The sequence below is a fragment of the Scyliorhinus torazame genome, chromosome 18 (assembly GCF_047496885.1).
Source record: "Scyliorhinus torazame isolate Kashiwa2021f chromosome 18, sScyTor2.1, whole genome shotgun sequence".
NCBI lineage: Eukaryota > Metazoa > Chordata > Chondrichthyes > Carcharhiniformes > Scyliorhinidae > Scyliorhinus > Scyliorhinus torazame.
The window spans coordinates 133,722,207-133,866,385 of record NC_092724.1 but is presented as its reverse complement, the minus strand read 5'-3'; the positions used below and the strand labels follow the sequence as shown (position 1 = coordinate 133,866,385).

At 45.3% G+C, this 144,179-nt stretch overlaps 1 protein-coding gene and 1 long non-coding RNA gene across 4 annotated transcripts; both read right to left on the bottom strand.

Annotated features, from left to right (window-relative positions):
• Window positions 1-30,666: 30,666 nt before the first annotated feature.
• Window positions 30,667-31,666, bottom strand: LOC140394852 (uncharacterized). Its single transcript, XR_011936040.1, has 2 exons — window positions 30,889-31,666; window positions 30,667-30,762 (listed from the first exon to the last, which is right to left on the bottom strand). It is a non-coding gene; the product is annotated as an uncharacterized lncRNA (long non-coding RNA).
• A 9,913-nt stretch (window positions 31,667-41,579) lies between these two features.
• dus1l (dihydrouridine synthase 1-like (S. cerevisiae)) lies at window positions 41,580-138,412 on the bottom strand. Of its 3 annotated transcripts, none has more exons than XM_072483412.1 (14): window positions 138,310-138,412; window positions 134,571-134,819; window positions 129,023-129,131; window positions 126,525-126,575; window positions 124,690-124,802; window positions 122,547-122,629; window positions 120,203-120,306; window positions 111,156-111,300; window positions 84,597-84,693; window positions 84,107-84,195; window positions 61,727-61,890; window positions 57,939-57,976; window positions 45,468-45,543; window positions 41,580-44,471 (listed from the first exon to the last, which is right to left on the bottom strand). In XM_072483412.1, exons 2-14 carry the CDS (start codon window positions 134,805-134,807, stop codon window positions 44,362-44,364), a joined length of 1,416 nt encoding a protein of 471 aa, XP_072339513.1. In that variant the 5' UTR covers window positions 134,808-134,819; window positions 138,310-138,412; the 3' UTR covers window positions 41,580-44,361. The 3 variants fall into 3 exon arrangements, with proteins under 3 accessions (XP_072339513.1, XP_072339512.1, XP_072339511.1); XM_072483411.1 differs by having other exon boundaries at window positions 111,156-111,297; window positions 138,310-138,390; XM_072483410.1 differs by having other exon boundaries at window positions 138,283-138,363.
• Window positions 138,413-144,179: the final 5,767 nt, after the last annotated feature.

Genomic DNA, 144,179 nt, shown 5'->3' with positions numbered 1-144,179 from the left:
GTTATTGCATCAGATCATCAATAAACGTCAAGAAAGAACTACACATTAAGGCGATCCCTTTTGTTTATCGTACTCAAGTCGCCCGGGCTCGGCACAGCGTTCAATCACTGCAGCATCATTTGTTAATAAATTCAACTCTGTTCCAAGGCTGGAAAATTCCATGCAGGAAGTATTCGGGGATCAACTAGTGCCCGGTCCTTGTGGGTTGCAAAATAGAACAATTTAACCAGTTTCAAAGTAACATGGGGGTGTTTACACCGGTTTGATCGCAGGAGCGAATGTCAGTAGCCCTCATGTCAATTTCCCCAGCTTGGCCGGGCCCTTGAGTGCCCGAAGTAATACACAGCCATAAACTGCTGCGCCTGCAATCTCAGGCTATATAGGTCCTCACAATTAATGCATTCTATAATTGCACTTTCTGCGTGGACAGCATTTAATCCACGGTAGCAGTGTTTATTTCATACACACCTGATCTTTGCTTCAATGCATCGCTACATTTCCCAGGAAAGTTTCTTTACTCCCTGTCAATAGCCACCTGAGTCTGTGAGAACCTATATTTATGGAAGACTCGCTGGCCCCGAATAATTAGTGCCACAAACTAGAAAAATGACTGGTCTGCGAATTCTGAATGCACAGCTGCATTTCACTTCTCACTGGTTTAAAAACAAAATCAGAATGCAATATTCCAGAAAAAGAGCCAAGAGGGCGGTTAATTCTAAGAGAGTGCGGTACAACATCAGAATGTCTCAAGCAGAATATTCAGGATTTGGGTTCTTTGCACTGCAGAAATCACTGGCGATTGGTCTACACCGAAGTCTAGAGAAAATGAACAATTCGGTTTAAAGGGCTTGCATTTTGATGGGCACTTCAGTGATAGTGCTTATTCTGGTGATGTACAACGGTAAGAAGTACAAGATCAAGTGGTAAAATATTGTAGCTTGTGAGAGATCCCCACCATTAAATTATAAAGATTTTAAGAATCTATCGACGTGGCTAATAAAAGACGCTGTGCATCAATGATGTTTATATATTGTCCCCATTTGTAATTCTTGCTGGCATCTCCCACATCTTTTGTGTGTTCATTCTGACACTTCCCTGATTTGAATGGTCTGGATTTTGTGGTATTTGCCGTCTTTACTCCACGGAAACTGACAGCAACTTTGGGAGACCACTTTTCCACAAAATAACGCGGAATTCCAGATGTTATTCATAGAATCGTAGAAGCCAGACAGTGCAGGAGGAAGCCATTTAGCCCATCGGGTCTCCACCCACCCTATCTACCTCGGCCCAATCCCCTACCCTACCCCGTAACCCCATCCAACCTTTGGACACTAAGGGGCAATTTAGCATGGCCAATCCACCTAACCTGTGGGAAGAAACCGGAGCACCCGGAGGAATCCTACGGAGGCATAGGGAAAACGTGCAAACTGCACACTCACCCATGGTCAGAATTGAACCCGGGTGCCTGGTGCTGTAAGGCAGCAGTGGTAACCACTGTTCCACCATTGTCAACAATTCCAAGCTCCTCCAGGAGTCACCCACACCACCCCACAAGATTGCAAAATCCCCAAAATCAATCAATGAATTGATTTTTTAAAATTCTGAATTTTACAGTTAGTCATAGTGTGAAAATCCTTGAAAAAGGTGTACCTTGTTGAATGAGGTTTACCAGGGACTATTGCATCTGCTAAATTCATAATTGCTGCTCACTGGTCCTGAGAATCTAATTTTATATTTGTGAAATGTCAAATATCTCCATTGTGATAAAAAAACTCATTGTGTTTTCAAAATAATATTTTTAACAAGCTTATGATATGGTAGTTTTCTTAATTCCAACAGGATCATTTAGCACAGTTGCTTCACAGCTCCAGGGTCCCAGGTTCGATTCCCTGCTTGGGTTACTGTCTGTGCGGCGTCTGCACATTCTCCCCGTGTCTGCGTGGGGTTCCTCCGGGTGCTCTGGTTTCCTCCCACAGTCCAAAGATATGCAGGTTAGGTGGATTGGCCATGCCAAATTGCCCTTAGGTTAGGTGGGGTTACTGGTTTATGAGGATAGGGTGGAGGTCTGGGCTTAAGTGGGGTGCTTTTTCCAAGAGCCAATGCAGACTCGATGGGCCGAATGGCCTCCTTCTGCACTGTAAATTCTATGAAGGACAGGCAGTGCTTTTGGCTTCCTGGAATGTTGTCTATGAGAATACTTCAATGTGGTTGGCTGCTTACCCTTCATGACAACATCCCTATTGTTGATTTGGCACCAGATTCAAACTAATGTCGGGAATGGGAATTCCACTAAAGTTGCTAGATCTTTGTGGGCAGCTATCTTTGAGCTCAGCCATGAGTGCCATTGCTTTACCATCGGGCACAGTATCCAGCCCTTGGCAGTCCCTATAAAGTAAAATTCGAGGAAAAATAGCATAGAATATTTTGTCATTTGACATCATCTCTGACCAGCAAAAAGTTTAATTGACAACTTTAGATATTTTCTTATCAACTGTAAAAATTGACACCAAGTCCTGAAATTATGGACGGCAGAGATTTCAGAAAGGCAACAGATTTAATTTAGCACTTGTGGTCACAGACATTTCAGATATAAGAAGGCATACCTAAATGTTTTCACTGATTTTGTTTAAGTAAACATGTTTTTAATTGATTTTACTTGTTTACCATGCAAAATAAGCCAATGCATCAACCACTGGAATTCATTACATTACCTCTATAATAGACTTAAAGGGGCTGATTTAGCATACTGGGCTAAATAGCTGGCTTTTAAAGCAGACCAAGGCAGGCCAGCAGCACGGTTCAATTCCCATACCAGCCTCCTTGAACAGGCGCCAGAATGTGGCGACTAGGGGCTTTTCACAGTAACTTCATTGAAGCCTACCTGTGACAATAAGCAATTTCATTTCATTTCAAATTACAAGATAGTAATCTTTTTAGTGGTGATAGCCTCTAAGAACCCATTCTACCCCATTTACTGCCTCAAAATAGGCAATAATTTAGACAGAATTCTACATCATTATTTCGAAACTTTTCCAGTGTCGCAACCACTCAAGAGTAGTAAGTTGCTTTGTGTTTGAGATGATTTAGTGTGTCTTTAAAAATGTGATTAGATGTAACAAATTGCCAGAGAAAGGCTCACTTGTTGGAGGCAGTTTGCCATAAATCAAAAGTCAATTCATGGAGATTCTGCTTGACTCCGTTAGTCCTTTTGCACTTTGAAACCGAATGTTCAGACAAATTACTGATGCAAAATCCTTTCTGACATTTGTTTCTGAAAATAACTGAATTGAAAAATTTACCTTCCTCCATAAATCCTGTTATCCTAGGCATCATTTTTATCAAAGATGATTAATGTGTTCCCAGACTGCCCATAATATCAGTTGCGAATAATGCCACACACCCATAATTCAAACAAAGGATATCTGGACATCTCAGGACGCCTACATCATTCAATGTGTACATCACACTGTTGAATTATCAGGTGTTCCAACTGTTAATATAAGAGACACAATTTAAAACTTTAAAAATGAACGCTGCCTGAACTAAGGAAGTGCAGCCAGCCACAAACTCCATTCCCTGTCCTTTGACTCCATCCCTCTTCCTGGCAACTATCTGAGGCTGAACCAAATGGACTTGCAACCTTTGTGTTGTACATCACTCTGAGTTGAGCTGCCAGCCACATATCTGCTTCATCATAAAGAGTGTCAACTTCCAGCTCCATAAAGTTGCCCACTTGTTTCAGCTCATCTGCCCGTGTAAAGTGTAGAATTGTTGAACCCCGTGCTTTCCTGGCCGGATTCAATCTTCCACTTGCCATAAACATGAGTTATTCCAAACGTTTGCACCAAATCTCCTCCACCCATTATCCCAACAATTCCTGGAATGAGAGGGTTGTTTTATGAGATCGGGTTGAGTAGCATAGGCCAATGTTCCCTGGAGGTTAGAAGAATGAGAGGTGATCTCTTTAGAACATTACAGCGCAGTACAGGCCCTTCAGCCCTCGATGTTGCGCCGACCTGTGAAACCAATCTAAAGCCCATCTACACTATTCCATTATCACCCATATGTTTATCCAATGACCTTTAAATGCCCTTAATGTTGGCGAGTCCACTATTGTTGCAGACAGTAGTCGGGGCATGGAATGCCCCGACTACTCTCTGAGTAAAGAACCTACCTCTGACATCTGTCCTATATCTATCTCCCCTCAATTTAAAGCTATGTCCCCTCGTGCTAGCCATCACCATCACCATCCGAGGAAAAAGGCACTCACTGTCCACCCTATCTAATCCTCCGATCATCTTGTATGCATCTATTAAGTCACCTCTTAACCTTCTTCTCTCTAACAAAAACAGCCTCAAGTCCCTCAGCCTTTCCTCATAAGATCTTCCCTCCATACCAGGCAACATCCTGGTAAATCCCCTCTGCACCCTTTCCAATGCTTCCACATCCTTCCTATAATGCGGCGACCAGAACTGCACGCAATACTCCAAATGCAGCCACACCAGAGTTTTGTACAGCTGCATCATGACCTCATGGCTCCGAAACTCAATCCCTCTACCAATAAAAGCTAACACACCGTACGCCTTCTTAACAACCCTATCAACCTGGTGGCAACTTTCAGGGATCTATGTACATGGACACCGAGATCTCTCTGCTCATCCACACTACCAAGAATCTGACCATTAGCCCAGTACTCTGTATTCCTGTTACTCCTTCCAAAATGAATTACCTCACACTTTTCTGCATTAAACTCTATTTGCCACTTCTCAGCCCAGCTCTGCTTATCTATGTCCCTCTGTAACCTGCAACATCCTTCCGCACTGTCCACAACTCCACCGGCTTTAGTGTCATCCGCAAATTTACTCACCCATCCTTCTATGCCCTCCTCCAGGTCATTTATAAAAATAACAAACAGCAGTGGCCCCAAAACAGATCCTTGTGGTACACCACTAGTAACTGAACGCCAGGCTGAACATTTCCCATCAACCACCACCCTCTGTCTTCTTACAGCTAGCCAATTTCTGATCCAACCTGCTAAATCACCCTTAATCCCATAACTCCGTATTTTCTGCAATAGCCTACTGTGGGGAACCTTATCAAACGCTTTACTGAAATCCATATACACCACATCAACTGCTTTACTCTCATCCACCTGCTTGGTCACCTTCTCAAAGAACTCAATAAGGTTTGTGAGGCACGACCTACCCTTCACAAAACTGTGTTGACTATCTCTAATCAAATTATTCCTTTCTAGATGATTATAAATCCTATCTCTTATAATCCTTTCCAAGACTTTGCCCACAACAGAAGTAAGGCTCACTGGTCTATAGTTACCGGGGTTGTCTCTACTCCCCTTCTTGATCAAGGGGACAACATTTGCTATCCTCCAGTCTACTGGCACTATTCCTGTAGACAATGACGACATAAAGATCAAAGCCAAAGGCTCTGTAATCTCCTCCCTAGCTTCCCAGAGAATCCTAGGATAAATCCCATCCGGCCCAGGGGACTTATCTATTTTCACACTTTCCAGAATTGCTAACAGCTCCTCCTTATGAACCTCAATCCCATCTAGTCTTGTAGCCTGAATCTCAGTATTCTCCTCAACAACATTGTCTTTTTCGTGTGTGAATACTGATGAAAAATATTCATTTAGCACCTCTCCTACCTCCTCGGACTCCCCACACAACTTCCCACTACTGTCCTTGAGTGGCCCTACTCTTACCCTAGTCATTCTTTTATTCCTGACATACCTATAGAAAGCTTTAGGGTTTTCCTTGATCCTACCTGCCAAGGACTTCTCATGTCCCCTCCTGGCTCTTCTTAGCTCTCTCTTTAGGTCCTTCCTGGCTAACTTGTAACTCTCAAGCACCCTAACTGAACCTTCACGTCTCATCTTTACATAAGCCTCCTTCTTCCTCTTGACAAGTGATTCAACTACTTTAGTAAACCACGGTTCCCTCGCTCGACTACTTTCTCCCTGCTTGACAGGTGCATACTTATCAAGGACACGCAGTAGCTGTTCCTTGAACAAGCTCCATATTTCAATTGTGCCCATGCCCAGCAGTTTCCTTCCCTATCCTATGCATCCTAAGTCTTGCCTAATTGCATCATAATTGCCTTTCCCCCAGCTATAACTCTTGCCCTGCGGTATATACCTATCCCTTTCCATCGCTAAAGTAAACGTAACCAAATTGTGGTCGCTATCACCAAAGTGATACCTCCAAATCTAACACCTGTCCTGGTTCATTACCCAGTACCAAATCCAATGTGGCCTCGCCTCTCATTGGCCTATCTACATACTGTGTCAGGAAACCCTCCTGCACACATTGGACAAAAACGGGCCCATCTAAAGTACGCGAACCAAAGCATTTCCAGTCAATATTTGGAAATTTAAAGTCCCCCATAACAACTACCCTGTCACTTTCGCTCATATCCAGAATCATCTTTGCAATCCTTTCCTCTACATCTCTGGAACTTTTCGGAGGCCTATAGAAAACTCCCAACAGGATGACCTCTCCTTTCCTGTTTCTAACCTTAGCCCATACTACCTCAGTAGACGAGCCCTCATCAAACATCCTTTCTGCCACCGTAATACTGTCCTTGACTAACAATGCCACCCCTCCCCCTCTTTTACCACCTTCCCTGAGCTTACTGAAACATCTAAACCACGGAACCTGCAACAACCATTCCTGTCCCTGCTCTATCCATGTCTCCAAAATGGCCACAACATCGAAGTCCCAGGTACCAACCCATGCTGCAAGTTCACCTACCTTATTCCGGATGCTCCTGGCGTTGAAGTAGACACACTTCAAACCACCTTCCTGCCTGCCAGTACAGTCCTGTGACCTTGAAACCTTACTCATGACCTCACTACTCTCAACCTTCTGTACGCTGGAGCTACAATTCAGGTTCCCATCCCCCTGCTGAATTAGTTTAAACCCTCCCGAAGAGCATTAGCAAAGTTCCCCCCCAGGATATTGGTACCCCTCTGGTTCAGGAGTGGACCATCCCATTTGTAGAGGTCCCACCTACCCCAGAATGAGCCCCAATTATCCAGGTATCTGAATCCCTCCCTCCTGCACCATCCCTGTAGCCACGTGTTCAACTGTTCTCTCCCTATTCCTCATCTCGCTAGCACGTGGCACAACCCAGAGGTAACAACTCTGTTTGTTCTAGCTCTAAGATTCCTGCCTTACATCCCCATCCCTTTTCCTACCTATGTCGTTGGTGCCTATGTGGACCACGACTTGGGGCTGCTCCCCTCCCGCTTAAGGAACCCGAAAACACGATCCGAGACATCACGCACCCTGGCACTTGGGAGGCAACACACCAACCGCGAGTCTCTATCGTTCCCACAGAATCTCCTATCTATCCCCCTAACTATGGAGTCTCCAATGACTAATGCTCTACTCCTCTCCCCCCTTCCCTTCTGAGCAACAGGGACAGACTCTGTGCCAGAGACCTGTACCCCATGGCTTACCCCTGGTAAGTCCCCCCCCCCCCACCAGTATCCAAAGCGGTATCCTTGTTCCTCAGGGGAACAACCACAGGGGATCCCTGTACTGACTGCTTTCTCCCAGCCCCTCTCACCTTCACCCATCTATCTTCATTCTTCGGAGTAACTACATCCCTGAAGCTTCTATCTATGACCACCTCTGTCTCCCGAATGATCCGAAGTTCATTCAGCTCCAGCTCCAGTTCCCTAACGCGTTTTTTGAGGCGCTGGAGATGGGTGCACTTCCCACAAGTGAAATCAGCAGGGACACTGACGGTATCCCTCACCTCAAACATTCTGCAGAAGGAACATTGCACTGCCTTCCCTGCCATCCCCTCTAGATAACTTGCGGATAAAACAAGAAAAAGAAAGAGCTTACCTGATATTCACTCAATCCCTTAGGTTAGAGGAGGTGGCTCCTCTCCCGTGCTTTTAAATCTCCGGCTCCTCACCCGCGCTTTTAAATCTCCGGCTCCTCTCCCGCTTTTAAATCTCCGGCTCCTCTCCCGCTTTTAAATCTCTGGCTCCTCTCCCGCTTTGAAATCTCCGGCACCTCTCCCGCGCTTTTAAATCTCCGGCTCCTCTCCCGCTTTTAAATCTCTGGCTCCTCTCCCGCTTTTAAATCTCCAGCTCCTCTCCCGCTTTTAAATCTCTGGCTCCTCTCCCACGGAATATATGATTCTGGGTGGGATTGATTGGGTGGATACTGAAGAGTTGTTTCCCCGAATTACAGTGTTTAGGTCGAGGTGACTTGGTCTCAGGGTAAGGGATTAGCCATTTAGGACTGAGGTGAGGAGAAGTTCCTTTCCTCTGAGGATTGTGAATCTTTGGAATTATCTATCCCAGAAAGTTGCGGGTGCTCTGTCATTGAGCATATTCAAGGTTGCGATCAATAGATTTTTTAACTTTTAAGAGAGACAAGAGATATGGGGATCTCTGTTGGGAAAGCTGAAGTCAAAGATCAGTCATGATCTGATTTGAATAGTGGATAAAGTGCGAGGGGCCAAAAGGTCTCTGCCAGCTCCCATTTCTTCTGCTCGCACTCTACTCACATTTCCAAAACCACTGGATCCACTTTAAAAATTCCATGCAACAACATTCTAAATTCATTTAACTTAACTCACTAGAGGCTGGGCAAGAGTGAAAGAGAGGAGCCTGTACATGTTTGCAGGTTACATAAATATACGTTGCTGTTGTAGATTATGATGAGTTGTAACCATGAGCCAAAATGGATGCAGGTCGTAACTGTTTCTATGCCTGATATGTTCTCATCGCCTGAGTATTCTTTTAAAATATTTGTATTCTCCTCCTTCTTCACCTCCCAAATTTACACCCACCAACAATAAACAATAATCAGTAATGAATGCAATGTCAATCCCCATATCAACAACAATCCCATCCTCCAACCAAACCCCCAAACATTAGCCCGCATGGTAACATAAACAAATAACAAAAAGGAATCAGGAATTACCCATAGTCACCATTAACACATACAGTCCCCCTCCCCCCCAACCTTCCCAACCCCCCCCCCTAATGTTCAATGTAATCCAATTCTCAAAAGTGCATAATGAATAACGCCCATGAATTGTAGAACCCCTCCATCCTTCCCCCAGTTCAAATTTGACCTTCTCAAGAGTAAAGAATTCCAGCAGGTCCCCCCCGCCATGCCATGGCGGAGAGGTTGATCTCCATCCCAACAGGATCCGCCTTTGGGCGATCAACAAGGCGAAGGCTACAACATCTGCCTCCGCACCCGCTTCCAACCCCAGCCGGACCGACACCCCGAATATGGCCTCCCGATGGCCCGGGTCCAGTTTCTCGTGCACCACTTTAGAGATTACCCTAAAAACCTCCTTCCAGTAAACCTCCAGCTTTGGACAGGCCCTAAACATATGAACGTGATTTGCGCCCCCCTCCCCCTGCAACGTTCACACACATCTTCTACCCCCTCAAAGAGACGGCTCATCCTCGCCCTTGTGAGGTGCGCTCTAAATATCACCTTCAGCTGCATCAGTCCCAAGCTCGTGCGCGAGGTGGAGGCATTCACTCTCCGGAGCAACTCACATCAGAACCCCTCCTCCATAACCTCTCCCACCTCTTCCTCCCACTTTGCTTTGATCCCTTCCAGCGGTGCCTTCTCCTCTCCCAAAATAGCTCCGTAAACTGCCAATACTACACCATTCTCCAGTCCCCCTGTCGTCAGCACCTCCTCCAGCAATGTGGAGGCCGGCTCTACCGGGAAGCTCTGTATCTCCTTTATGACAAAGTCTCGTACCTGCATGTATCTAAATATTACCCCCTGCTCCAGGCCGTACTTCGCTCCCAGCCCTTCAATCCTGCAAACCGACCTCCAAGAAACAAATCTTTTAGCGTTCTAATTCCTTTCTCCTCCCATCTCCGAAAATTTCCATCCCACTTCCCTGGCTCAAATCTATGATTCCCCCGAATAGGGATTTCCCTTGACCCTGCCCTCAACCCGAAGATCTCCTGAGTATTCATGGGAATACTGGAGAACCGATGCAGTTTACAGGAAAAGCTTAACCAGAATATGGGAGCAGAAAGCATTGAACATAACCATACACTCAAAAATTGTAACATGTGTTTCTGGATATAATTTTTAACATGACCTCAGGATATCCCAAAGCACTTTACAACTGATGAAGTATTTTGGGAGTTTTGACACTGTTGTAATGTAGGAAATGCAGCAGTCAATTTGCGCACTGCAGACTCCCGTAAACAGAAATGCTCATCCGCTTCAGTGTTCTTTAAGGGATAAATATTGGGCTGGACAAGGTGGCGACGGGGTGGTTGGGGTGGGGGGTGGGGGGCCTGCTGTATTTAAACATAGTGATATGGGCTTTTTTATGTTTTCCTAAAAGGGCAGGTGAGGTCTCTTGACATCTTCTCCCAAAGACAGTACCATCTCCCTCGTACACTATGATAATAATAATCTTTATTTCAGAAGTAGGCTTACATTAACACTTCAATGAAGTTACTGTGAAAAGCCCATAGTGGCCACATTCCGGCATCTGTTTGCGTACACAGAAGGAGAATTCAGAATGTCCAAATTACCTAAGAACATGTCTTTCGGGACTTGTGGAAGGAGGAAGCCCACGCAGACATGGGGAGAACGTGCAGACTCCGCACAGACGGTGACCCAAGCCGCAAATTGATCTTGGGACCCTGGTGCTATGAAGCAACAGTGATAACCACTGTGCTACCGTGTCGCCCGGAGAGCGTCAGCTTAGAATTTCATGCTGAAGCCTCAAGAGTGAGACTTCAAAATAGATGCAAACTTATATATTTACTGGGTATGAATGGAGCGAGAGGACTTTGGTGTCTATTGAAACCAGGCCTGAAGTTTTATGACAGGAACTTCTGTTAATTTGAACCTCATAATTCCTCAACTTCTTTATGACCAGTAAACTAATTTATTCTCAGTTAGATCACAAAGGAGAGTGTGCCAAAACTGAGAAGCATCCTTCAACTGCCACCATGAAACTCAGTACAGGACGCCATTCTCACAAGGGCAAGAAAGCAGCGACATCATAGAATAATATCTGCATTACGCTGTTAAAAAGCACTCTCTGATTCTTTTCAGGGTGAGACTATATTTACCAAGGTGTTTCCTCCAAGACCAAAAATGGAGGCCCAGTGATTTGCCTGCAGCCTTGTATCACTGATATTTAAAAACAGGTTTCAAAAGTGTGTGAGGAAGTGCTAACTTATTTTTCCGCTTGTCGTGTTAACATGGAAGTGCTCCACAGCACATGAGTGAAATTTTAAATTCAGTGTGTGGGGTATCCTGGAAACAAATCCACATGTTGTTTGAACTCCAGTGCTCTGAGATAAATACACTTCAGCTATTAGCACAATTTCAATGCTATATTTAGACAAATGTCCAAATCATTATCTTAAAAGCCTTGCAGAATACAGCAAGGCATTGGATTGAGGGGGAAAAAGTCAACTCTACAGTTAAATTTGATACTTGGGTATAAATAACCAGCAGAATACAACAAATCAATAGGAAATAATAGAATAAGTGTAAATACAGAACTTTTTATTTACCATTTCTGTTCCATTTGACAACAATTATTCACTTATTGATCTGACTGCATTTCCACTAATTGGAGTCACCAAGCTTTAAAATTACCAAATTCATTAGGAATCATTAGAGCAAATGAGAAGTGACAGGTCCACAATTGAAAATCTCTTTCTGGCACTGTACAGTTAAAAACCATTTGTCACTGGCGAAATTGACCTGGCGAGAAGCATTTACCTATTACTTTCTCGTTTACTCCAACCATGGGGTTGGCAGTGGCGCAGTGGTATTGTCACTGGAATAGTAGTCCAGTGACCCAGTGTACTACTCTGTGATCCCAGGTTCAAACCCACCACTGCAGATGGTGAAATTTGAATTCAATAATTGGAAAAAAATCTGGGCTTAAGAATCTACATGAATTGATTGTTGGAAAAATCCATCTGATTCGCTAACATCCTTGAGAATTTTGTGCTCAAGCTTCAAGAGTCTTCAAAATAGGTGCCAACTTATATATTTACTGGGTATGGGGATTTTTCAAAGCATCTTGGAGCGTGAGGACTTCGGTGTCTATTGAAACCAGGCCTGATGTTTTACGACAGGAAATTTGGTTAATTTAGGGAAGGAAATCAGCCATCCTTACCAGGTCTGGCCTATATGTGACTCCAGACCCACAGCAATATGGTTGACTCGTAACTGCCCCTCAAGGGAAATTAGGGATGGGCAATAAATGCTGGTGCAGCCCACGTCCCATGAACAAATAAACAAAATTTGTTTATTTTGTTATTTTGGGCAGCACGGTAGCATTGTGGATAGCACAAGTGCTTCACAGCTCCAGGGTCCCAGGTTTGATTCCGGCTTGGGTCACTGTCTGTGCGGAGTCTGCACATCCTCCCCGTGTGTGCGTGGGTTTCCTCCGGGTGCTCCGGTTTCCTCCCACAGTCCAAAGATGTGCAGGTTAGGTGGATTGGCCATGCTAAATTGCCCTTGGTGTCCAAAATTGCCCATAGTGTTGGGTAGGGTTGCTGGGTTATGGGGATAGGGTGGAGGTGTGGACCTTGGGTAGGGTGCTCTTTCCAAGAGCCGGTGCAGACTCGATGGGCCGAATGGCCTCCTTCTGCACTGTAAATTCTATGACATCTATAAAATGTTAAAACCTGAGTTTGAGCACATTAATTTATTATGACCAAGAGGTGTTATGATACGAGATGGCAGCATCAGATAGTAGTTATTCTGTTGCTCTTCAAAATTTAGTGCTTAATCAAGTGCAAAGTTAATGTGCTGTAGTTTAATCTGAAAAATACCTTAAATGTTATTCTTAACTGCCAACATAGTCAAGAAAGAAGTGCACCCAAATCAATCATTTTATAAAAGGGTTGTTTGAGAGGTCGGAAAAGGCTGTTGAATCAGTTTAGACCACAAATCATCCAGAATTCTCCAATTAATAGTCTTTATCAACTTGCATTTGGTTTATAGAAAGCGCCATAGAAAGCATTCCATCTGGGTGCATCACAGCCTGGTATGGCAACTGCTCGGCCCAAGACCGCAAGAAACTTCAGAGAGTCGTGAATACAGCCTCCCATCCATTGACTCCATCCACACCTCCCGCTGCCTGGGGAAAGCGGGCAGCATAATCAAAGACCCCTCCCACCCGGCTTACTCACTCTTCCAACTTCTTCCATCGGGCAGGAGATACAAAAGTCTGAGAACACACAGACGCAAAAACAGCTTCTTCCCCGCTGTTACCATACTCCTAAATGACCCTCTTATGGACTGACCTCATTAACAATACACCCCTGTATGCTTCACCCGATGCCGGTGTTATGTAGTTACATTGTGTACCTTGGGTTGCCCTATTATGTATTTTCTTTTCTTTTCTTTTCCTGTACTTAATGATCTGTTGAGCTGCTCACAGAAACATACTTTTCATTGTGTCTCGTACACGGGACAATAAACAAAATCCAATCCAATCCAATCGAATAAGATTTCATGCCATAAAAATATGGAGTCAATATGAATAATTATGATGTATAATGAAGCATGATAATTTACATTGTATATAAATGTGGGTTGTGCACAGTATAGAACATAGAACAGTACAGGCCGTCAGCCCACAATGTTGTGCCATTTATCCTAATCTTTTAATAAAAATTTAGAGTACCCAATTCATTTTTTCCAATTAAGGGGCAATTTAACGTGTTCAATCCACCTAACCTGCACATCTTTGGGTTGTGGGGGCGAAATCCACGCAAACACGGGGAGAATGTGCAAACTCCACACGGACAGTGGCCCGAGCTGGGATCGAACCTGGGACCTCGGCGCCGTGAGACTGCAGTGCTACCACTGTGCTACCGTGCTCCCCTCATTTAGCCTAATCAACCTCACCTACACCCGTTCAATTTACTGCTGTCCATGTGCCTGCCTAAGAGTCACTTAAATGTCCCTAATGATTCTGACTCCACCACCTCTGCTGGCAGTGCATTTCACACACCACCACTCTCTGTGTAAAGAACCTACCTCTGACATCTCCCCTATACCTTCCTCCAATCACCTTAAAACTATGTCCCCCTCGTGACAGCCATTTCCACCCTGGGGAAAAGTATCTGGCTATCCACTCTATCCAGGCCTCTCATCACCTTGTACACCTGTGTCAAGTCACCTCTCTGCCTTCTTCAGTCCAGTGAGAAAAGCCCTAGCTCCCTCAACCTTTCTTCATAAGACATGCCCTCCAGTCCAGGCAGCATCCTGGTAAATCTCCTCTGTACCCTCTACAAAGCATCCACATTCTTCCTATAATGAGGCGACCAGAACTGGACACAATATTCCAAGTGTGGTCTAATTAGAGTTTTATAAAGCTGCAGCAAAACCTCGCGGCTCTTAAACTCAATCCCCCTGTTAATGAAAGCCAACACACCATACGCCTTCTTAACAACCCTATCAACCTGGGTGGCAACTTTGAGGGATCTATGTATGTGGACCCCAAGATCCCTCTATTCCTCCACACTTCCAAGAATCCTGCCTTTATCCCTGCATTCAGCATTCAAATTCGACCTTCCAAAATGAATCACTTCACATTTATCAAGGTTGAACTCCATCTGCCACTTCTCAGCCCAGCTCTGCATCCTGTCAATGTCCTGTTGTAACCTGCAACAACCCTGAACACTATCTACAACCCCCCAACCTTTGTGTCATTGGCAAACTTACTAACCCACTCTTCCACTTCCTCATCCAAGTCATTTATAAAAACCACAAAGAGCAGAGGTCCCAGAACAGATCCTTGCGGGACACCACTGGTCACCGACCTCCAGGCAGAATACTTTCCATCCACTACCACTCGCTGTCTTCTTTCGGCCAGCCAATTCTCTATCCAGACAGCCAAATTTCTCTGTATCCCATGCCCCCTAACTTTCTGAATGAGCCTACCATGGGGAACCTTATCAAATGCCTTACTGAAATCCATATACACCTCATCCACTGCCCAACCTTCATCAATGTGTCTCTTGAGATCCTCAAAGAATTCAATGAGGCATGTGAGGCATGACCTGCCCCTCACAAAGCCATGCTGACTATCTTTAATCAAACTATGTTTTTCTAAATATTCATAAATCCTATCTCTCAGAATCCTTTCCAATATTTTGCTCACCACAAACGTAAGACTGATGGATCTGTAATTCCCAGGGATCTCCCTATTCCCTTTCTTGAACAGGGGAACAACATTTGCCTCTCTCCAATCATCCGGTACTACTCCACTGGAGAGTGAGGACGCAAAGATCATTGCCAACGGCGCAGCAATCTCCTCCCTCGCTTCCCTTCGTAACCTTGGGTATATCCCGTCAATCCCAGTGGACTTATCTATCCTGATGCTTTTCAAAATTTCCAGCACATCCTCCTTCTTAATATCAACCTGTTGGAGTCTATTAATCTGGTTCACACTGTTCTCATGGGCAACAAGCTCCCTATCTCTAGTGAATACTGAAGCAAAGTATTCATTTAGGACCTCCCCATCTCCTCAGACTCTAGGCACAAGTTCCCTCCACTCTCCCTGATCGGCCCTCCTCTCACTCTGATCATCCTCTTATTTCTCACATAAGTGTAGAACACCTTGGGGTTTTCCCGAATCCTTCCCGCCAGGGCTTTTTCATGCCCCCTTCTAGCTCTCCTCAGTCCATTTTTGAGTTCCTTCCTGGCTACCTTGTAATCCTCTAGAGCCGAGTCAAATCCTTGCTTCCTCAACCTTACGTAAGCTTCCTTCGTCCTCTTGACTAGAAGCTCCACTTCTCTTGTATTCCAAGTATATAATGACAATAAAGAATGGATGAAAATTAAACTCACTGTACTGTGGGAGATGTATTACATGGGCCTTGGAAGTGAGAATGCCAATCCTGCAGCAATTATAATTATGGAAAATCAGGAATTATGCCTGAAGCATGTGATCAGGGTTTGATTGAACAAAGGTTTCCCGTATCCACCCTTTGCACAAAAAGAGGGTTGTTTCTGTTTTTTTATTCATTCTTGGGATGTAAGCATTGCTGGCTGGGCCAGCATTTGTTGCCCATCCCTAATTGCCCTTGAACTGAGTGACTTGCTCGGCCATTTCAGTGGGGGCAGTAAAGAGTCAACTGCATCGCTGTGAGAGTCTGGAGTCACATATAGGCCAGGCCGGGTAAGGACGGCAGATTTCCTTCCCTGAAGGACATTAGTGAAGCAGGTGGGGTTTTACGACAATTGGCAATGGTTTCATGGTCATCATTGGGCTTTCAATTCCAGATTTTTATTGAAGTCAAATTTCACCATCTGCCATGGTCGGATTCAAACCCTGGACCCCAGAGCATTACCCTGGGGCTCTGGGTTACTAGTCCAGTGACAACACCACTACGCCACCACCGCCCCACGCCAGTATTGGTGCATTTTTAAAGCCCCCTGACAAATCAATTGCCGCAATTGCCACCTCTGGGTGGGAAAAAGTAACAATCCGAGCTAAACGATCAATGTAATTTGAAAGTTTTGTTGTGTTTTGCGTCACGATCCAGAAGCAACTGCAAAAAATCCAATGGACGTTGGCATCTCAGCCATACCCTTGTCACAGGCCAGTATGTTATGTGAAGGACATAACTACTATCTGCCTGCTGCTCCAGAGGAGCATTCTTCATGGTGGAGACCCAGCATTTCCAAGCCTTTGTCCCATTCCTGACTGACTTTGTTTATTCTGCCCCACGGGCACACTCTCGGCTCAGATCTGGGAACTATGGGTTATTCGGCAACTTCACACTGTGGTACTTTCAGGCTGTCCCATTAAAGCCCGAATTCCAAGGACCACATTGCCTGTTTCTGTGGAAATCACCCCATATGCTTAATGTTCATACATTGAGCTTCTGAAAATAAAATGGTGGTACATTGGGTATCTCCTCCACCCCATCACTGCATAAGCCTAGCACACTGGCTGAGAAAGAGTAGTTTAAAATTGATTTGCAAGCAGATGGGGAGAAGTGAGAGGGAAGAAGAAAGGAAAATGCGGCCGTAGTTTAAATACAAAATCCAGACTTTAATGGGAGCTCTCCTCATTCTCTGGTGCTGAAACCCATACCTGAAAATTAAGGAGCAGGTCTAACTGCGAGCAAATTTCTTTACTCAGTTTCAAAATCTGCATCAAATAATCAATAATGTGGCAGGCTACTGTTTTCAGGGTTTAAATTCTTTTCATAGTTTAAAGTATTTTAAAGAAAATGTCAAAACTACTAAGAATCTTCATAGATGAACAAATCAAGATAGCTTTTTTAATAACTGTGGTGCTTATTTTTGAACATTAATGTCTTTACATGCTCAGTGGAACAAACATTTTAATCTCCAATAAAATTATTCTTTTTATTGATTTTCCAAAACACTTAACTAATTGTTTAACTTTATCCAACCATCAAAATCGAATTCTAAAGGACCACATCATTATTTAAGTCCAAGGGTGGTATCATGAGCGGTGCCGGCTTGGAGGGCTGATGGGCCTGTTCCTGTGCTGTATTGTTCTTTGTTAACACAGATGGGGTGGCAGGGTGGCACAATGATTAGCACTGCTGCCTCGCAGCGCCAGGAACCCGGGTTCGATTCTGGCCTTGGGTAACTGTCTGTGTGGACTTTGAGCATTCTCCCCGTGCCTGCGTGGGTTTCTTTTGGGTGCTCCGGTTTCCTCCCACAGTCCAAAGATATGTAGGTTAGATGGATTTGCCAAGCTAAATTGCCCCTTAGGATGAGGTTCCAAGAATAGGACGGGGGAATTGGGCTTAGGTAGTGTGGTCGTTCAAAGGGTCGGTGCAGGCTCGATGGGCCAAAAGGCTTCCTTCTTCAATATAGTGAATCTATGGTTCTATGAGATTGAAACATAATTGTTTCAAAAATGGCATAAACATGCTGCCAAACTTCAATGAATGATACATCCATAGGTAAGCTAAATGGTAGATAGGATGGATTTATGCAACAGAGGCATGAACTTTCAAAATGTTTTCATTGCATAGACAATAAATTGCAAATAAATCTTAATTCAGGAAGTTACTATCAGTTGCTATCATTGAAGAGGAGAATAAGGGAGTCAGGAAATCCACAAGAAACCTATCTGTATAGATCTTCACTCATTTGCTTTCATGTGCCAATTTCCAGTTGGACTTTTAAGAGCACTCACTGAAAGCAGGTGAGAATTTCATTTCATATAAAACACATTGCAATGTAGTGCTTGAGAGCATGAATGCAATCTACAAAGATTTTCACTGGAATGCCCTGTGCTTTGAATTTGACCTCAAAGCTCTCATTTCCACCGTGCCAAGAAATCAAAGGGTGAACTATTTTTGAAAAATGTCTAAAAAGTAGAGAATGCGAGGTGTTACTTTCAGCCTATTTTGAGTCTGGCTTTATTTGTAAGTTTTTACCCAAATCAAGTTTGTGCAATAGGTTAATGGTCCAGAAGACAGTCTCTTGGCTTCTGGCGTGCAGCCAATGGGGATAACACAAAGTGACCATCAAGGACACTTCAATCTTGAACATTAATCCCTCGTGTTCATTCCAGTTTTTCAACAGAGTTGAACATTTTTCAGCATCTGCCAATCTGCAGTACACTAATGTATCAAGCTGGTGATTGCCAGGATAAACAATTCCGTCACTTTTCCCACAGCCCGATGAGAGGATTGTGTTGTGTTTGTACATGACAGATTTCTACAAAGTCCAGGGCATCAGTAATGACATCTATGTAGCCCAGTGACTCAAACAGAATTATAGGACCTTTATGAACCACAATGTATTAATGTTCAGGTTGTCTGCAAACCATCAACATAAGAAGAAAATTTCAAAGTGGGTGAGTGTTCACTTCCTAGTAGTAGTCACTGAAGTGGTTGTGTTCAAGAGTTGAGCATCAAAATTGATTAGAATAAACTGGATCACCAACAAAAAACACAATAAACGACTTCCGGTGGCGGCAATGAGTGAGTGAGCCGCACATTCGGGGGCTCTCACTCCGGCGGGATTTGAGGACCTGGTTCCCTGGTTTTGCGGTACTGCGGAGCGCTGGAAAGACGGCCACGGAGGTGCTGAGGAACGGGCAGAGCTGCATGGAACTGCGGGAGAGCAGAAAGCAGCGCAAACGGGAGAGGAAGGGACAAGGGCAAGGTGCAGGGGAAGCTGACCCAGGAGCAAAGATGGCGGACCTTCGGACCTCGGACCCGGCGATCCAGCAAGCGCTGGAAAACATGCTGCAGGTGATAAAAAGCAGTTTTGAGTCGTTGAAGCGGGATAACTTGGATCCACTTCAGAAGGCAGTGGATCAATTGAACCAGAGACTGGATGCCCAGGACGAAAAGGTTAAGGAGCTGGGAGAGGAGGTGGAGGAGCAGACGGACGCGCAGACGATTGCTGCGCTAGAAGTCGACGGGTTGAAGGAGAGACAGAGAAGACTGTTGGACAGAGTGTAGGAGCTGGAAAATAGAGCCCGCAGACAAAATCTGAGGATCATCGGCCTCCCGGTGGGGGCTGAGGGAGCAGATGCCACAGCATTTGTGGCTGACCTGTTGATGCAGCTGATGGGGCCTGAAGCCTTTTCGCGACCGCCGGAGCTGCAGGGGGCACACAGAGTACAGGCGAGACAGATGCGTCCGGGAGATGCCCCCCCGACCGATGGTGATCAGGTCCCACAGGTTTGTGGAGAAAGAGCGGGTGTTGCAGTGGGCAAAGAGCGCTAAGAGCAGCACGTGGAATAACAGTGTCCTTCGCATTTACCAGGACCTAAGCCAGGAGGTGGCCAGGCGGCGAGCAGCCTTTAAACAAGTTAAGGAGGTGTTATTTAAAAAGCACGTGAAGTTTGGTCTGCTCGTCCCGTCTCGTCTTTGAGTCACCCATCAAGGCCAACACCACTACTTCTCCGAGCCCGAAGAAGCGACGGACTTCGCGAGGGATTAGGGGCTGATCTCGAAAAAAGGACCCACGGACGCAAGCTAGGGTCCGAGAGTTATCGTTTGGAGGGATGCCTACTGTGCCTGGACTGACGGTCGACTGTTTACTGCTTTAAAGGTGCCATGTGTTGTATTTTTGGGCAGCTTTTGCCTCCGGGGGGGTCGGGGGGGGAAAGAGGTTCCCCCTCTCGTATGCTCTTTTTTTTTCTTTTCTCTTTTGTCTGCTGTTGTTGGTACCTTTCGTTGTGTTCTCTGGGTGCGCTGGAGCCTTCATTGTAACATAAAGGTGGCCGGTAAGCAATGGGGATTAAAGATGTTGGTTGGTTTTTTTTAAATGTCTATGGTTTTTATGTTTGTTTCGGGTGGGTGATATACGGGTACTGTGTTACTGTGTTGCTATTTTATTAATGCTCAGAAAGGAACGTGGGTTAACACTTTTCTGTGCACACAGCTGGAACTGTGTTGTACCTGGAGCAGCCTCGCGTTGCTGTTTGATGTTTACATCTTGTTTGATCTTTCCCATTTTAGTGAGGCTGCTCCAGTGGGTCGGAGTGGGGGATGGTGTGTTGATGAGTGGGGAGATGGGGTCGGGGAAACAATGGGAGTGAGACAAGTGGGCGCCGGAGCGATGAGTCACCGGGCTAGCAGATTGGCTAGGCAAGGGAGTCAGGTGGTGGGGGAGGGGTTATTCTGCTAACGTGGGAGGGGTCTGAAGTAGGTAATGGAGAGGAGGCCGGGGGTGGGGGCGGCCAAGAGGTGAGCCAAGAGTGGCGTGGCGCATGGGCCGGGCCCAAGAAAGGTTATGGCTGACCGGCGTGCCGGGGGGGGGGGCAACCAGGCTGATCACCTGGAATGTCAGAGGTCTAAATGGGCCACTCAAAAGGGCACTTGTGTTCGCGCACTTGTGGCCTCTAAGGCGGACGGAATTATGTTGCAGGAGACACATTTGAAAGTGTCTGACCAAACTAGGCTAAGGAAGGGCTGGATCAGCCAGGTCTTCCACTCGGGCTTGGATTCTAAGTCCAGGGGGGTAGCAATTATGATAAGCGGGTTCAATTTGAGGCGGAGGGCGTAATCGCAGATGGCGGGGGCAGATTCCTTATGGGTAAGGGGCAAGCTGGAGGGGAGGAGATGGTGCTGGTGAACATATATTCTCCGAACTGGGACGACGCTGACTTTATTAAGAGTGCTGGGGAATATCCCAGACCTAGACTCACGCAAGTTGATGATGGCCCCCCCCCATGATCCCCCCGACTTTAATACGGTCCTCGACTCGGTGCTAGGCCGGTCATGTCCCAGAACGGGTAGGCTCCCAACAATGGCAAGGGAGTTGAAGGGGGTCATGAAGCAAATGGGGGCAGTGGACCCAGAGAGAGCCAGACAGCCGACGAGAAGGGGCTACTCGTTCTACTCGCATGTTCATAAAGTATATTCTAGGATTGATTTCTTTATTTTGAGCAGGGACTGTGTGGGGGAGGTAAAGAATACTGAATACTCGGCAATCACTATTTCGGATCATGCCCCACATTGGGTGGACCTGCAGGTCGGTGGGGCGAATTACCAACTCCCGCAATGGAGGTTAGACGTAGGATTGTTGTTAGCGGAGGGGCTATGTGAGAGACTGCGCAAGTGTATGCAAAACTACTTGCAGGTGAACGATACGGGGGAGGTTTCAGCAGCGACCCTGTGGGAGGCGCTGAAGGCAGTAGTGAGGGGGGAGCTGATCTCAATTCGGGCTCCCAGGGATAGGGCGGACAGAGCAGAAATGGACAGATTGGTTAGGGAAATTCACCGGATAGACGAGGAGCATGCGGGGTCCCCGGGGGAGGACCTACTCAGGGAGAGACGGAGATTGCAGGCGGAACTGGGGGTGCTATCCACGAGTAGGGCCGTGGAACAACTTAGGAAGGCGAGGGGAGTGGTGTATGAGCATGGGGAGAAGGCCAGTAGATTGCTAGCGCAGCAACACAGGAAGGGGGAGGGGCCAGGGAAATAAGTAGAGTGGTGGACGGGAAGGGGAGCAGAGTGGAGGACTCGTCAGGACTGAATACGGTATTTCGGGACTTTTATAGTAAGCTTTACACTTCAGAACCCCCGGAGGTGCCGGAGGGGATGAAACGGTTCCTGGACGGACTAACCTTCCCAAAAGTAGGCGGGGGACTAGTGGACGGGCTGGGGACCCTGATTAGAGCGGAGGAGGTACTGGGGGGCCTAAAGGCCATGCAGTCGGGGAAAGCCCCGGGACTGGAGTGATACCCAATAGAGCTTTACAAAAAGTTCTCGGAGATAGTGGGACCGGTCCTGACGGGTTTTTAATGAGACGAGGGACAGAGGGACCCTGCCTCTGACGATGTCGCAAGCCACCATCTCGTTGATATTAAAGTGGGACAAGGACCCGGAATCTTGCGGGTCATACAGGCCAATCTCCCTGATCAATGTGGATGCCAAGGTCCTGGCGATTAGAATTGAGGACTGTGTACCGGAGGTGATTGGGGACGACCAAACAGGGTTTGTGAAAGGCAGGCAGCTGACAGCCAACTTGAGAAGATTGCTTAATATGATTATGATGCCCCCGACGGGCAAGGAGGTGGAGGTAGTGGTGGCAATGGACACCGAGAAGGCCTTTGACCGGGTGGAGTGGGACTATTTGTGGGAGGTACTCGGGCGGTTTGGGTTCGGGGAGGGACTGGTTAATTGGGTCAGACTATTGTACCAGGCCCCAAAAGATAGCGTAAGGACGAACAGGATAATGTCAGATTACTTCAGACTACATCGCGGGACCAGACATGGATGCCCACTCTCCCCGTTGCTGTTCATGCTAGCCATAGAACCATTGACGATTGCGCTGAGAGCTGCAAAGGGGTGGAAGGGAATGACTGGGGGTGGGGGAGGGAAGCACAGCGTCTCTCTCTATGCGGATGACCTGCACCTGTACGTGTCGGACCCACTGGCCGGGATGGAAAATATACTGGAAACATTGAGTAAGTTTGGCCGGTTCTCAGGGTACAAATTAAATATGGCCAAGAGTGAGATGTTTGTAGTGCAGGCAAGGGGCCAGGAGAATAGGCTGAGGGAGCTGCCATTTAGGCTGGTTGGGAAAAGTTTCCGGTACTTGGGGATACAGGTGGCATGAGACTGGGGCAGGTTGCATAAGTTAAATTTGACTAGGGTGGTGGAACAAGTGAAGAGGGAGTTTCGGAGATGGGATGCACTCCCGCTGTCACTGGCGGGGAGGGTGCAGATGGTAAAGATGACAATCCTCCCTAGATTCCTGTTCATTTTCCAGTGCCTCACGATCTTTATCCCACGGTCCTTCTTCAAAAGGACGGGCAAAATCACCATGAGCTTTGTCTGAGCTGGAAAATCCCCGCGGATGAGGAAGGCGATGTTTGAAAGGAGCCGCAGCGAGGGGGAAATGGCATTGCCGAGTCTGATCAACTACTACTGGGCGGCTAACATAGCCATGATAAGGAAGTGGATGGTGGGTATGGGGTCTATCTGGGAGCGGGTGGAGGCGGCTTCGTGCAGGGGCACCAGCTTGGCAGCCCTGGTCATGGCTCCCCTACAGCTTGCGCCGGCCAGGTACTCCACCAGCCCGGTAGTGGGGGAGGCACTGCAGATTTGGGGCCAGTGGAGAAAGCATGCAGGGGAGGTGGGGGCGTCGGTCTGGGCTCCAATTTGTGATATCCATCGATTCGCCCCCGGGAACATGGATGAAGGGTTTCGAACATGGCGGCGGGCGGGGCTGAGGAGGGTGGCCGATATGTTCCTGGAGGGGAACTTTGTGAGTTTGAGGGAGTTGGAGGAGAAAGCTGGGCTGGAAAGGGGAAATTACTTTAGGTACTTATAGGTGCAGGACTTTGTACGCAGACAGGTCCCTCCTTCAAATGCCTCCCGCCAATAGGGATCCAGGACAGAATAGTCTCTAGAGGAGAAGGAGGAGAGGGTAGAGTCTCGGATATTTACAAGGTGCTCATGAAGGGGGAAGTGTCCCAAATGGAGGAACCGAAACTCAAATGGGAGGAGGAGTTTGGCGGGGAGATGGAGGACGGGCTGTGGGCAGAAGCCCTGAGTAGGGTAAACTCAACCGCAACATGTGCCAGGCTTGGCCTGATTCAGTTTAAGGTCGTTCACCGGGCCCACATGACGATGGCTCGGATGAAGAAATTCTTTGGGGTAGAGGACAAGTGCGCTAGATGCGCGGGAGGACCAGCGAAACATGTTCACACATTTTTGGGCATGCCCTAAGCTTAGGGGGTACTGGGAGTGATTTGCGGGGTCATGTCCCAGGTGCTGAAAACAAGGGTGGTGATGAGTCCAGAGGTGGCAATTTTCGAGTTTTCGGAAGACCCGGGAGTTCAGGGGGAGAAAGAGGCCGATGTTCTAGCCTTTGCTTCCCTGATAGCCCGGCGGCGAATACTGCTAGCATGGAGGGACTCAAAACCCCCGAAGACCGAACTATGGCTTTCGGACATGTCAAGTTTTCTGGGTATGGAAAAAAATCAAGTTCGCCTTGCGGGGATCTGTATTGGGATTTGCCCGAAGGTGGCAATCATTCATAGACATCTTCGCGTAAGAGTGAACGTCAGCGGGCGGGGGTGGGGGGGGGGGGGGATTAGAGTAGAGTAGGAGGGAGAAATAGGCGGGTAGTGTCCATGGGAGAGGAGCGGGTATGTGCATTATGGTTTGGTTGAAGTGTTGGTTTTTCATTGATGTTTGCATATTTCTGTAATCTGTTACTGTTGAAAATGCCAAAAAATACCTCAATAAAATTGTTTGTTAAAAAAACCCCACAATAAACATCTTGAAGCAGCAGCTGAGCTATTGTCACATAATAGTCGCAGCCAGTTTTCCAAGACCAGTTACAGAGGGACATAGATAAGCTGCAGCGCTGGGCTGAGAGATGGCAAATGGAGTTTAATGCAGAAAAGTGTGAGGTGATTCATTTTGGAAGGAATAACAGGAAGACAGAGTACTGGGCTAATGGTAAGATTCTTGGCAGTATGGATGAGCAGAGAGATCTCGGTGTCCATGTACATAGATCCCTGAAAGTTGCCACCCAGGTTGAGAGGGTTGTTAACAAGGCGTACAGTGTGTTAGCTTTTATTGGTAGGCGGATTGAGTTTTGGAGCCATGAGGCCATGTTGCAGCTGTACAAAACTCTGGTGCGGCCACATTTGGAGTATTGCGTGCAATTCTGGTCGCCGCATTATAGGAAGGATGTGGAAGCATTGGAAAGGGTGCAGAGGAGATTTACCAGAATGTTGCCTGGTATGGAGGGAAGATCTTGTGAGGAAAGGCTGAGGGACTTGAGGCTGTTTTCGTTAGAGAGAAGAAGGTTAAGAGGTGACTTATTAGAGGCATGAAAGATGATCAGAGGATTGGATCGGGTGGACAGTGAGAGCCTTTTTCTTTGGATGGTGATGTCTAGCACGAGGGGACATAGCTTTAAATTGAGGGGAGATAGATAGAAGACAGATGTCAGAGGTAGGTTCTTTACTCAGAGAGTAGTAAGGGCGTGGAAGCCCTGCCTGCAACAGTAGTGGACTCGCCAACACTAAGGGCATTCAAATGGTCATTGGATAGACATATGGACGATAAGGGAATAGTGTAGATGGGCGTTAGAGTGGTTTCACAGGTCGGCGCAACATCGACGGCCGAAGGGCCTGTACTGCGCTGTAATGTTCTATGAACTATAACTTTGCCAAATGGTGACAAACATGCAGCAGATGATCGACATCATCTACTTATTGACAAGAGCTGAGCAAGACAAAAAGCTATGAGGAACGTCTGAGGAACCATACTGCAGGCAGCAAGACTCATTTGCTCGTCTCTTATTGGGAGAATGCAGAACAAAGAACAAAGAAACGTACAGCACAGGAACAGGCCCTTCGGCCCTCCAAGCCCGTGCCGACCATGCTGCCCGACTAAACTACAATCTTTTACACTTCCTGGGTCCGTATCCCTCTATTCCCATCCTATTCATATATTTGTCAAGGTGCCCCTTAAATGTCACTATCGTCCCTGCTTCCACCACCTCCTCCGGTAGCGAGTTCCAGGCACCCACTACCCTCTGCGTAAAAAACTTGCCTCATACATCTACTCTAAACCTTGCCCCTCTCACCTTAAACCTATGCCCCCTAGTAATTGACCCCTCTACCCCGGGGAAAAGCCTCTGACTATCCACTCTGTCTATGCCCCTCATAATTTTGTAGACCTCTATCAGGTCACCCCTCAACCTCCTTCGTTCCAGTGAGAACAAACAGAGTTTATTCAACCGCTCCTCATAGCTAATGCCCTCCATACCAGGCAACATTCTGGTAAATCTCTTCTGCACCCTCTCTAAAGCCTCCACATCCTTCTGGTAGTGTGGCGACCAGAATTGAACACTATACTCCAAGTGTGGCCTAACTAAGGTTCTATACAGCTGCAACATGACTTGCCAATTCTTATACTCAATGCCCCGGCCAATGAAGGCAAGCATGCCGTATGACTTCTTGACTACCTTCTCCACTTGTGTTGCCCCTTTCAGTGACCTGTGGACCTGTACTCCTAGATCTCTTTGACTTTCAATACTCTTGAGGGTTCTACCATTCACTGTATATTCCCTACCTGCATTAGACCTTCCAAAATGCATTACCTCACATTTGTCCGGATTAAACTCCATCTGCCATCTCTCCGCCCAAGTCTCCAAACAATCTAAATCCTGCTGTATCCTCTGACAGTCCTCATCGCTATCCGTAATTCCACCAACCTTTGTGTCGTCTGCAAACTTACTAATCAGACCAGTTACATTTTCCTCCAAATCATTTATATATACTACAAACAGCAAAGGTCCCAGCACTGATCTCTGTGGAACACCACTGGTCACAGCCCTCCAATTAGAAAAGCATCCTTCCATTGCTACTCTCTGCCTTCTATGACCTAGCCAGTTCAGTATCCACCTTGCCAGCTCACCCCTGATCCCATGTGACTTCACCTTTTGTACTAGTCTACCATGAGGGACCTTGTCAAAGGCCTTACTGAAGTCCATACAGACAACATCCACCAGAAGCATGATACTCCCAATAAACAAACAGTCCTCACCACATGTCAATTTAAACGGCAAAATGGACCTTCCACCAGCAGCAGCCAAACTAACTACAATAAAACCAGAGGATGTAGAAACAGAAGTACACCATTCGGCCCATCAAATCGGCTCCACATTCAATAAGATCATGACTGATTTGACAGGATAATCCACAACTCCACTTTCCCAATTTATCCCCATAACCCTTACTGATTAAAAATCTATTTCAGCCTCAAGCATACTTAATGACCCAGCCTGCACAGCCCTCTGCAGTAAAGATTTCCACAAATTCACTACCCTCTGACAGAAGAAATTCCTCCTCATCTCTGTTTTAAATGGGTGACCCCTTACTCTGAGATTATGCCCTCTGGTCCTAGACACTCCCACAAGGGGAAACAACATCTCAGTGTCTACGCTGTCAGGCTGCCTGAAAATCCCATGTCTCAATAAGGTTGCCTCTCATTCTTCTAAACTCCAATAAGTCAAGGCCCAACCTACTCAACCTTTCCTCATAAAGTAAATCGTTCCATAACCAGGATCAACCGAGTGAACCTTCTCTGGACTGCTTCCAGTGCTATATTATTCCTTTCTTCTGTTGCTACCTTTTTCTACATCATCCCAAGAAAACTTGTAAAGAGTGTAATCAAATCAATTTAGTATTTTTATAATAATGTACATGACTTAGAATTCATTAATCCAGTGTTCGCTAATGGTGTTGGTATATGCTTGGTTTACCCTTGAACCTAATGTGTTCCTCCACAAAGGTAGAAGTGAAGTGGCTGCTTTATAAATGTCAAGTGGGTTCACTTAAGATTTAGGTGGCCTCCTTGTGTTTGAATGAGGTGTGCCTCTGCAACTTGCTCAGCCAAACCAACTGCTGCAGTAACTGCCTCATTATTCTCTCTTTCTGGCACACACAATGCCATTTGGGCAAAGTTCTTTGACAGTTTTCATATAACACCATTATAAAGGGCAACAGCCGTATCTGTGCCCAGAGATGGATTTCCAGTTAGTGGCGCCCTGTTCTCAGCTTCAATTTTGGGTCCCCCATTCCTCGCCCCGGGACCTGAAGGCCATCCTCCACACACTCTGTCTTCCCTCACCCCTCAGACACACACTCCCTCTCCCCCCAACCCCTCGCATGCACTCTTTCATCCACCCACACTCCCTCTCCCATCCACTACCCTCACATCTCTGCTGCCACAACCCCCCCCCCCCCACCAACTCCTTCATCAGTGGTGTGGTGGTACATTTTGAGGCGCAGAAGCTTGAAATACATGTGCCGGTCATTTAAATTCTTAATCATCTATTACATTGTTTTCTACATATTGATCATTTGAGTCCCCAAACATCAGTAAAACTATTCTTTTTAAGTGAAAATTATTAGTGCCATTTGCCGTTTTATTCCGAACCACGAATCATTACTCTTTAGCATAGTAGAATCTAAGATGTGATTCAAGCCTATTAAAGAGATGAATTACAGAGCATTAGTTACAATATATGGAACAAAACTGGGCAAATAGAGTTTAGGTACAGATCAGCCATTATGGTTGAAGAAGTTCAAGGGTCTGAATGACCTGCTTTTATTCCTATGTTCCTATCTAGATATCAATAAATGGAGATTGGCACGTGTACAAGCATTCATGCATTCACGGTTTCTCCAGTAAATTCAAACTAGTCCATATTTCAAAGAACTATTAGCCAGCTAAATTAATGGTTTGCATAGTTGTAAGGACCCTCTTGTGATCCCTCGTCTAATCCTTATGACATGTTAATGCCTCCCCTGCTGGCTGGTTTTAAAATCACAGACATTTGGTTTTGAACTGAACCCCCCCTCCCCAAGCTGCTATGTGGACTGATCTTGCGGATCCCCTTTGATTCAGCATGCTTCGTGGATTAGTCCGTGATGTCATTTTGATGGACTCGGCTGCCAGCCAATCACCTCTTCTGGAATTCCGTACCTTTTCATATTTTCACTGGTGATTGGTCAAGGACTTCAGAATGTTCTGGAGAACACAGGTAAGCCATTTTGTAAAGTAGTTTTGTTGCCTTTTTTTTTTCTATACTCTTTTCCTCTGTCCTTTCTGTGGCTGTTCCAATTATGGCAATCAGTGAATTTGCCCTTCTTTCTATGTTATCTATGTCCTAATGCTTAGAGTGAGGTATCAAATGATACCACCACAAGTTTCAACCGGCTATCGATCAAAGAGCCAAACACCAGTTAGTTAGTTCAAGGTCAAGGGTACTTTATTTACACACAATTAGTCGTGCAACATAAACATTACTAGTTAACTACACCTATCGACTAAGACAACCTGTACTTAACTTCGGGCACCCGGCTTAGGTCAGAGAAACAGGGACCGCTGTTCGATTCTGGATCTATCAAGTCCGAAGGAGTAACTGCTGCTCAGCTAGGCTCATCCGTCTGGTAGCGAGCGTTGAACTTGTACTTGCTTCTGGTGTTGCTGCACTTGGAGATGGCCGTGACCGGGGTACCAGGTCCAAGAGAGGACGAACATGTGGCAAGCTCTTCTTTTTATACTTGGGGGTTTTTGCGCTCTTTTGGGTGGTCCTTCGATTTGGGCCTTACTAATTGGGTGATCCTTGATCACTCCATTCGATTCCTAACCAATAAGTGGGCGGGGATCTGGATGGCCGGGCGTGTCCCAAGCAGTCATTGACCCCATTGTTTGCGTTTCCCTTGAACAGGGAGTGGCGCCGAAATGTCAGGGACTGTACTGGTTGCTCGAGTACCAGTCGTTTGTTTTGGTGAAGATGGGCCATCAAATACTAATCGGCCCCATCAAAATGCTAATTGGTCGGAGTTTCGATACCGTCTGGACTTCTTGCTTACAAATATGCATTTCAGGCTTTGAGCCTGCCCGAGTCTTGGCTTGTCCATTTTACCTGCTAGGCTTTGCGAGTTTCTCTGTACCTAGTTGTAAGTGGCCATCCCAGGTGGCTACAGTTTCATTTTGGGGCTTAGTCCTACGAGGCAGCAAAGCAGATCTCCGTCTCAGCTCAAGTGATTTAAACTGTTCCAGCCAGGCACCGGTGGAAGTCACTCCTGTTTAAAAGCCCGCAGGCAGTTGTCAGGACTGAGAGAATTTTAAATCTCTGTTTGGGATTGCTGGTGATGTAAAATACTCTTTCTTGCAGCTCAGGCTGGCAATTAAAGTAGCCTCCAGCCAGCCTTTGAATGTTTCACTTCTGAGTAAAAGGCTAGGAAGCTGAAACTGACTTTTCTCAGATGTTTCATAACTGAAATTATGAGAAATAGGACATGGATAGTTCTTTCTGAGAGCTGTGCAGCTACAATGATGGAGTAGCTTCCTTCTGTGTTGTGAAATTCTCTGGTTCCCACATGTAAATGGGATATCATCTCAAGAAAACTGGTAACAACTAAATTCATTACTTCTCAATTGGGTAAAAAAGCTCAACTAGCTTTTCCCTCCCATATTATCTATTTGATAATGTAACATACCATAACTTCTAATCAATTATCATCGTTCCATAATATACGCAGCTAATTTTAGGTATTGCGATTGTGTTCCAAATAGGATAAACAAAGTGACAAAACCTCCAGGGTGTAAAGAAACCTCTATATTCTTAAATAATTTGGCATTACATGACCCAAGTCTTCACCTTTACAAAATATTTATTAGATTGAGAAATCTAATGAGGTCACAGTCCTGGTGCAGAGATTCTATAATAGATGTCGTTGCTTGACTTGTTCCTGCTCGTGATAACACAAAGGAAGAAAGGATATGAATCGATAAACAGGATACATTGTTCTTTTATGGAACAAAGGCTTGGATTGAACTGACTTGACCTCAGCTTAGTGCCAAGATGAGCGATTTACCTTCAAAATGTGTTCCTCTCTCCCAGGGAGCTGGTGGCGCACTTCTGTAGTCAACTGCACTGGTGGAGATGGCTGTCAGTGTCAGCTCACACCTGAACGAATGGGCCTATTTCCTGGATGCATAGTGTTCCCACACACTAACTCACTCTGTCACTCCCACACACAAAGATGGCAATCAGCCTTTTCCTACTGGGGATGAGGAGATATGCAGGGTGGAGGGCTTGAGGGGTAGAAGAGGAGGGGATTGGGGCGACAGAAGATGGGATTGGAGTGAAGGAGCAGGGATGGCGTGTGATGGAGGTATTTGACGAAGGAGGGGGATGATGGGAGTGACGAAGGAGGTGGAATGGGGGTGATGAAGGAGGGGGGAATGGGAGTGAAGGAAGGGGGGATTAAGGGGTGGTGAGAGAATGGGGAGGAAGGAATTTGGGGGCAATAGATGAGATGGGGTGTGAAAGAGGGGAGGATAATTGTGGCGAGGGGTGGGAGGAATGAGATAGAGACGATTAAACACCTGCGATTTTGATTCAAACTGCCAGGGCTGGGATGTATAGGTAGGTGCACACCTCCAATTCCAGTCTAGCCCATTCAACAGCCATTCCTGCTTTGACTTTTTCAGTTTGAACTACTGAACGCTGGACACCAATTAGCACTCCATCAGGCATGATGTGCTGCGACTGTCTCCCTCAATTCCACACTGTTGCTCCTCGCTGTGCAAATGCCTGCCCACATGCAGCATGGGTACTGTAGATCCGAACGGGTGAATGTCTCCAGTGTCTATGCAGAACTGAGAGCTGCAGCAGATCAGATAAATCCTGACCCCTCATCTGTGCCTGCTGACAATACTGACTGACCTTTGAATTGTTGGGGGTGGGGGTTTGCAATATATGTTTTTACCTGAATGGCTGTTAAAGACATTACAGAGCCTGTATTTTGGGGCCCCTGTGCCAGGGCACAGTGTGTTTCATTGTAAATCTGCCAGTCTGTGCTTAATTGACTAATGATATTTCTGCCTGACACTGCAGTACCTCCCTGAGCAATAAAGGAAATTTGTAATAGCCCTTTGTATAACTCCTCAACATTTGATTTCACCTGCACACCGAGGCCAGATAAAGCACACTAATGGAGACTGGAACCGGAATCTGGGTTTCAACAGCTATAGATGAGCATTCACAAGGTACGGCATCATTGTTGAGGCCCTCAGTCTCTGTGAAGATGACCCTGGAGTTGACAAGTGCTCCTTGTTGGGCTGCAGTTTCATTAGCCACAAGTGCACAGATTTAATTATGGCTGCCTCCACAATTACCTCTCAACATTAAATAAGGGTTTTTAATGACCCTAGTCACTGGAAAATATCAGTGCTCTGGTAAGGCCATTTCTATTTGAGAAGCAGGTCCCATAATGTCCAGTTCCCAGGGCTTTACAAGTTAAGGCATCGGCTGACCCTTTCATCAATAGGTTCCTGCCACCAGTTCTTTGCTCTGCTTCACTCAGGTTTTCTTTTCACTTCTCTCCCAAACTAAAAAATACTCTCATCATTTCTGTTCTGACTTTGGAAACTTTAGACTCTGTACTTAACAATTACCATTATGATGTCAGTTGCTATGGGAAACGAAAGTAGAATTCACTGCCCTTCGTGGCATCATTATTTACCTCCATTCAGCTTGCTTTTCCATTTATATTCCATTCAAGGAGTGGAAAATCAAGTAACAATGAAAAGGTAAAAGTGATGCATCTGGTAAATTTAAATTTGAAAGCAGAAAGTGAACTTAGACTTTCTACAGTTTGTCATATTCATTCCAAATGCATGAACTGTGTGTCTTTGTTGATCAAGGAACCATTTCTATCTCCTTGATTACACAAGATTTGCCTTCAGACTGATAGAAGACCATGCGGTCAACAGATATTGTTTGCCCGCCACAGGGTATCCAAATGGGCCCTTCACATTTCTTTCAATGCATTTGGCTCAAATTGGTTTTGCTTTAAATGTATAGGCGCACAGAAAACAAAGTATAAATTAAGAACATTAATCAGGTATCATTTACTGGTTCACCTGCTTTGCACAGATGAAGGAGACACATCCTGAGTGAGACGCATCCAGAGTGGGAATTGGAACTTGGTAATTTGGTGCAGTGAGGTAATCAGGAAAGGTAAGTGGCAAGTCTAATTTTGCTGTTTTTCAGTTAAAAATGCAGTCTGTAGCTTAGTGTCTGATTGGCTGAAGCTGCCCCCACCCTAATTGCTGAGAGGCAGTTATCTGTCAGTCACCGGAGGCCTGTTTAGTGGCTCAAGGGTGTACATTGTATTCTTCTGTTTGAAGCTTAAGTAGTGTGAGTCACGCTGGTTAGCGGAGGTCTGTATAAAAGACAGACAGAAAGCGCACTCAGTAAGCTTTGCGCAGGTGAAGGAGCCACATCCTGACTGAGTGAAACACATCCAGAGTGGGAATTGGAACTTGGTAATTTGATGCAGTGAGGTAATTCGTTGCAGAGTGGGAGAAGGTGACCTTATTGGCTGCTTGGGAATCTGTTAAATATGAAAAAAATAATAATATTGCAAAACAAATCTAATTGATTAACTAGATAGTGGAGTAACTAAACCGGAGGGCAGTGATCGGTATTTAGCATTTAACTTTACAGTAAAAATCATCTAGCGTCAGCGCCATATAGTTAATTGTAACTCAATCTAACAATAATTCAAGTGTTTATTTTGAATAAATTAATTAGTGCTTAAATGTCACTCAGCGAGGTGCAGTGCTCCAACTGTGAGATGTGGCAGATCTGTGACGCTTCCAGTGTTCCGGTCGGCTACATCTGCAGCAAGTGTAACCAATGGCAGCTCCTCACAGACCATGTGGTTCGGTTGGAGCAGCAATTGGATGCACTTAGGAACATACAGGTGGCGGAAAGCGTCATAGATAGGAGTTATAGAGACGTGGTCACACCCAAGGTGCAGGCAGAGAGATGGGTGACCACCAGAAGGGGCAGGCAGTCAGTGTAGGAATCCAGTGGTTGTCCCGCTCTCGAACAGGTATACCGCTTTGGATACTGTTGGGGGGAATAGCCTATCAGAGGAAAACAGCAGAAGCCAGAGCAGTGGCACCACGGCTGGCTCTGATGTTCAGCAGGGAGGGTCAAAGCGCAAAAGAGCAATAGTCATAGGGGACTCTATAGTCAGAGGCACAGATGGACCTGAAAGAGACTCGAGAATGGAGTGTTGCCTCCCTGGTGCCAGGGTCCAGGATGTCTCAGAACGGGTAGCGGGCATCCTGAAGGGGGAGGGCAAACAGGCAGAGGTCGTTGTACATATTGGTACTAACGACATAGGCAGGAAGGGGCATGAGGTCCTGCAGCAGGAGTTCAGGGAGCTAGGCAGAAAGTTAAAAGACAGGACCTCTAGGGTTGTAATCTTGGGATTACTCCCTGTGCCACATGCCAGGTGAGGCTAGAAATAAGAAGATAGAGCAGCTAAACATGTGGCTAAACAGCTGGTGTAGGAGGGAGGGTTTTCTGGACCACTGGGAGCTCTTCCGGGGCAGGTGTGACCTGTATAAGGACGGGTTGCATCTAAACTGGAGAGGCATGAATATCCAAGCCGTGAGGTTTTCTAGTGTCACACGGGAGGGTTTAAACTAGTATGGCAGGGGGGTGGGTACCAGAGCAATAGGTCAGAAGGTGAAAACATTGAGGGAGAACTAGGAAATAGGGCCAGTATGGCTCTGAGGAAGAGCAGACAGGGAGATGTTGCTGAAAACAGTGGGTCTGGTGGCCTGAAGTGCATATGTTTTAATGCAAGAAGTATAACGGGTAAGGCAGATGAACTTGGAGCTTGGATTAGTACTTGGAACTATGATGTTGTTGCCATTACAGGGACCTGGTTGAGGGAAGGACAGGATTGGCAGCTAAACGTTCCAGGATTTAGATGTTTCAGGCAGGATAGAGAGGGATGTAAAAGGGGTGGTGGAGTTGCGCTACTGGTTAGGAAAAATATCACAGCTGTACTACGGGAGGACACCTCAGAGGGCAGCGAGGCTATATCGGTAGAGATCAGGGATAAGAAGGGTGCAGTCAATGTTGGGGGTTTACTACAGACCTCCCAACAGCCAGCGGGAGATAGAGGAGCAGATAGGTAGACAGATTTTGGAAAGGATTAAAAGCAACAGGGTTGTTGTGATGAGAGACTTCAACTTCCCCAATATTGACTGGGACTCACTTAGTGCTAGGGGCTTGGACTGGACAGAGTTTGTTAGGTGCATCCAGGAGGGCTTTTTAAAACAATATGTAGATAGTCCAACTGGGGAAGGGGCTGTACTGGACTTGCTATTGGGGAATGAGCCTGGCCAGGTGGAAGAAGTTTCAGTAGGGGAGCATTTCGGGAACAGTGACCTCAATTCAGTAACCTTGGATAACGAGAGATATTGTCGGCCTCGTCAAAAAGAAAAAGGAGGCATTTGTCAGGGCTAGAAGGCTGGGAACAGACGAAGCCTGTGTGGAATATAAGGAAAGTAGGAAGGAACTTAAGCAAGGAGGCAGGAGGGCTAAAAGGGGTCATGAAAGCTAATTGGCAAATAGGGTTAAGGAAAATCCCAAGGCTTTTTACATGTACATAAAATGGTAGCCAGGGAAAGGGTTGGCCCACTGAAGGACAGGCAAGGGAATCTATGTGTGGAGCCAGAGGAAATGGGCGAGGTACTAAATGAATACTTTGCATCAGTATTCACCAAAGAAGGAATTGGTGGATGTTGAGTCTGGAGAAGGGTGTGTAGATAGCTTGGGTCACATTGAGATCCAAAAAGACGAGGTGTTGGGCGTCTTGAAAAATATTAAGGTAGACAAGTCCCCAGGGTCTGATGGAATCTACCCCAGAATACTGAAGGAGGTTAGAGAGGAAATTGCTGAGGCCTTGACAGAAATCTTTGGATCCTCACTGTCTTCAGGTGATGTCCCGGAAGACTGGAGAATAGCCAATGTTGTTCCTTTGTTTAAGAAGGGTAGCAAGGATAATCCAGGGAACTACAGGCCGGTGAGCCTTACGTCAGTGGTAGGGAAATTACTGGAGAGAATTCTTCGAGACAGGATCTACTCCCATTTGGAAGCAAATGGTCGTATTAGCGAGAGGCATCACGGTTTTGTGAAGAGGAGGTCGTGTCTCATTAACTTGATAGAGTTTTTCGAAGAGGTCACAAAGATGATTGATGCAGGTAGGGCAGCGGATGTTGTCTATATGTACTTCAGCAAGGCCTTTGACAAGGTCCCTCATGGCAGACTGGTACAAAAGGTGAAGTCACACGGGATCAGGGGTGAGCTGGAAAGATGGATACAGAACTGGCTAGGTTATAGAAGGTAGAGAGTAGCAATGGAAGGGTGCTTTTCTGATTAGAGGGCTGTGACTAGTGGTGTTCCGCAGGGATCAGTGCTGGGACCTTTGCTGTTCGTAGTATATATAAATGATTGAGGAAAATGTAACTGGTCTGATTAGTAAGTTTGCAGACGACACAAAGGTTGGTGGAATTGTGGATAGCGATGAGGACTGTCAGAGGATACAGCAGGATTTAGATAGTTTGGAGACTTGGGCAGAGAGATGGAGTTTAATCCGGACAAATGTGAGGTAATGCATTTTGGTAGGTCTAATGCAGGTAGGGAATATACAGTGAATGGTAGAACCCTCAAGAGTATTGACAGTTAGAGAGGTCTAGTTGTACTGGTCCACAGGTCACTGAAAGGTGCAACAGAGGTGGAGAAGGTAGTCAAGAAGGCATATGGCATGCTTGCCTTCATTGGCCGGGGCATTGAGTATAAGAATTGGCAAGTCATGTTGCAGCTGTATAGAACCTTAGTTAGGCCACACTTGGAATGTAGTGTTCAATTTTGGTCGCCACACTACCAGAAGGATGTGGAGGCTTTAGAGAGGGTGCAGAAGAGATTTACCAGGATGTTGCCCGATATGGAGGGCATTAGCTATGAGGAGCGGTTGAATAAACTCGGTTTGTTCTCACTGGAACGACGGAGGTTGAGGGGCATAGACAGAGTGGATAGTCAGAGGCTTTTTCCCAGGGTAGAGGGGTCAATTACTAGGGGCATAGGTTTAAGGTGCGAGGGGCAAGGTTTAGAGATGTGCGAGGCCAGAGAGTACTGGGTGCCTGGAACTTGCTGCCGGAGGAGGTGGTGAAAGCAGGGACGATAGTGACATTGAAGGGGCATCTTGACAAATACATGAATAGGATGGGAAGAGAGGGATATGGACCCAGGAAGTGTAGAAGATTTTAGTTTAGACGGGCAGCATGGTCAGCACAGGCTTGGAGGACCAAAGGGCCTGTTCCTGTGCTGTACTTTTCTTTGTTCTTTGTTCTACCACATTAAGAGCATCAATTCATAGTACATGCTGGCTTTGAAAAGACAACTGTACTTTTTGAACTACAATAAATTGCCAATATCTTACTTCTATACTGTGAATCACATCGACTTTCTTAAAAAAGGGAGGCGGGTGGAACTGTTATTATTTTATTTCTACCTTATTCTTCTTGTAGTTGTGGCCTCCAGGCTTACCAGCATTGAAATAACTTGCTCAATTTCTCCCAACTACTCATGTCTTTCAGTATTTTATTGACCTGGATCATGTCCAGTTATCAATCTTATTTTCTCCACAGGCACTTGATAATTTTTCTCTTCATCTTCTAATTTGTGTTAATGGCCCTGTAATGTACGTAATGTGCCAAAATTACATATGGTATTTCTTGCAATGAGTATAATAGTTTAAACATGTACAAACATAAGGAAAGGGAGAGTGAAAACAATTAGGCCTATTGTACACATGCCATTCATTAACTGGTGCAGCTCTGTGCTGAACCCTTCCCGAGCACCAGCATAAATAAAAACTCTGCTGTCAATTTTCAGGAAAAAGGTTTCCTCAAGCTGAAGATAATCGGGAAAGTTCGATGGGAAATATGATCATCCATGATGTCTTGCTACCTGAAGCTAACTAATACCGCCCCCCCAATGCTCTCTTCTTTCAGAATTTGTCAATTCCCTTCTTCAAGAACTTTCTAAAGAATAAAGGGATTCAGGGATATGGTGTACGGGCCGGAGAGTGGAGCTGAGTCCACAAAGATCAGCAATGATCTTATTAAATGGCGGAGCAGGCTCGAGGGGCCAGATGGCCTACTCCTGTTCCTAGTTCTTATGTTCTTATGTACAGCAAAACCATATCTAGGCACATCTACCCTTCCACTCTGTGACCTCCATTAAGAAGTGTGATGAGCTTATGCATTTCTTTGTCACTAAGGTTAAAATAATGTGCAACCTGCACTGCTGCTTCCCCCATTTGCCCAGCCCAGCATGACAAACCTCCCCTACCCCCTCTGCCCTCACCTTGAATCTCTATAGATTCCCTCACATCTCCCTTTACCTACTCTCTTTGTTCATTATTATCAAGAGACCCATTTCTTGTTTCCTTGAGCTCATTCCATTCATCTGCTAACCACAGAACCTTTTATGGTCCTTCTGCCAGCTGACATTTTAAATGGTTTCCTTTCCTCATGTTCAAAACTAAGGTTATAACCACCCCCTCTCAAAAAGCCTACACTTCACCCTGTAAATGATCACATTTCCACTCTCCCTTTCCGCTCCAATGTTGTTACATTTGTATTCCAAATCCATGGCTAATCTTTCCACAATGTCTGCAATCAGGTTTCCAAACTCAATGCACTGCAAAACAGTCACAAATATCAATGTCTGCAGCTTTTTTTGAAGGGGCTGGTTTAGCACACTGGGTTAAACAGGTGGCTTGTAATGCAGAACAAGGCAGCAGCGAGGGTTCAATTCCCGTACCGGCCTCCCTGAACAAGTGCTGGAATGTGGCGACTAGGGGATTTTCACAGTAACTTCATTGAAGCCTACTTGTGACAATAAGTGATTATTATTATTTTGATCTTGGAACCCTTCCTCAGTCGATCAGATCCCCAATCTATTGTCCTGCTTAGATGGACTGTCCTCATTTGATAACACCTTTATCTGATTGTAGTCAGAGTATCTCAAGAAATGATTCAATCCTTGACAAGATAACCCCCTCTTGTCCCCATCCCGGAGTATCACGAGGTCAGTTTCTACATACACACTGATGACATTTAATTTTACTTTATGACCACTCCTCATGGCCCATTCATTGCCTCTGTATTGTCAGGTTGCTTGTCAGAAAATCAGTCATTGATGTGCCACAATCACCTGCTATTAAGTGTTGAGGAAGCCGAAGCCACCTTTCGCAAGTGCGCCACAAATTCCATTACCTTGCCACCAATTCCATACCCCCCAACTTAGCTCAGCTTAGCAAAGCAACCTAGTCATCCGGTTTGCCTGTAAGCTGAACTTCTGAACCCATGTCCTCTCAATCACGCAACTCTCAGCTCCTTCCTATTTTCACTATTTGAATCACCATCCGTGATTTGGCACTTCACTATTCCAAAGTTCTTGACTGACCATTCACCTTTTGCCCCATTAAACTTCAGTCCATTCTCTGTATGATACCCACATTCTCACTCACCAACATTGGAGGACAGAGAACCAAATTTATAATTCTCCAAGCATAAAAAAAATCTCTGCACCGTTTAAAGTAATTTAGGGGAGAGATGAGGCACTATTACTCATATTTTCAGAGGATTGGCAAATAGTTTCATTAGAGCTATATTTAAGAAGGTAGATAGAACATGTCCAGGTTTAACATTGGAAGTGGGAAAAATAATGGAATGTCTACCAAAGGAAAAATAGAAAAGTCTCTCAAAGCCAGTCTACCTAGATTTCAAAAGGAATAGTCATTGTTGGACAAAGCTCAGTAAACCATTTTAAGAGAGATCAGCAAGATTAGATAAGGGTATTGTAGAAGATGTAATATATCTGGATTTCCAACAGACCATTGGTTAGGTAACACACAAGACTACTGAATTAAATCAGAGCATGCAGAGTCAAGGGATAACAAACAAAATGGATTGCTCGCTGGCTGCAAGACAGAAAGCAGAGCGTAGTGGTAGGGTATCTATTCAGAGTAGAAGAAAATGGGAAATGCGGTCCCATGGGGATCAGTGCTGGGACTGCTGTTGCTTATAATTTTTCATAATGGTTTAAATTTGAAATTAGAAACACAGGCTTAGATTTCCCAGCCCCACCCACCAATGGGATGTTCCGGTCCCACTGAAGGCAACGGGCATTTGGATGGCTGCTGCATCTGCCCCAGGGGAAAATCCAGAAAATCCCAGGCATAATCCCCAAGTGTGTGTATTGGGGGGGTGGGGTTCCCTAACCAATAACAAGCAACACTCCAACAATTTACAAGATATTAATAATGTTGCAGAATGGGTATGCAATTGAAAAAATAATTTCAACATAGGGAAGGAGCAAGCATTGCATTCTAGCAAGAAAAATAAGGGGCTTGTATGTTATTTGGAAAATAAGAATCTAAATGGGGTAGAGGAGTAAAGTGGTCTGAGAATACAGCTCAGGCATCAGCCTCTGGGTTAGAGAGTTTGGGGTTCACAAGCCTCCCTCCAGGGATTCAGCAGAAAATTCTAGGCTGAGACTCCAGAGCAATACGGAAGGAATTGCTGCAATGACAGAGGTTCCGTCTTTTAGATGAGACATTAAACCCAGGCCCTTTCTGCCTTCTCGAGCGGATGCAAAATATCCATGGCATTGTTTCAAAGAGCAGTGGTGCAATCCCTGGTGTTCTGGCAAATATTTATCCCTCAACCAACATTATGAAGACAGATGATCTGGTTATTATCACATTGCTGCTTGTGGGTGTTTGCTGAGTGCCAATTCACTGCCAGGCTTCCTCCAAACAACAGTGGCTACATTTCAGAAATATTTCACTGGCTGCGTTAAAGGACATTCCTTGATTGTGAAAACCATTATATAAATTCAAGTTTCCCCCCCCCACATATAAACAAGGTTAACATGGCTATATTAAAAGCAAAGCAAGCACTTGGATTCATTTGTACAGGGAAAGAAGTAGAGAAATTATGTTAAACCTGTATGTAACCTTAGTTATACCACACTTGAGGACTACTGTACAGTTCTGATCACCATGTTGTTAAATGCGACATGGAGGTGCTGGACGCCTGATGATTTACAAGGATGAGACCAGACTGTGCTTTTATACCCATCAGAAAAGATGAACAGTTTAGGTGTCTTTTCTCATAGAAGACTGAAGGAATGAGGTTATTAATGCCATGAAACATTTTGATAAGGCAGTTTCCATCAGTGGGAAAGAACCAAGCTAGAGGCTATCAATATAAGATTGTCACCACAAAATCAAATAGGGACATCAAAAGACAGTTTATTTGAGAATACTGGTACCACAGGGAATAGTTGAGGTGAACGAAACGGATGCATTTATGGGGAGGCTAGTTAAGCATACAAGGAAGCAAGGAATAGGAGGTTATTCTGAATTTAAGAAGAATGGGGGGGGGGGGGGGAACGATTGAGTGGAAGATTACCACAGAAATGTCCTATTTCTGCACTGTACATTCTTTGTACTTCATCCTTGTATTTAAATCTTTGATGGTGCCATGATTCTGTCGTCCTGCAACCGCCTCCAGCCCTCCTCACCCTGGATTGACAAAAGACGTTATGTAAAAAGCTCCTTATCAAACAGGTATAATTTTCACCAAGATTGAGCAAAAATAAAAATTCAAGTGAAAGGAATAATTATACACAAAATTGAAGCTTTATTAAATATTTCCAAGGAAAATATTAAGTCACCAAAATTATAAATTTGCCATTAACCGTTGCTATTCTGACAATGTTTCCTTAAGCCTTGCACAAAAAATAGTTTAAAATCTGGCTTTAGAAATGCCATAATTCAGCACACCAGTTTTAACTTTCCTTATGTCAGCTGTCATCCAATGCCTATGTTATAAAAATTTTATTAAAACCCGTCAATCTTCCTCAAAGTCTTAGTGCTCAATGTATTTGTCCAGTCTCAAAGGGTAAGAAATAGTTAAGACCTAATGCGTAATTTTAAGGGGGGGGGGAAAGGGAGAGATGGGGTCAAGAGCAGCATTTCAAAATGGATGGAAGCAAATCGGTGGCTCGGTTTACACATCCCTTGATTTTTTTTTCTAATTTGCAATCGACCCGCTTTGCCTGGTGGCCGTTGACCAATTTCTCCCTCTAAGAATTTGTGGGAACATTGTTTGTGTATAGAAAATTAGTGTATTTCTACACCGCTAGTTATTATTTTAATGGCAAAGAATAAACCATCTGCAGACCCTGGTGAATTATGGCTGGCGATCAGAGTACCTATAATAGTACCGATGCAATGAAACTACATGATTGCTTTATCTTTCCCTCACATCAATGCTGTACTTTGAACTTCAAGAGGCAACTGGATAAAAATGAGCTCAGCTAACAAGAACTTTTGACCTGCATGCATTAAATATCAGTTAAACGGAAGTCATTTTCAGCACATGGAACTTTTGCCTCAATTTTATCCTATAACCAGCATTCACTTGCGAACCAAATTTCATGTAATTAAAATAAAAATCAGAATATAGCAATGAGATATTCTTAAAAGGCAAACTGATGCGTCAAATACCTTCGGGATCCACTCAGCTGTCACCTATGAAACTGCGTTAAGTTTTACTTTTAAACAATTACATGCTTTTACAGATTACTCCAATTACTGTAACAGCAAATGAAGTCAGAACAATTTAATGCTGTGTACTTATTTCCGATGACATTTGCATTTCTTTGCTGCTCAAAGAAACAACAAAGTTCAAGGGCAAGAATTTGGTCTTTTAAAATCACCTGTACAAAGTTGCAGGCAGTTGTGAAATAATCCTTCAGTTATTGCCACTGTGGCAATGCACAAAACCATCCCTGTATCATTATTTCAACATGCAAAGGTGAAGAGCAGAGCATATTTAAATATACACTCCAGGCGATCAGTTTGATCAGGCGCCTCGTATCTTTTTTCTTGGGTCAGTAGGTCACAAGCTCATGCACTCACTGCAGTAAAGATTAACACAATTTCCAAAAGAAGTGTGGGTGCAAGTCAGTTGGTACTGATGAACCCATTGGAGGATTGCAGCAACAAGTCCAAAATTAATGTGATATAATATTCTACTTTCTTAAAAATGCCAATGGGTCTATTTTGCTTTGCAAAGTGTGGGGATTTTTGTACATTATCACAAATAAAACATAACACGCCAAAAACCTCTTTCTCGGTTGTTGCAAATGTCCACAAAAGACTACGGGCGCGGTCCAATGGCCGCGCTGTGCTCAAAAAGCAGCTCGCTGGGGGGTAGCGTGGCTGTTGAAAGCCAGGAGACCCCACTCCCAGGATCTATCTGGCTCGCAATGCCTTGCAAGATTCAATGAGATCTCACGAGATGTTGCGATGCGAATCCCACCCACAACAGGCAGGATAACGTTTTGGCAAATCTGCATATTAGAGTGAGGCAGTAAGCCTTGCTCTAATGTGCAGATTCCCAAGGTACCCGAGGCTTTGGGATTCAACCCCTTTGCCTCAGAGACCTCAAGCGTGCGCCGTTTGGTACTGGTCCCCACAAACGGGGACCAGACAGAATGGCACCCGTATGGGTCTCCCATGGTATTGGAGGCTCCCAGTTGCATGCCCATTAGGCACAGTCATTGCCAAGGTGCCAAACTGGCATTTATTTGCTCGTGTGTGATCAGGCAGAGGTTGCCCCGTGTGGGTATTGGATAGTGCGTTCGGGCTGGGGCGGCGATTGTTTCTGTGGCCTCGGAGATGGCCTCGGAGATTGGGTTGCCATTTATAAATGGTGTCCCAATCTCTCACTACAATGGGGCGTTCCGGCGAGCGGAGCTCCCTACTGTATGAAACGAGGCTATGTGCGGCCTCGGCTGCGTGCTCCCCATTCAGGCCCCTGCAAGTGCCGGAAACATGTGGCTAAACGCGCTCACTAGGGGACTTTGTTCCTTTTTGGGCGAATCATGCCCTAAGGTGATCAAGTGAAATCTATTAGGAACAGCGACCGAGGGGAAATTTCTATCAGATAAAAGCCATTTCCAACTGTAATTACGGTTTCCCTCTATCTTTCTTTTGTACTTTGGTTCTCCAAATATTATGCAGGCTGTGGACTTCCTGTATTCATATAAAAGCAGACACTTAAAATTGTCATGAGGAGTGTACTTTTGTTGGTGATTTCAAATGTCATGCATTCTGCTATAATATTAGCCAAGAATTAAAATCAAGAGTGGCGACCAGGGTGTCTAATTTAGCTTATTGGGGCATGGAAATACTGGGCTGTAATCACAACCAGCAAAATGTTGCTAATTGATAGAAATATTTCTTAGCAAAATTCAAAAGTAATTAACACTTGATCAAAGAAATGCCAACCTTGAGCCCTTTGCGTAAATACATATATTTGAGTGTGTGTATGAGCAAATGTGTGTGTGACAGACCAGATTCCTTTTCAATTCACTGGGAAAGATAATTTCTTCAGGGATCCAAATGTTCATGAATTCTGTCCCCATTCTCCAGTATTCCCTCTTCCATTAATTTCCACTTCAATCTCTTTTCGTGTTTGGTTTTGAAGAGTAATCCATGCCCTACCAAGAACAGAAAAGACACCAATTCATAAAAGACTAATCCATCAACTTCAGTCATAATATAATCAATTTCTTATCTACGCACAATTCTGGGCCCATTAATTTGCAACATAACCAACGACTTACATTTATATAATGTCATTAAAATGGTAAAACACCCCAAGGCACCTTACGATGGTATAATCAGACAGAAGGGGACAAAGAGCCAACTCAAAAGTTTGATTAAGGAAGTGATTTTAAGGGGGAGTTAAAGGAAATGAGAGGACTGTCCCTCAAGTAACAGAAAAATACAAGTGCAAATATTTGATGGGGCTGAGCAGGCTTAATACGTCATTGCTTAGGCCACAAATCACCAGGATACATGAATAGAGCATCTGGGGCCTCATGTTCCACCTTAATATCAAGGACCGAACTGTGTCATTAGGATCTCAACTTGCATGGACAAAAGATCAACTGTTGCGGAGGAGTAGGCTGCGTTCAAAATAACATTAGAGGTTCATTGTTACTGGAATGGAAAATCTACTGACTCCAATTTCATCTGCTTACTGACTGACTCATTAATCCAGTTTTAGTGAATCGAAACGGACTCCATCAAATATCTAAACATCTTTAAATAAAGAACCGCCAACCAACCAAGTCCCAAAAGGCTGAACGAACATAGAACCCCTACAATGCAGAAGGAGACCATTCGGCTCATCGAGTCTGCACCGAGCCTCCGAAAGAGCACTCTAGCTAGGCCCACATCCCCCGCCCTAACCCCGTGCATTGATCATGGCCAATCCATACCCTGTACATCTCTGGACATGGTGAATAGACCTTCACTCCTTAGCTAGACCAGTCTTGTGGAAGCATACACAGAGGCTCAGTTGCTGGACCCGAAATGTTAACTCTGCTTTCCCCTCTCCACAGATGCTGCCTATTCTGCAGAGTGTTTCCAGCATTTATAGCTCATACTATCAGGCCAAATTTTATACAGAGTGTTCAGCTTTTACTGACCTGCACAGTCAGCTAGCTCTTTGAAGGCTTTCTTCTTGCAGCATCCCCGACATAGGTTGAAGATGCACTTAGTCCCCTGTGGAACGTATCAGACAGGAAGAATATGGGCGGTAAGATTCAGAAAGCATACATAAAGCAAATACAATGCAAATGTATTATTTGCTGCAGCATATATATTCAACTATCTAGGTAAGAAATTAATGTTATGGACCCTTTTCTACTACCAATCAAGATTTCTGTTTCTAAATTTATTAAACTCAAAGCTCTGCAAATACAAGTTAATTTGCTAACATTGTGATTTGCTTTCTTAGCTTGGTAACTCAACAGCACTGTGAATACTACAAAACCCTAAATACATTTTTGCACACTAATCTTATTGTTAAGCTCTTTCCCCAAACAGCCAAATTTGGAACTTAAGTGTGTGGGCGGGGGGGTCTGGCACCAAAGCCTCGATAATAAAATGTAATTTTGAAAAATGTATAATCTGAAATCACAGTGCTAGAAATATAAACTTTGATCTGTGACAATGTAATTTGTACATCTGAGCAGAAGAGATATGGAGTTTAAGGGATTAATAGGAAAGAATCCTCTAAATCCCCGCCTAAAGGATTTCTTTCAGAGGCTCTGTGACCATAGTTTTTGAAGGGCATTCAACCCTTATCATATTTAACATTTTGACCATGCTGGTACGAAACTCATTAATGTAAGTAGCATGAATTATAAAATTTGAGGCTAATTAGAAGTTCATTTCTCTCTAAATTTTCATTCGCCTCACCCTCTGAATGTATTTAGGAATACAGTCACAGCACTGTAGAGGCAGAATGGTGTAGACTATAATAAAAAGGTAAAAGATGATCATCGTCAGAGTATATAATAGGAGTGATGTTTGTAATAAGCTTTGCATGGGTTTATGACTTGTTTGATGCCACTGAACTGCAACATTTATAGAAGGTGCGCTAGTCCAGAAGAGAATCTCCAGGCATACTTTGGGAGTTCTTGATGATTTACTTACCCTGCCAAAACAGTGCATGTGTCCCCCATTAATTCGGGGGGTTGTGTGTGAAGAATTGGCATGTAAAAAGTGTGACCTCTTCTGCTGACACTTTGTTGTAATCATATATATGAATATAGGTTGATTTTCGATCAGTGCAACAAAACCTGTATTTGAGGGGTTTTGGGATAAAATTCTTTCATGGAGGCAAAATATCGGTGTGGGAACGGAACTTCCACTTTTCAAAAGTAATATAGACAGATAAGATCATACAATATAGGGAAAACAAAATGAATACTGTAGGAAAGAGATTTTGTCTTTGATACCTGTTAAATCCCAGTGCAATCTCGGTGTACAATATGGCAATTGTTCAACTCTTCTCTTTTGCTCTCATCTCCCTTGCTTATTTTAGATAAATATTAACAATGGATTTAAAACCTGAATCCGTCACAGCATGTATTTCTCATCTTTATTATAGGGATTGCTGGTTGGTTTTGCCAAATCTGTTGTTTTTGGCTGTGGTCAGTACCTGGCTGGTAATGGAAAGATCTTGGACTCTTAAATCTTATTTTATTTGTTTGTGCTGCAACAAAGTAGCATTAATCTTCCAATATTAAAGGAACTGAAGAAACAAATAGATCTGATTGTTGAAGAGTCAGTAGCTTCCTTTTAATTCTGCTTCAGAGCACCAAACTACTTCTGGTAAGTATGACGGGCAGCACGGTAGCACAGTGGTAGCACTGCAGTCCCACGGCACCGAGGTCCTAAGTTCGATCCCGGCTTGGGTCACTATCCGTGTGGAGTTTGCACATTCTCCCTGTGTTTGCGTGTGTTTTGCCCCCACAACCCAAAGATGTGCAAGGTAGGTGGATTGAACACGCTAAATTGCCCTTAAATTGGAAAAAATGAATTGGGTACTCTAAATTTATTTTTAAAAAAGTATGAGTATGTTCACAAGAATGATCCCTGGAATGAAGGACTTGTCATATGAGGAGTGGGTGAGGACTCTGGGTCTGTACTCGATGGAGTTCAGAAGGATGAGGGGGAATCTTATTGAAACTTACAGAATATTGAGAGGTCTATATAGAGTGGACGTGGAGAGGATGTTTCCATTAGCAGGAGAAACTAAAACCAGAGGGCACAGCCTCAGACTGAAGGGGCGATCCTTTAAAACAGGGATGAGGAGGAATTTCTTCAGCTAGAGGATGGTGAATCTGTGGAACTCTTTGCTGCAGAAGACTGTGGAGGCCAAATCACTGAGTGTCTTTAAAACAAAGATAGATAGGTTCTTGATTAACAAGGAGATCAGGCGTTTATGGGGAGAAGTGAATGGCTGAGCAGGTGCGATGGGCCGAATGGCCTAATTCTGTTCCTACGTCTTATGGTCTAAGCAAAGGAATGTGTGACATTCAGTAAGAATCTTAAAACCAGGAACTAAAATCAGTCAGTCCGGCTTGATCACAATTAGTCCATTGGAAGAACCCAAAGCGAGCTGCTATTTAAGATTGCATCAATCAAAACTGCTGACACAACGTGAACTACAAATAAAATTTAAGAAACTCAACTGAAACCTCAAAGGAATTCCTCTCTTGGCACCAAGACTGCAGGAGAATATTCTAAAATTACATTTCTGGTTGCAGAGTTAAAAAGTTCTCTATATTGTGATTATGAACTTTTTTGAAATGAATGAGTCAGACAATGGGGAAAAACAGAATCAGGGCTGTAATAGCTTTCCAATGAGAAGTTAATGCTTCATTTTAGCAAAATTGTTATTTCTCCCAAATTATTCCTCTTTACACAAAATTTGCAACAAATTGAAATTCAGCCCACGTCAGACTTCAATTCAACTCAATAATCGCTGCATTTCACAAACAGAAACTGCTCAGTAATGTCCAACAGTATTCTCAAAAATAGCCTGTTTGCAAATTACTATTGTCTGAATTTTGATTTGTTCTGAAACTCAGTCTGCAAGCTTATTGTGCTTACTGCTGCCTCAGGTGAAACATTCTTGTAAAACAAATTATAATGTATGCACAGTCTACCTGTCGATACTTGTACTACCATTTCTATATTAATGCGAGCAGGCTAGCCTGATTTTGGGAGACATCACAACTAAACCCCATTTATTCTCAAACTTTGAAATTGATGAATTTCATGCAGAGTCATAGGAAACAGAAACCAAGTCTTAAGCTCTACCCTGCAGTATAAATGCCAATGGATTTTTAATGATGAAAAATAATTAATATTTCATGATATCCCAATACAATACCATACCTGAGGGACACTACTTGGCACCAATAAAATTGCAGGTAGCGGTATACTGATCTATTAGTCTATTTAACTGTTGAGAGTTGAACATTAAGGCTATCCTTAATGTTTCTGAATATTCAGTTCTCTCTCCATTTGGGGAGCAAAAATTGTTCTCTTTCTATTTGTTCTTTCATGTGACATCTTCTATGACGCCCTTTTCCTTTTAAAAAGTGAATGACTCTCAAAACTGGCTGCTACCCTTCATCTATTTGATCTCGCCAATTATTTGGGCCAGCGAGGAAGAGCAATCTCAAATTTACGTAATGATCTAGAACTCGCTGCCTAAGAAGATGGTGAAGTGGAGACAATGAATAATTTCAAAAGGAAATTGGATGGGTAATTGGAGGAAATCAACTTGCAGGGTTATCGTGATAAGAGTGGGGAAAATAAGACAGATTGGATTGCTCTCCAAAGAGCAGGCTTAGAGTTGATGGGGTGAATGGTCTCTTCTGTGCCATAGTAATTATGACTCACCAAGCCCATGCAATCAAGGAATTAAAGTCTGATCAATTTTCCACCTTTTGCTCCCGAAGTCCTTTACTGTAAACTTCAGGTGAAAAAGGGTTCTTTAAATGTATTTTGACTTTAGACTAAGTGTGGTTAGACACAGATTTAAACACTATGATAAAGTTCTTGTGCAGCAATGTAAAGCTAGTTAAATGGTCACTACCACGATATTTATTGCCAATGAAGGTTTCTTAATTCTGAAACACCCAAAGTCAAGAAGCCAACTCATGCACAGCCCGGGCTAAAGAATTTGGGTTGCTGTTTCACCATGTAGCTTGGAGAGAACAATGACTGGGAATAGTTCCCATTATTAATTGTTCAGGGAAATGTTCAGAATGGAGTACAGTCACAAGTGGAGTACCACAAGGATCTGTTCTGGGGCCGTTGCTGTTTGTCATTTTTATCAATGACCTAGAGGAAGGCGCAGAAGGGTGGGTGAGTAAATTTGCAGACGATACTAAAGTCGGTGGTGTTGTCGATAGTGTGGAAGGATGTAGCAGGTTACAGAGGGATATAGATAAGCTGCAGAGCTGGGCTGAGAGGTGGCAAATGGAGTTTAATGTAGAGAAGTGTGAGGTGATTCACTTTGGAAGGAATAACAGGAATGCGGAATATTTGGCTAATGGTAAAATTCTTGGAAGTGTGGATGAGCAGAGGGATCTAGGTGTCCATGTACATAGATCCCTGAAAGTTGCCACCCAGGTTGATAGGGTTATGAAGAAGGCCTATGGAGTGTTGGCCTTTATTGGTAGAGGGATTGAGTTCCGGAGTCGGGAGGTCATGTTGCAGCTGTACAGAACTCTGGTACGGCCGCATTTGGAGTATTGCGTACAGTTCTGGTCACCGCATTATAGGAAGGACGTGGAGGCTTTGGAGCGGGTGCAGAGGAGATTTACCAGGATGTTGCCTGGTATGGAGGGAAAATCTTATGAGGAAAGGCTGATGGACTTGAGGTTGTTTTCGTTGGAGAGAAGAAGGTTAAGAGGAGACTTAATAGAGGCATACAAAATGATCAGGGGGTTGGATAGGGTGGACAGTGAGAGCCTTCTCCCGCGGATGGATATGGCTGGCACGAGGGGACATAACTTTAAACTGAGGGGTAATAGATATAGGACAGAGGTCAGGTAGGTTCTTTACGCAAAGAGTAGTGAGGCCGTGGAATGCCCTACCTGCTACAGTAGTGAACTCGCCAACATTGAGGGCATTTAAAAGTTTATTGGATAAACATATGGATGATAATGGCATAGTGTAGGTTAGATGGCTTTTGTTTCGGTGCAACATCGTGGGCCGAAGGGCCTGTACTGCGCTGTATTGTTCTATGTTCTAATTAAGCTTGCTATTTTTTTGCCTCCAGGATAATGTCTGATGGATTGACATTCTGCTGTCTGTCAACTAGCTAAATGATTTATGTGAAATGGGTTTTTAAAAGCTCATCCCGATACCTGGTAGCCATGCATCCACAGCACAAAAATGCTGTAACTGGAAATCTCAAGTCATAAACCACAAAATGCTTAGTGAAATGGAAAGCACCAAATACGGTACTTTGGAGTCTTTAAGGGGGCTTTAACCTAAATCTTACCAGCCATAACTTGGAGTATAGTGTTCAATTCTGGTCGCCACACTACCAGAAGGATGTGGAGGCTTTAGAGAGGGTGCAGAAGAGATTTACCAGAATGTTGCCTGGTATGGAGGGCATAAGCTATGAGGAGCGATTGAATAAACTCGGTTTGTTCTCACTGGAACGAAGGAGGTTGAGGGGCGACCTGATAGAGGTATACAAAATTATGAGGGGCATAGACAGAGTGGATAGTCAGAGGCTTTTCCCCAGGGTAGAGGGGTCAATTACTAGGGGGCATAGGTTTAAGGTGAGAGGGGCAAAGTTTAGAGTAGATGTACGAGGCAAGTTTTTTACGCAGAGGGTAGTGGGTGCCTGGAACTCACTACCGGAGGAGGTAGTGGAGGCAGGGACGATAGGGACATTTAAGGGGCATCTTGACAAATATATGAATAGGATGGGAATAGAAGGATACGGACCCAGGAAGTGTAGAAGATTGTAGTTTAGTCGGGCAGTATGGTCGGCACGGGCTTGGAGGGCCGAAGGGCCTGTTCCTGTGCTGTACATTTCTTTGTTCTTTGTTTTTATAACTGATCCAAGAATACTTGATATTAACATAAGGTGCCCAAAATGAGAACGTTCCATTTCAAGTGCTCATTTCACTCAATTGGATGGAAACATTTACCCAAAATATATTTTAATAGGTTAATTTCATAACCCCCACGAGGGCCACAGGAAATACTTCATTGGTCTCACCGTTGGACTAGTGGAGTATGAGCTCCCCAGCTGGGGGGGGGGGGGGGGGGAAGCCTATCACCTGGAGCTAATGAGCGAAAGTTAAAAACAGGCGCAGATCAGGGCCTGATCAGCTAGGTCCTCCCAGCTAGGATTACACTGGGAGTGAGAGGCTGAGTTATGCAGACTGTTGTAAATACGTCTAAATTATGTTTACCATCAGCCTCTTGTGTCATTATAGTTCAGAAAGATTCTTTCAATTGATAATGCAATTCCGTACATAAAAAGCTAGCATCCACCTTTCTAATTACTTTTTTTCACCAAAAACCATCTGCTTGTCCCAACAATCACTACTGGGAGACTGTTTACCTGTGATGGATTGACACTGCTCCAATTAACTAAGCCCTGTCAATTTAGGTGTAGTTTGGCTTAGGAACCACCAAGTGATACTGCTGGAGTTTCAACGGCTAACTGCAAGCAATTAGCACAAACTACTGACAGGTTTCCTGACACTTGCCCAAAATTCCTAAGGGTGCTCATCACCAAAAATCTGTCCTGGTCCATCCACGTCGCGCTACCACCAAGAAAGCACAACAGCGCATATACTTCCTCAGGAAACTCGACATGTCCACACTGACTCTTCCCAACTTTTACAGGTGCACCATAGAAAGCATCCTATCTGGCTACATCACAGCCTGGTATAGCAACTGCCCAGCCCAAGACCGCAAGAAACTTCAGAGAGTCATGAACACCGCCCAGTCCATCACACAAACCCACCCTCCCATCCATTGACTATCCACACCTCCCGCTGCCTGGGGAAAGCGGGCAGCATAATCAAAGACCCCTGCCACCCAGCTTACTCACTCTTCCAACTTCTTCCATCGGGCAGGAGATACAAAAGTCTGAGAACACGCATGAACAGACTCAAAAACAGCTTCTTCCCCGCTGTTAACCAGACTCCTAAACGACCCTCTTATGGACTGACCAGATTAATACTACACTCCTGTATGCTTCACCCGATGCCCGTGTCTATATATTTACATTGCGTACCTTGTGTTGCCCTATTATGTATTTTCCTTTCTTTTCATGTACTAAATGATCTGTTTGAGCTGCACGCAGAAAAATACTTTTCACTGTACCTTGGTACACATGACAATAAACAAATCCAATCCAATCTATTGGTTATGGCATTGGATTGCAAGGCTACCTGAAACCTAGTGCAAAGTGACTTCCTTCAGTGACTATTTAACTACCGGCAGTGACCTGGGGGGCTTTGGTTCTGCTTAACTGAGTAATCGCAAAGTCAATTCAAGTCAGAGTGTTCTCCATTTCTCTTCCTGAAAATGGAAAGCCTTCATTGAAATATACTGCAGTTAATTTTGACTTATTCTCATTGGACAGGCAACAAATGGCAGCCCGTTTTACACTCATTCTGGTGCAACTTTCCATCGAACTTGTGTTGGCATAGAATTTTGTTTCAACATTTTTAAATACCACATCATCCATTTTTGGTGCAGGCTTACTCAAATCTTTTGAAATGAGTTTGTCCTTCAAAGGCAAACAAATTGTCCAGATGGAGGAAATTACAGGAGAACAGAAATAAAGGCTGAAGGGGGAAAAAATTCTGCGTGGAGGAGTTTCAGTGCGTAAATTAATTATATCAAAACTTCATAATAACAGATGTAAAGAGCTCTGCGTTTCTGTGCCCAAACTGGCCTTAAAATGAAGTCAAAATGCTTGACATCGTAACTGTGATATCAAGACCATAAGCCTTTATTAAAACAATCAAATTCAAAATGTAGCTGCCTTGCAGGTATAGTTGATGGAGACCTTGTCATTACATTTCTATGACATAGACAGCACAAGCTGGCTTCACAACCCGACCATTAAATAACTTTTGTGTGTTTTGTTTAAGATTTCAGATTACAATGCTATTCGGTTCATTATTGTTCATTTTGCTCTTATCGCCTTTCATTTCGACACAAGTAACAGTATGAATAATGGTGATGATAATAAGGAGTGGGAATTTTAAAGGACCTGTTCTGCTAGCAGAGAAATGCACCTGCTGGCAACACTATACAGAAATCTGAGTGCACACTGCCAAAGCTTTTCAACCATTAAAAAATGAGGACAAATTCCAGCAATGCATGCCTGAATTTTCTAGGTGCACTGCCAGTTAATGAGGATTCTTGACCGCAGTACTGCCTCGTAAATTTGTCCCTTAAGAAACAAGTTCATCAGTGTCCAGATTCAATGCTAATATTACCAAAGAATTAACAGTGCAGGAGGCCATTCGGCCCATAGAGTCTGAAACAGTCCTTGGAAAGAATATTCTACTTTAAACCCACACCTCCACAATAATCCCCATAACCCCACCTAACCTTTTGGACACGGAGAGGCAATTTAGCATGGCCAATCCACCTAACCTGCATATCTTTGGATTGTGGGAGGAAACTGGAGCACCCGGAGGAAACCCATGCAGGCACGGGAAGAAAAAGCAAACTCCACACACAGTCACCTGAGGTCAGAATTGAACCCAGGTCCCTGGAGCTGTGAGGCAGCAGTGCTAACCACTGTGTGACCGTGCCACCCAACATGAAGTTTATATTTAACTGCATGAAACTTAGCAAAACCAACTGTAAAGAAATACAAGGAAGATTTACACGTTCTCTATATCAACTTCCAAAGATATGAATCATGTGAACTAACTTGAACCCTTTTCGCACTATGCTTAGAAAGCTAATGTATAAGCCTCTTCCTTCATTGCGTTTACTTTAGTGATGGAAAGGGATAGGTATATACCACAGGGCAAGAGTTATATCTGAGGGAAAGGGAATTATGATGCGATGAGGCAAGACTTAGGATGCATCGGATGGAGAGGAAAACTGCAGGGGATGGGCACAATGGAAATGTGGAGCTTGTTCAAGGAACAGTTTGTCCTTGATAAGTATGTACCTGTCTGGCAGGGAGGAAGTGGTCGAGCAAGGGAACCGTGGTTTACTAAAGCAGTCAGAACACTTGTCAAGAGGAAGAAGGAGGCTTATGTAAAGATGAGACATGAAGGTTCAGTTAGGACACTCGAGAGTTACAAGTTAGCTAGGAAGGACCTAAAGAGAGAGCTAAGAAGAGCCAGGAGGGGACATGAGAAGTCTTTGGCAGGTAGGATCAAGGATAACCCTAAAGCTTTCTATAGATATGTCAGGAATAAACGAATGACTAGGGTAAGAGTAGGGCCAGTAAAGGACAGTAGCAGGAAGTTGTGCTTGGAGTCCGAGGAGATAGGAGAGGTGCTAAATGAATATTTTTCGTCAGTTTTCACACAGGATAAAGACAATGTTGTCGAGGAGAATACTGAGATTCAGGCTACTAGACTAGAAGGGCTTGAGGTTCATAAGGAGGAGGTGTTAGCAATTCTGGAAAGTGTGAAAATAGATAAGTCCCCTGGGCCAGATGGGATTTATCCTAGGATTCTCTGGGAAGTTAGGGAGGAAATTGCTGAGCCTTTGGCTTTGATCTTTAAGTCATCTTTGTCTACAGGAATAGTGCCAGAAGACTGGAGGATAGCAAATGTTTTCCCCTTGTTCAAGAAGGGGAGTAGAGACAACCCCGGTAACTATAAACCAGTGAGCCTTACTTCTGTTGTGGGCAAAATCTTGGAAAGGTTTATAAGAGATAGGATGTATAATCATCTGGAAAGGAATAATTTGATTAGAGATAGTCAACACGGTTTTGTGAAGGGTAGGTCGTGCCTCACAAACCTTAGAGTTCTTTGAGACGGTGCCCAAACAGGCGGATGAGGGTAAAGCAGTTGATGTGATGTATATGGATTTCAGTAAAGCGTTTGATAAGGTTCCCCACGGTAGGCTACTGCAGAAAATACGGAGGCATGGGATTCAGGGTCATTTAACAGTTTGGATCAGAAATTGGCTAGCTGGAAGAAGACAGAGGGTGGTGGTTGATGGAATCCAGTTACTAGTGGTGTACCACAAGGATCTGTTTTGGGGCTACTGCTGTTTGTCATTTTTATAAATGACCTGGAGGAGGGCGTAGAAGGATGGGTGAGTAAATTTGCAGATGACACTAAAGTCGGTGGAGTTGTGGACAGTGCAGAAGGATGTTACAAGTTACAGAGGGATATAGATAAGCTGCAGAGGTGGCAAATGGAGTTTAATGCAGAAAAGTGTGAGGTGATTCATTTTGGAAGGAATAACAGGAAGACAGAGTACTGGGCTAATGGTAAGATTCTTGGTAGCGTGGATGAGCAGAGAAATCGCGGTGTCCATGTACATAGATCCCTGAAAGTTGCCACCCAGGTTGAGGGTTGTTAAGAAGGCGTACGGTGTGTTAGCTTTTATTGGTAGAGGGATTGAGTTTCGGAGCCATGAGGTCATGTTGCAGCTGTACAAAACTCTGGTGCGGCCGCATTTGGAGTATTGCGTGCAATTCTGGTCGCCGCATTATAGGAAGGATGTGGAAGCATTGGAAAGGGTGCAGAGGAGATTTACCAGAATGTTGCCTGGTATGGAGGGAAGATCTTATGAGGAAAGGCTGAGGGACTTGAGGCTGTTTTCGTTAGAGAGAAGAAGGTTAAGAGGTGACTTAATTGAGGCATACAAGATGATCAGAGGATTGGATAGGGTGGACAGTGAGAACCTTTTTCCTCGGATGGTGATGTCTAGCACGAGGGGGCATACCTTTAAATTGAGGGGAGATAGATATAAGACAGATGTCAGAGGTAGGTTCTTTACTCAGAGTAGCAAGGGCGTGGAATGCCCTGCCTGCAACGGTAGTGGACTCGCCAACACGAAGGGCATTCAAATGGTCATTGGATAGACATATGGACGATAAGGGAATAGTGTTTATGGGCTTTAGAGTGGTTTCACAGGTCGGCGCAACATCGAGGGCCGAAGGGCCTGTACTGCGCTGTAATGTTCTATGTTCAACCTTCAATAAATTGGAGGTTTTTCTGCCCAGTTTCAAAATAGTTGATTAAAAAGCTTGCCACCATAAGTGTTCAGATTTACATTATAACACCAATTAACAAATTTACTTCAAGAATACTTAATGGAACATTAATTACTGAATTCATATCAAGGTTTATTGTTGGGAATATCCTGCCCTGCCAGCTAGTTTGTGGAACACGAAGCTGGACGTTGGAGAAAATGTATTCAACATGAAGAGGGTGGTAAGTTTGTGCCAAGCAGGAGGAGAAAGCAGAAGCATTGAAAACTGGTGCTCAGCAGGGCCAAAAGCGTGGCAGAGAATCACTGGGGCCGTATCAACATCCTGCTCTAATTAAGAGTCAATCTACAATTAGAATCTGCCCGTTAACTAACTGGCAGGGTTCTCAACACTTAAAGCTTAATATAAAGTTAAGTTTTCTATTTACCCATAGATATTGAGAGATATTAGTATTTAGTTTATGCAATGTTTTGTAAATGACATTTTAAAAATAATACCCTTGCCCCCTTTTCTCATGCCGTTTCCTGATGGCACCGACTCCTGGTCAACAGTTTCTCAGGTGCCAGCTGCTTATTTGCATCACTTCCAACTATTCACCATTCCGGTTATTGTGCACCATCCACACAGGCACATTTTCAAGCAGTAGTCACTGGTGAGTGGATGGAGGTAAGAACTCTGACCAATGTTTTCCGTCCCAACCCGGGGTTCTGAGGTTAGCTGTAGCTTCTCAAGTCTCACAATGACTGCGATCAGCTGAGTTGGTACAGATCGTAGATGAAACCTGGGTTTTCCTGGTCTGTCTAACTCCATTTCTCATGGGATAAACCCACACTCATTGGGAACAATTAATTACCTGAAGTACTGTTACCCAATGAAACAAATTACTGATTTCATATCAAGGTTTATTGTTAGGAATATCCTGCCCTGCCAGTTAGTAGCCGTTGGCTACTCATGAGCTCACAAAAACATAATTTTAACGTGCCATTGGTTTTTAACGATGACTGCAGCAAGGCGGCAAAAAATCCTGATAGACGGCACAACCATGGAGACATTTAGAGCGAAACGTATGAATTCCAAGGTTAACTTTACAGAGTCCACAACAAACAGGGAAGTGTTTGTAAATTGGATTTTGTCACAGTTCCTAAGACATTCTTTCAAGAGATCCAATAGAAAAGCCAGAATTGTTTTCACATCCGCAACTTTTTACTGCAGTTTTGGAAGAAGCAGGTGTTTTCATACAATCAATGGGTCACAACAGCTTTCAGGTGCCATAGAAGGAGACCCAACTTGCTGTTTTGTCGACTTCACATGAAACGGATTTACAAGGCTGGACATATTTTAGGATTACTGGCTACTCTGCGGTTAAATTCTGGCTGTGAATCTGCATAGCACATAAACAAAAACAATTTACCTTTGGGTTTCCACACTGTTCACATTTCACATATTTAGCTGAAAAATAAAAATAATGCTCAATTTAATTTTTTTTAAACCCCCATTCCATCATGTTCATGTGTAATTTCGCAGAACATCCAAAAACAATAACATTAAATTGCAAATGCATAAGTAGGCCCGAGGTTCAAGTGTTTGCTGCTCCTTCCGATCTTCAAAGTACTGTGTTGGCAATAACCAAATATCTCCATTTCCTAACAAAGTTCAAAGGGGTCAGGTTGAGCTATGTAAATCAACAATTAATTAATAATGGATTTGCATATCGAAAACCTCATTGCAAATATGAATCTTTGTTCAAGCTCATCTTGCTTTCTCTAATGCAATAGGCCAAATTTTCTGTCAAAGTATTGGTTAGGCTAATGACGGTCACAAAAATGTGACTTCAAAAAAAGATAGAAGGGTGACACGATGGCTAGCACTGCTGCCTCACAATGCCAGGGGCCCAGGTTTCATTCCAATCACAGCACAGCACAGACCTGAAGGGCTTTTAGGCATGTGTGTGTATTCCTTGGTACTCAAAGAGCAGGACATTATGGAACAGGGGCTAGCACAGGTACGATGGGCTGAATGGCCTCCTCTAGTGCTGAAACGTTTGATTCTGTGTAAATGTTATACGTTGCTGTCAACATCAGGCCTGCAAAAGGTTCCTTACGGTTTTATCCAATTTCCTCCTAGTCAACACTCTCATATAACACATTCTGCCTTCAATTATATGCTGCTTTAATGCTCCTATGGATTGAGCAATCTTGCTCAAGTATGTGATTACTGTATTCAGTTTATTTCATTTTTTTATTTGCCCTTTTGTTCGTCTCCTGCAAATTGGAACCATTAGTACTAAATTCATAAATTAAAATAACAGGTTAATTTTTTAAAAATCTGCCACTAGCAAACTTCTCCCATGTCTCACAATTAAGACACAATTTAAATGCTGTAGCAGGAAGTCTTGTATTTGGTAATATGCAATCAGGTCTTTAGTTACAAATGCAATGGAGAATAACCATAATGCTGATCAGATGATGGAGTGACCTGAGCAAGGAGCAGTGCTGGCCTCTTTGAAATAGCAAGCCCCACAGCTCCTGATTTTCCAACTGCTAATTTTAAAATGGGTTTGTGATTTCCTGGCTTCTGGTTTCTCACTGGAGTGTCAAATGTCCATTGTAGAAAAATAGAAAATGGTCCTTTTACTCCAATTAAGGATTGCAAAATATGGGCCTCGAAATTAAAACAAGTTCCCGGTTCAGCACATATCTAATGAGGGATGTGGCAGAATTTGAACCCAGGTAACAGGTATAGAGGTCAATGGTGGGCACTGTCACTTGGGTGAAGGTTGCTAGCAAGGGAGCACAAACTAAGAGAATCCCGATTTGAAATCGACTTAAAGTCAAGGAGTTAACTCTGGCCAATAAAATACCCAGTATCGCAACGCTCAGCAACCGGCCAATATTATAGTCCACCAGCACTAACCCAAGAAGCCATATGCATAGATGAGTCTGTGCAGAAAAGCAGAATTGAGCTTATTCTTTCACTGGCTCTCGACTGTACACTGTGCTTAGTTACAATGCAGGTGTGATAACCTACAATACCTGTCCTTCAATTCAATTGGACTCTCAGTATTTATCATCATAAACATCAACGATTTGTATTTAGAGATGCTTTAATGGAGCAAAACACCCCAAGGGGCTTCACAGGATTGTTATCAAACTGAGGCACATAAAGAGATTAGGATAGATGACCAAAGCTTAATCAAAGATGTATGGTTTAAGGTCAAGGTGAAAGGGGGAAAGAGAGGTAGATAGTGAGTGAATTCCATAGCTTAAGGCATGACTGTTATGGTGGAACAATTAAAATTGGGGATTACTTAGAGACCAGAAATGGAGGAGCACAGGTAACTCTGAATTGTAGGGCTGGATGAGATTACAGAGTTACAGAAGGGTGAGGCCATGGAGAGATTTGAAAAATCATAGAATTTACAGTGGAGAAGGAGGCCATTCGGCCTATCGAGTCTGCACCGGCCCTTGGAAAGAGCACCCTACCTAAGCTCATACATCCACCCTATCCCCACACATCCACCCTATCCCAGCAACGCCCCCCTATCCCCACACATCCACCCTATCCCAGCAACGCCCCCCCCCCCCCACCACCACCACCAAAAAAACTTCTTTTTTTTTTTGGACACGAAGGACAATTTAACAAAGCCAATCCCAATCCACCTAACCTGTACATCTTTGGACTGTGGGAGGAAACCGGAGCACCCGGAGGAAACCCACGCAGACACAGGGAGAACGTGCAGACTCCACACAGCCAGTGACCCAAGCCGGGAATCAAACCTGGGACCCTGGAGCTGTGAAGCAACTGTGCTAACCACTGTGCTACTATGCTGCCCATAAGTATGACAATTTTAAAATCAAAGCATTGTTTAACCAGGAGCCATGTAGATTAGCAAGCAGAGCGGTGATGGGCAAACGGTCCTTAGGCCAAAAGCAGCAGAGTTTTCGATGAGCTCAAGTTTACAGACAGCTTGGAGTGCGTTCAAATAGTTAAGTTCACTGGGTAACAATGGCATAGATAAGGATTTCAACAAACAGCTGAGCAGACGTAGGGGTGGATTCAGATGATGTTACAAAAGTGGAAGTAGGGTATGTGCTCAGAAATTCACCTCGTCAGTCAAAAATGACACCAAGGTTGCAAAGAGTCTGGTTCAGCTCAGTCAGTTGCAAGTCAAGGAATGGAGTTTGTTGCACAGCCAGAACTCTACAGCTGTGTTATTACTAATACTTGGGAGAAAATATCTGCTCAAGAGTCTGATGTTGAAAAGCAGTCTGACAATATAGAGACAATGGGCCATAACATTCTGATTCCTTAGTGTTGCATTTATGGAGTACCCCAATGATATGCTGGGAAATCCTTCCAGGTCAAGGAAGTTCCTACGCAAGGGTTTACCCGGCAATTGCCCAGAAGTGCTAACTTCCTCTGGACAATTGCGCTGGGCTGAGAACCATCCAACAGAGGTGATTTAAATTTCTAACTTTGGATGGTCCTGCCAGTTTTGCACTGTGCACCCCAGTTAATCTACACCCGTGTACCACCGCTCTTCCCAGCCTGAGGGAGGAATGTTGGGCGACACAGGGGCTTTGAAATCTCAGCGTGGGCGAGTCCGTCGAGAGTGGCAATCCGTCGGAGATTGACACTCAGGAAGTTACGGGTCATTGAATATGTTGGAGACAGAGAGGTATTGGAGAGGTAGGGCTGGTTGGTATGCATGTGGAAACTGATGCAGTGTCTTTGAACAATATTGCGACAGCACATAGAAAAGAAATAAGAGGTGGCCAAGAACAGATCCTTGCAGTGCACTATGGGTAATGGTGCAGCTACCATATGAGAAGCCATTACAGATGTTTCTTTAGTTACAAATGGATAGAAAAGAATGGAATCAGGGAAGTGTAGTCAAACCCAACTGGATGTGAATGAAGGGGTCGAGGGTGGTTTGGCCAATGGTGTCAAAGGCTGCAGCCAAGTCAAGTAGAACAAGGAAGGATAATTTACCTTTGTCACAGTCACACGGTGTCATCCATGATTTTGTGAAGAGCCATTTCAGTACTGTGGCAGGTGAGAATAACTGGAGGCATTCAAACATGGGAGTCCCGGGGATTGATGGAAATGGATTTGGGATGCGGCAGACAGCATGTTCAAGCACTTTGAAGGTGAAAGGGTGGTTACAAAAGAGGCCAAATTCGAAGTTAGAAAACTTACGTTTCACTGAGGTATCAAAGCTTTTGTTTGGGTTTCGAGCTTTCTTTTTCTGTTTGTTCTTCGATAGACATTCAAGATTCCCCTCCTCCTCTTCCAGGGCTCTTTTTCCGCAAGATTTCCCACGAGTATACTTTTCCCCATTCTCAGAATTAGCATTCTTTGGACTGTCGAACAGAACCAGAATAATATTTGTTACAATGTAAACAATTTAAATGGAATGCTTGTGGTGCTGCATCCTTAAATTTAATCAAGAGGGAAAAGGAAAGAACTTGATGGGTGCCATTTTGATATGTATGTAAATAGTAACAGAAAATATGAACCCCAAGTATTGTAGAGATCATATTGCGTTAGCAAGTCAAAAATACATGGCATAATTCAATATTATTTGATGGTTATGAAATAATAATCTACTAATCATATTGTGTAGAGTCATAGAGGTCTACAGCACAGAAAAGGCCAATTGCGTCTGCTCTGGTCAAAAACATGAACCTAGCTATTCTAATCCCATTTTCCAGCACTAGACCCATAACCTTGTATGCCTTGGCATCGCAAGTGCAAATCTAAATAATTCTTAATGTTAGGCCACCACCACCCTTTCAGCTAGCGAGTTCATACTCCCGTCACCCTCTCGGTGAAAAGATTTTTCCTCACATCTCCTCCAAACCTCCTGTGCCTTACCTTAAATCCATGCCCCCTGGTCATTGATCCCTCCACCAAGGGGAAAGGTTTCTTCCGGTCTACTCTATCTATGCATCTCAATCATGTCCCCCCTCAATCCCCTCTGCCCCAGAGAAAATAACCCTAGTCTATTCAATTAAATCTCCCCTGCACCTTTTCCAGTGCTATCATCCCTATGATGTGAATTCCAGAACTGCACACAATACTCTAGCTGTGGCCTAACCAATGTTTTATACAGTTCCAACATAACCTCCCTGCTCTTAATCTCTATGCCTCAGCTAATAAAGGCAAGTATAACATTTGCCTTCTAAACAACTTTATCTACCTTCTCTGCTATCTTAAGGGACCATGTACATGCACACCAAGATCCACCTGATCCTCTGTACTTCCGAGGCTACTGCCTTTCATCATGAATTCCCTTACCTCGCACTTATCCGGATTGAATTCCATTTGCCACTGATCAGCCCACCTGACCAGCCCATCTACATGCTCCTGTAATCTAAGGCTACCCTCCTCAATATTTACCAGCGCACCAACTTTCTTATCCGCGAACTTCCTGATCAACCTCATCTCAAATTCAAGTCTCAATCATTTGCTTAAACTACAAACAGCAAGGGCCCCAACACTCATCCCTGCCGTACCTCACTGGACACCGGCTTCCAGTCAAAAAACACCCCTTGACCATCACCCTCGTTTATTGCCACTAAGCCAATTCTGGATCTAACATGCCAAATTTTGTTGGATGCCATGGACTCGTACCTTCGCTATCAGTCTCCCATGTGGGAACTTATCAAAAGCATTGCTGACGTCCAAGTAGACTACGTCAAAAACATTGCCCCCCCCATCTACACACCTGGTCACCTCTTCGAAAAATTCAATCAAGTTGGTCAGACATGACCTCCCCTTAACAAAATCACGCTGACTGTTCTTGATTAATCCTGCCTCTCCAAACGCAGATGAAGTCTGTCTCTCAGAATTGCTTCCAAAAGTTTCCCCACCACTGAGGTTACACTGACTGGCCTGCAGTTTCCTAGTTTATCCCCTCCTCCCTTCTTGAATAATAGTACCACATTGGTTATCCTCCAGCACCTCTGCTGCAGACAGAGAGGAATTGAAAATTGCCAGCGCCCCTGCTTTTTCCTCCCTTGCCTCACTCAACAGCCTGGGATAAATTTCATCCGGCTCTGGAGATCTATATACATTTAAGCTTGCCAGACCACTCAAGACTTCTTCTCTGTCCATGCTAATTTCTTTAATTTTATCACAGTCTTTCTCCCTGATTTCTATACCCACAATGTTCACTATTGACACAAAATGCTCATTTAGAACTCTACCTACAACTTCCAGCTCCACACACAAAATTACATCGGTGGTCCTTAATGGGTCCTTCTCTTTCCCTAGTAATCCTTTTACCCTTAATGTACTTGTGTAACAACTTCGGATTTTCCTTTATTTTACCGGCCAGTGTCCTTTCATAGCCCCTTTTTGTTCTCCTAATTTCCTTTTTAAGTTCCCTCTTGCACATTCAATATGCCTCTTGGACTCCTGATGTTTTGTGCCTTCGATATCTGCCAAAAAGCCTCCCTTTTTCTCTTCATCCAACACTGTATGTCCCTCGATATCGAGGATTCACTAGATTTGTTGGCCCCACTCTTTTCCTTTATTGGGTTATGTTGGCCCTGTATTATTCCTATTTCCTACTTGAATGTGTCCCACTGTTCTGTCACAGATTTACCTATCTGTAATAACATTTCTGGAATTGTAGCGTACCTCACAACAATATCAACAAGATGTGTTAAGAATGTAGGCTGCATTTATGTGCGCCAAAACCTCAACATGGCAAGCTTCGAATCGCTACCATACGCAAATGCCTGTCAGATGAAAATAAAACACTAAAATGCAGAAAATAGAACATCTGTTAACCTATACTCAAATCCTCTCCAACATACCATTTGCCTTCTTTACTGGCTGTTGTACCACCGCACTTACTTTCAGCGACAGATGCACGAGGACAACAAGGTCTCACTTAGTATTCGCCTCTCTCAATTTATACCCATTTAAAAAATAATCTTCCTCACAGCTCACCCTCCCACCCAACTTTGTATCATCTGCAAATTTGGAGAGGATACATTTAGTTCTCGAAATCATTGATTATATGCAAACTGTTGGTGTCCTGGTACAGATCCCTGCAGCACCCCACTACTCATTGCCTGCCAATCGGAAAAAGCCCCATTTATTCCAACTCTTTGCTTCCAGTCGGTTAACCAGCTTTCTAACCATCTCAAGACACTACCCGCCATCCAAGTGTTTCATAGGGGTTGGTTTAGCACAGTGGGCTAAGACAGCTGGCTTGAAATGCAGAACAAGACCAGCAGAGCGGGTTCACTTCCCGTTCCAGCCTCCCCGAACAGGCACCGGAAAGTGACGACTAAGGGCGTTTCACAGTAACTTCATTGAAGCCTACTTGTGACAATAAGTGATTATTATTAACTTTACATAGTGATATGCTATGTGAGACTTTGCCGAAAGCCTTCTGAAAGTCTAAATAAACCATATCAACCGGTTCTCCCTGGTCAACTCTACTAGTTACATACAAGAATTCCAGTAGATTTGTCAAGCATGATTTCCTTTTCGCAAATCCACGCTGACGTCTCATTATACAACTGCTTTCCAAATGCTGTGCTATGAAATCCTTGATAATGCACTCGAGCAACTTCCCTGCTACCGATGTTAGGCTCACTGGCCTATAGATCCTTATTTTCTCTCTACTTCCCTTTTTGAATTCAAAAGCAAATTGAATCTAATTCTATCTCTAATTTCCTTGTAAGCTTTAAAAGGAACATTCTGGAAAAAAATAAATTTCAAGACTACACAACATTATGATTTAAACAAAAACACATTAATATATGGATACTATTTTATAAACTTGTGAAACTTACTCCTTTAACTAAAGTTCTTCCAGCAAATCAGGGCTCCTACAATCATTGCTCAATTACCATGTTCATTTTCAGAAATGCACAATAATGCAGGAGTGCTGTGTATAACCTATAGGGTATTTTCTTTAACTAACTGACTGAGTTTAGAGCCGCTGTTATTCAAGATTAGAAATCCATTATAAAAAATGCTTGACAATCAGCAGTTTCACATAGGCACTTGACCCATAGTCAATTTTACGCAAGCTGAAAATTACCGTCTTTAACGTCAGCAGAATGCTTGGCAACCATTTCTTGATTATGCCTCTACGAAGCATGGTGAAGTGGCTTTCTATGCTAAGCATAATATAGAAATGCAAATTGCTGTTGATTGTTGTTTAAATGCAAAATGGCACACATGCCCAATTGAAGTCTCAAAGAAAGACAGCAATTAGGATGAGAGTTTTCAATGGAACCAGTTCTCAGGTTCTGCAATTCTTCTGTAACAACATGCTCACAACAAGATATGCAAATTCTGATCATCTTAAGTAGTTTGCTTAGAAACATTGGGATAGATGCTAGCTTTTGGATTAGCGGAGTACATCAACCACTCGCCCGTTCCTAATGGCTAGCAGGCCAAGCCTAAGCCACATCTCCATGTCAGCAGCGAGCTGAACAAATGGCCCAATGCAGCTTGCCAAGCATAAACAAGTGTAATATCTGGTGGCTCAGATGATGTGCCAGCCTTTGATTAGGTCTTGCAGGCTGGCCATGGAAGACAGGCAATGTTGGGGTGACAGCAGTCTACAATATGTTTCTGGAACTGTGAGGAATAAGTGCTGCTTTTGGGGTGGTCATCCACAGTCTCTGCTGGTTAAACTGTTCCAATTCCAGGGCATGGCAGCTTTGTCTATGTGTTTTTTTTAAATAGAGAACCTAAATTTACATTGTAAAATGGGCTTACCACCTGAAACAGCAGGCTTCAGCCATCCATGGATATGCTGCTTTAAAGAGGGCAGTGACCCAAGTATTAGCAGAAATGGGACAGTTAGACTATTGATCACTTTCAGGCCAGTACCGCCCTGTTAATGACAATTTTGGCTTTTTATCAAAATGTCCCGATTATCCTTGGCTCAAGATTTCCAAAACTTATCGACATAGGTTTCCCCAATCCTTTTGAGATTAATTACACCGAATGTCCAGCAGGGCTTGCATCAACAATTTACCGACTCTAAAGATGAGAGTACTACCATTGAGCCAAGGCTAACACCAAGCTGGTCTAATTAGCCAGAAATGTGTGTGTTATTAATAAGGACAGGCAATAAACATTAGGCTGGGCAGACTGGGTAGTGACATGCACGGGCTGGGCACCTCTATGGTCCAGGCTCAAATTCGGTCCTAACTGTTATGCTCCAAACTATCCTCTGTCCTCATAAATGTCCATGTGAAATTAGGGCAATTTCCATGTGGTTGTGAAACAATAGACAAAATTGTCCATCGTCCCAGTACTGTTGTAAGAAGTGAAATTAATGTTTGTTGGTGAAAATATTGATGGTTATATCAATACTCTGATTTAGAACAGCAGCACATTTCTAACTCAGCAACCTCCTTTAATTATACTCAGAAACCTGTTGTAAGAAATATATTCAAAATATTGACAAATATAAATATACTGTGTGGGGAGAGCAGCAGGAATATATCAGTTTTAAAATTATGTGATAGCATTTACAATTCTTTGCAATGTGCAAGAATCCAAACCATTGAAACCACTGCATCATCAAATACTTCAGGTACATAAGAGGGGACGTGGGCAGATGCCCTGGGGACGGTGAACTCTTCCTCTTCATGCGCGAGGCTCAGCCTCATACAGTTTAAGGTGCTGCACAGGGCACACATTACCAGGGCAAGGATGAGTCGGTTCTTTGGGGAGGAGGAGGGGGGGGGGGGGGGGAGGAGGAGGGGGGGGGGGGGGGGGGGGGGGGGGGGAACAGGTGTGTTAGGTGCTCAGGGAGCCCAGCAAATCACACCCATATGTTCTCGGCATGCCCAGCGCTGGAGGAATTTTGGAAGGGCGTAGCGAGGACGGTGTCGAGGGTGGTAGGATCCAGGGTCAAACCGGGCTGGGGGCTCGCAATATGTGGGGTGGCAGAAGAGCCGAGTGCAGGAGGCGAAAGAGGCCGGAATTCTGGCCTTTGCGTCCCTGGTAGGATTCTCCTTCAGTGGAAAGATACGAGGCCCCCCAAGCGTGGAATCCTGGATCAGCGATATGGCAGGGGTCACTAAATTGGAGAGGGTGAAATTCGCCTTGAGAGGGTCAGTACAAGGGTTCTTTAGGCGGGTGGCAACCGTTCTTAGACTTTCTGGCAGAACGATAGACATTGGTCAATGGCAGCAGCAGCTCGGGGGGGGGGGGGGGGGTGAGGGGTTTACTTTATTTTTGTTTATGTTATTTACACTGGAGTGTCTGAGGAGGTGTATACACCTGTTGTCTTTAGTCGGGGTGTTAATGTTAATTTATTATTTAGGTACGGGGGGGGGTTTGGGGGATTGCTTTTTTAGATTGTGTTTTGTACTTAACCCTGTTGGGTTCTTTTTTCTTTCTCATTTTGTTATTGATATTTTATGAAAACCTTTAATAAAAATAATTAAAAAAAAAAAAATACTTCAGGTACATGTTGGTGAACAACAATTCAAGATTAAAAAATCCACGTTAATCCAAGGGCTCTTCAAACTGAATGCTTGAGGAAAATATTTTTTTGTGCAGAAGCACAGCATTTTTCCATTACAGTGGGTATCCTATTCACCAACATAGTCTGAAATATCATGTTCAACATAAAAGGCAAGAATACTGCAATTTCCATAAAGTAGAATTAGGCACACTTGGAAATAAAGCAATTATTTTATTTGAGTAATCCCAGTACTTTAACAAAAAATTCAAAATATAAACAAAGACACCTAAAGGCCGAAGAATCTTCATTATCACTACCATTTTAATAGCTAGAATAGGTTGGAAAGGGACTTCTGGTTATGACATGTAGGTGGAGGTCACACTTTGAGAAGCTCCTGCTCGAGGTTTTGGTTTTTTGAACTTTAATGCCCGATCCCAAGGGCAATTATTGAATAAGTCGGTGTAGGAAGATATTAGATAGGGGTGTGATGTCAAAGGGCAAGAAGAAGAATGGCGGAAAGGAGGGGACGAATGAAGATCTGTCATTGAGTGAGTCGATGTCTCAGGCGGGAAAAAAGATGGCGGGGGAAGGAGCACAATGTGGCGCCACTCCCCTCACGGTGGAATCTCTGATCGAGATGATGCCCGAAGAAGTTGAAAGGCTGTTCGCCAAGCATATGGAGGTGATGTGAAGGGAAATGATGGCTGTGATGAAAACGCGAGTGGAGGAGGAGATGGCCCTGGTAAAGACGACTGCGTCGAAGAATGCGGCTGAGATAAGAGAGCAAGGAGATAATTGAAAAAAGAAAAATTTAGAGTACCCAATTAATTTTTTTTCCAATTGAGGGGCAATTTAGCGTGGTCAATTCACCTACCCTGCACATCTTTGGGTTGTGTGGATGAGACTCACGCAGACATGGGGAGAATGTGCAAAATTCACACAGACAGTGATCCAGAGCTGGGATCGAATCCAGATCCCCCGGAGCCGTGAGGCAGCAGTGCTAACCACTGTGTCACCCCAGCAAGGAGAGAAGTTGAAATGGATGGAGGAGGCTATGTTGTGGCACAGTGATCAGATCACTTTGATGGATGAGAAGTTGCAGAGGGTGGCGGAGATGAATAAAGGATTCAAAGCTAAGGTGGAGGACCTGGAGAACAGGTCAAGGAGGCAAAATCTTCGGATCGTGGGTCTGCTGGAGTGGGTGGAGGGCCCGAAACCGACCGAGTGCTTCGCAAAGATGCTGGTGGAGTTGATGGGGGAAGGGGATAGAACCCTCCCAATACAAGCTGGACAGGGCACATTGGTCGCTCAGGCCGAAAGCGAATGAGCCGCCAAGAGCAGTTATACTTTGCTTCCACAAGCATCATATCAAGGAAACGGTCCTAAATTTGGCGGAGCAGGAGGGTTCTGGTATACGAATATACTAGGATTTGATGGTGGAATTGGCGAGAAGGCGAGCAGCATTTGGATTGGTGAAGGCAGCACTCTACAACAAAGGTGTGCGGTTTGGAGTAGTTTATCCCGCAAAGTTTTTTTTATGCCACCCAACCTCTAGACCCCTCACTCAGACCTCCCCCCCCCCTCCCTCCCTCCCCCCAACATTAACATATCTGCTAGGGGTCCTCGAGCCCCTCCCATACAAGGACAGGGCACCCTGGGCCCAATCCAGTTGGGCTGCCTGGCACGCTGGAAGTGCCCTGCCAGCCTGGCAGTGCAACCCAGGTACCCTGGCAGTGCCAGAGTGGCAGTGCCAAGGTGCTCAACTGGCAGTGCCACGGTGCAAGCAGGCATGCCAAGGTACCGCCCTGCCCAGGGCCCAGCCACCTGGCGGCCTCCGATGACCTGGGAGACCCCCCTCAGGTACCATTATGTCTGGCCCAGTTTGTGTGGACCAGTGCTAAATGGCGCTATGGCCAGGCCTCCCAGGCCCTTTATCCCGCAAAGGTGAGGGCGACATACAACTTGAAGGATCGTGCAGGCCGAAGGATTGTGACTGAAATGAGAGATGGGACTGGAAATGAGATCTGGGCTGAGGGGAAGGGCTCTGGGCTTTGTCTTTGTTTTCCTTTTATTGTGTTTTACATTTCTGTATTTGGTGGTGGGAATGTAGCGGTCTTGGAGTACTTTGGGCTTGGGGGATCTGTACACTGGCCTAGGTGGGGTTTTTTTTTCCCCCCTGGGATTGGGCTATGGAAGAGGAGATTGGGAGGGGGGGGGGGGGAGGGGCGGAGGGCAGGGACTCCTGTACTAGCAAGCAGAGTTTGGCTAGTGAACAGGAGTGTGGTTGGTGGTGGTGGGGGGGGGGGGGGGGGGGGGGGGGGGGGGTAAACCTATGCCCCCTAGTAATTGACCCTTCTATCCCGGGGAAAAGCCTCTGACTATCCACTCCGTCTATGCCCCTCATAATTTTGTACACCTCTATCAGGTCGCCCCTCAACCTCCTTCGTTCCAGTGAGAACAAACCGAGTTTATTCAACCGCTCCTCATAGCTAATGCCCTCCATACCAGGCAACATTCTGGTAAATCTCTTCTGCACCCTCTCTAAAGCCTCTACATCCCTCTGGTAGTGTGGCGACCAGAATTGAACACTATACTCCAAGTGATGATTGCGGATAGGAAGGGGGGGGGTGAGAGACCCCCAGTCAGAATAGTAACGTGGAACGTGAGGGTGTTAGGGGGACCGGTGAAAAGATCAAATGTTTTCACTCATTTGAAGAGCTTAAAGGCTGATGTAGTGATGCTGCAGGAGACACATCGGAGGGTGAGAGATCAGGTAAGGCTGAGGAAGGGCTGGGTGAGTCAGGTATTCCATTTGGGGTTTGATAGTAGGGCTCAGGGTGTGGCGGTATTGACAGGTAAGAGGGTGCAGTTTCAGGTGGAGAAGGTGGTGGCGGACCAGGGGGGCAGGTACATAGTAGTGACAGGTGTGCTGGAGGGGAGGTTGGTGGCATTAGTGAGCGCGAATGGCACCAACTGGGACAATGCAGGGTTTGCAAAGAGGGTGATGGGTGCTATCCTGGATCTGGATACCCAAGAGCTGATAGTAGGGGGAGATTGGAACACCATCAGTGGAGCCAACTAGTCTTTAAATTGCTTATAAAATTTGGCTGGGAACCCGTCGGGCCCAGTCACCTTCCCTGTCTGCATCCTCCCAATTGCCTCCTTCACCTCTTGCACCCTTACCGGCTTCTCCAAGCCCACCCTTGGAACCGAAGGTGGACAGGTCCCAGCTGTGCTCGCTGTCCCAATCTGGGAGGGGGAGCAAATGCACTAGCTGGGCTTAGGGGGGAGCTAGGAGGAGTACATCCAAGGAGGTTCTACACCCAGAAGTACGGTACTTTTCATTTTTCTTCCCGGTACACAAGGTGTACTCAAGAATCGACTTCCTCGTGGCTGGGATTCGGAGATCAGAGTACTCAGCAATCGTGATTTTGGATCATGCCCTGCATTGGATGGATGTGGTTTTGGAAAAGGGGGTAGCTCAGAGGCCGGGGTGGAAAATGGATGTGGGGTTATTAGTGGACCGGAACTTCTATGAGAAGATCAGAAAGGTGATCAAGGAGTATGTGATGTTTAATTGTACGGAGGAGGTATTGCAATTGGTGGTCTGGGAGGCATTAGTAAGGGGGGAGGTGTTGGTGGTGGCCTGATTTGGATCGGGGGGGGGGGGTCAGGGAGTCATGGGTTCGAGCGAGGAATGATGGATGCAAGGTTTGAGGGTTGGGAGTATCAATGGAATGAAGGATTTGTTCCTTGGGGGACGAATCGAGAGTATAGAAGAGTTGGGAGAGAAATATGGGTTGACACAGAGGGAGGGGTTTAGATACATGCAGGTGCGGGATTTCGCAAGGAACGTATTCCCGACCTTCCTGGTAGCGCCGACCTCCTCGGTTTTGAAGGAGGGGTTGTCAGCGGGGGATTGGAGAAAGGAGTCATCTCGCCAATTACGGAAGGGTCCTGGAGGAGGATGGGGTGTCCATGGAGGGGATTAAAGCGAAATGGGAAGAGGAGCTGGGGATGGCGCTGGAAGAGGGACTGAGGTGTGAGGTGCTGCGGAGGGTGAATGCCTCGACTTCTAGTGCGAGGTTGGGGCTGATACAGCAGAAGGTAGCATATAGGATCACTAAATCAAGAAAGACCTGGCTGATCGTGGGGGGGGGGGGGGGGGGGGGGGGGGGGGGGGGGGTCGTGTGAGTGGACGATGCCTGTGAACAATGGGGAGGGGGCACTGCGAATAATATTCACGTTTTGGTCCTGTCTGGAACTAGAAAATAATTTGGGGTTGGTATTCAGGACAATTTCAGGGGTCTTACATGTGGATGTGAAGCCCAGTCCTCTAGAAGCTATATTCGGGGTGTCAGACCAGCTCTAGCTACAGGTTTGCGTGGGGGCAGATGTCTTAGCCTTCACCTCGTTGGTTAAGGGTCAAGACACACAAGGGCGCCTGAGCTCCCAAATACAAGTGGGAAGACTATTGGGAGATTGCCAAATCTATTTAAATTAGTTTGAGCCTGGGATACAACCTGGTGCCCAAGATTGGCTTTGTTAAAGTAATGCCAGAAGACATATCAAAAGGAAGATCTAAGCTTTATTTTGTTGGTTAAAAAATGGTGAACAGAGTGATCAATTCTGGTCTCAAAAAATAACCGCTTTCTCAACTCTATTAAATCATATACCAGAGAACTGAGCATTGCATTTCTACTGTAATTTACTACCTAACAATGTCACACTTTAGTTTTCAACCTACATACAACCGCCCCCAAAAGAAAATGTCACTATGATTATTCTACAGCCCCATAAACATTTACCATACTGTTCCTCAGAGGAATGAGCTATATAAAATTTTAGGTGACCGAGTGAAAGTGAAGGAGGATTATGTATAACCATTGCTTGGTGATTAAGGCTCCATAAATATACCTTAGCGTTAAAGAAAATCACGTCATCATTCAAGCATGTTTCAGCATCTTAAAACTGCAGAGTGCTGACTGCAGAAAAACATTAAAGAAGAAAAAGGGTTTAACTAAGATATATAGGGAACTTTGTACAGTAGCTCAATGAAAAATAATTTTCAGACAACTTGCAATCATAAAGGTTTGTTAGTCAGCACATTACTCTGTCAATTTATTAAACTTGTAAAGACATTAAAATAATCAACTTACAACTATATAAATTAGGAGCAGGCCGTTCTGTCGCTCGTCCTGTTTTGCCATTTGATAAGATCAAGTCTGATCAGATAGTGACCTTAAATCTACTTTCCTCTCTACATTTTCTAACCCTTGGCTCCCTTGTCAACCAAGAATCTAACTCAGCACTTGTCTCTGGGGAAGAGAATTCCACAGACAAATGAGTCTCGGAGGAAAATTCTCCTAATCTCGGTCTTAGGGAGGCCCCTTATTGTTAAACTCTAGAAGCAGTACTTTTTTTTTTTTAAGTGACCTGAACATCAGTCCTAGAAAATGTATCAAACTGCCTTAGAATTCCTTATATATTTAAAAAAAAGATTGGGCATTTAATAAGAAACTTCCATGGATATCTCTACTTGATTTTGGCACAGTCACATCAGTAAGTAAAGTCACCATAGTCCCAGAAGACCACGGGCTGCTTTCCCCTTTGAGGGGGAGAGTTGACTGATGATGATTTTACCTGACGATCACCACATCTCAGGCGAGGGGCAAAGTTGAGAAGGTGGGGCCTTCATGAATAACCTTAGTCAGTATGGGAATTGAACCTGCGCTGTTGGCCTCGCTCTGCGTCATAAATCAGCTCTCCAGCCAACTGAGCTAAACCGACCCCCAAACCGGCACAGTCACATCAACTGCCAATGGGAATCCACCGGATATCCTCTCGTGGGAGCTGAAGAAGGAAAATGGCATATTTCTTTCTCCATGTTGAGTTGACAGTCAAAACAACCCTTGTGCTTTCTTCCCTTTCCCAGTTGATGGCAAATTAGAGACAATATTTCTAAGTGGAAAAATGCTATAGAAAACTTTTTGAACAATATAATTTACGATTAAAGGTCCAATTGTTCACAAATACAATTGTATATTTGAAAAAATTGGAAGAAATGTTGTTTCCTCATTTTCAAAACCGATAAACCAAAGGGACACCATATAAATTGAAAAGTGTAAAAGAAATGAAATAAATCTGCAAATTGATATTAGATTACATCAAACTTGTATATTAAAAGTCTGAACACTGTTGTAGATAGATAATACTGAACTTTTGATGTTTTAGAAAAGAATTGGAGTAAGCGATATGATACATTTTTGGATTCTCTTCGGGGTGGATTTCTATTGTTGCCAGACCGGTACACAACCCTCTGAATCTGTACCAACCCTAATCTATTTCCCTGGATCAGGAGTCACTTGAGACACATGGTGGGCTTCCCACTGCAAAAAAGAGGCCATCAATACTGAAAGAAAGAATTCCAAAAGGTGTCTGAAGAGGAAGCAGCTGCCATACAAGGACAGGTAGCAGGGAATCTTAAAGATGCTGAAACAGCTCGAAGACAGCTTCAAGCCTCCACCAGGTCGAGGCTAAAATCTCAAGCAACGAAATGCTGGACTCATGTTGAAAAGAGAAGAGGCCCATCAATGGAAGTGAAAATCAAAAGTGTATAACAGACAGCCAATCCAACGCTGTCCCACTGAGGACTAGCACCAAAAGTGACAATGACCTCTATGCTTCATCTCGCCTCCCAACAGCCTGAGAATAAATCTCATGATTCAGTGAACACCATAGATCTTGGTGTATAAGTCGACCATTGAAGCTTCAGAAAATCCTTTCCAAAACTGGGGTTGATATACACAGAGTATAAAATGAGAACCACAGGTGTTCGTCATTTTGAAATGTGGGGGAAAAAGATTACTGGTAATTCAAATATAAATGTGACATCTTTTATCGAATGAACTAATTCGACAAGGATACCTTTAACCACCTTTTTCAAAAAAGCACCAAATTGACTTCCGGGTGCGGCGATGACCAGCTAAGTCGCACGTTTCGGCAGCTCCCGGTGGAACGGACTTTTGGGCTCTTGATAGGAGCCCCAACGGCAATTTTAACGGCTAAAAACACCGTGCGGTAAACCAGAAGGGTGTTCCCCCTGGACACGGATGGAAAAAGGAGAGGAAAGTGGCCGGATTGCAGCGGATCCTTTGGAACAACGGCAAGGAAGGTAAGCAGAAACCAAGATGGCGTCGGAAGGTGGCAGTTTCATATGGGGCCCTGAACAACAAGAGTTTTTGAAACGCTGCGTGGAGGAGATAAAAAAGGAAATGAAGAAAGAGTTGTTTGCCCCGATATTACAGGCGATTGAAGGGCTGAAAGAGGAACAAAAGACCCAGGAGCAGGAGCTTCGGGTCGTGAAGGCGAAAGCAGCAGAGAATGAGAACGATATACAGGGCCTGGTGGTGAAGTCGGAGATACAGGAGGCACACCAGAAACGATCTGTGGAGAGGTTAGAAGCACTGGAAAACAACGCAAGGAGGAACAACTTGAGGATTCTTGGCCTTCCTGAAGGTGTGGAGGGGGCGGACGTCGGGGCATATGTGAGCACGATGCTGCACTCGTTAATGGGAGCGGAGGCCCCGACGGGTCCGTTGGAGGTGGAGGGAGCATACCGAGTTATGGTGCGAGGATCGAGAGCAGGAGAAGCTCCCAGAGCCATAGTGGTGAGATTTCTCCGTTTTAAGGATAGAGAAATGGTCCTTAGATGGGCGAAGAAAACTCGGTGTAGTAAATGGGAGAACGCGGTGATCCGCGTCTATCAAGATTGGAGTGCGGAGGTGGCGAGAAGGAGGGCGAGCTTTAATCGGGCCAAAGCGGTACTTCACAAAAAGAAGATAAAATTTGGAATGCTGCAACCGGCAAGGCTGTGGGTCACATATCAAGGGAGGCACCACTACTTTGAGACGGCGGATGAAGCGTGGACTTTTATTGTAGAAGAAAAATTGGAATGATTGGACTACGAAAATGAACGTTTGGACAAAGTGGTGGGACGAGTGGGGGGGGGGGGGGGGGGGGGGGGGGGGCGAAGAGGGGTTGTATGATTTAATCCTGCGGTATGGTAACTTTTCTTTCTCCCACAGGTGGTGATGGGGGAGGTGGGGAGGGAGAGGAGATGGGGCGTTGGCCATGGGAGGCGGGGCCGAGGGAGAGGCGCGGGCTTGGTTCCCGCGCTATGATAATTATGGCGGGAACAGAGAAGCAGGAAGGAGGGGGCGCCGCACGGGGCGAGCCGCGATCACGGGGGGAAGCCGAGGTCAGCCAGAGTTTGCTGACTTCTGGGAGCAACATGGGGGGGAGTAATTACGCTAGCGGGGGGTCTGGCGGGGGGGGGGGGGGGGGGAATTACTGGGTTGCTGCTGCTGGGGAAAGGGGGGAGTGGGTACGGGAAAGGATGGGCGGGGGGGCACCGTCTGGGAGAAATACAGCTGCGTGGGAACTGGGTGAGAAGCTGGAAAAAGATGATGGCTAACCAGCAAGGGGGGGGGGTGGGAAGCCCCCCAACTCGGCTGATCACGTGGAACGTGAGGGGGCTTAACGGGCCGATAAAGAGGGCACGAGTACTCGCACACCTTAAGAAACTTAAAGCAGATGTGGTTATGTTACAGGAAACGCACCTGAAACTGATAGACCAGGTTAGGTTGCGCAAAGGATGGGTAGGGCAGGTGTTCCATTCGGGGCTGGATGCGAAAAACAGGGAGGTGGCTATATTAGTGGGGAAGCGGGTAATGTTCGAGGCAAAGACTATAGTGGCGGATAACGGGGGCAGATACGTGATGGTGAGTGGCAAATTACAGGGAGAGATGGTGGTTTTGGTAAACGTGTATGCCCCGAATTGGGACGATGCCAATTTTATGAGGCGAATGCTAGGACGCATCCCAGACCTAGAGACCGGAAAGCTGATAATGGGGGGAGACTTCAACACGGTGTTGGAACCAAGGCTGGATAGGTCGAAGTCCAGACTGGTAGGAGGCCGGCAGCAGCCAAGGTGCTTAAGGATTTTATGGAGCAGATGGGAGGGGTGGACCCGTGGAGATTCAGTAGACCTAGGAGTAAGGAGTTCTCGTTTTTCACCTATGTCCATAAAGTCTATTCACACATAGACTTTTTTGTGTTGGGTAGGGCATTGATCCCGAGGGTGAGGGGAACGGAATATACGGCTATAGCCATTTCGGATCATGCCCCACACTGGGTAGACTTGGAGATAGGGGAGGAAACAAGAGGGCGTCCACCCTGGAGAATGGACATGGGACTAATGGCGGATGAGGGGGTGTGCCTAAGGGTGAGGGGATGCATTGAAAAGTACTTGGAACTCAATGACAATGGGGAGGTTCAGGTGGGAGTGGTCTGGGAGGCGTTGAAGGCGGTGGTTAGGGGGGGAGCTGATATCAATAAGGACACAAAGGGAAGCAGGAGAGTAAGGAACGGGAGCGGTTGCTGCAAGAACTTTTGAGGGTGGACAGACAATATGCGGAAGCACCGGAGGAGGGACTGTATAGGGAAAGGCAAAGGCTGCATGTGGAATTTGACTTGCTGACCACAGGCACTGCAGAGGCACAATGGAGGAAGGCGCAGGGTGTACAGTATGAATATGGAGAGAAGGCGAGCAGATTGCTGGCACACCAATTGAGGAAAAGGGGAGCAGCGAGGGAAATAGGGGGGGTGAGAGACGAAGATGGAGAGACGGAGCGGGGAGCGGAGAGAGTGAATGAAGTGTTCTAAGACATTTTATAAAAAATTGTATGAAGCTCAACCCCCGGATGGGAGGGAGAGAATGATGGATTTTTTGGATCAGCTGGAAATTCCCAAGGTGGAAGAGCAGGAAAGGATGGGATTGGGAGCACAGATCACGGTAGAAGTGGTGAAAGGAATTAGGAACATGCAGACGGGAAAGGCCCCGGGACCGGACGGATTCCCAGTTGAATTTTACAGAAAATATTTGGACTTGCTCGCCCCGCTACTGACGAGGACCTTTAACGAGGCAAAGGAAAGGGGACAACTGCCCCCGACTATGTCAGAAGCAACGATATCGCTTCTTTTAAAGAAGGAAAAGGATCCGCTACAATGCGGGTCCCTACAGACCAATTTCCCTCCTCAATGTGGATGCCAAGGTCCTGGCCAAGGTAATGGCAATGAGAATAGAGGAATGTATCCCGGGGGTGGTTCATGAGGACCAAACTGGGTTTGTGAAGGGGAGACAGCTGAACACGAACATACGGAGGTTGTTAGGGGTAATGATGATGGCCCCACCAGAGGGTGAAACGGAGATAGTAGTGGCGATGGATGCCGAGAAAGCATTTGATAGAGTGGAATGGGATTATCTGTGGGAGGTGTTGAGGAGATTTGGGTTCGGAGAGGGGTATGTTAGATGGGTGCAGCTGTTGTATAGGGCCCCAGTGGCGAGTGTGGTCACGAATGGACGGGGATCGGCATATTTTCGGCTGCATAGAGGGACAAGGCAGGGATGTCCTCTGTCCCCATTACTGTTTGCACTGGCGATTGAGCCCCTGGCGATAGCGCTGAGAGGTTCCAAGAGATGGAGGGGAATACTTAGGGGAGGAGAAGAACACCGGGTATCTTTATATGCGGATGATCTGCTACTATATGTGGCGGATCCAGCTGAGGGGATGCCAGAAATAATGCGGATACTTGGGGAGTTTGGGGATTTTTCAGGGTATAAATTGAACATGGGGAAGAGTGAGCTGTTTGTGGTGCATCCAGGGGAGCAGAGTAGAGAAATAGAAGACCTACCGTTGAGGAAGGTAACAAGAGACTTTCGTTACCTGGGGATCCAGATAGCTAAGAATTGGGGCACATTGCACAGGCTAAATTTGACGCGGTTGGTGGAACAGATGGAGGAAGATTTCAAGAGATGGGATATGGTAGCATTGTCAATGGCAGGGAGGGTGCAGGCGGTTAAGATGGTGGTCCTCCCGAGATTCCTCTTTGTGTTTCAGTGCCTCCCGGTGGTGATCACGAAGGCTTTCTTCAAAAGGATAGAAAAGAGTATCATGGGTTTTGTTTGGGCCGGGAAGACTCCGAGAGTGAGGAAGGGATTCTTACAGCGTAGTAGGGATAGGGGGGGGCTGGCACTACCGAGCCTAAGTGAGTATTATTGGGCCGCTAATATTTCAATGGTGAGTAAGTGGATGGGAGAGGAGGAAGGAGCGGCATGGAAGAGATTAGAGAGGGCGTCCTGTAGGGGGACCAGCCTGCAGGCTATGGTGACAGCCCCATTGCCGTTCTCACCAAGGAACTATACCACGAGTCCGGTGGTGGTAGCTACACTGAAGATTTGGGGACAGTGGAGACGACATAGGGGAAAGACCGGAGCACTGGGGGGGTCCCCGATAAGAAACAACCATAGGTTTGCCCCGGGGGGAATGGATGGGGGATATGGAATGTGGCAAAGAGCAGGTATAACGCAATTGAAAGATCTATTTGTGGATGGGAAGTTCGCGAGTCTGGGAGCGCTGACCGAGAAATATGGGTTGCCCCAAGGGAATGCATTCAGGTACATGCAATTGAGGGCTTTTGCGAGGCAACAGGTGAGGGAATTCCCGCAGCTCCCGACACAAGAGGTGCAGGACAGAGTCATCTCAAAGAAATGGGTGGGGGACGGTAAGGTGTCGGATATATATAGGGAAATGAGAGACGAAGGGGAGACTATGATGGACGAACTAAAAGGGAAATGGGAAGAAGAGCTAGGGGAGGAGATCGAGGAGGGGATGTGGGCAGATGCCCTAAACAGGGTAAACTCGTCGTCCTCGTGCGCCAGGCTAAGCCTGATTCAGTTTAAGGTATTACACAGGGCACATATGACTGGAACACGGCTCAGTAAATTTTTTGGGGTGGAGGATAGGTGTGCGAGGTGCTCGAGAAGCCCAGCGAATCATACCCATATGTTTTGGTCATGCCCGGCACTACAGGGGTTTTGGATGGGGGTGACAAAGGTGCTTTCGAAAGTAGTAGGTGTCCGGGTCGAACCAAGCTGGGGGTTGGCTATATTTGGGGTTGCACAAGAGCCGGGAGTGCAGGAGGCGAAAGAGGCCGATGTTTTGGCCTTTGCGTCCCTAGTAGCCCGGCGCAGAATATTGCTAATGTGGAAAGAAGCCAAGCCCCCGGGGGTAGAGACCTGGATAAATGATATGGCGGGGTTCCTAAAGTTAGAGCGGATTAAGTTCGTCCTAAGGGGGTCGGCTCAAGGGTTTACTAGGCGGTGGCAACCGTTCGTCGAATATCTTGCGGAAAGATAGATGGGGGAAAACAAAGAAGGCAGCAGCAGCGGCCCAGGACTTGGGGGGGGGGGGGGGGGGGGGGGGAGGGATTGGGGGGGGGATTGGGGGGGGGGGATTGGGATGGGGGGGGGAGAGGGATGGGGGGGGGGGGGAAAGAGGGATGGGGGGGGGGGAAAGAGGGATGGGGGGGGGGGGGAAGAGGGATGGGGGGGGGAAGAGGGATGGGGGGGGGGAAGGGAGGGGGGGAGGGATGGGGGGGGGGGAGGGGGAGGGATGGGGGGGGGGGGGAGGGAGAGGGATGGGGGGGGAGGGAGAGGGATGGGGGGGGGGGGGGAAAAGAGGGATGGGGGGGGGGGGGGAAAGAGGGATGGGGGGGGGGGGAGAGGGATGGGGGGGGGAGAGGGATGGGGGGGGGGAGAGGGATGGGGGGGGAGAGGGATGGGGGGGGAGAGGGATGGGGGGGGGAGAGGGATGGGGGGGGGAGAGGGATGGGGGGGAGGGGGAGGGATGGGGGGGAGGGGGAGGGATGGGGGGGAGGGATGGGGGGGGGAGAAAGAGGGATGGGGGGGGGAGAAAGAGGGATGGGGGGGGGGAGAAAGAGGGATGGGGGGGGGGAGAAAGAGGGATGGGGGGGGGGAGAAAGAGGGATGGGGGGGGGGAGAAAGAGGGATGGGGGGGGGAAGAGGGATGGGGGGGGAAAAGAGGGATGGGGGGGGAAAGAGGGATGGGGGGGAAAGAGGGATGGGGGGGGAAAGAGGGATGGGGGGGGAAAGAGGGATGGGGGGGGAAAGAGGGATGGGGGGGAAAGAGGGATGGGAGGGAAAGAGGGATGGGGGGAAAGAGGGATGGGGGGAAAGAGGGATGGGGGGGGAAAGAGGGATGGGGGGGGAAAGAGGGATGGGGGGGGGGGAGGGATGGGGGGGGGGAGGGATGGGGGGGGGGAAAGAGGGATGGATGGGGGGGGGGGGAGAGGAGGGATTGGGGGGGGGTGGCCTGAGACAAGGCAGTTGCCAATTAGGGCTAGTTTTTATTTTTTGTTATTTAATATTTATTTATTTGTTGTTGTTTTTGTTTAAATAAAAAAGGTCATTATTATCTGTATTGTTACAATGTTGTGTAAAGGATGCACAATGTACTGTGTTGGTTGACCAAAAATTTTTCAATAAAATATTATTTAAAAAAAAAAAGCACCAAATTCATTGTTTTCTGCATCCACCCAAAGTGTTCATCAAATTGGCTATGACATCATTGTAAGGATTCCAATCTGGATCAGATTTGGTCCTTTCCCTTTCGGAATCATCCTGCCACAACAGATCACCTTCCTCTCCATCCATTGAATTGGATACTTTCCTTTTTTTGAATGATCGGATGACGCTTTAAAGCAATAATACCATTTCACGATTTTATCATGGAACCATACAAAACATCAAGCATGCATTCTTCCACTCTTTGTGAAGGTTTTTCTCCATCAACCATCTATCTACTTAATTTGGCGTGAATGGCTTGTTGAGGCAAACATCCAAAGATTGAAATATGGACATTAGATCCCCTTGAATACCTGTAATGTGTGTTATTTCTTCATAGGGGCCTCTTGATCTCATCAGCGGTATGAGGTCTCAACATGTCCCACACTAATAAGCGGCAATTTTTGCGTAGGCCACCGAGACATCTATTCCACACATCATCAATCCACAACTATACTCCATCCTCATCCATCCAACCATTGCACGGACACGCACAGAATCTCCTGCAAGAAACCTGCTTTGCAGCACAGTTATGATGTTTGAAAATTAGCATTTAATTTTGCTTCGCTGGCCCTGTAGGTTAGTACCAGTGTAAGCCTTGCCTTCTTGTGCCCTGAGGTTTTGACTAGAATGGTTTTCAAACCTTTCCATTCTTTGGTTGTTGGGTATATCGAAATTCAGAAGCATTTCATCCTCTGACATAATGGATACTTATGTTTTTGCCATCTGATGAGGAATCATTTTAGACTGGTAATTTTGACATTTTGGAGCAATCTTCTGCCATTACACTAGACGGTTTTGTTTCATAAAGTGGCCACACCAGCCAGCTGTTGCTCTGAAAACCTTGCTGGACTCAGATTTGATTGGACCCACCTCCGTGCATATATACACGTTGCGCAGTGATTATGTAATTGTTCTGCTGATTTTCGAGGACACATTGCAATCCATGCAAAACTGGTCAGTGGCTGGTCACGGTTCTCATGGTACATTTAGTCTTGGGCATCTTCTTCAGGGTGGATTCCCTTCTTCCATTCTCCTACTAGTTTTTCACTATTACTAAATTCCCTCTCTTCAGCAGTTATCAGATGAGTCAGCAAAAGTTACAACTTTTTGTTTGAAAACAGCTTCAGACTTCGTTCTTTTTGCCAGAGGATCTATTTGTCATTCGCAAAGAGAGGTCAGCTCTGTGTGGGCATGCCTTAAACACTGATGCAACTACTACGGTGATAGGACATGCATTTGGTGAGATAAATTGAGGCAGACTCCTAATGCGAGCATAGCATTTCTTAGCAGAAAAGGGAGTCGCCCTGTACACTGAGTATAGATCTAAACATGAATTTTGACACTGGAAAAATGGGGATATCTTATGCCAGGTCAACTTATGCAGCAGGCCTTACAGCATAATACATGACAGACATCTGCATTTGGTGTTTTATCCATGTGTAAGAGTTTACTACCAGAAGGCAGTGCAAACTGAGCCTCATCTGTAAATTGACACTTTCTACCAATAACGGAAGTAGATCTAGGCTCTGTATATTATAGGCAAGTGCCACGTCCAAAGCCACATTAATAGTAACTGTGCTCGGATAGGACAGACAAGGAGGTTAAGAGAATATAATGTAGGCGTTGTTGTGCACATTTCTTCCTGCTACAGCAGTTTTGCTTATTTGATAATTAAATGGCTCACTTCACTCTTTTAACACATCAACTGCACTACTGCCTTCAACTGTGCAACATAAATCAAAGAATGCTGGCATCATCTACTTTACTGTTGTACAGTATTTTAATAAGGCGAGCAAAGAAGACAGCAGTTCTCCTTCACTGCAAATCATTTGGATTAAATTTAATTATTACCAAAGTTGGAGTGCTGATTCTGCTCCAAAAGACCTTTTAATCACTGTAAAATTGAACCTTGTCATGGGAGGCGAGTTCAAGCCAAATGATGTTTGATGTTTCAAGTCTCTCACTGAGCTCGGCAATTAAAGATTCCTTAAGTACTTTTCCAATATTTTGTACCTTCCCTGTCAACTCCCCCACAATGTCAGTGTCAAGAAATTTCAATGCTCAACTGTTGCTGAGGCAGTCAAACAGATATCAAATTCTCAGCCACCTCTTTCAATTAATTAATATGTATTTGCTAATTCTATTAATTATCTGTCAATTAAGAGCTGTCAGTGGATACAATGAAGATAATTTTAGCTTTTGTTGATAGCATAAAATGGGCATTATCAGTTCCGGAGTCTTCTCATCAGTCACCTGACTCTTTTAATGATCTCAATGGAAAGGGATGCTGGCAAGATGTATAACAAATAGTCAATGCAACATTGCCCATTTTACACCATCATCATATGTTCAAATTATTCTCACTCTCCCTGCTCTCACCACCACCCACCCAATGCAATCCAAATGGGCCTACACCATTGCAGCTTTAAATATCAGTCCCTTTTTCAATGACATCATGTCACAAATGTACCATTTGCCAAAAGCCAAGGTGAATGTCTTCTTAACTCAGGTTACAAATGCGCCTGGCTGTGTAGCTCTCATCCTGCCTGTGTTGATGGGTGATTACTGACTGGATGCAGTAATGTTCTATTTATGCAACACTCTAATACATGGTAAAACATCTCTTCCTTACCCTGGTCGGACATACGGCTGACAAATCCAGTGAGGGAGAGGCAAGTGGTTTTCTCTAGCCTCTTCTTCCTTCCAATTAGATATATCAGCCTAGAGAAATCAGCAAACAGCTATAAATTATAATATTTACCTGCCATACGAGTGCAATATGAGAACACGAGCACAAATATTGCAAGTCCTTGCTTACTAAGTAAATCAAAACTATCCTCTTCGTGTTAGATTACTTTAGTTTAAAATTCTCCTCTTATTTGAGTGAAGTTTACTTCCACTTACAAATAGGAAAATGTCTCCATGCACTAGGCAAAAATAATCAATCAGGAACACTGTCACTTTAAATTACCACACAATCTGTTAGGCAGAATATATATATTTCCCCTTGGACGAGCTTTCAATGCTTTAGTACAATAGACATCTTAAAATATATATTTTTTTTAAATTGGTGAAATTTAGAAATTCACAGCTCCACTTAGGTTTGTCATGTTCCGGCATACCTGACACTTGCGTTTAAGCTCTTTGTTGACCTGTACAATAGCCTGCAGAGTCTTCACCTTTGCTAATTCCTCCCTCAATTCATGGTACACCTGTAACCTGTGAAAACCAGACATCACAATTCAGTATAATTAAGATTGGGTAACTAGCAAACTGAACAGAAAGTATAGACAGTACACAAAAAGGTTCTATTTTAAAAAGCACATCACTAATTCAACTGGAGAGTTTTACAGGATGATAAGAGCAGAAAACGAACAAGCTGTGAAGAGTCCAGTATTTAGTGGAATGACCTTCCCTTTGCGCATTTTGTAAAGTAAGGCTCAACTTCTAATACACAAGCTGCATTTCTAATTTTAATAATGGTCTCAAGTTCACTTCATTGTGAGCTGGTCATCAACTTCAGGAAGAGAAGTGTCGTACACACCCCTGTCTGTATCAATGGTACCGAGGTGGAGTTGGTTGACGGCTTCAAATTCCTGAGTGTACACCTCACCAACAACCTGTCCTGGTCCACCCATGTCGACGCTATGACCAAGAAAGCACAACAGTGCCTATACTTCCTCAGGAAAAGAAGGAAATTCGGCATGTCCACATTGACTATTACAAATATTTACAGAAGCACCATAGAAAGCATCATATCTGGCTACATCACAGCCTGGTATGGCAACTGTTCGGCCCAAGACAGTAAGAAACTACAGAGAGTCGTGAATACAGCCCAGTCCATCACATGAACCTCCCTCCCATCCATTGACTCGGTCTACACATCCCACTGCCTTGGGAAAGCAGGCAGCATAATCAAAGACCCCTCTCACCTGAGATATTTTCCCTTCCAATTTCTTCCATCGGGCAGAAGATACAAAAGTCTGAGAACACGCACTGACAGATTCAAAAACAGCTTCTTCCCACTGTTACCAGACTCCTGAATGACCCTCTTATGGACTGAACTGACCTCTCTACTTATCTTCTTTCCTGACGGGGAGCCAATGGATGTGGTATATCTGGATTTCCAGAAAGCTTTTGACAAGGTGCCACACAAAAGGTTGCTGCATAAACTAAAGATGCATGGCATTGAGGGTAAAGTGGTAGCATGGGTAGAGGATTGGTTAACTAACAGAAAGCAGAGAGTGGGGATAAATGGGTGTTTCTCTGGTTGGCAACCTGTAACTAGTGGGGTCCCTCAAGGATCAGTGTTGGGCCCGCAGTTGTTCACAATTTACATAGACGATTTGGAGTTGGGGACCAAGTGCAATGTGTCAAAGTTTGCAGACGACACTAAGATGAGTGGTAAAGCAAAAAGTGCAGAGGATACCGGAAGTCTGCAGAAGGATTTGGATAGGTTAGGTGAATGGGCTAGGGTCTGGCAGATGGAATTCAATGTTGCCAAGTGTGAGGCTATCCATTTTGGGAGGAATAACAGCAGAATGGATTATTATTTAAACGGTAAGATGTTAAAACATGCTGCTGTGCAGAGGGACCTGGGTGTGCTGGTGCACAAGTCGCAAAAAGTTGGTGTGCAGGTGCAACAGGTGATTAAGAAGGCTAATCGAGTTTTGTCTTTCATTGCTAGAGGGATGGAGTTCAAGACTAGGGAGGTTATGCTGCAATTGTATAGGGTGTTGGTGAGGCCGCATCTGGAGTATTGTATTCAGTTTTGGTCTCCTTACCCGAGAAAGGGCATATTGGCACTGGAGGGAGTGCAGAGGAGATTCACTAGGTTGATCCCAGAGTTGAGGGGATTAGATTATGACGAGAGGTTGAGTAGGCTGGGACTGTACTCATTGGAGTTTAGAAGGATGCGGGGGGATCTTATTGAAACATATAAAATTATAAAGGGAATAGATAGGATAGATGCGGGCAGGTTGTTTCCACTGGTCGGGGAAAGCAGAACTAGGGGGCATAGCCTCAAAATAAGGGGAAGTAGATTAAGGAGTGTAGGAGGAACTTCTTCACCCAAAGGGTTGTGAATCTCTGGAATTACTTGCCCAGTGAAGCAGTTGAGGCTCCTTCTTTAAACATTTTTAAGAAAAAGATAGATACCTTTCTAAAGAATAAAGAGATTCGGGGATATGGTGTACGGGCCGGAGAGTGGTGCTGAGTCCACAAAGATCAGCCATGATCTCATTAAATGGCGGAGCAGGCTCGAGGGGCCAGATGGCCTATTCCTGTTCCAAGTTCTTATGTTCTTATGTCGCACTTTACTCTGTATGCTTCACCCGATGTCTATGTCTATGTATTTACATTGCGTATTAATCGTATGTCCTATGTTTTTCATGTACGGAATGATCTGCCTCGACTGTACGCAGAACAATACTTTCCACTGTACCTCGGTACACGTGACAATGAATCTAAATAAAATCAAATTCAGCTTAAAATCAAACAACTTGGATAAATTAAAACTGCAAATCAACAAACTGACAAAATGTCCATCTCATCATATATCAGTGTTGTAATAGTTAGTTCAGACTACACTTCGAGAGAAAGACAATGTTTGTAAGCCAACTAACTTCTGCACAATTATGGTGTAGAGTCCAGTTCTTGTCATTTTCTTGCAGAATAATTGGTGAGATAATACCATAGTGCAAAATGAAAACATCCCCAACTCCCCAAGACGATTCCACTCTGACCTGATAAAGTTATAACATAGAAATGGAGCTATAACATTAATTCTACAAGTAGATAAATACATTTTCAGTTAATTTCCTTCGCTTACAACCGCACTTCATCACCAGAAAGAATGCATTGTTCACTGGGTATTAAATCACCCATCTAGAATTATTACCAAAAACAGTGGGCTGGATTCTCTGCCGTAGGGATGCTCCGTTTAGCCGGTAGCCCGGGTATTTCCTGACAGCGTGGGGCTGCCCCACAATGGGAAACTCCATTGACCAGCTGGCAAAATGGAGCTTCCCGCCGGCATGCTGAACCGGAAATCTGGCGCAGCGGGACGAAGAATCCAGCCCAGTATTTTTCAAAATGTTCTACATTACAGAGGCAATTTGATTTTTCATTTTAGTACCATAAATGCATTGAGAATGGCAGCTCAGCTTGCTTGAACTTAATCTTCGAAAGAATCAGCTTCCTTTCTAACCATGGATATCATTTGAAAGGTGTCAATGACTTCAATTCACTAAGTACCATCTTACCCAGACAGAATTCAGTTGCTTTCTACTTCAGTTCCATAAATAAGAGCCAGCTGTGGTATTTTATCCATTTCCCCCCTAAACTTGACCAATCAATTAATCCTGAAATGGTGACAAAGTTGACCTAGAGCCTTAAAGCTATGAAATATTCAAAACAGTGGGAGGACATTGTCAAAAATAAGTACAACCAAAAACTTGCATATAGATAGTGTGTTTAAACATAGTAATATCCCAAGATGCTTCAGTGGAATATATATGCAAGACTGGTACAAACACAAAAGCAAAATACTGCAAATGCTGGAAATGCTCAGTAGGCGAGGATGCATCTCAGATGAGAAACAGAGTCAATGGGCGCAATTCTCTGGGTGCGTTGTGCTTAAGGGAGAGCGAAACGCTGCCAGAGAATGCCGGGAGAGGATTCCCGCCAGCCTCTGCACCTCGCAAGATTATCCTGAATCCCACGAGACGTGGAGTCGGAACTCCGCCCCAAATGACGCTCGCAGCAGGTCGTAAACCTACTTACACCTACCTGCACGGGATCCACCAGCCTCCTTCGATTCTTTGGTCTCCCCAGGGAGGCTGCAGCCGGGCGCTGCTCAGTGCTGGTCCACACAAATGTGGACCAGCAAACCCCCAGGCCAGAGACCCCTGGGTGGTCAGGATAAGTGCAGGGTGGCCCCTGGCCCTCCCCCTGGAACTGTGGTACTGCCCAGCTGGCACCACCACCCTGGATGATGGGTGGGGGTTCCAGAAGGGAGGGACATGGAACATAGAAAAATACAGCACAGAACAGGCCCTTCGGCCCACGATGTTGTGCCGAACCTTTGTCCTAGATTAATCATAGATTATCATTGAATTTACAGTGCAGAAGGAGGCCATTCGGCCCATTGAGTCTGCACCGGCTCTTGGAAAGAGCACCCTACCCATAGTCAACACCTCCACCCAACACTAAGGGCAATTTTGGACACTAAGGGCAATTTATCATGGCCAATCCACCTAACCTGCACATCTTTGGACTGTGGGAGGAAACCGGAGCATCCGGAGGAAACCCACGCAGACACGGGGAGGACAGTGACCCAAGCCGGAATCGAACCTGGGACCCTGGAGCTGTGAAGAAATTGTGCTATCCATAATGCTACCGTGCTGCCCTTAAGAACAAATAAATCTACACTATATCATTTTACACTACATCCACATGCTTGGTCACCTCGTCAAAGAATTCAATAAGACTTGGGAGTGCTGCAAGGGGGCTTGGGGGGGGGGGGGGGGGGGGGGTCTGAAGAGGTGGGACCCCCAATGACCCCTAAGAGCAGGACCTCCAGAGACCCCATAGCGGGGTGTCCAGGTAGTGTGTGTGTGTGTGTGTGTGTGTGTGTGTGTGTGTGTGTGTGTGTGGGGGGGGCATTGCCCATGGGTAGGGGACCCACAAGCTCACTTAAGAGACCAGGGCGCCTTTCAAAATGGCGGCTCAATCTCAGAGTTCAGCTCCCCAGTGCTAAAAGAAATTCTAAATGTGGGCTAAACCGGTGAGAAACTCCCCAGGGCCCCAAAAAGCGACTACGTGTTATTGAATAGCTGTGGGGAACTCGCCGGCAGAGCCAGTGGGAAATTCCCTGAAAAACACGCCACAAATTAACAGGAAATTTTCTGGGAGAATCGGGCTCAACGTTTCAGGTCAATGATGACCCTTCATCAGAACAGCAGCAGTTTTACTGTTAAAGGACCCTGCTTTGGGATTTCTGTTAAATGGTACGGTGGGTACAATGGGTCTGCATTCATTTTCAATTATAAAGGAACCAACTATTTGCATGCCTTACCTGGGCCCATGCACTGTTAACATAATCAATACCCCATTCAATAGGAGGCTGAAACAGGCCCGAGGCTGAAAGTACACTTCCAGGTGCTAGTGGAGATCATATGATTTGTGTTCTAAATCAAACGTGGTAAAAATGGATTTTTATGGCAATATCGAGTCAGAGGCAGATGAAAATAAATTCACCGCAGATTAGTCTCAAATGACACTTTCCACATGATTTCACACAATAAATGCTGGCTTAGCCAGTGATGCCCACATCCCGCAAATGAACAAATGCAAAAAACTGCATGCCTAAACTCCTCAATTCATAGACAACAGTGAAAATAAATGCATTTCAATTCAAGTATAGTTTAGATTGAATCCATCTTCACATTAGTACGGTACAACTGGTTGAACACAATTCAGAGACTGCAATGAGAACACAACAATGGAAACTTCCATTTCCATAGCACCTTGAACATGAGAAAACATCCCAAGGAGTTCACAAGAATGTATACAGGGAAAAATTGGTATAGCCAAAGAAGGAATCATTGAACTGCAACATGAACTGTTACTTTATCCACAGATGTTGCCTGATTTGCTGAATATTTCCAACACCTGCAGCATTTTGCTTTTGTAAGGAGGCATTCAAAGCCATTTCACATTATTTCAACCGTCCCTATCTTCAAAAGCCTCCTAAAAACTCCAACTCTTCCTTACACCTTAGATAGCTCATGTTCTCCCTTAAATATTCCTTACTTACCACCTTTCCGTCATAGTAAACACAAAATTCATTTATTCACATGAGCATGAAATACCAGAAAAGCACAAAACTGTTGAGTGTCGAAAATCTGAAATAAAAGTCAGAAAATGCTGTAAATACTCAGCAGTTCAGACATCCTCTGTGAAGACAGAAACTTAGTTCCTGTTTCAGATCAATGACCTTTCATCAGATGTGTTAGCATGTTTTGCTTTTGTACTAATGCCAACACATCAGCCTCTTTTCCCCTACAGCAGTGTGCCAATAATAGTGAGTTTTTTTATATTTGTTCATGGGATGTGGGAGTCGCTGGCTGCGCCAGCCTTTATTGCTCACCCCTGAGGGCACTTAAGAGTCAACCACATTGCTGTGGATTTGGAGTCACATGTAGGCCAGACCAGGTAAGCATGACAGATTTCCTTCCCTATAAAACAGATGGGTTTTTATGTCGGTCGACAATGGCTTCATGGTCACCTAAATTCCAGATTTTTATTGAATTCAAATTTCACTATCTGCCATGGCGGTAATCGAACCCGGGTCCCCAGAGCATGACTCTGGGTCTCTGGTCCAGCGATAATACCACTGTGCCACTGCCTCCCCATAAGTGCAGCAAGTAAGTGGACCCTTTCTTGCATGACTCCAACCTCCATTATTAACAAATTAAAATGTTACTGCCCATTTTACTACAATTACAGAGTGTACAAAAGTTAACCTACGTAGCATGTGCTCCCTCTGGTGTTACACATGCATTTCTTTCACCTTGTCTAGTACTTGAGTGCAACCGGAGAGTCAGGAGGTGATTACCTGTTCATACTCTACAAAGAGAATGGAGTAGGGACCCTCCTGTTGCAAATTGTTCCTGGCAGGGAGCAACTGTTGGCTGTGCCTTTGGAACTTGCTCCTCAGAAGCTGTTGGAACTTGCCATGTTTCAGTAGACCGGTCATCTGAGGGGAAGGATGGAGGCCTGGTATGTGTTGCTTTCGTCATAGACAACAATATAATGCAGGTGGACCCTCACCATTGCCATTCCATTGGGATGTGAAAGTGTGGCACCAATGATCAATGGGATATCTAAGCCACGGCTGATTCTGAAAGTGCTGAAACAAAGCACGATGCATAACAATAATATCGGTCTGGAAACCATTATGCAGGTCTCTCTCCATTCTCCATTGCCACCAGAGTTGTTGTCTTTGCAGGTGAAGGTGCCAACAGGTCTCTGGTTGCTTCTTAGCTGAGGATCTGCTACACATCCCAGGGAAGCTGCCAAACACTTAGCTGGTTCCTGCAATGAAGACAAAGCTTTCAAGATGTTGCTGCAGATGAGAACCACACCTACCAGTTACTGCTCACTCTCAAACTGATCTCAGAGCATACAAGTAGCCACAATGTTCCTTGAATATTCTTCTCCCCCCCCCTCCCCGCCTGAGGTCAGGGTATCAAATTCTTTAGAAAGATCACACATCCTCAGTCATTTCTCACTTCTTTGGCTCCCTTGTGCTCTGTGAATCACACAGTGCCACACTAGCAGAACTCCTGCAGGCCTGTTTCAGATTAAAAGCCAAAGTCACCTGCTAACACAACCTTCTCCTGGTGGGTTGCAGATGGTGTAGGCCTTTGTCAGGCCTCTGGTTAAACATGTGTGCCTAAATGACATTGTGTAGGGCAGGCAGCCTTACCCGAATTCAGACACAAAGAAATGCGGTGTGGGAGGGGAAAACTAGTTGGGAGTGCAGAACAAATCCCTCGACTTACCGGACAGGGAAGTTTAAATCAGCTCATCGCTGTCTCCCATTATCTGAGCTGTTGTCGGAGGTGAATAAGGGATTACCGAATTGTGGCAGTGCAAGGATTAAGGTAGAGAACCATAGGATCATGCTTCAGGGTCTTCAGTGTAACCTGGTCATTATCATCACATAATCAACAAGGAAGAGATTTTATTTCTGTTTGTTCTTATCATCACCGACCTCCCATTTATGATCCTCTACCCCTTTGTTGCTGTAATCGATCTGCAGCAAAGGATGATAAGAAACTAAGAATAAGTGAACATTACTTCCTTGGAGTTAAGATACAGAAGAAGATGGAAAGTTATGTTCATGTGCTGCTTTACAGGAATGCTAGGGTAATAATTTAAGTGCTCAGGCACTAATTTGGTGCTGGCAATATGCCACAAACTTTGTCATCTCTCACGAAAAATCAGAGTTAAGTGACTTTGCTTCATTGGGACTGAGGGATTTAAAGGCATGCCTTCTTTAGTGGCTCGCTTCTCCTGATATCTTCTCATAGAATGGTTACAAGACAGGTGGCCATTCAGCCCATCTTATTTGTGTTGGTTCTCTGCAAGAACAACTCAGCTAGACCCACTTCTCCTACAAAAAGTTATGACAAGTGAGGGGAGGGATAGCAGTTGAGAAGTTTGTGCATGGGAAACTGAAGAGAGACATGTGGATGTGTCAGCTTGCTGAAGTGGAGGAAGGTGCATCAAGGTTGTGCATGTAGGTAATTGCTATTATTAAGGGAGCTGCTTTGAAAAGTGCAAACTGCGGAGGTGTCCAATTATGTATTCAGTTTGTTATCTACCCTGTCTTGGTGAGAGTTGAAACTCTGTCACAGTTGTGCCATCCTGAGGATGAGCGAGATCCTTTTGGGTGGCATAAGTGATATTGCTAGCTGGCACGCACACCCAGGAATCTGTGTATGCCAACTTTAATTTCTTTCATGAGGGCTTGGTGGTCTGAGTCAGTTAAGGTCAGTGTTCTTCTCTGACTTGGCATGCGCTAGGGTGCCTTGGCATGCGCTAGGGTGCCTTGGCTAGCTGCTTGATGCAGGGTCAGTTTCAATTCAGGGTGGGAATTAGGCTCAGTCTAACACACTAACATGCGAATATACATATGAATTAGGAGTAAGCCTCTCGGCCCTTCAAGCCTGCTCTGTCATTCAATAAGATCATGGCGGATCTGATTTTAACCTCAGCTCCACATTCTTGCCTATCCCTGATAAGCAAAGGGCATGGTGGCACAGTGGTTAGCACTGCCGCCCCACAGCTACAGGGACCCGGGTTCAATTCTGGCCTTGGGTGACTGACTGTGTGGAGTTTGCACGTTCTCCCCGTGTGTGCATGAGTTTCCTCCGGCTCGGGTTTCCTCCCACAGTCCAAAGATGAGCAGGTTAGGTGGATTGGCGACGCTAAAATTGCCCCTTAATGTCCATGGGTGTGCAGGTTAGGTGGGGTGACGGGGATGGGGAGAAGGCCTCGTCCAGGAGCTCTTTCACAGGGTTGGTGCAGATTCGATGGGCCAAATGAATTCCTTCTGCACTGTAGGGATTTTATGGAAATGATATCAAGAATCTATCTCTGCTTTAAAAGTTATTCAAGTATTCTGTCTCAACCACATTTTGAGGATGAGAGTTCAGAAGTCTCACAACCTCAGAGAGAGAAAGATTTTCCTCTCCTCGGACCTAAATGATGACCCCTTATTTTGAAAGTGACCCAGAGTTCCAGATTCTCTCACAAGAACATCCGTCCCACATCCACCCTGTCAAGCCACCTCTTATTCTTCTAAACTCCAGCGCATACAAACCTAGCCTGTACACCCTTCCCTCAAATGGACAATCCACACATTCCAGGTTCATCTAGTAAATCTGTGAACTGCTTCTAATGTATTTACATCTTTCCTTAAATAAGGAGACCAATAGCGCACATAGCACTCCAGGTGGTCTCTCTAATTCCCTGCATAACTGAAGCAAAACCTCCCTACTCGAATATTCAAATCCCCATGCAATATTCAATAACATTGTATTACCGTTGGTAATTACTTGCTGCACCTGCATACTAACCTTTTGATGATTCATGCACTCAGACACCCAGATCCATTGCTTCTCGGCCTTTTGACTAAGATCAATTGTAGTACCCAGATCCCTCTGCATCTCAGAGCTCTACAATCTCTAGCCTCGAGATGAACAATGTGGACTTCACCACTAGGTCCAGGTGGCCTGGACCCCTGAAGAAAATATGCCATTCTTATTGTAGAAGCGTTTAGATTGACATCCTTACACACCCAGGCACAAAAGATGTGCCTTTACTGCCATTTGCCTTTTTTTATTCTTTCACGGGATGGAGACATCGCTAGCTGGGTCAGCATTTGTTTTCCTACCCCAAAATTCCTTGGAGAAGTGTAGCCACCTGAGTTGGCCACTTCCCGACTTAAAATGGAGAACAGCAAAAGCTGAAGGGAAATTCAGCCAACACAACCAAAAACTAGCAGGCGCAAGTTACTGTGTATTAGACTCTGCAAAAACCCAGACAGCATCGATACAAGCAGCCATCTGCATAGTAATGTAGCAGCCATCTACATAGTAATGAGCGATCCCCGGGTACAATCAAAACATTTAAGGTAAACAAAGCCAAGCCAGACTCCTCGGCGCCAGCAGGAGCCAACACAAAAGATGTTAACGGACACTTAAAGACCGCCCAACGAAGTTCTCGTTTTTCTCCTATGTCCATAAAGTCTACTCGCGAATAGACTTTTTTGTGCTGGGAAGGGCGTTGATCCCGAAGGTGAGGGGAACGGAGTATACGGCTATAGCCATTTCGGATCACGCTCCACACTGGGTAGACTTGGAGATAGGGGCGGAAACAGGAGGGCGCCCACCCTGGAGAATGGACATGGGACTAATGGCAGATGAGGGGGTGTGTCTAAGGGTGAGGTGGTGCATTGAAAAGTACTTGGAACTCAATGATAATGGGGAGGTCCAGGTGGGAGTGGTCTGGGAGGCGTTGAAGGCGGTGGTTAGAGGAGAGCTGATATCAATAAGGGCACATAAAGGGAAGCAGGAGTGTAAGGAACGGGAGCGGTTGCTGCAAGAACTTTTGAGGGTGGACAGACAATATGCGGAAGCACCTGAGGAGGGACTGTACAGGGAAAGGCAAAGACTACATGTAGAATTTGACTTGCTGACTACGGGCACTGCAGAGGCACAATGGAGGAAGGCACAGGGTGTACAGTACGAATATGGGGAGAAGGCGAGCAGGTTGCTGGCACACCAATTGAGGAAAAGGGGAGCAGCGAGGGAAATAGGGGGAGTGAGGGATGAGGAAGGAGAGATGGAGTGGGGAGCGGAGAGAGTGAATGGAGTGTTCAAGACATTTCATAAAAAATTATATGAAGCTCAACCCCCGGATGGGAGGGAGAGAATGATGGGCTTCTTGGATCGGTTGGAATTTCCCAAGGTGGAAGAGCAGGAAAGGGTGGGACTGGGAGCACAGATCGAGGTAGAAGAAGTGGTGAAAGGAATTAGGAGCATGCAGGCGGGAAAGGCCCCGGGACCGGATGGATTCCCAGTCGAATTCTATAGAAAATATGTGGACTTGCTCGCCCCGGTATTGACGAGGACCTTTAATGAGGCAAAGGAAAGGGGACAACTGCCCCCGACTATGTCTGAAGCAACGATATCGCTTCTCTTAAAGAAGGAAAAGGACCCGCTACAATGCGGGTCATATAGACCTATTTCCCTCCTAAATGTAGATGCCAAGATTCTGGCCAAGGTAATGGCAATGAGAATAGAGGAATGTGTCCCGGGGGTGGTCCACGAGGACCAAACTGGGTTTGTGAAGGGGAGACAGCTGAACACGAATATACGGAGGCTGTTAGGGGTAATGATGATGGCCCCACCAGAGGGGGAAACGGAGATAGTAGTGGCGATGGATGCCGAGAAAGCATTTGATAGAGTGGAGTGGGATTATTTGTGGGAGGTGTTGAGGAGATTTGGTTTTGGAGAGGGGTATGTTAGATGGGTGCAGCTGTTGTATAGGGCCCCGATGGCGAGCGTGGTCACGAATGGACGGGGATCTGCATATTTTCGGCTCCATAGAGGGACAAGGCAGGGATGCCCTCTGTCCCCATTATTGTTTGCACTGGCGATTGAGCCCCTGGCGATAGCGTTGAGGGGTTCCAAGAAGTGGAGGGGAGTACTTAGAGGAGGAGAAGAGCACCGGGTATCTTTGTATGCGGACGATTTGCTACTATACGTGGCAGACCCGGCGGAGGGGATGCCAGAAATAATGTGGATACTTGGGGAGTTTGAGGATTTTTCAGGGTATAAATTGAACATGGGAAAAAGTGAGTTGTTTGTGGTGCATCCAGGGGAGCAGAGTAGAGAAATAGAGGACCTACCGTTGAGGAAGGTAACAAGGGACTTTCGTTACCTGGGGATCCAGATAGCCAAGAATTGGGGCACATTGCATAGGTTAAATTTAACGCGGTTGGTGGAACAAATGGAGGAGGATTTCAAGAGATGGGATATGGTATCCCTGTCAATGGCAGGGAGGGTGCAGGCGGTTAAGATGGTGGTCCTCCCGAGATTCCTCTTTGTGTTTCAGTGCCTCCCGGTGGTGATCACGAAGGCTTTTTTTTTTTTTAAAAAAGGATTGAAAAGAGCATCATGGGTTTTGTGGGCCGGGAAGACCCCGAGAGTGAGGAAGGGATTCTTACAGCGTAGCAGGGATAGGGGGGGGGGGCTGGCACTACTGAGCCTAAGTGAGTATTATTGGGCCGCTAATATTTCAATGGTGAGTAAGTGGATGGGAGAGGAGGAGGGAGCGGCGTGGAAGAGATTAGAGAGGGCGTCCTGTAGGGGGACTAGCCTGCAGGCTATGGTGACAGCCCCATTGCCGTTCTCACCGAGGAACTACACCACAAGCCCGGTGGTGGTGGCTACACTGAAGATTTGGGGACAGTGGAGACGGCATAGGGGAAAGACTGGAGCCTTGGGGGGGTCCCCGATAAGAAACAACCATAGGTTTGCCCCGGGGGGAATGGATGGGGGATATGGAATGTGGCAAAGAGCAGGAATAACGCAACTGAAAGATCTGTTTGTGGATGGGAAGTTCGCGAGTCTGGGAGCGCTGACCGAGAAATATGGGTTGCCCCAAGGGAATGCATTCAGGTATATGCAACTGAGGGCTTTTGCGAGGCAACAGGTGAGGGAATTCCCGCAGCTCCCGACAGAAGAGGTGCAGGACAGAGTGATCTCAAAGACATGGGTGGGGGATGGTAAGGTGTCAGATATATATAGGGAAATGAGGGACGAAGGGGAGACTATGGTAGATGAACTAAAAGGGAAATGGGAAGAAGAGCTGGGGGAGGAGATCGAGGAGGGGCTGTGGGCAGATGCCCTAAGCAGGGTAAACTCGTCGTCCTCGTGTGCCAGGCTAAGCCTGATTCAGTTTAAGGTATTACACAGGGCGCATATGACTGGAGCACGGCTCAGTAAATTTTTTGGGGTGGAGGATAGGTGTGCGAGGTGCTCGAGAAGCCCAGCGAATCATACCCATATGTTTTGGTCATGCCCGGCACTACAGGGGTTTTGGATGGGGGTGACAAAGGTGCTTTCAAAAGTAGTGGGGGTCCGGGTCGAACCAAGCTGGGGGTTGGCTATATTTGGGGTTGCACAAGAGCTGGGAGTGCAGGAGGCGAGAGAGGCCGATGTTTTGGCCTTTGCGTCCCTAGTAGCCCGGTGCAGCATATTGTTAATGTGGAAAGAAGCCAAGCCCCCAGGGGTGGAGACCTGGATAAATGATATGGTAGGGTTTATAAAGCTAGAGCGGATTAAGTTCGTTCTAAGGGGGTCGGCTCAAGGGTTCACCAGGCGGTGGCAACCGTTCGTCGAATACCTCGCAGAAAGATAGATGGAATGGAAAAAAGAAGGCAGCAGCAGCAGCCCAGGATCCGGGGGGGGGAGGGGGGGGGGGGGAAGAGAACCAGAAGGACTCTCAGGGTTGTTAATATATACTGTATAATATGTATATGTCGTTGCGACAGATAATTATATATTGGACTGTTAAATTATATCTTTGGAGAGTGTTACTTGCGATAAGGCAGTTGCCAATTAGGGTTAGTTTTCATTTTTGTTATTTATTATTTATTCATTTTTTGTTTATAAAATAGGTCATTGTTATTTGTGTTGTTATAATATTGTGTAAAGGATGCACAATGTACTGTGTTGGTTGACCAAAAATTTTCAATAAAATATTTATATTAAAAAAAAAGACCGCCCAACGATCAGGGAACAGCTCCAGTATTAGAGAAATCGAACCAAGCGATTGGAACGAAGTCCAATCACTGGAAACCAGGTACGGGGTCCGCCCCGAAAGGCAGGAAGCCCCTGAGGACTATAAGGTAAAGCCCCCCCCAAGTTCAAATCGTCCTTCTTGACAGGGTCACTCAGCAACGCGAAGCAACCCTTGACAGTGACCTGTCTGGCGGCCTCCAAGAACGCAAGTTTCAAGTCAACGCTCACTACGAGATAGGCGCTCCTAGCTACCAGTCCATACCAGCTTTGAATCGCGCAGACTCAGAACCCGAACGAAAGGCCATTTGTTCCCCTGACCTGGTGGGCCAGTCCAAAGCTAAGTATTGGCCTGTCAGTGATAAAAATAGCTTAGAAAGTAGAGTTTATGCATGAGTAGCGATTTACTGTGTATAATATATGTGTATTGATTTGAATCTTACTAATTGGTGTGTTGAGTTATTGATCATTACTTGAACTTGAACCTCGTGGCAGTATCATAAAGATACCTGGCGACTCGAGAGCAAAGGTTATAAAACAGAGCCAATTGAACCAACCAAAAGTTAGCAACATATTACTGGCGACATCCTGATGGGGCCCGATCCAGAAGTGGCTTAGCCACTCCGGGAGAACCCAAAATTTGAATTAGAAATTCAATTGGGAACAGAAAAACCACAAGTGCCCAAGCAGTTCTGATCAATCCTCATAATTCGGAAGTGTGTTAAATGCATGCGTAACTAACAGGGCGATAAGGTAATACTGATAGATTTTTGTTGCAACAAAACTGTTGGGAGTTTGTATTTCGGAAAATAGCGAAAGCCGTACCCGTAATTACAGCACCGCCTTAATACCTCTCGTTCCAAATTTAAGAAAGCATTCAGATAGGAAAGATGGCAATGTAGGCAATGCAACGCCCCATGAACTCCAAAGAATTCGCGGTCGCAGCGACCAGCAGCAGTAGAGTAGGACAATGTCCCATTTGGGAAGAGGAAATCAGAAAGTACCTCAAAGGGAAAGGATGGCCCCTTTGGAGCGAATTCTGTGAAAATGAGGAAACAGGTCCCGGGAGTATAAGACATACTTGGTGGGAGAACCTGAGCGAGATTCACAAGAAGAGCTTAGGAAAAGCTCGCAAGCCGATGGCAATCGTGTCCTGTTTGGCACAATTGCGAGGCACAGAGGAGATCGTTAGGACGCTCCGGAAAGAGATAGAAGGCATACATCGAATGAGCAAGGTCGATGTCAGTGAGGTAGAGAAAGAGAACGCAGAGTTAAGGAGGAAGGTAGCAGCAAAAGACGGAGAGGTGGATGATGCCAAGTGGGTACACCAGTCTTCTCTGGCGCACTTAAGCAGCTTCCAATCCCAGTACGAAAAGGCCTATCAGGACACGCAACGTGCAGTCCTGGTACGAGAGGAAACCGAGAAGCAGGTAGAGGCATTGCAGAGGCAGTGTAGTGACCTGAAGGCAGCGTTAAGAGCACTCCATGCTGCCACCACGGAGCAAAGACAAAGCTCATTAGTCCATGCAAAGTGCCGGAAGCAGATTGCAGAACTGCAATCTCGGCTTTCAGTTCAAAAAGGATTCCAGGAGACCTTTGGATCACAGTTAGGCGGGGAAGACGGCCCTGATTGGGAAGAATTGAGTGAGACAGCGCAGAGATGTGTTCAGGGAACATGTGCGCAGGGAAAGCCCCAGAAGAGAAAAGCGCCCCAACCCCCCCCAGAGCAGATAGTTCAGGCTCCAATGAACCCAGTCACCACCCACCACACAGCCACATCGGACGACACGGAATTTCTGTACACCACCCCCTTAACAGTGACCCAATTACGGGACGCGTGCGATAAAATCAAACCGTTCCAACCCACCTCAGACCCCCACCACTTCTTTGCCAGGGTAAAACAGCAGGCTACCATGTACAGCCTGGATGAGCGAGAGCAAGTAAAGCTCACAGTTTTGAGTCTAGACCCTTTGGTTGTAGCAGCCCTTCCCGACCCACAGAATGTAGGAGGAGGCACCCTTGCAGAAATGCATACCGCGATCCTGGACGCGATCGGGTATAACGGGGTGACCCCGTAGATTGCCTCAATAAGTGCAGGCAAAAGAAAACCGAGCACCCCACAGCATTTGCTGGGCACTTGTGGATCCATTTCGCAGCAGTTTTCGGAGACTTAGACTGCGCCCATTTGTCCCCAGACAACATGGCCAAATTGTCACGCACCTTATTTCCCATGCCACAGAAACAGGACAAAAAGCTTGTGCAAATTATGACCCCTCAGAGGCGGCTCATAATGAGAAATGGATTGTAAAAGGATTGTCCCACACCTGGGAGCAATCTGTTCAAAACAAACCCACGAATAAAAATCCCGAAGAACAGCAGGCAGAAGCAGACATACAAGCAGAGAAGACACACCAGAACCCCGCATGGGTAAATGAAGGCAAGAACAGCCCCCCACAAAAGTCACAGGAGTGTTACAACTGTGGACAGTTGGGACTCTTTGCAAGAGAATGCAATGCCCCACAAAAGCAAAAGAGCCCAGCAGACAGGCACTCTAAATAAGAACAGGACAAAGCCAATACATAGCATTAGCACCCGTTCAGATCAGACGGAACTGAACGGAACGGACTGACGGTGTTCGGGCTCCCCCAGTTGGGTCTGCGACACCCTTTGGGATAGGTCCGGCCGACCAGTAGTTGCAGCAAAGATACGGGGACAGCCCATCGAGTTTCTCTGGGACACAGGAGGGTCCCGCACCACAATCAATTCCTCCACCATATTCCAGAAAGACACGTGGCCCACTACAGCCACCATCACCCTCAGCGGCTTTCCAGGCCACTCACAGCCCCTGTACCCATTCAAATCGGCAACATCACCACCAAGCACCCCATAGTTTTAGTCGATCTACCCCACACAGCAGAACACATGTTAGGCATAGATTTTATGAATTCCCACAACCTATCCTTTGATCCAGTCAACCAGTGTGTCTGGAGAATGGCAAAATCTGCAAGAGCCCCCGCAACGCTCGACATAGGAGACTATGCAAACAAAATTAGCGCAGTAGGTGAATTTTGGTTTGACCCGACCACGATTAGCACGGACAAGCAGGTTAGGGCAGTTCTGCAAAAGAACAGGACAGCTTTCGCGACCCACAAACACGACTGTGGCCGGATGACTGGTTCAGTACAAATCACAGGACCTGACCCTACACCCCCAAAGCAATATGGATTTCCCCAAGAGGCAGAGGGAGACATCGCAAAAGTTATCGACAGCTTATTAGGGCAGGGCATATTTAGATCAGTAGCCTCCACTAATGCCCCGATTTGGCCAGTGAGAAAGCCCGATGGATCATGGCGACTGACCATCGATTACTGGGAACTCAACAAAGTCACCCCCGCAGCAGCCCCCATGGTAGCCACAAGTCCCGAGACCATGCTCAAATAGGGACACAACTCACAATACTTTACGGTTTTGGACGTCAGTAATGGATTTTGGTCCATTCCATTGGCAAAAGCGTGCCAATACAAATTTGCCTTCACTTTTAAAAATCAGCAGTACACGTGGACATGCCTTCCACAAGGATTCCACAACTCCCCCTCCATTTTCCACCGACAGTTGGCAAATGGATTATCAAAATTTTCTCGACCCGAATGTCTGGTCCAGTATGTGGACGACCTACTACTGCAGACAGACACCAAGGAAGAGCACATCGAGCTTCTGGCCGAACACCTGGAACTCCTACAAGCAATTGGTTGTAAAGTCAACCCCACAAAGGCCCAGATTTTGGAAAACAAGGTGATATATTTGGGTACAATTATCACACATGGTAAACGCGAGATCGAGCACAAAAGGATTGACTCGATTGCCAAATTGCCCCTTCCCCAGAACGTTTCAGCCCTTCGGTCGTTTTTAGGACTGGTTGGCTATTGCCGAAACCACATTGACGGTTTTGCCAGCAAGGCAGCACCCCTCTCAGACCTCCTAAAGAAAGGAACCCCCTGGGAATGGCTTCCGCAGCATACGGATGCTGTGGACTCGTTGAAAAGAGCACTCAGTGCAGCCCCCGCACTACAAGTTCCAGACCTGCTTTCCCCCTACACGATAGAGGTAGCAAGCACAGACCGCACCCTTTCGGCCGTGCTCCTCCAGGAACGGCACGAACAGTTAAGGCCCATGGCTTACGCCTCCAGAGTTTTAGATGCTGTGGAGCAATGATTTTTAGCCTGTGAAAGGCACCTGCTCGCAGTTTTTTGGGCAGTACAGTATTTTTCATACATAACCGGACTAAACCCCATCACAATCCTCACAGAACATACCCACCCAGCTTTTACTGGACGGACGACTTAAGGACGGTACCGTCAGTCAAATAAGTGCAGCTAGATGGACCCTTCTTTTGCAGGGACGGGACATCACTGTTAAAAGGACAAAGACCCACACATTTTTAGCCGATAACCTACAGTACCCCGGAACCCCCCATGAATGTGAAATTATCTCTCCACACCACAACACAGGCACCTTTATTGCAAAAACACCCTCCAGAAAGATAGGTAGTTCAACCCAGAGCCCCCAGCACACAGACACGTGCGACCCCATAAGGATATATGTGGATGGATCTTTCACAATATTAGAAGGGAAGCGCATAACAGGATGCGGCATTTATGTCGAGGATGCGCAGGGACGCGCCCTAGAAGAAATCGCAATAAAACTTCCAGGACACTTAGGCGCGCAGGCAGAACATGCGGCCATCGCATACATAGTGGAACACCCAGATTCCTTCCCCAGCCCAGCAGACATATATTCGGACACCTCTATGTCTGCAACAGCCTTACAGAGTTCCTACCCCTGTGGAAAGCAAGAGGGTTTGTTTCCACAGACAGAAAACCCCTCCCCTCAGCCCCATTGCATCGTCACGTTTTAGGAAAAGCACAGGGCAGGACTTTGGGAATAGTTAAAGTTCGTAGTCACCATCGTTCCTCCCCCCCGGAAATGTAAAAGCCGACGCATTGGCAAAAGCAGGTTCCAGGCACGGATATTTTTGGACACCCCCCCGAAAGCGCACCAGTGAATGCAGTTCAGGTCTTGCAGACTAATAGCAAGGATTTAGTGCAGGCCCAGAAGCAGGATAGCAATCTCAGGGAGATTTTGAAAGGAAAGTTTACGGCACCATACGAGAGATTTAAAAATGCACTGACCACACATGACAGTGTGGTGTTAAAAGACACCCTTTATGTGGTTCCTGAACAGGACATGAATCAGCTCATTTGTTTGTTCCATGACGGTCATGGACATCAGGGAATTGATCCCACTACAGCCCACCTCAGGCAGCTCTGTTGGTGGCCCAGTTTAAAAGAAGACGTAACGCACTACGTTGAGAATTGCCTTATCTGTGCCCAGAACAATCCGGACAGATATGCCAAGAAAGCTCAACTTAGTCACACCCGACCAGTTAACGGCCCCTGGACTAACCTCCAGATCGATTATATTGGACCATTGCCCCCTTGCAGGAATGGTTATCAGTATGTACTCGTGGTGATAGACAAGTTTACAAAATGGGTGGAAGCATTCCCATCCAGAACGAACACTGCGAAGACCACAGCCAAGATTTTAACCCACCACATCTTTACGAGATGGGGACTCCCCCGCAGCATTGAATCCGACCAAGGTTCCTATTTTACAGGACGTGTCATGAAGAACGTCCTCACGATATTTGGCATTACCCAAAAATTCCACATTGCATACCATCCCCAGTCAAGTGGTATCGTGGAGCGCATGAATCGGATCCTAAAAGCTACCGTTAGGAAAATGGTCCAGCAAAATAACACCACTTGGGATTCAGTCCTCCCCTTTGCGCTGATGTTTTTGAGAAATACGGTTTCTACACCACAGGTTACACCCCACACACTCACGACCGGACGCCCCATGAAAGGCGCAGAATTTTTATTAGGATTAGATTTGACCAGCCGCGAAGTGACGGCCCTCACACACGAGAACACAGTAGAACAATTAGTGGAGAATGTTAAAACGGCTTAGCTAGCAGCCGCAGTGAAATTGGGCACAAGAAAGAAACATGCGACTGAGTTCAGTGTAGGACAGCAAGTCATGCTCTCCGTATACAACCCCAGCACATTCCTGTCACCTAAATATTCGGGTTCGTACTCCATTGCGGACAAAGTAAGCCCTTCCGTCTACAAAATAAAGTACCCCAACGGAAAGACTGCGTGATTCCATATCAACCAGCTTAAGGCATATGGACCACAGTCCAACCACGCACATCACGTCATGCTCGACGCAGCAGACCACGACCCGCCCACAGCCAACGTAACCCTACCCTCCCCCCAACACGCCCAGCCACGGACTCAACCCTGACTCCACCCCCGACCTGTAGACTCCGCCCCAGAACGCCCACAGACAGCAGCAGCAGCGACAGCGACTCAAGACAACAGCCACAGCATGCCTCCCTACTATCCCCATGCAACAGGACCCACACCCAGCGAAATCTGAGCACGATTAGAGTGATCCCTTTGTGATCACTTTCCTAAACAAACCCCACCACCGACCAACAATGAAGACCCCAATTCCGTCCCCACAGAACTAGACACCACCTTTTAGCACCACGATAACTCATTCAGACTTGACCGGAACGGCGAGATGGATCCCAAATCACACCATGCAGCCCTATCCGCCCTTATACACTCGAGAGTATGGCATCCGGGAGAAGATGGCGACTTTGAGTCTGACTCCCAAAGCGAGAACCCCTTTGCGACCCTGTTCGCAACTGATAACTGAGGTGTCCAGATGATGTCTTAAAAAGGAACCGCTTGGGAGAAAGTGGTGTCCTTTCTGATGGAACCTGCAGCATGTTTTATGTTGTTTGTAGTGGTATTGTTAACTGTTGTTTGTACGATCAGAAAAATTTTCCACGGCCCCACGCCTTATTTGTCTACAGAAACCTTTGAGAACGTGCCAGCACGCTCATCGGCAGAAACCGCTGAGAGCTTGCCAGATCCCCGTTCGTAACTGCCCTTCTGGTTCAAAGGTAGAACCAATACGGCAACCCCCCACGATTACTACATTTTTGCCCGTTCTTGTCGGTTGCTCAGGCACTGGAGAAACGGCATTGGGACCCGTCCTGCCTGGGAACCCCCCCCTCTGGTCAGCTACGCTCGGGTAGAGAACACACTGCATTGGTCGCCGTCCTATCCGGGGATTCCATCCAAACCTTACCCATTGCGGCCCATACGCCCCTCACTTCGGCAATTTTCGTTCAAAAAAAATAAATAAAAAAGTTTTGTTTGGTTTTCAGGCGACCGTAGGTTGCCAACCCGATGCTATTTACATCCTCAAACATTTGGATGGTAAATCGCACAGTCTGCGAGACGGCTCGCACTGTTCCAGTATTTTTAAGTGTGTCTGGTCCTGAATATTCGGTTAAAAAAAAAAATGAGGGAGTCACACATGGTGACAAATTGTAAAGGGAGAATTGGCACTAAAGGACAGACATACGAACAGATGAGATATTAAACCAAGATAGTAACAGACTGCTTGATGCCACAGAACACCAGAAGCTCCAGGAACAGAAAACAAGAGAAGAGAAAGAAGAACCATGAGGACATCCTCAGTGTTGCTCATCACCCTAATGAACATTTGGTTGCGCGCAAACGTGAACCCCCTGACCCCAAACCCCCCAGCCGTTAATGATTCACTTCCCCATAGTGCCCAGAGCTCAGTCACAAGCGACACCACACCATCTTGGTGTGACAGGTTTATAACCTGGTACTCCCTGTCCTACTTGCTAGAATCCCTACTAGTATTGGCGATACTCTGCTGCATCGTGCAGACTATTCGTCTGAAGAAATGGCAAAGGAGAGCCTACCGCGCTCACACCCCGGTATATAGGATAAGATCCCCTATTTTTGGTTATGACCAGACCCCCACGATCTATAATAAAGAACATTCGTTTGCGTTCTTTTTGTGAATAAAGAAATGTGTTTCATGAGCGATTGTATAATCCTGAGCTTCACTGCCAATCCAGGAAAAATGTGAATAATGCTGCTATGATTTTGTTTGTATTGTTTAAGAAGTTAATATGATTCAATGTTTGAGTGAATGTAGTTTATTGAGGATAGTTAGAGGATAATTTTACATTTTGTAATGCATGTCCCTGTTTTGACATAGTACCACTTAGATTGTTAGTTTAAATTTTTCTTGCATAGTTATGGTCAGTGTAGAGGCCACAGAAGAGTGCTCGCCAGGTCAGGGAATGAAGACAACGCAGTTATGTGATCCTTCACGCTTCGCGTTAGGATCACAAGGAGGGAGTATAGCCACCTGAGTTGGCCACTTCCCGACTCAAAATGGAGAACAGCAAAGGCTAAAGGGAAATTCAGCCAACACAGGCAAAAACCAGCAGGCGCAAGTTACTGTGTATTAGACTCTGCAAAAACCCAGACAGCATCGATACAAGCAGCCATCTGCATAGTAATGTAGCAGCCATCTACATAGTAATGAGCGATCCCCGGGTACAATCAAAACATTTAAGGTAAACAAAGCCAAGCCAGACTCCTCGGCGCCAGCAGGAGCCAACACAAAAGATGTTAACGGACACTTAAAGACCGCCCAACGCTCAGGGAACAGCTCCAGTATTGGAGAAATCGAACCAAGCGATTGGAACGATGTCCAATCACTGGAAACCAGGTACGGGGTCCGCCCCGAAAGGCAGGAAGCCCCTGGGGACTATAAAGTAAAACCCCCCAAGTTCAAATCGTCCTTCTTGGCAGGGTCACTCAGCAACGCGAAGCAACCCTTGACAGTGACTTGTCTGACGGCCTCCAAGAACGCAAGTTTCAAGTCAACGCTTGCTACGAGATAGGCGCTCCTAGCTACCAGTCCATACCAGCTTTGAATCCCGCAGACTCAGAACCCGAACGAAAGGCCATTTGTTCCCCTGACCTGGTGGGCCAGTCCGAAGCTAAGTATTGGCCTGTTAGTGATAAAAATAGCTTAGAAAGTAGAGTTTATGCATGAGTAGCGATTTACTGTGTATGATATATGTGTATTGATTTGAATCTTACTAATTGGTGTGTTGAGTTATTGATCATTACTTGAACTTGAACCTCGTGGCAGTATCATAAAGATACCTGCCGATTCTGGAGCAAAGGTTATAAAACAGAGCCAATTGAACCAACCAAAAGTTAGCAACATATTACTGGCGACATCCTGATGGGGCCCGATCCAGAAGTGCGGTGATGAGCCACCTCTTGAGCTGCAGCAGTCCATGTGGTGTTGGAACACCCACAATGCTGTTAGGAAGGGAGTTCCAGGATTTTGACCCAGTGACAGTGAGGGATGCTGTTACGGTTAAAGTCAGAATGGTGCGTGGCTTAGAGGGGAACCTGCAGGTGGTGGTGTTCCCTTGCATCTACTGACCTTGTCCTTCTAGGTAGTAGATGTTTGAAGTTTGGGAGGTGCTGTTGAAGGAGTCTTGGTGAGTTGGTGAAGTGCATTTTGTAGGTGGTGGTATACACTGCGTGTCAGTGGTGGAGGGAGTAAATGTTTCCGGTGACAGATTGGGTGCCAATCAAGTGGGCTGCTTTATCCTGAATGGTGTTAACCTTCTCGAGTCTTGTTGGAGCTACCTTGTGGCTTTCTTGATTGCGGACAGGCTTTGGGGATACAGGGAGTGAGCTACTGTCCAATAAATTCCAAACCTCTGACCTGCTTTGTAGCCACAGTAGTTATATGACTGGTCCAGTTAAGTTTCTGCTCAATGGTTACCCCCCTCACCGCCGCACGGTGATGATAAAGGGGGATTCAGCAATGTTAATGCCATTGAAAGTCCATGGAGATGGTTATTGCCTGGCACTTTTGTGACCCAATAGTCACTAGTCACATATCAATCCAAGCCCGAATATTGTCCAGATCTTTGTCTTTGGTCTATGGTTGCCCGATAACTAAAGTCATCAGGTTTGTAAATTTAAACACTAATTATTTTTTATCAATAAGAACTACAATTAAATATGCAGCAAATACAACTGGTTAAACCCCCTTTAACTCGCCCCACCCGCTACACACACACACTAGACAGACAAACAGTGGAAAGAGGGGTGTAAAATAATGATGAAAGTAAAGGCATGAGTCTTTGCATCAGATGAAATCTTCCAGTACATCTTCCTTTAATCTAGGTTTTTGTTTTCAGTCAGTAATGGTTTTCACTGTAGATTCATCCAGGTTCTACGCAGGTTCAGAAACCAGCGGATGGACAGTATTTGTGGAGAATGAGGGACACACTCAGCTGCCCTTCTCAGCATCCAGGATCTGATTGTCACTTCCTGCGTCCTCTGAAACCTATTTCAATCGGGAAGGATCCAATCACCACCTGCCGCGAGGCAGAATACGGCCGTTGGCCAATTCATTGGTTATCAGCCAACCAATTGAGCCGAATCCCTCCAATCTCTCGGGTGCCAAAAAGTCTGGGATTTTCTGTTCAGAGATAAACATCCATAGCACATTTTGTAACTTTTGAGTTCCTCACTTCCACTGCTCGACTTAAAGTTACAGATCCATTAAATATCCAGGAATCAAAATGATAACCAAAGTAAAAGAAATGGGGGATAAGGGAATCAACAGGAAGGACCCTTACACTGGATATGGACGCGGACTGCTTCGGTATCTGAGGAATCATGAATAGTACTGAACATTGCACAGTCATCAGTAAACATCCCCACTTCTGACATTATGGGCCGAATTCTCCCATTAGGAACTAAGTCCCATAGCGGAGGCAGGGATGGGATGCATTTCCCACTGCGGAGGCCAGCAGGAAACAACACCATATCTTCCGGCCCTGACCTCATTAATTATGTATCCAGGGGGGCATTAGCGCTGCATTCCATGGCAGGGCAAGCATGGCGGCACACATCCCACCTTCATATCTAGTACAATATCTAAAAGACAGCCAACATTACTGAACACCGTTGAAGAAAGAAGATGGATTTCTAGGAACACTAGAGGCTGGAAGCTGGACCACCAGATTGAATCTGGAAGATCCACCTGAAAGATGCTACCCGGCCCATTGTTGTCGTGTTCCAGGGTTGTTGACAGCCTCCATCTTAACTCTGGAGGCAGCCCCAGGGACCGTGCAGGTGAATTCCGACCTCAGTACGCCATGTTGCACCAGACGTGTTTGGGACCGGTCGGTGTGTTTTCCCACTGGCATCACGGAGAATCGGGCGTGGGGGGGGTGGGGGTGGGGGGTGGGGGTTGGGCTTCAATCTGCATTCCATTAGCGGGAAACAAGTCAGTTTCACACTGGCCTCCAGCAGATTTCCCAATCCTCCAAGGCAGGCACCAGCACACGATCCCACAGGAAATTCATGCCAGCGTAATACCAATTTTTGGATTCCTGCCAAATTCTCCCTCTGGCCCTCCATTGCGTCAACTGGCGGGAACATGGGAGAATTCAATGGAAAGGTCATTGATCAAACAGCTGAAGATGGTTGGGCCTAGGACACTAGGAACTCCTGGGACTGAGATGATCTACTTCCAACAACTATGACTATTTTCCTTTGTGCTATGTATGACTCCAATCAGTGGAGTTTTCCCGATTTTCATTGATTCTAGTTGCAAACTTCATGTCCTGCAGATTTCTGGACTAATTGATTTTGAAATAAGATGTGTCAATCTTGGCTCTGTGATAGCACTGTCCCCGCCAAATAAAAATGCATCTTCAAACCCTACTCCAAAACCTGAACACAAAGCAGGTTGATACTTCACGATGAGGGATGCTGCAATATTGGAAGTGATATCCTTCAGATGAGACTATTAAAAAACATCTGTTTTACAATCATCTGTCCTTTCAGGCAAACATAAAAGATTGCATGGCACTATTTGAAGAGAAGGCACAGGTTTATCCTTGGTAGCTAGGCTAACATTTATCCCTCAGCCAACATCACAAGAACAGATTATTTATCTTATTGCTGTTTGCTCATGTGTGAATTGGTTGCATCTTTTTCCAATAGTAGAAGTGTGGTTAATCCACACAAGGATTTCATTACTCGCGAAGCACTTGGAGATATCTGCAGTCACACATGGCGCTATAAAATTGCAAATTATTGCTATTCTTTCTTAACCAATGATTCCATGATTGCGAACATGGTTTATAGTTTGTCTTTTGATAAGTTGTACAATCCTTCTCCAAAGCATCAACTCCATTGCCCACTTCTGCAAGATAGCCCTTGATTCAATTTTTACCACTCTGATCATAATCGAGGATATGTGCAGCAATAACTATATTTTTTTTAAACCCCCTTCACGGTCATTTCCAGAGACCCTCACGAATGCAGCCTTGACACTTCTTCCATCATGTAGATGCTACCTTTAATGACATAATCCAAAGCCATGAGATCAGTTATCACATGTACACTGAAGACACGAAGACTGACATCTTGCCACCACACCTTTGACATTCCACTATCATTTTCCAGCTTGTTCAACATCCAGTCTTGGATGAGCCATTGCTACCTCCAACTGAATATTGGGAAGACCGAAGCTTTTGTTTTGTCTACTACAAACCCAATACCCTCACCACTGACTCCAGCCTTCCCCTGATGCTGAACCAGGTAGTCCACTTTCTTGGCATCCTGGTTGACCTTGAACTGAGCTCCCAACTTCATATATTTGCGATCAGACAAACCGACTATAAAGTAAACAAAGTTTACAATGTTATCTAGACAGCTCACTGTGAAATGATTAATCACAATCACAATGTCAAATAAGCCAACACTGCAGAAAATGTGTTAATCGACTCACGTGTGATGCCAGAGTTTGAAGAGATGAGCTCTGACAAATGAAAGAGGACAAGGATATTGGTTGACAATCTCCAAATACTCTTCTGCTATCTCCCACACAGGTGGTTTTCGGCCTTCAAAAAGAGCTGGATTATGTAGGTTACCTTCTGTCAGCAAGAGGAAGAAAAATAGTTTTAAAATTACATTAGTTAAGGAATCAGGTCTATTATACCTATATTTTCCATTTCAATTTTTTCCCATCTCCATCGAACATTTGTGAAATCACAGAGTTCTTATCGTGATGCAATTACATGAATAACAGGCCTTCAAGTACATTGGTTAGTGAGTAGTTGTTATTCAATGAGTTTTGTCTTGACCTCACCTGACATCAACTTCAGAAACCGAAACTTATCACTTTAAAAAAAATCTTCAATACCAATTTCCCTGCCTAATCAATCAGAGACAAAAACTGTATGGTCATCAATCACTGCTCCTGCAGATGTCAACTGTGATTGAGGATCAGTCCTCACTTTATAGTCTGTACAGCTCAGCTACTCAAAAGGATAAACTTAGGGCAGCATGGTGGTGCAGTGGGTTAGCCCTGCAGCCCCATGGCGCCGAGGTCCCAGGTTCGATGCCGGCTCTGGGTCACTGTCCGTGTGGAGTTTGCACATTTTCCCAGTGTTTGCGTGGGTTTCGCCCCCACAACCCAAAGATGTGGAGGCTAGGTGGATTGGCCACACTAAATTGCCCCTTAATTGGAAAAAATGAATTGGGTAATCTAAATTTATATTAAAAAAGGATAAACTTGCTGAGTCATAAGATGCTTGTACAGGTTTTAACTCATTCTTCAGAATCATGCATCAAATTAAAGGCTGCGACATCTTAAAATAAGAGTATAATTCCTGGTACAAGTTTCTACATTTACAGTCATAGAGTCCTAAAGGATAGATAAGGCCATTCGGCCCATCATGTCTGTGCTGGTCAAAACCAACCACCTAACTATTCCAATCCCATTTTCCAGCACTTGGCCCATAGCCTTGTATGCTCTGGGATTCCAAGTGCACATTTAAATACTTCCTAAATGTTATGAGGGTCTCTGCCTTCACCGCCCTTTCAGGCAGCAAGTTCCAAACTCCACCCTCTGGTGAAAAATCTTTTCCTCACATCTGCTCTAAACCTCCTGTCCCTCAACTTAAATCTATGCCCCCTGGTCATCAATCTCTCCACCAAAGGGCTGTCCACTCTATCTATGCCCCTCATAATTTTATACGTCTCAATCATGTTCCCCCCCCCCACCCCCCCCCCCCCACCCCCCACACTCAGTCTCCTCTGCTCCAAGGAAAACAAAAAACAACCCTAGTCTATCCAATCTCTCTCCAGAACTAAAACTCTCCAGCTGAAGCAACATCCTGGTAAATCTCCTCTGCACCTTTTCCAGTGTTCTGACATTCCTCTATAATGTGGATTCCAGAACTGCATACAATACTCCAGCTGCGGCCTAACCAATGTTTTATATGGGCAGCACGGTGGCGCAGTGGTGAGCACTGCTGTCTCGAGGACCCCGGTTCAATCCCGGCCCCAGGTCACTATCCGTGTGGAGTTTGCACATTCTCCCCATTGTGTGTGTGGGTCTCACCCCCACAACCCAAAGATGTGCAGGCTAGGTGGATTGACCATGCTAAATTGCCCCTTAATTGGAAAAAAAGTAATTGGGTACTCTAAATTTTTTATTTTTAAAAATATATATATTTTTTAATTTATACAGTTCCAGCATAACCTTCCTGCTCTTAAACTCTATGCTTCAGCTAACAAAGGCAAGTATACCATATTCCTTCTTAACCACTTTATCCACTTGCTCTGCTACCTCAAGGGACCAGTGTACATGAACACCCATGGTCCCTCTGATCCTCGGTGCTTCCTTGGGTCCTGCCATTTATTATGTATTCCCCTGCCTCGTTTGTCCTGCCCAGATTCATCATGTCACACTTAACCGGATTGAATTCCATTTGCCACTGATCAACCTACCTGACGAACCAGTCTATATCCTCCTGTAATCCAAGGCTATCCTCATCACTATTTACCGCCACCCCAATTTTCATATCATCTGTGAACTTACTGATCAACCCTCCTACATTCATATCCAAATCATTTATGTAAACCACAGACAGCAAGGGACCCAACACTGATCCCTGCGCGACCCTACGGGAAACTCCCAGTCAGAAAAACACCCCTCGACCATCACCCTCTGCTGCTTGCCACTCAAATTTTGGATCCAATTTTCTAAATTTCATTGGATCCCATTGTCATGTGAGAGTACCTTTAAGAAATGGGTGTTTATAAATGGGTGTGTATATAAATATCTGTAGTGAGTGTACCTTTAAGAAATGAGTGTTTATTACTGCAGTGATGTCAGAGAGTGGGTGGGGCTAGGCGGTCTGTCAGCTTTTTACTTTTGTTTTAGGCTGTTTGCTGCAGGGTGTTTTATAGTTTCATTTTCAGGGCTGGATAGCTGCAGTCACAGCCAGAAGGGGTATTAGTCTCTCTCTCTCTGTAATCTAAAGACTGTAAATTGATCCTTTGGTGATTTAAAACTAATAACTTCTCTCAGTAGTGACTTTAACTTGATGTGCTTCTGTTAAAAGTTCTTTTTTTTTTTTATAAAAGTCTTATGGATGTTAAAAGGACAGCTTAAGGATTACCTATTCTTATGTTGTATTCTTTGGGGGTTGTATTTGAATTAATGGTTGCTAAGATGTTCAATATGGTTTAAAAAGGTTAACTTGAGTTTATAGAATAAACATTGTTTTGCTTTTAAAAATACTTTCCCATTTCTGCTGTACCACACCTGGAGAGTGGGCCATGTTCTCCCCATACCACAATCTATTAAAAGTTGTGCGTCAGGTGAACTCCATGATACACTTTGGGGTTCTCTAAACCCTGGCCCATAACACCATGGGCTCTTACCTTCGCTAAAGTCTCCCATGTGGAACCTTATCAAAAGCCTTGCTGAAGTCCAAGTAAACTACGTCAAATGAATTGCCCTCATCTACATACCTGGTCACCTCTTCGAAAAATTCAATCAAGTTGGTCAGACATGACCTCCCCTTAACAGAACCATGCTGACTGTTCTTGATTAATCCCTGCCTCTCTAAATGCAGATTAATTCAGTCTCTCAGAATTTATTTCCAATAGTTTCCCCACCACATTGACAGGCCTGTAGTTTCCTGGTTTATCCCTTCCTCCCTTTTTGCAGAATGGTACCACATTGGCAATCCTCCAGGACCTCTCCCGTGACCAGAGAGAAATTGAAAATCATTGCCAGCCCCTCTGCTAATTCCTCCCTTACCTCACTTATTTCATCTGGCCCTGAAGATATGTCTCATTTTAAGTCTGCCAGACCACTCAAACACTCTGTCTATGTCAATCTCTTTAATTTTATTACAGTCCTTCTCCCAGATTTCTATACCCGCACCGTCCCTCTCACAAGTGAACACCAGCACAAAGTATTCATTTTGAACCCTACCTACATATTCCGACTCTACATACAAATTGCCACTATGGTCCTTAATGGGCCCTTCTCTTTCCCTAGTTAACCTTTTACCCTTAATGTACTTGTAAAACAACTTCAGATTTTCCCTCATTTTACCTACCAGTATGTTTTCATGTACTCTTTTTGCTCTCCTTGCACATTTTATACACCTCTGGAGCTTCTGCTGTTTTAAGCCCTTGATATCTGCCGTAAGCCTCCCTTTAATTGGATTTGTTAGTCCCACCCTTTTTCTTGATTAGAACATGTTGGCCCTGTACTTTCCCTATTTTCTTCTCGAATGCATCCCACTGTTCTGTCACAGATTTATCTAAAAGTGTCTGCTCCCAGACCACTCTGGCCAAATCATATCTGATCTGATTAAAATCAGCCTTCCCCCAGTTCAGAACTTTGAGCTCAGACCCACCCTTGTCCTTTTCCATAACAAACCTGAATTTAACAGAGTTAGGATTACTGTCTGCAAAATGCTCCCCCACTGATACTTCAACCAATTGGCTGGCTTTGTTATCTAATATTAAGTCCAGGACCACCCCCTCTGGTCCAGTTTGCATTCTGCACTTGCACTCTGCAATTTACATGAAACCATGTCACCATGCCACATGAAGAGTTTTGTTTACGAGTAAAAATTGTGTGCAAGCTGTGACTTAACGCCTACAAAGCACAAACTGCCTTTAACTATTATGCTCAGAATGCTAATGAAAAACAACACATGCTTACTCTCACAATAAAAACAGGGATGGTGCAGCCTAGGCATCAACATACACGTATTAGGAATATACAGAGGCATCTATAGATAATATTGAATTTTTTAAATGCACAGCTAATCCACCTAACTTGCACATCTTTGGACTATGGGAGGAAACTGGAGCACCCGGAGGAAACCCACACAGACATGGGATGAATGTGTAAACTCCACACAGCCAATCACCCTAGGTCGCTGTTCTGCAATAAAGTATGTTCTCCTGTAAATGGGTTTCAATATGCTTTGTTTTTTTTGCTTGGCTTTTGTGAAGTAACAACTCTGACTGAAGTATGTGATGCAAGTGCTGCTCCCTGTTTGGTCTTTATTTTCTGAAATCGACACTGGTTAACAGAATCTGCTGTTATAATATGAATATCTTTCCTGGTTTGATCTCAATGGATTAGAAGTTGGGGTGGGCAACCACAGAAGAACGGAGCAGGCTTCTGGGTGCAGAAATGGACTGGGCAGATGGCCTGCCTTGGGTTCCAGCACTGTGTGCAAAATACTAAAAAAAAAAGAAAAATACATAAAACATTCTTCCAGCATCCAGCAGTTCCACACACACTCCCTATCCATGCCAACCCATGTCACCTCATGTTCTGTACCACCCCAAGGCCCCACAAACTCTATGCCAACCGATGCTTCTGTGCCCATCCCTCATGGACCCTCTTATCCACCATGCAAACATATGCCCCTCAGCTCACCTCCATATCCTTCAGGCAAACTTATGCCTGAGTACCCACCCCGTTACCCTATAAACCCTCTATGCCAATGTATGCCCTTCTGTTCGCCCCCATGACCAATCATACCATCCATATCAACCTATTCCCCTCTGTTCATTCCCCATGGCCCTTTATAGTCTCTATGCCAACTTAGTGCCAACTCATGCCTCCCACTCACCAGACTTTGTTCTTACAACTGCCAACTCACCCTATATCTACCGATAATGAGGACCTCAAGGCCCATGAAGAGAAATGACAAAATAAACTTCTAAGTGTCTATTTGCAGATTTCACTATATTGAAAAAAACTTGCATTCATAAAACCACATTTTCTACATATTACATTCCTTCGCCTATATAAAGCTTCATAACAACAAACATTTCATTCAAGTGTGCGATGTTTTGTAACCACAAGCAGTGGATTTCATAGCACCACTTCAAAAAGTCTTGAACACTTGAAACTATTAATCAAATTGTGAAATGGCAGGCACCCTACTGTGATAATGGTTGGTTGTGAAATCAGTCATGTAAAACTGATCCAGTAATAGAAATCCTCAGGCTTATGTCAATGGAGTGAAAGACAAACTAATCCACAAGGTTCAGACCTACTCTTATCAGGCTACCAAATTAGACTTCTGTGGAGGCAGCTATTGATTCAAATGGCTAGCTCCCTCCTTAAATCACACGTGAGAAACACATACAATTTTCGGGCAATTCTGTCTTTTTCACCGCCATGGAGAAGCTCTCTTGCCTGGTGAAAATCAGGGCATTTCTATCAGTTTTAAATTATCTTTGAAGAAATACAGATTCAGAGAAGCATAGCAAATCGGCCCTTCAAGTCTGCTCCGCTATTCATTGTGATCATGGCTGATCGCCCGACGCAATAACCTGTTCCCGATTTCCCCCATATCCTTTGGTCCCTTTAGCTCCAAGAGCAATATCTAACTCCTTCCTGAAAACATAGAGGCCAGATTCTCCTGGAGGCGTGGGGTGGCTTCAATGGGAATTCCCATTGACAGCAGCGGGAACAGAGAATCCCGATATCACCAAACGGAACGCCTCCCCCTGCAGCCAAGATACACACGACTGGGGGGGTCCCAGAGAATCCCACCCACAATGTTCTGGCCCCAACTGCTTTCTTTTGTAGCAAATTTTGTAGCTCACCACTCTCTGGTTGAAGAACTTTCTCCTGTTCTCTGTCCTAAATGGTTTACCCTGTATCCTCAGACTGAGACCCTTCTGGATGTCCTTGATGCCCCAAGCATCAGGATCATCCTTCCTGCATCTACCCCATCATAGAATTCCTACAGTGCAAAAGGAGGCCATTCTGTTTTTGCTAGCAAAGTGGACAACCTCACAGTTTTCCACATTTTACTGCATCTGCCAAGCATTTGCCCACTCACTCAACTTGTCAAAATCACATTGAAGCATCTCTGCATCCTCCTCCACCCTCCCACCCAGCTTTGTGCCATCTGCAAATTTTGAGATATTACATTTAGTTCCCTCATCCAAATCATTTATATTGTGAATAGCTAGAGTCCTAGCACTGTTCCCTGCGGTACCCCACTAGTTACTGCCTGCCATTTGGAAAAAGGCCCGTTTATTCCTACTCTTTGTTTCCTGTCTGCCAAGCCGTTTTCTATCTATCTCAACACACTACCCCCAAACCCATGCACTTTATTTTTACATGCTAATCTCTTACATGGGACTTTGTCAAAAACCTTCTGAAAGTCCAAATAAACCACATCCACTGGTGCCCCCTCATCAACTCTATTAGTTACATCCTTGAAGAATTCCAGTGAATTTGAGTATGATTTCCCTTTCAGAAATCCATGCTGACTCTGTATAACCCCGCCACGGTTTTCCAAATGCTCTACTATTAAATCTTTTATAATGGACTCTAGCATTTTCCCCACTATGGAGGTCCAGCTGAACCTTTTTTTAAAACAAACAGCTTGAGCCAGTTGTTAACAGGATCTAGCTTGCTTTTTTTTTTTTTTTAATATTTTTTTTTTTTAAATTTAGAGTAGCCATTTATTTTTCTTTTACAATTAAGGGGCAATTTAGCATGGCCAATCCACCTAACCAGCAAATCTTTGGGTTGTGGGGGTTAAACCCACGCAGACATGGGGAGAATGTGCAAACTCCACACGGACAGTGACCTAGGGCCGGGATTCGAACCCAGGTCCTCAGTGCCGTAGCCCCAGTGCTAACCACTGTGCCACATGCCACCCTTCCAGCTTGCTTTTTGACAACAACTCCCGCCACTGGACATTTATTTTTAGATCAAAAAAACCCCAAACTATTTCAGAAAGGCATTGCTACTTTTTCCCTCCAATTGCTTAAAACCTGTTTGCATACTTTTGTAAGTATGAAGCACCAAAAACCTTTTGTACTTTTCAGCCAGCTGGCCTGCTACCTGTCAAAACCATTTCACCTTGCTACTTCTCTGCCCACAAGATACAGTTCATCAAGACTGCCTTTAGTGAAAATTATGAAATAGCTTGCATGCATATTTATGTATTAGTTAATAAAAAAGTGTAATTTTGCGCTGTACTTACTTTTCCTATGAAGTTAAATTTCAGCTAAATGCCACCTGCTTTGCTGGAAAGTAAATGTATATTTTGGTTTTGATTATCGAGGATATCTCTGGTGAGTGAATGCCACAGCACACGGACTTATCAGTGAGGAAGAATGGGAGAAGGCTGGAGTGCAGCATAAATGTCCATCTACTGGGTGGGCCGAATGGCCTGTTTAGATGTTGTACATTCTGAATAATTACGCTGCGGTGTTGTAGTACGTAGGTTTGCACTCATTATTATGCAGGAGGACAGTAGTTGACACGGACGGAGGATTGTTTTTATTTGAAAGAAAGCTGCTCAAAGTACACTTTAAACCGCAGCCTAGGCTGGAGATCTGTGCCCAACCTTCTTGTGGGGAATTTGACAATGCTGTGCCCATTTGTGCTGTCTTATTGAACAGCTGACATCCACAAGTCTCAGAATATGTTGTTACCCTATTGAGAAAATAAATTCAATTTACATTTGGGTGGCGATATCTGCTTTATTAGTTTGCTATTGTTTTAGAAAATGTCTCTTAATTCTCCACTAACAGCAGATAACACACAGGACATTTGATTTTTTGGGGAGTTCTCTCGGTTTTCAATTGGTTGTAAGTGTAGGGAAGTGCTAGGCCAGTGTCCTTTGCAGAAGTGAAGCAAAAATTGGATCCAGCTCACCGTGGGCTCTTGGATGTTTGGCCTGAGAATAGGCTATCCAACCATTCCTTTGATAGCTGAAGGATAGGTGAAGAATGGAAATAAGTGCACATATTAAACGGTTTGTGAGGACACTTTTTTTTTTGGCAATACAGAGTACAGTTTTCATGGAAGCTATCTTTGCTCATTTTCCTTTGAAATATGTAACAACGTCCATGGGGTTACACTTGGAAAATGAAGGTCAAGTACAGCTGTAGAGTGAAATAGGATAAAAGGGTGGTGGAATAATTGGATGAGACTGCACAGAGGCCATTCAAACACCTTTTCTGCCATCATTTTATATTATTCTTTGATTTATACAGTTTAAGATTCATTAGCAAAAGTTTAGAGCAATTTGAGTTGTTGATCAGGCAACCAGGTTTCCAACTATGCAATTCTTCGCATTTCTACTTTTGTTCAGTTCTGCAGAAGAGTCATTTAGACTCGAAATAGCAACTCTGTTTGTCCACAGATGCTGCCAGACCTGCTGAGTTTATCCAGCATCCTCTGTTTTTATTAAAGTTTCCTGTTGTAGAGGCTGAGTTTGATCACCACTCTCTAAAGCAAACAATGGCACTGATGTAATTGCAACATGGGAAGTTGACAACGTCAATTTCTTTTATAAACATTGACAATGCAATTTATAATGGAAAAGTTGCCAATCAGAAATAAGGTTTCATCAACAGAAAATACATGCTGATCTGAGATTTTATATATATTGTGTTAACAAATGAAAATGTAAACTAAAATCAGGCAGGTTAATTAGAAATAGCTGAAGTAAATTTGCTTTGGGGACATACCTGCACTCATTACACCTTGTACATCGGTTTCCTGAATGCATCGCTCAACGTCGCTCAGGTACTGGATGTTACCATTTGCAAAAACAGGGATGTTCATTTCTTTCCTGCATTGAACAGCATATTGAATTTATTCTAGGAACATCTTCAGTTATCAGACTTGCAATAAATGATCTGTGTAAATGAATACGGTCAATTGTAGTGTATATATATTGACCTTCATAGATGAAAAGATCAAAAAATTACTGTCAACAATATTGCTGCAGTATTGTCTTAGAAAACACTCCTATGCATTATATTGAGAAAAATATATATTTGATGGAAGGATTAAATTGACAGAATGAAATGCTTTTACTGGGAGCTTATTTTACAAATCCATTGCTCTGTAAGAAAATGCCTCCTAATCTCCAGTTTTGCTTGATTATAATTCATTCTAGCTCTATGCTCCCAGGCCAAATTCTGCTTCTACCCATTAGGTGCATAACATTCTTTCCCTGTTCCAATAGCCTTTATGGATATTATAAGCTTCAGTTTTTCAAAATCAAAATACCACGGACAGCAGAAATTGGAAATAAAAGCAGAAAATGTTGAGAATACTCAGCAGATCAGGTGGCATCAATGGAGATGGAAACATTTCAGGTTATTTTTCTCCACTGATGCTGCCAGACATGCTGAACATTTCCCACATTTTCTGCTTTTATTTCAGATTTGCAAATTTAATCTTGGAACTTTTTGTTTCTATTCATTCATATGGTGTTGGCATCGCTGGCTGGGCCAGCGTTTATTGCCATCCCCAAATTGCCCTTGAACTGAGTGGCTTACTAGGCCACTTCAGAGGGCATTTAAAAGGCACCACATTACTGTGGATCTGGAGTCATATGTACACCAGACCAGGTAAGCATTGCAGATCCCCTTCCCTAAAAAGGACATTAGTTAACAAAATGGGTCTTCGCAACAATCGACAATGGTCATCATTAGACTTATAATTCTCGACATTATTGAATTCAAATTTCACAATCTGAACTGCTGAGATTTGAACCTGGGTCTGCAGAGCACGACTCTGGGTCTCTGGATTATCATGGTATTATCCTTATCATTTTCCTCTAAACCCTCTCCAGCATATAAAAAGAGATGCAACAGTGAAGGGAACAAAAAGGCAAAACTGAGGAGCGACGGTGGGTGGGTTCCCAGGATCCAATGTTTGTGAATGAATTTCCAATTATTTATTTGGCTTGAAACTTTAAGAACAATGCAAAGTGGTAGAAGGCAGAGTGATATCAGGTGAGCTTCTACATTCCCATTGTGTTCCAAGACCATTAGTGTCGAAAGAGGAAGCTGCAAAAAGACATGAATTTCACCACGTGCTGTGGAAGGTACTCACAAGACGATAGAAATGAGCAATTAAAGGGTGTTCACTACTGATGGAAAGAGTAAGAGTTGCTTGAGTGGGATCAGACATCGATAGAATCCCACATACCGAGGTTTGGTCTGTTTTACAGGGCTTTATTAAATATTTGAAAGTTATGACCAGCTGTAAGACTACTTCCTAACAGGGCGATGGAGTAAGGGAGAATCATAGATCCCCGACAGTACAAAAGGAGGCCTATTGGCCCATCGAGTCTGCACCGACCCTCTGAAAGAGCACCTTACCTAGGCCCACACCCCCACCCCACCTAACCTTTTTGGACACTAAGGGGCAATTTAGAATGGTCAATTCACCTAACCTGCACGTCTTTGGATTGAGGGGGGAAACCGGAGCACCCGGAGGAAACCCACACAGACACGGAGAACAGAACGTACAAAGAGAATGCACAAATTCCACAGTCACCCGAGGCTGGAATTGAACCCAGGTCCCTGGCGCTGTGAGGCAGCAGTGCTAACACTATGCCACCGTGAAGGGTATTGAGTGAATGAAAATGAGTAGAAGAGATCATTACTGTTCTTGCAGTTGACCTTGGAGCTGCTGCTGTTCCTTCCTGAAGGTGTGGTGATTTGCATAGGGAAAGTAGCATGATAAAAATATTAAAATATATAACAATTGCCCTCTAATAGCAACAGGCACCTAGCACTGGTCACGACAAAATCTAAAATTAATAATTTTCACAAGATCAAATAAATCACTGATATTTTACTTGTGTTCACATGAAGTTGGACAGGACTGCTTTCATTTTACTTGCAAGACTTTGATAAGATGACCAGAAATAAATCAAGATTCCACTCCTAACCGGGAATTCCTCCACTCCCTTTGCTGATGAGAAAACTGTGAAGAATTCATTGACACTATTTAGGTCAATGTTCACTTGTCACCGATTATTCTGTAGTATGCGCAGTGGTATTGGCTTCTCACCTCACAGCTTTTATGTGTTCCCAGTCAGCTATACCGGTCAGAGGCCCTTTTTGTTCCTTGGTACGACCGTGAACAGTTAACAGCTGAAACAGATTATCGCTTGTATATGTATTTAAAAACCATAACATTTGGAAAGCACTTAAGTCAACAACAGTTGTGTGGCGAGCGAGCAGCATAATTCTTCTTTTAACTATGTCACATAATGAACTTGACTGAAATGAAACTGAGCAAGCATTCATCTTATTCCATGAAAGATTAGGTAGATCTGCTAGCTGTAATAGGACTTACTGCATTTGAGCGTTGGTTTGCTAAATAAAAAACATTTTCTCATCTGTCACGTCTCCCTTCATATTTACAAAAGGAACAGAATTCTTAAAATGGTTTAAAATAATTTGAGAGTCTGTTACTAAGTCTTATCAGGTTTAAAGATTAAGACAGATTTTTTTGCTGCAAGTCCGTACCCACAAGACGATGTTGAGACAATGCAAATGTACTGTTTAGGGGCTCTTTACAACCAAAACAAAAGCTCGACTAATCATTTTGGCTTGTGCTCGATTTTAACAGTCCCAAGGATGGATGTGCAAAAATTTCCCTAAACCAGTTCATTCAATACGATAATTGGATATTGCACTCCAGGTCACAGGTTTTACTTTAGGAGAAAATATCTGAAAGTAAATGCGGGTCACAGAGGGCACGATTCTCCGCTCCCGCGACTAAGTGACCACGCCGTCGAGGTTCACGACTGCTCGTAACGGCCCCGATCGCGACCGATTCAGGGCCCGAAAATGGGCTAGGATCGGGGCCGCGAGAAAGTCGGGGGGGCGTATCGTTAAAGCAGCGTAGTCAGCGCGCGCCGGGCATTGGCGCCGCATAAAACCGACACCGCGTCATCCGCCGCCTAACTGGCGTCACCCGCGCATGCGCGTGGTTGCCGTCTTCCCCAAGGCCGCCCCGCAAGAAGATGTCGGATGGACCCTGCGGGGCGGCGGAGGAAAGGAGGTCCTCCTTCAGAGAGGCCGGCCCGCCGATCGGTGGGCACCAATCACGGGCCAGACCTCTTTTGAGTGCAACCCCGGTGAAAGAACCCCCCTCGCCCACCCACAGGCCGCCCCCCCAGCGTTCCCACGTTGTTCCCGCTGGCAGCGACCAGGTGTGGATGGCGCCGGCGGGAAGCCGGCGCTTTCGGCAGGCCGCTCGGCCCGTCCGGGCCGGAGAATCGCCATTTTGGGTGTCCCGGGCGATTCTCCTGCCTGCGCCGCGCAGAACTCGACGGGGCCGTTCGGGTGCATCGCGAGTGGGCGTTGGACCGGCGTCGCGGGGAAAAATGGCCGCCAGGCGATTCTCCAAACCGGCGTGTGAGTGGAGAATCGCGCCCAGAGCTTCTGAGCTAATTTTAATTCTCCCAAATTCAAAATATCTGTTTAGATAAAGGCTAACTTTGTATTTATAAAATGCCGTATAACATTAAAACAACTCAGTGCTTCAAAAATTAGCTTTGAAGTGCAATGACTGTGGTGGGAGTTGCTTGCAAACAACACATTGATTATTAGATAGCTACCTCCAGTCTTCTGCAGAATTAGATCAGGTATACTTAAATCAATTAACAGCAGGGTAGGATCCAGTTTTGATACTTATCTAGAATAAGCAAGTTACCAATTGCGTGAAGGAATATTCTGATCTCAGATTTTTGTTTTAACTCCTGTCCAAATATTAACATTTTGATTTACTTTGCAAACAGAGAAAAAAAATGTAAGTACTACTGCTTTCCAATCTGATTATATTGTTTTGCCAAGTTTATTACTAAATAATTGACAGCTTTGCATCATGAAAGGAAGGCTCGGGAGCAATGGTGCTAAGATTTATCATTGGAAATATTGTTTTGCAGAAATAGTAAGTATATATTTAATTAAAACGTTTCATAATGTGCATTAGCGTCTCGCCCAAAGCACAGGAGCTCTACCCGTATTTGAAACCAAACTTTCTGGGTCAGATGAGAGCACAATTCACTGTGCCAAGCTGACACCTTCAGATTACAACCCAAATATGAACACTGAACGTGTGCTAGCCACTCAATATTCACAGAATTCAAATGTCCACCAAAACCAAGATGATTAGAACACAAAATAGGAATGTCTTTATTTACCTGGCAACCTGCTTTCTCCAACATTTTTGCATATTGTACAGTCTTATTCACTTCTGGGAAAACCCGGATTTTGCAAGTGATGGGAACAGAGATTCTCTTATGTGCTTCAGAAACTGAGAAAGGAGTGTAAATTGAACAGAATGAATGCATGTTTCTCCTTTGGCCCTACCTCGGATTTAATTATTTGACATAAGCCATCAACTTACTCTGAAATGCTAAATGCATCAGGGTGGCACACTCACCACTTTAGGTTCCCTTTTTCTGTTGAATCTGTTTTTATACAACTCATTTCTCAAGTTCCCAGCTAAAATCAGGAACTTGTCATATGGAGATTTTAAAATTATTTTTATAGAACATGGACATGGAACATACAGTGCAGAAGGAGGTCATTCGGCACATCGAGTCTGCACCGATCCACTTAAGCCCTTACTCCCACCCCATCCCCATAACCCAATAACCCCTCCTAATCTTTTTGGACACTAAGGGCAATTTAGCATGGCCAATCCACCTAACCTGCACATCTTTGGACTGTGGGAGGAAATCGAAGGACCATGAGGAAACCCACGCAGACATGGGGAGAACGTGCAGACTCCGCACAGACAGTGATCCAGCATGGATCAAACCTAGAACCCTGGCGCTGTGAAGCCACAGTGCTAGCCACGTGTACTACCGTGCTGCCCACAAAGGTGTTTGTGTAGCACCTTTCATGACCTCAGGGTGCACCAATGGCTTTATTACCAGCTAAATACTTTTTGCAGTGTGCTCTCGTCATGTGGGAATATATCAGCCAATTTACACACAGCAAGCTTTCACAAATAACAACGTGATAATGACCAGATAATCCACTTTTTGTGATGGTGACGGAGGTTTAAATATTGGCCTGAGACCAGGGAGATAACCTCCCTGCCCTTCTTTGAAATATTGTGGTGGGATCATTTATATCTGCCTTAGCGAGCATAGGGAGCCTTAGTTTGGCATCCCATCCAAGAGATAGCAACTCTCACAGTGCAGCATGCCCTCAGTATGCACTGGAGTGACAGCCTAGATTTTGTGTCTTAATTCCGAGTCAGAATTTTGTGACTCGGGGAGACAATGCTACCAAATGAGCCATGGCTGACACCCGTGAAGTTGTAAAACAGGCCTACCATTCTGCAAATCATTAGCAGATTCATGTATTTTGCCACTAAGACAGCTAACATGCAATCTTTTGTTTCGTCCACATTAATTCAATTTCCTTGCCCCTTTCCTCTCTTTACTCCTCATTCCCATGCCATATACGAATTGTACCTCCCAAACTGACAATTATATGGCTTAAGAACTAGGCAGGGTAGTATGTATTTCTGAATTAGGGGAAGTAGCTGAATCAAAATCCTGGAACTCCCTACCTAACAGCACTGTTGGTATCCAGTGACCACACAGATCACAGCGGTTCAAGGCGGCTCATCACCACCTTCTCAAGGGCAAATAGAGAAGCCCTTGCCAATGATGCCCACATTTCCATGAATTAATTGAAGAAAAACATGCTGGCTTAAGAAACATCAATCACGAAGGCTCCATGCAAAATGTAGGATGACTTAATTTCTCAGAATTCTCTCCCTATAAAAGATCCAACACTCAATTGCCCTTACATTCTCTTTTTCCAGTACACCACACAGAAGAGGCAAATGTATAGTAAGAAAAATTTGTGAGCACCTTGCACCCACATTAAGTATCTCTCGCAATGGGCTAGAACTAGAAGCACAATGTCAAATATTCAAACATACATAACTCAGCCCCAAGAAATTGAAGGGATCCTTTGCAGAATGATGTGTTTCAATAACCAATTAAGTACTCACGCATTTTGTGTAGCAAGTCCCATTCTTCCTGTAGAAATGCTCCGTAGTGCCCTGTGAATAGATCAGTCACGAGGAAGTTAAGTTTAATTATAGTTCGCCTGGGTATTCTCGTACAAAATAACTTTTACTTGATTAAAATAAGGTTGCTATTTTCAAGGATGAGATAGGCTGAAGGGACAGAACTTTCAGACAGCCCATGCAAAGCACGGTCTGCACAGGGAGCAGGGAATTCATTGGAAAGCGGCAGGTTTTCCACCCAATCAGGGAAATGGAATGAAAATCCTGAGCATGTCACCCACAAATTCTCAGTGTCACATCGCCTCAAAAATAATCTCCAAACATTCCCACAAATTAGACTCTATGTGATTCAAAATGCATCGTAAACCAGAATAACACCATGGCTGATAAACTGTCCTACTCTCACCCTCTCTGTGGATAGTTTACTCATTTAGATAGGCCCTCATTATGATAGGAGATACTGGGTTTTGAAAACACATCAAGAATAGAAAATAGGAGGCTCCATCTTTTAGCGCCACCAGTTCCCACAACTCAGACAGGAATTCAAAACCTAGTGGAGATCAATGCTGCAACTGTGTGAACTCCAGACCAATTCATCTCACAGGTCTTATTTTTCCTATACAAATACTAGAATTGATTTCCTCATCCTGTGCATGCTCTCATATGTAACAAACATTGGTTACAGGCCAACAGATTGCAAACAGCAAATTAAAAGAGCTTGCATTTCTAATTAGATATTGTTTCAAGCTAGATTTGCATGAAAAAAAACAGGGTGGCCATCAGACAACAATTACCATCCCAATGTTGCCTCCTGATTTTTATCTTGGGTTTCCTGCATTCCACCAAACATTCAAAATGTACTTCTGAAAAAGTTTTTTTTTACTTAATTTTTTTCCCTTCAATTAAGGGAATTGACCAATCCTCCTACCCTGCACATCTTTGGGTTGTGGGGGTGAGACCCACGCAGACACGGGGAGAGTGTGCAAACTCCACACGGAAAGTGACCTGGTGCCTGGATCGAACCCGGGTCCTCAGAGGCAGCAGTGCTAATCACTGCGCCACCGTGCCGCCCCCTTCTTAAACAGTTTCACCCTTTTATATGAGCATCTTGCCAAACTGGAGGTAAGCATTTAGTTACCTAAATCACATAGATGAGTAATTGATATTTCAGAACTATTTTCGGCTTACTAAACTATTGTAATGAATACATTTGAAACTAATTTGTTTCCTTGATTTGCAAGATTATTTCCAAGTATAATTTCACCACAAACTGCATGATTATAATTGCACACTAGATGGTGCTGCAATGCTAGGACTAGATCTGTGCATATTCATGATCATTTTAACTTCAGTTCATTGTGGAACTACCTTAGTGTGTAGAAAAATGAGACACTGTTATTGCTATATTAATACACTGCATGGAAATTACTCACCTGACTCAAACTGTAAATGTGTGGCATTGTACAAGTGATGCAGCACACCGGGGCGGCACGGTAACAGTGGTTAGCACTGCTGCCTCACAGAGCTTGGGACCCGGGTTCGATTCAGACTTCAGGTAACTGTGTGGAGTTTGCACATTTCCCCCGTGTCTGCGTGGGTTTCCTCCGGGCGCTCCGGTTTCCTCCCACAGTCCAAGATGTGCAGGCTGGGTGGACTGGCCATGCTAAATTGCCCTTAGGGTGGGGTTGCAGGACTACGACGCAGAATTAGGCCTGGGTGGTGTGGTCATTCGAAGGGTTGGTGCCGTCACGATGGGCCAAATGGCCTCCTTAAGCACTGTAGGGATTCTATGATTCTACTAGTCTAGGACATCACATTCAAGGCCACTTTCTTACTTAATAATCAGTGTTATGCACTGATAGTCTTCAAATGCAATTTTTATGCTGACTGACACCAGTCATTAGATCTTTCATGTTACTAGAACAGTAAATCCATAACATTTAAAGATTAAAATTCTAAGAATCAAGCCATAATCATAACCATTCAATCTTTGTTTGCATGTTTTGTAAAATTACCAGTAAGTTGCAATCTACCTGCTCTTTTAGCGCACAACACTCAGCTGCAGTACTTAAACTACAAAAGCATCAAAGTGCAATCTTAGGCTAAGTCAACTACTTCATATATTATTAGTACTTCATAAAAAGCACATTTGATATTTAACACAGCTTTTATTGATTAAGTTTCAACATTTATAATGTAAAGGGAGTTAATTCCAGCATAAATTGAATGGGCTGAATGGCCTCCCCATGTACCATATAGAACTCAAATTCCTTATTGGAACATTTTGCTAGTCTCTGTAGCCATTTCTATTCAAACAGTAATGAAACAAGTACAAAGCTGCTGTTATTTCAATCAGCAAGCTCTCATACGCGGGATGCAAATGTTGACCAGATGTGGTGATTGCATTGCCTGGATAGTCTAATGGTTTACATTATGTCAGTAAGTCAGCTCATCAAGAAAACAGAAATGAACTGAGATACCTCGTTTTGCAATCATCTGTGGACAGCCCAAGTTCAGATCGATGGCATTGCAGTAATCCTGAGCTAGCAGACAGGCTTGTACAAACACTTCTGGATCATTCGCACAGAACTGGAAGAAAAAAAATGAGTCCGCAATTTGAAAACATTGAAGTAAAAAGATCACTTTAATCCCAAAAATGTTTGCGAAGCATTGGGGTGATTACTAAGAATCAAGATTGCTAGTAAAAGGTCAAAAGTCCTAGAAAATACAGAACAGTAAAGTTTATTATCTGTGTCAGGGAATAAAATATTATGACAAACTAAAGGTTTGAACATTCGGAAAAAAATAACTTCCTAAAGGACAGACATTAAAATACTACTGTTCAGCCTTTTTTCAAAGATATAATTGACATTGCAAACAGGGTTTAACACTGAACGCAGCAGCATGGTAGCACAGTGGTTAGCACAGTTACTTCACAGCTCCAGGGTCCTAGGTTCGATTCCCGGTTTGGGTCACTGTGCGGAGTCTGCATGTTCACCCAGTGTTTGCGTGGGTTTTCTCTGGGTGCTCCGGTTTCCTCCCACAGTCCAAAGGTGCAGGTTAGGTGGATTGGCTACACTAAATTGCACTTGGTGTCGAAAAAAAAGGTTTGGTGGGGTTACGGGGATAGGGTGGAGGTATGGAGATAGGGTGGAGGTATGGGCTTAGGTAGGGTGCTCTTTCCAAGGGCGATGCAGACTCTATGGACCAAATGGCCTCCTTCTGCACTGTAAATTCTATGAAGTATTTTTACTAGATTTAACATTATTATTCAATGGCATAATTAAGGAGCCATCAGAAAAAGGTGTAGTATAGCACTGGATAGCAAATTGGCCTTGGGCTGTGATCACATCAGACAGGGCAATCCAGGGACGAAGCCAGGATTAACATGAACTCATAATAATCAAATTCTCCGTCTGCAGTAAATAAAGAACAATCCAACTTATTCCAAGATTTAGATATTTTAGATAACCAAGCCGATTGATAAATGATTGAAATGGATAAAGTATAAAATAATTAGAATGTGAGCAATGAATCAAGACATGCATATTAAATAGAAGTATCACAACTAATCTTGGGATGGTAAATCATGTATGAAAGTTAGCTCAATGCAAAGAGGATATAATACACCAACAGTAATTGGGTTGCAATGTGACGACTTAAATAATTGTGTTATAACGAAGTCAATCATTTTCCTCGGTGCACTTCCTGGCTTTCAGGGTTGCGTTTTCTGGCATTGTTAAATCTCATTCTTGGACTTGCAAATTACATAAATACTTTTATTCAAAATATTAAACAAAAGGACTTCCGGTGGCGTCTATGAAGGAGTAAGTCGCACATTTGGTGGCTCCCGCTCGGGTCGGACATTTGGACCTTTTCCCCCGATTTTTTACCGGACTGGAGTTGAAAAATTGATGACAGAGGCAATTGTGAACTAAATTCCCATATCGGTGCATGGAGAGGAGGACTAGAAGTGCTCGTAAAGGCAGAAACAGAAGGACAGAGAAGGTTTGGGCTGAAGCAGCACCGGGAGGAAGCATGGGGGAGGACCGGACCTCTGGCTTGTCTACCCAGAGGTCAACGGAGCAGTTGATGCAAGTGATCCAGGAGGGCTTCGCCAAGCAGAAGCAGGACTGCTTGGACCCGATTAAAGAGGCAATTTCACGGCTGAAACTTAGATGGAATGCCCAAGATCGGGCGATCCAGAAAGTAGAGAAGGTGCTGGCTGACCATGAGGAACATCAAACAGCGGTGGAGTTGGACGTTGGGATGCTAAAAGGCCAGCAGAAAAGGTTCCTGGAGAAGGTGGAGGACCTAGAGAATAGGTCCCGTCGGCAGAGCTTGAGGATCATTGGGCTCCCGGAGGGGGCCGAAGGAGCGGACGCTGGGGCATACATTGCAGCCATGTTCGAGAAGCTGCTGCGGGATGGGGCATTCCCCCGAGAGAGAGAGAGAGAGAGAGAGAGAGAGAGAGAGAGAGGGTTGGACCTATGGAGATTTGGGCAGCCAAGAGTAAAGGAGTTTTCCTTCTACTCATGCGTGCATAAAGTGTACTCTCGGATCGATTTCTTTATTCTGAGCAGGGCTTTACTGACGGGGGTGGTGGGCACAGGGTACTCGGCGATCACAATCTCAGACCATGCTCCGCACAGGGTTGACCTGCAGGTTAGTAAAGACAGTAATCAGCGCCCGCATTGGAGGTTAGACGTGGGCTTTTAGCGGTCGAGGTGTGCGGGCGGTTGAGGAAATGTATTCGGAGGTCAATGACACGGTGGAAATTTCGGCAGCGGTGGTCTGGGAGGCATTGAAGGCAGTGGTTAGAGGGGAGCTGATCCCAATTCGGGCCCACAGGGAGAAGGTAGACAGGACAGAGACAGACCGACTGGTAAAGGAGATACTACAGGTCAACAGGAGGTATGCGGAGACCCCTGAGGCAGGGCTTTTAAGGGAACGGCGGAGGCTACAGGCGGAGTTCGGCTTGTTAACCACAGGGAGGGCGGTAGAGCAGCTGAGAAAGGCGAGGGGGGAGGGCGATTTATGAGCATGGAGAGAAGGCCAGCAGAATGCTTGCAAAGCAGCTTAGAAAGAGGGAGGCAGCCAGGGAGATAGGGAAAGTAAAGGATGGAGATGGTAACCTGGTGGGAGACTCAGCAGGGGTGAATAAGGCATTTAAGGAGTTTTATAGTAGGCTGTATGGGTCGGAACCCCCGCCGGGGCTAGAGGGGATGAGGCACCTCCTAGGGGGGGGGCTGAATTTCCCGAAGGTGGACGGGGAGCTGGTAGAAGGGCTGGGCCCCGATCGGGATCGAAGAGATAGCGGAGGGGCTGAAGGCCATGCAGTCGGGTAAAACCGCGGGGCCGGATGGGTACCCAGCGGAGGTTTATAAAAAGTTCGCTGGAATATTGGGGCCGCTGTTGATGAGGTTGTTCAATGAGGCAACGGAGAGAGGGATACTTCTCCCGACGATGTCACAGGCCACGATCTCGCTGATTCTGAAGCGGGATAAGGATCCGGTGTGTGTGGGTCCTACAGGCCGCTATCCCTATTGAATGTGGATGCCAAACTGTTGGCCAAAATTTTGTCCTCCAGGATTGAAGACTGTGTTCCGGATGTGATTGGGGAGGACCAGACCAGGTTCGTTAAGGGAAGGCAGTTGGTGTCCAATGTAAGAAGGTTGCTAAATGCGATCATGATGCCCCCAGAAGGTCAGGAGTTGGAGGTAGTGGGTGCAATGGACGCAGAAAAGGGTTCTGATCGAGTAGAATGGGAATATCTGCGGGAGGTACTGGGACGGTTCGGATTCGGGCGGGGCTTTATTAACTGGGTCAGGTTGCTGTATCAGGCTCCTGTAGCGAGCATACGGACGAATAGGACGACATCAGACTATTTTAGGCTACACCGGGGGACGAGACAGGGGTGCCCCTTTCCCCACTGTTGTTCGCGCTGGCTATAGAGCTGCTGGCAATTGCGCTGAGAGCCTCAAGGGCTGGAAGGGATTGGGGGGGAAGAGAGAGAGAGAGAGAGAGAGAGAGAGAGAGAGAGAGAGAGAGAGAGAGAGAGAGAGAGAGAGAGAGAGAGAACGAGAACAGAGTCGCGCTCTACGCAGATGACCTGCTCCTGTATGTATCGGACCCAGTAGAGGTGATGGAAAAAATCATGAGGATTCTGGGGGAATTTGGCCAGTTCGGGGTACAAACTAAATATGGGGAGAAGTGAGATGTTTGCGATCCAGGCAAGGGGACAGGAGAGGCGATTGGGGGAACTGCCGTTTAGAGTGGCAGGGGGATGTTTTAGGTATCTAGGCATCCAACTGGCGCAGGAATGGGAACGGTTGCACAAACATAATCTGGCCAGTCTGGTGGACCAAATGAAGGATGATTTCCGGAGGTGGAACATGCTCCCGTTGTCAAGCTGGGAGGGTCCAGACGGTGAAGATGAAGGTCCTCCCGAGATTCCTGTTTGTGTTCCAGTGTCTCCCCATCTTTATTCCCTGGTCCTTTTTTAAACGGGTCAACAAAGTTATCACGGGCTTTGTATGGGCGGGCAAGACCACACGAGTAAAAAAGGGGATGATTGAGCGGAGCCGGGGAGAGGGCGGGCTGGCGCTGCCAAACTTCAGTAACTATTATTGGGCGGCGAATATAGCTATGATCAGGAAGTGGGTGATGGGGGAAGGGTTGGCATGGGAGCATATGGAGGTGGCATCCTGTAAGGGCACCAGTTTGGGGGCATTGATAACGGCGCCTCAGCCGTTCCCGCCGGCACGGTACTCCACCAGCCCCGGTACTCCACCAGTGGTGGCAGCCCTGAGAGTCTGGGGGCAATGGAAGAAGCATGTGGGAGCGGAGGGAGCATAGGTCTGGTCTCCAATCTGTAAACAACCATCGGTTTGCCCCGGGAAGAATGGATGGGGGGTTTCGGAGATGGCAGAAGGCAGGAATTGAGAAGATGGGGGATATGTTTTTAGAAGGGAGCTTTCCTAGCTTGTGGGAGCTGGAGGAGAAATTTGGATTGGCGAGGGGAAACAAATTTAGGTATCTGCAGGTGTGGGACTTCCTACGTAGACAGGTCTCAACCTTCCCGCTCCTACCACCAAGGGAGATTCAGGATAGGGTAGTCTCCAGAGTGTGGGTGGGAGAAGGGAAGGTCATAAGGAGCTCATAAGGGGTCAGAGGGCATGCAGACTGAGGAGCTGTAGCGCAAGTGGGAGGAGGAGCTAGGAGGAGAGATAGAGGATGGTCTCTGGGCGGAGGCATTGAGTAGAGTCAACTCATCCACAACATGCACCAGGCTCAGCCTGATACAGTTCAAGGTTGTTCACCGGGCTCACATGACAGTGGCCCAGATGAGCAGGTTCTTTGGGGTAGAAGATAGGTGCGCAAGGTGTGCGGGGGGGGGGCAGCGAACTATGTCCACATGCTCTGGACATGCCCAAAGCTTAGGGGATTCTGGCAGGGGTTTGCGGACGTCATGTCCACGGTATTAAAAACAAGGGTGACACCGAGTCCGGAGGTGGCGATTTTCGGGGTGTCGGAAGATCCGGGAATCCAGGAGGAGAAAGAGGCAGATGTTATGGCCTTAGCTTCCCTGGTGGCCCGGAGGCGGATATTATTAGCTTGGAGGGACTCAAAGCCCCCGAATTTGGAGGCCTGGCTAGCTTTCTCTGCTTGGAGAAAATCAAGTTCGCCTTGAGAGGGTCATTGCTAGGGTTCGCCTGGAGGTGGCAACCGTTCGTCAGCAGAAGGGGGGAGGGGGGGTTAGTTTAGCTTAGAGTAGGGGGTTAATAAAGGTGGGACCTGTAAGCGAGGAAGCAGGCTCTTTGCACTATATTTATAGACTTATGGATGTTATTTAGTTTGTCGTTGTAGTAAAACCAAAAATACCTCAATAAAATGTTTATTAAAAAAAAAATTAAACAAAATAACATTACAATTTAAGGATTTACAAAATGCAATCATTGCTCAGGCTCAAAGTGCTAATGAGAGAGTTTGCCCTTATTCCTGCTACAGGTGACCTGAACGCCATACCTGAACAACTAATGGTCGATCCTCTGCATTCGCCTCATTATACAAGTTCTCTCTTCTGTAGTTTGCATCCCGTACAAACACCTGGGCGTGAAGCATGGGAGTGTAACAGAGCTGGGCGCCATGACGACGACTCAGCAACCTCCACGCAAGCTCACTCTGATCCACCATTGGCGCAACCACGTACCGAGCACCATTCAGCGTGGTCTTCCAGAAATCAAACCCATGAAGTTTAGGCATCCTGGCCTTGACCTGCAAAAATGGAGAACAAAGCTTTTAAGGAAACCCTAAATTACCGAGCTTAGCAGAAAAGGATGCCAGAGTACAATGACATACTTTGCTCAATAAGAACTGGCTCCCCAATAACAGCCCATCTGAATACTGAAATTTGGCTCATGTTCATCTGGAAACTTGCCTCCTATTGTTACTATAAACCATTCCAAATCAGGTGCAAGACAACCAGAATGACATTAGTGTAAACCTTTCCTACACACAGCTCACTCAGTCCAAAACACAACAGAATCATTATTTTTCCTTGCAATGTTCTTAGCATGAACTTCCATTCATATAGCACCTCAGAACACCTCAAAAGAAATGTCACATCCAATCAACTACTGGGTGAAGTGTCAAATGATTGGCAAATATGGCTGCCAAATGCAAGCTCTGGCAAATGGGCCAGCTTAATATCCCAGATACCTCCAATAATGCAGGACTCACTCAGTATTATACTGGAGTGTCAGTCTAACGAGGGTCATCTGAAGGCTAGATAAACATGCTAAGATCAATGAGTGGGTTGTTTTTGATATGGCAGTAAACCCAAACCCCCTCATACACTGTAAGTGAGACCACCACCTATAAAAAGGTTCAACCAACCCACACAAGAGATCCCCACATACAAAATTCAAACCACCTTCCATGAGCCCCTTCTCTTACCAGCTTCAGTTAAACACTCAACTAGGAAGATTCCGGCTCAGCTATTCAAACTTACTCAGTCTGGTGAACCAAAGAAACAGGTTCCCTGATTGGGCTTCATGACAATCAGAGTGCAGATTCTAACAGTCACTTGGCCTGGGATATTTAAAAGAGCCAATACTGAAACTGTCTCTTTCCGTAAGTGAGCAAATATGAGTCTATTGGGATTTATGGGATATATGAAATGAATTCACCTGCTGGATTCAGCCTGTGAGCTACATGTTGGACATGCTTGGCCTAGACTATGCGCTCAGTCCTAGAGTGGGGTTTGAACCCATCACCTTCAAGGATTTGGGGACAGTGCAGGAAAATTACTTGAGGTAGATCAGCCATGATCTAGTTGATTGGCAGAGCAAGATTGAGGGGCTCCTGCTCTTATTTCCTATGTTCTACCCTTCTGGCTGCTCCCAGGTCAGCCAAGCTGTACAATCCATCTCTTAATTAGCTTTAGTCAACGACAATCTCTGCATTAGAAAAGCAGAAAAAAAATGGCTCCAATTTGTCACAAGGTTAAATTTGACATTGTTGTGTAGTGTCTGGAAACAACCACAAAGATTTCACTCATTCTGATTTTTCCTTATTATTATTATAGGTGCATGGCAGTATTTTAATAAATTGTTGAACACCTTACAGATTTTTATAGTAACCAGAAACATTTGTAAATGCTTTAATAGTCAGCATTTTTTGCATTTGTGCCACTTTTACAAATAATTATTGATCTAGAATGGATTAAGCACAATACCATGTATTCCTTGATGCAAATTTCTCTGAACAAAACTCACACAATAACCTTTGATTTAACACAAAGTATTTTTGGGCAAAGATGCATCTACACTTGTGTATTTTCTCATTTTTAAAAACTTGCTGGTTGTGCAAGCATTTTGCCACAACTGAAACAAGTTCATTGGTGTGCAATATTTACATTATTAAACAATACATTTGAGTCCAAATATGATAAACATCAATGTTGAGACCATCCCATCCAGCATGTCTACCCCAGCTCTTCACTACAATCGGTTATTCCTTATCCAATTCCATTTTAAATGTTAGTTTCTCCCTCAATAGTGACACGTGATTTAAAAATTCTTCCCATGTTCTATTAAGCTTCTGTAAAAATTCTGCTCAATTTCCTTTGGTCTTAGTGATGATAGCTCAGTTGACTGGATGGCTCGTTCGTGCTGCAGAGTGACTCCAACAGCCCGGGTTGTATTTCCATCTGTGGTGAGGTTATTCATGAAGGCCCCACCTTCTTAACCTTGCCCCTTGCTTGAGGGGTGGTGCCCCTCAGGTTAAATCACCAACAGTTAGCTCTCAAAGGGGAGAACAGCCTTTGGTCTTCTGGGACTGTGGTGACATTTATATTTTCACAGTAATATATCAACTAATGAAACCATCCAATTATCCTGTCAAAACATATTAATTTTGAAAATCTTAGCTTTCCTCTCAACTGTCTTTAGGGGAAAAAATTGCTTAATATTGTACAAGGGGCAGCTCAGTGTCAAGCAATGCTGCCTCACAGTGCCAGGGACACAGGTTCAATTCCGGCCTTGGGTAACTGTCTGTGTGGAGTTTGCACAGTCTCCCAGTGTTTGCCTGGGTTTCCTTCGGGTGCTCCGGTTTCCTCCCGCAGTCCAAAGACGTGCACGTTAGGTGGATTGGTCATGACAAAAGTTGCCCCTTTGTGTCCAGGGATGTGCTGGTTAGATGGGGTTACAGGGATAAGGTAGGGGAGTGGGCTACAATAGGGTGCTACTTCAGAGGGTTGGTGCAGACTCAGAATCCTTACAGTGCAGAAGGAGGCCATTTGGCCCATCAGTGTCTGCACCAACCCTCCTAAAAGAACACTCCACCCAAACCCATTTCCCCACCATATTCCAATAACCCCTTAACCTAACCTATACATCCCTGGCAATTTAGCATGGCCAGTCCACCTAACCTGCACATCTTTGGACTGTGGGAGCAAACCGGAGCACCTCGGCCAAATGGCCTCCTTTCACACTGTAGAGATTCTATGAACTCTACAAGTATGCGTTATCCAACAGAATCAAACTGCATAACCAAAGACCCCATGCTTACTAAATAGTTTGGGCAGAGCTTTCTATTGAGCTATGGTTATCCGTTAAGATTTAGCTCACTAAAGAAACGAAACAGAACGTCTGTCAGTACCAGACAATCAAGAAGGCGGCTGAACAAATTTGTTTTTTTCAGCAACTAGATGACCTATTCTCATATTTCCGTCCCATCAGTATCCTTCCCTCTTTTGAGTCAGCAGGTCGTGCCTTCAAACCCTACTCCAGAGAGAGCGATGCTGACACTTCAGTGCAGCACTGAGGGAGCTGCACCGTCAGGCGAGACATCAAGCGAGGCACTGCCCTGCCTCCCGGGCAGAAACTAGAGATCACAGGGCCACTTTCTGGAGAGTTCTCCCAGAATCCTGACCAATTTTTATTCTCCCCCCCCCCCAACAACACCAGGAGAAAATCACCACTTGGCTGTTACCACGCTGCTGTTTGCGAGATCTTGCTGTGTGCAAATTAATTGGCGCGTTTCCTACATTTAAATAAAAGAGTCTTGTATTTTTTAAACAAGTACTGAATCGGGCCGCGAAGCGCTTCGTGGCGTCCCGAGGTTGTGAAAGGCGCTATCTCAATGCCAGACTTTCTTTCTTCACCTCCCCCACACCAATATTCTGCCCGGGGGTTAATGTGCTCCTCTCCTCTCTGCGATCCTCCCTCCCTCTTACCGCTCTCCCCGTTTCTTTCCTGCTCACCCGCTTCTGGCTGCGTGTCCGCCCCTCTATCCCGGCCGCCCGGCCGGTCCCTCCGCTTCTCCGCTCCGACTGGAAACCGAAGCCCTGTTCATCGCAGTCAGTCCGGCGGCGACGCCGCCTCTGGCCGCACGGGGAACTGCCGGGGACTTGGCTTCAAGAAACGTTTTGGCCGCAAGAGCTGCCCATGCCACCCACACAAAACACCACCCATTTATAAAGTTGTCAAAAAGTATGTGTCACACCTGAGGAAGTCCCACCTGCCACAAATAGAGAGGAAAATAAATCAGTCCTGACAACAGTGTCACCCTGAACTGCTTATCCTTGGAAAACATCATGAGGAAGTTAATGAATTCAGTGTTGCTATGGCATGACCAAATAAATCACTCGTTGCAAAGTTGGGGTTTTAATTCCTTCCCAATTCCTTGCAACATTGAGTGCAGAAATTGTGGATCCCCAGTATCTTGTACCCATTAAAATGTCAACAACCCAGAAGAAGCAGCGAGTCGTGTGGGCAAAATTGTTCCATTAAAGTTATCTATTAGTTGTATCGACATTACCCCTGTCCATACACATGGGAGGATATTCAACTACAATCAGTGATACATATGGTTGTGCACCTGTAAAATGTTTCATAGCTCAAAAACCAGGACAAGAATTCTTAAAGGTGGTATGAGAAATGAGCATTTTATGTTGTTTTCACATGAATAACTCTGGCTCACAAATAATAGTGCTTGATGGGAAATAGGATGTCAAGTGGAGTTTTGTGTAAACTGCAGTGCCAAAGTTTTGTAACTGTACGTGACTGACCTTCGGGATGAACATAACTTGCAATAACAAGATGCAGGTGGGGATAGGTTCCTCATTCTAAAACATAACAAGTTCCAAATAAGGAATAACTGATAAGGAAACTGCAGAGGGCGGGATGTGTTTAGAGATTGTATATATGGACTAATGCTGTGTCTGCTCGGTGTGCCTGCTAATGTTGACAGGCGGCACCCGTTCTTGCAAGATCGACTGAATAAAATACTTCTTCAGAATTTGGGTAAGTGTCAATTATTATCAAGTGAGCGGTGTTTCTCACAATTGGGGGCTCGCCCGGGATAGTCTTCATTGATCGAGGGGGCGGCTCAAGAGGAACCGAGAAGATGCGTCCCGTTATTTAAATGGTCTCATACTTCGTCTTGAGTAATCATCCACGGTCAACTGAACACGTTTCTAGGGTAGTCATTCTGAAGAAGTAAATAATGAAATATAGTGGCAGGCACGCCGTGAAAGTCAGGCAACTCTGTGCACGGAGCAAGGTAAGAAAAACGACTTTTAAGTATTACCTTGTTGACTTGAGTTCATATCTAGACATCCGTATAAGTTTATGGTCGAATTGATGATATAAGGACTCTTGAGTTAATATCTAGAAATCCGTATAAGTTTATGGGCGGATTGATGATATAAGTACTTTCAAAATTGTGATTGTTTGACGGACCAGTCATAACTAGACACTTTACTTAGAAATAAGTGAAAGTTGATTACATTGCAATGGGAAGTAAAAACTCGAAACAAGGAGACGGCCCCGATAAAAAAATCCCTAAGGATATCCCACCAAAAAGTCCATTGTGTCGGATGTTAGTTAATTGGGATTTTGAGAGTTGTACAAAAAATAAGGACAGAAAAACAATGATAAAATGTTGTTGTTTCATATGGATAAAAGAAGCAATCCGTAAACCCTCAGTCTTTTGGCCGAAATACGGTTCAGACAAAGATTGGGTGTGCCAAATTTTGAATATATATGTCAATGATAAAAGACCCTGTTCCGATAAAGAAGTAAGTTACGCGAGTTGTTGGCTTCCCAGCAGGAACGCCACCAGAATATATCCATTAATCCCACAGGGTGAAGACGTTCCCACCGCCCCTCTTAGACAATGGGACGTCCTAGATAATTTGCCACCCCCTTATAAGAACAAGTCAAACGATGATGACTCGTCAAATGACCAACAAATGAATAAAGGCAAATCAGAGAAAGTCTCTGAAAAAGAAGGAGAGAATAAAATGCAATTAAGATCCGCGAAAGGGCAGGGAGAGGAAACAGAAATAACAAAAATGAACCCCCTTCGGGAAGTCCCTATTGGGGAGAGGGATGTAGGATTTGTAAATTCTCCTTTAAATTCAGGAGAAGTCAGAGCATTCAAAAAAGAGATGAAGACATTAATGGAAGACACCTTAGGACTGGCAGAACAATTCGATCAGTTCTTAGGTCCTAATGTATACACATGGACCGAATGAATGTCCATTATGAGTATCCTATTCACGGGGGAAGAAAGAGGTATGATTAGAAGAGCAGGCATGCGATGGTGGGAGAATAATCACCCACCCAGGGGAACATGGAGCAATAGCAGAAGAAAAGTACCCCAATCAGGATCCAGACTGGGACCATCAGTCACAGGGCCATAGAGATCGAATGAGAGATCTGAGAGATATTATCATTGAGGGCATAAGGGAAGCGGTGCCCAAGGTACATAATCTAAATAAAGCCTTCGAAATTAGACAGGAAGGGACGGAAACCCCCTCAGCGTTCTGAGAGCGACTTCGGGAATCTGTAAGGAAGTATTCTGGACTAGACCCTAACGACCCAGTAGGACAGGGACTACTGAAGGTCCACTTTGTGACCAAATCCTGGCCTGACATACATAAAAAGTTACAGAAAATAGAGGATTGGAATGAGAAATCTCTAGATGAATTACTAAGAGAAGCACAGAAGGTATTTGTAAGACGGGAGGATGTGAAGGAAAAACAGAAAGCGCAAATGATGGTTGCAACTGTAAATGAGGTAGTGAGCAAACAGGGACTACGGGTATAGGAGAACCAAGAAGAGGGTATCAGGATAATAAGGAATAACTGATAAGGAAACTGCCAGCAAGGCAGAGTGCGGGGTGTGTTTAGAGATTGTATATATGGACTAATGCTGTGTCTGCTCGGTGTGCCTGCTAATCTTGACAGGCGGCACCCGTTCTTGCAAGATCGACTGAATAAAATGCTTCTTCAGAATTTGGCTAAGTGTAAATTATTATCAAGTGAGCGGTGTTTCTCACAGTGGGACAGCACGATGTTGCAGTGATTAGCACTGCTGCCTCACTCCGCCGAGGTCCCAGGTTCGTTCCCGGCCCTGGGTCACTGTCCGTGTGGAGTTTGCACATTCTTCCCGTGTCTGCGTGGGTTTCATCCCCACAAACAAAAAGATGTGCAGGGTAGGTGGATTGGCCATGCTAAATTGCCCCTTAATTGGAAAAAATGAATTGGGTATTCTAAATTTATTTTTTAAAAATAATTCTTAAAGTCTACACTTTCAATTTTAATGCAACCTTTGCAAAACAGACTCTTTAAAACAGGCACTCATAGCTGCCCCCGCACTACAAGTTCCAGACCCGCTTTCCCCTTACGCCATAGAGGTAGCGACCACAGACCGCACCCTTTCAGCCATGCTCCTCCAGGAACGGCACAACCAGTTAAGGCCCATAGCTTACGCCTCCCGACTTTTAGATGCTGTGGAGCAGGGATTTTCAGCCTGTGACTGGCACCTGCTTGCAGTTTTCTGGGCAGTCCAGTACTTTTCGTATATTGCCGGACTGAACCCCATCACAATTCTCACCGAACACACCCCCACCCAACTTTTACTGGACGGACGACTCAAGGACGGTACAGTAAGCCAAATAAGAGCAGCCAGATGGATCCTTCTCTTGCAGGGACGGGACATCACTGTGAAAAGGACAAAGACACACACCTACTTAGCCGACAATTTACAGTACCCCGGAACCCCCCATGAATGTGAGATTATCTCTCCACACCACAACACAGGCCCCTTTATCGCTAAAACACCCCCCAGAAAGATAGGTAATTCAACTCAGAGCCCCCCACACATGGACACGTGTGAGCCCATAAAGATTTATGTGGATGGACCGTCCACAGTCTTGGATGGGAAGCGCATAACAGGTTGCGGTATCTATGTCGAGGACGCGCAGGGACGCGCCCTTGAGGAAATATCGCTGAAACTACCCGGACACTTAGGCGCACAGGCAGCAGAGCTTGCGGCCATTGCATATATAGTTGAGCACCCAGATTCCTTCTACAGCCCAGCAGACATATACTCGGACAGCCTCTATGATGTCTGTAACAGCCTCACGGAATTTCTGCCCCTGTGGGAAGCAAGAGGATTGTTTCCGCAGACGGAAAACCCCTCCCCTCAGCCCCATTGCTCCGCCATATTTTAGAAAAAACCCAGAACAGGACTTTTGGGATCATCAAAGTCCGCAGCCACCATTGTTCCTCCCCCCCTGGAAATGTAAAAGCCGACGCACTGGCTAAGGCAGGTTCCAGACATGGGTATTTGTGGACACCCCCCGAAAGCGCGCCAGTGAGTGCAGTTCAGGTCTCACAGACAAAGATCGAAGATCTAGTAGAGGCCCAGAAGCAGGACAGCAATCTAATGGAGATTGTAAAAGGGAAGTATCCAGCATCCTACGAGAGGTTTAGAAATACACTGACCACACATGACAGTGTGGTGTTAAAGGACACCCTTTATGTGGTTCCTGAACAGGACAGGAATCAATTGATTTGTTTGTTCCATGACGGTCATGGACATCAGGGAATTGATCCCACTACAGCCCATCTCAAACAGCTTTGTTGGTGGCCAAATTTAAAGGAAGATGTAAGCCATTACATAGAAAATTGTCTTATCTGTGCGCAGAATAATCCCGACAGATATGCCAAAAAGGCCCAACTCAGCCACACCCGACCCGTTAATGGCCCCTGGACTAACCTCCAGATCGACTTTATAGGCCCATTGCCCCCTTGCAGGAATGGCTATAAATATGTACTTGTGGTAATTGACACATTTACAAAATGGGTGGAAGCATTCCCAGCCCGCACAAACACTGCAAAAACCACAGCCAAGATTTTGACCCACCACATCTTTACAAGATGGGGACTCCCCCGCAGCATTGAATCTGACCAAGGTTCCCGTTTTACGGGACGTGTCATGCAGAACGTCTTCACGATATTTGGCATCACCCAAAAATTCCACATAGCATACCACCCATAGTCGAGTGGTATCGTGGAGCGCATGAATCGTACCCTAAAAACCACCCTCAGAAAAATGGTCCAGCAGAACAGCACCACCTGGGACTCAGTCCTCCCTTTTGCGCTGATGTTTTTGCGTAACACTATTTCTACCTCCACAGGTTACACCCCACACACCCTCATGACCGGACGCCCCATGAAAGGCACAGAATATCTGTTAGGTTTGGACCTGACCAGCCCCGAAGTAACGACCCTCACACACGAGAAAGCCGTGGAGCAATTAATTGACAATGTTAAAACGGCTCAGCTAGCAGCCGCTGTAAAATTGGGCACCAGAAAGAAACAGAGCAAGGCTTGTTTCGACAAGACAGTGCATGCGACTGAGTACGATATCGGACAGCAAGTGATGCTTTCTGTATATAACCCCAGCACATTCCTGTCACCAAAATACTTGGGTCCGTATTCCATTGCGGATAATGTAAGACTTCCGTTTACAAAATTTTTGTGAGGGCCACGAAGAATCCAGCACGAGTTTTAAGGATACAAGTAATAACATTTATTTACAATAACATATATATATAACAGCGGCAGCAACTTCCCTTGCTGCACACTCCTTCCTGCTGTTTCCAAACTGGCCAGCTTTATTTATACTTGGAGTTTACTAATGGTTTCTCCGCCCTCCTCATTGGGGAAGCTCATACTCCCACAGGATTGTGGGATTGTCATTAGTCCCCAGCCAATGGTAAGTAGGCAGGTTATAACATCCCTCCCCCCCAAAGTCCAAGGAATCCACCGAAGACCCT

Coding starts and splice junctions, on each gene's coding strand:
- dus1l (XM_072483412.1), bottom strand. CDS start 134,807: ATGCCTAAACTTCATGGGTTTGATTTCTGGAAGACCACGCTGAATGGT. Junction 129,132..134,570: donor ATCGACCATTAGTTGTTCAG/GTATGGCGTTCA, acceptor TTTTTCTTCCAG/TTCTGTGCGAATGATCCAGA. Junction 120,307..122,546: donor GAACACATAAAAGCTGTGAG/GTGAGAAGCCAA, acceptor TGTTCAATGCAG/GAAAGAAATGAACATCCCTG.